This window comes from Sander lucioperca, chromosome 20 (genome assembly GCF_008315115.2).
Source record: "Sander lucioperca isolate FBNREF2018 chromosome 20, SLUC_FBN_1.2, whole genome shotgun sequence".
In the NCBI taxonomy this organism is placed as follows: domain Eukaryota; kingdom Metazoa; phylum Chordata; class Actinopteri; order Perciformes; family Percidae; genus Sander; species Sander lucioperca.
The window spans coordinates 2,380,303-2,524,481 of NC_050192.1; the positions used below are offsets into that span (position 1 = coordinate 2,380,303).

The 144,179-nt window shown below is 39.7% G+C and overlaps 8 protein-coding genes, 1 long non-coding RNA gene and 1 other non-coding gene across 13 annotated transcripts; 2 read left to right on the top strand and 8 right to left on the bottom strand.

Annotated features, from left to right (window-relative positions):
- Positions 1–18,379: 18,379 nt before the first annotated feature.
- LOC116054503 (insertion element IS630 uncharacterized 39 kDa protein-like) lies at positions 18,380–19,252 on the bottom strand. Its single transcript, XM_031306072.2, has 2 exons — positions 18,980–19,252; positions 18,380–18,844 (listed from the first exon to the last, which is right to left on the bottom strand). The coding sequence occupies exons 1-2, from the start codon at positions 19,187–19,189 to the stop codon at positions 18,380–18,382; spliced, it is 675 nt and encodes a 224-aa protein (XP_031161932.2). The 5' UTR covers positions 19,190–19,252.
- A 17,438-nt stretch (positions 19,253–36,690) lies between these two features.
- LOC116054671 (ankyrin repeat and SOCS box protein 13-like) lies at positions 36,691–46,274 on the bottom strand. Its single transcript, XM_031306338.2, has 6 exons — positions 45,895–46,274; positions 44,537–44,724; positions 43,390–43,546; positions 43,142–43,276; positions 40,918–41,109; positions 36,691–38,934 (listed from the first exon to the last, which is right to left on the bottom strand). Exons 1-6 carry the CDS (start codon positions 45,935–45,937, stop codon positions 38,807–38,809), a joined length of 843 nt encoding a protein of 280 aa, XP_031162198.1. The 5' UTR covers positions 45,938–46,274; the 3' UTR covers positions 36,691–38,806.
- Positions 46,275–46,309: 35 nt separating this feature from the next.
- On the bottom strand, positions 46,310–53,663 carry asb13a.1 (ankyrin repeat and SOCS box containing 13a, tandem duplicate 1). 3 transcript variants are annotated; one of them, XR_004106117.2, is made up of 7 exons: positions 53,556–53,663; positions 51,953–52,140; positions 49,902–50,058; positions 49,348–49,482; positions 47,730–47,921; positions 46,915–47,170; positions 46,310–46,593 (listed from the first exon to the last, which is right to left on the bottom strand). XR_004106117.2 is itself a non-coding variant. In XM_031306334.2 (6 exons), the coding sequence occupies exons 1-6, from the start codon at positions 53,596–53,598 to the stop codon at positions 47,013–47,015; spliced, it is 873 nt and encodes a 290-aa protein (XP_031162194.1). In that variant the 5' UTR covers positions 53,599–53,663; the 3' UTR covers positions 46,609–47,012. The 3 variants fall into 3 exon arrangements, 2 of the variants coding, with proteins under 2 accessions (XP_031162194.1, XP_031162196.1); XM_031306334.2 differs by lacking the exon at positions 46,310–46,593 and having other exon boundaries at positions 46,609–47,170; XM_031306336.2 differs by lacking the exon at positions 46,310–46,593 and having other exon boundaries at positions 46,609–47,170; positions 49,329–49,482.
- A 732-nt stretch (positions 53,664–54,395) lies between these two features.
- On the bottom strand, positions 54,396–70,145 carry gdi2 (GDP dissociation inhibitor 2). The gene is made up of 10 exons (XM_031306187.2): positions 69,960–70,145; positions 62,894–63,001; positions 61,059–61,158; positions 60,619–60,753; positions 60,116–60,314; positions 59,851–59,982; positions 58,096–58,195; positions 57,788–57,959; positions 56,533–56,732; positions 54,396–55,625 (listed from the first exon to the last, which is right to left on the bottom strand). The coding sequence occupies exons 1-10, from the start codon at positions 70,002–70,004 to the stop codon at positions 55,473–55,475; spliced, it is 1,344 nt and encodes a 447-aa protein (XP_031162047.1). The 5' UTR covers positions 70,005–70,145; the 3' UTR covers positions 54,396–55,472.
- A 275-nt stretch (positions 70,146–70,420) lies between these two features.
- LOC118493981 lies at positions 70,421–71,962 on the bottom strand. Its single transcript, XR_004896039.1, has 2 exons — positions 71,194–71,962; positions 70,421–70,494 (listed from the first exon to the last, which is right to left on the bottom strand). It is a non-coding gene; the product is annotated as an uncharacterized LOC118493981 (long non-coding RNA).
- A 388-nt stretch (positions 71,963–72,350) lies between these two features.
- ankrd16 (ankyrin repeat domain 16) lies at positions 72,351–81,877 on the bottom strand. The gene is made up of 7 exons (XM_031306190.2): positions 81,411–81,877; positions 79,700–79,920; positions 78,482–78,524; positions 77,093–77,201; positions 76,825–76,986; positions 75,808–75,886; positions 72,351–72,710 (listed from the first exon to the last, which is right to left on the bottom strand). The coding sequence occupies exons 1-7, from the start codon at positions 81,746–81,748 to the stop codon at positions 72,547–72,549; spliced, it is 1,116 nt and encodes a 371-aa protein (XP_031162050.1). The 5' UTR covers positions 81,749–81,877; the 3' UTR covers positions 72,351–72,546.
- Positions 81,221–81,308, bottom strand: trnay-gua. The gene is given in 2 exon segments: positions 81,221–81,256; positions 81,272–81,308. It is a non-coding gene; the product is annotated as a tRNA-Tyr (tRNA).
- A 1,121-nt stretch (positions 81,878–82,998) lies between the features above and the next one.
- glt8d2 (glycosyltransferase 8 domain containing 2) lies at positions 82,999–97,256 on the top strand. The gene is made up of 10 exons (XM_031306188.2): positions 82,999–83,110; positions 87,382–87,425; positions 88,683–88,775; positions 90,846–91,047; positions 91,850–91,967; positions 93,354–93,438; positions 94,769–94,881; positions 95,550–95,716; positions 96,619–96,731; positions 97,005–97,256. The coding sequence occupies exons 2-10, from the start codon at positions 87,407–87,409 to the stop codon at positions 97,181–97,183; spliced, it is 1,089 nt and encodes a 362-aa protein (XP_031162048.1). The 5' UTR covers positions 82,999–83,110; positions 87,382–87,406; the 3' UTR covers positions 97,184–97,256.
- Positions 97,257–99,687: 2,431 nt separating this feature from the next.
- LOC116054575 (E3 ubiquitin-protein ligase TRIM21-like) lies at positions 99,688–103,286 on the top strand. Of its 2 annotated transcripts, none has more exons than XM_031306186.2 (2): positions 99,688–99,847; positions 100,738–103,286. In XM_031306186.2, exon 2 carries the CDS (start codon positions 100,740–100,742, stop codon positions 102,375–102,377), a length of 1,638 nt encoding a protein of 545 aa, XP_031162046.1. In that variant the 5' UTR covers positions 99,688–99,847; positions 100,738–100,739; the 3' UTR covers positions 102,378–103,286. The 2 variants fall into 2 exon arrangements, with proteins under 2 accessions (XP_031162046.1, XP_031162045.1); XM_031306185.2 differs by having other exon boundaries at positions 99,688–99,843.
- Positions 103,287–121,285: 17,999 nt separating this feature from the next.
- adm2a (adrenomedullin 2a) lies at positions 121,286–134,309 on the bottom strand. Its single transcript, XM_031306339.2, has 3 exons — positions 134,179–134,309; positions 133,542–133,821; positions 121,286–122,975 (listed from the first exon to the last, which is right to left on the bottom strand). Exons 2-3 carry the CDS (start codon positions 133,634–133,636, stop codon positions 122,573–122,575), a joined length of 498 nt encoding a protein of 165 aa, XP_031162199.1. The 5' UTR covers positions 133,637–133,821; positions 134,179–134,309; the 3' UTR covers positions 121,286–122,572.
- Between the last annotated feature and the right edge of the window lie 9,870 nt (positions 134,310–144,179).

Sequence of the window (144,179 nt, forward strand, 5' to 3'; positions counted from 1 at the left end):
TCTCGAATAGCATATTGGACTTCAAAGCCTAATGAAACACATAAGATTCAAACAGTCAACCTTCTGTCTTCCAATCATTCTCTTAACATTCTAAGCTACGAGATCTGTCACAGAAATGTATGTTTTCGGCAAATTTGGACCCAAAACTTAATAAAACATTCAGGATTTAAACACACAACCTTCTGTATTCCAATCATAATCTTATACCCTAAGATATCTGATCTGACAAATGAGTTCACGATTTTGGCATATTCGTCTGTTTCATTTAGTATATTGGATCTCAAAATTTCCTGACACATGTAAGATTTGAACACTGAACCTTCTGTCTTCCAATCGTAATCTCATACCCTCAGCTATCTGATCTGAAAGAAAGTTTATGTTTTCGTAAATAGTCATAGTATAGTATGTCAAAAAACGTTATAATAAAGCCAAAGTATAGTATGTCGAAAAAGTTATAATGAAGCCATAGTATAGTATATCGAAAAAAGTGATAAAGAAGTCACAGTATAGTATGTCAAAAAAAGTTATTATAAAGCCAAAGTATAGTATGTCGAAAAACTTATAATGAAGCCATAGTATAGTATGTCGAAAAAAGTGATAGAAAAAGTCATAGTATAGCATGTTGAAAAAAGTGATAAAAAAGCCATAGTTTAGTATGTCGAAAAAAGTGATAAAGAAGTCACAATATAGTATGTCGAAAAAAGTGATAGAAAAAGTCATAGTATAGCATGTTGAAAAAAGTGATAAAAAAGCCATAGTTTAGTATGTCGAAAAAAGTGATAAAAAAGCCATAGTATAGTATGTCAAAAAAAGTTATAATAAAGCCAAAGTATAGTATTTTGAAAAAAGTTATAAAAAGGCCATAGTATAGTATTTCGAAAAGAAGTGATTAAAAAGCCATAGTATAGTATGTCAAAAAAAGTTATAATGAAGCCATAGTATAGTATGTCAGAAAAAGTGATATAAAAGTCATAGTATAGTATGTCGAAAAAAGTGATAATAAAGCCATAGTATAGTATGTCGAAAAAAAGTGATAAAAAAGTCATAGTATAGTACATCGAAAAATGTTATAAAAAGGCCATAGTATAGTATGTCGAAAAAGTGATTAAAAAAACCATAGTATAGTATGTCTAAAAAGTGATAATAAAGCTATAGTATAGTATGTCTAAAAAGTTATAATAAAGCATAGTATAGTATGTCTAAAAAAAGAGATAAAAAAGCCATAGTATAGTATGTCTAAAAAGCAATAATAAAGCCATAGTATAGTATGTCAAAAAAGTTATAAAAAAGCCATAGTATAGTATGTCTAAAAAAGTGATAAAAAAGTCATAGTATAGAATGTCTAAAAAGTGATATTAAAGCCATAGTATAGTATGTCTAAAAAAAGTGATAAAAAAGCCATAGTATAGTATGTCTAAAAAGTGATAATAAAGCCATAGTATAGTTTGTCTAAAAAAAGTTATAAAAAAGCCATAGTATAGTATGTCTAAAAAGTGACAATAAAGCCATAGTATAGTATGTCGAAAAAAGTTAGAATAAAGCCATAGTATAGTATGTCGAAAAAAAGTTATAAAAAAGCCATAGTATAGTATGTCTAAAAAGTTATAAAAAAGCCACAGCATAGTATGTCAAAAAAAAGTTATAAAAAAGCCATAGTATAGTATGTCTAAAAAGTTATAATAAAGCCATAGTATAGTATGTCGAAAAAAGTTATAATAAAGCCATAGTATAGTATGTCTAAAAAGTTATAAAAAAGCCACAGCATAGTATGTCAAAAAAAAGTTATAAAAAAGCCATAGTATAGTATGTCTAAAAAGTTATAATAAAGCCATAGTATAGTATGTCTAAAAAAAGTTATAAAAAAAAGCCATAGTATAGTATGTCTAAAAAGTTATAATAAAGCCATAGTATAGTATGTCTAAAAAAAGTGATAAAAAAGTCATAGTATAGTATGTCGATAAAAGTTATAATAAAGCCATAGTATAGTATGTCTAAAAAAAGTGATAAAAAAGCCATAGTATAGTATGTCTAAAAAGCAATAATAAAGCCATAGTATAGTATGTCAAAAAAGTTATAAAAAAGCCATAGTATAGTATGTCTAAAAAGTGATATTAAAGCCATAGTATAGTATGTCTAAAAAAAGTGATAAAAAAGCCATAGTATAGTATGTCTAAAAAGTGATAATAAAGCCATAGTATAGTATGTCTAAAAAAAGTTATAAAAAAGCCATAGTATAGTATGTCTAAAAAGTGATAATAAAGCCATAGTATAGTTTGTCTAAAAAAAGTTATAAAAAAGCCATAGTATAGTATGTCTAAAAAGTGATAATAAAGCCGTAGTATAGTATGTCGAAAAAAAGTGATAAAAAAGTCATGTTTTCGTAAATAGTCATAGCACACGTATGTCGAAAAAAGTTATAATAAAGCCATAGTATAGTATGTCGAAAAAAAGTGATAAAAAAGTCATAGTATAGTATGTCGATAAAAGTTATAATAAAGCCATAGTATAGTATGTCGAAAAAAAGTGATAAAAAAGTCATAGTATAGTACGTCGAAAATTGTTATAAAAAGTCATTGTATAGTATGTCGAAAAACTGATAAAAAAGCCATAGTATAGTATGTCGAAAAAAGTTATAAAAAAGCCACAGTATAGTATGTCAAAAAAAAGTTATAATGAAGCCATAGTATAGTATGTCTAAAAAAGTGATAAAAAAGCCATAGTATGTCTAAAAAGTTATAATAAAGCCATAGTATAGTATGTCTAAAAAAAGTTATAAAAAAGCGATAGTATAGTATGTCTAAAAAGTTATAATAAAGCCATAGTATAGTATGTCAAAAAAAGTGATAAAAAAGCCAGAGTATAATATGTCGAAAAAAGTTATAAAAAAGACATAGTATAGTATTTCAAAAAAAGTTATAATAAAGCCATAGTATAGTATGTCGAAAAAAATTATAAAAAAGACATAGTATAGTATTTCAAAAAAAGTTATAATAAAGCCATAGTATAGTATGTCGAAAAAAGTTATAAAAAAGACATAGTATAGTATTTCAAAAAAAGTTATAATAAAGCCATAGTATAGTATGTCGAAAAAAATTATAAAAAAGACATAGTATAGTATTTCAAAAAAAGTTATAATAAAGCCATAGTATAGTATGTCGAAAAAAGTTATAAAAAAGACATAGTATAGTATGTCTAAAAAGTTATAATAAAGCCATAGTATAGTATGTCGAAAAAAAGTGATAAAAAAGTCATAGTATAGTACATCGAAAAATGTTATAAAAAGGCCATAGTATAGTATGTCGAAAAAGTGATTAAAAAAACCATAGTATAGTATGTCTAAAAAGTGATAATAAAGCCATAGTATAGTATGTCTAAAAAGTTATAATAAAGCATAGTATAGTATGTCTAAAAAGTTATAATAAAGCATAGTATAGTATGTCTAAAAAAAGTGATAAAAAAGCCATAGTATAGTATGTCTAAAAAGCAATAATAAAGCCATAGTATAGTATGTCAAAAAAGTTATAAAAAAGCCATAGTATAGTATGTCTAAAAAAGTGATAAAAAAGTCATAGTATAGTATGTCTAAAAAGCAATAATAAAGCCATAGTATAGTATGTCAAAAAAGTTATAAAAAAGCCATAGTATAGTATGTCTAAAAAGTGATATTAAAGCCATAGTATAGTATGTCTAAAAAAAGTGATAAAAAAGCCATAGTATAGTATGTCTAAAAAGTGATAATAAAGCCATAGTATAGTATGTCTAAAAAAAGTTATAAAAAAGCCATAGTATAGTATGTCTAAAAAGTGATAATAAAGCCATAGTATAGTTTGTCTAAAAAAAGTTATAAAAAAGCCATAGTATAGTATGTCTAAAAAGTGATAATAAAGCCATAGTATAGTATGTCTAAAAAAAGTGATAAAAAAGCCATAGTATAGTATGTCTAAAAAGTGATAATAAAGCCGTAGTATAGTATGTCGAAAAAAAGTGATAAAAAAGTCATGTTTTCGTAAATAGTCATAGCACACGTATGTCGAAAAAAGTTATAATAAAGCCATAGTATAGTATGTCTAAAAAAAGTGATAAAAAAGTCATAGTATAGTATGTCGATAAAAGTTATAATAAAGCCATAGTATAGTATGTCGAAAAAAAAGTGATAAAAAAGTCATAGTATAGTACGTCGAAAATTGTTATAAAAAGTCATTGTATAGTATGTCGAAAAACTGATAAAAAAGCCATAGTATAGTATGTCGAAAAAAGTTATAAAAAAGCCACAGTATAGTATGTCAAAAAAAGTGATAATAAAGCCATAGTATAGTATGTCTAAAAAAAGTTATAAAAAGCGATAGTATAGTATGTCAAAAAAAGTGATAAAAAAGGTAGAGTATAATATGTTGAAAAAAGTTATAAAAAAGACATAGTATAGTATGTCAAAAAAAGTGATAAAAAAGCCAGAGTATAATATGTCGAAAAAAGTTATAAAAAAGACATAGTATAGTATTTCAAAAAAAGTTATAAAAAAGCCATAGTATAGTATGTCGAAAAAAGTTATAATAAAGCCAAAGTATAGTATGTCGAAAAAGTTATAATGAAGCCATAGTATAGTATGTCGAAAAAAGTGATTAAAAAAGCCATAGTATAGTATGTCGAAAAAAGTGATAAAAAAGCCATAGTATACTATGTCAAAAAAAATGATAAAAAAGTCATAATATAGTATGTCGAAAAAAGTGACAATAAAGCCATAGTATAGTATGTCGAAAAAAAGTTATTAAAAAGCCATAGTATAGTATGTCTAAAAAGTTATAAAAAAGCCACAGCATAGTATGTAAAAAAAAAGTTATAAAAAAGCCATAGTATAGTATGTCTAAAAAGTTATAATAAAGCCATAGTATAGTATGTCGAAAAAAGTTATAATAAAGCCATAGTATAGTATGTCGAAAAAAAGTTATAAAAAAGCCATAGTATAGTATGTCTAAAAAGTTATAAAAAAGCCACAGCATAGTATTTCAAAAAAAATTATAAAAAAGCCATAGTATAGTATGTCTAAAAAGTTATAATAAAGCCATAGTATAGTATGTCTAAAAAAAGTTATAAAAAAAAGCCATAGTATAGTATGTCTAAAAAGTTATAATAAAGCCATAGTATAGTATGTCAAAAAAAGTGATAAAAAAGCTAGAGTATAATATGTCGAAAAAAGTTATAAAAAGACATAGTATAGTATGTCAAAAAAAATTATAAAAAAGCCATAGTATAGTATGTCTAAAAAGTTATAATAAAGCCATAGTATAGTATGTCGAAAAAAAGTTATAAAAAAGCCATAGTATAGTATGTCTAAAAAGTTATAAAAAAGCCATAGTATAGTATGTCAAAAAAAATTATAAAAAAGCCATAGTATAGTATGTCTAAAAAGTTATAATAAAGCCATAGTATAGTATGTCTAAAAAAAGTTATAAAAAAAAGCCATAGTATAGTATGTCAAAAAAAGTGATAAAAAAGCTAGAGTATAATATGTCGAAAAAAGTTATAAAAAGACATAGTATAGTATGTCAAAAAAAAGTGATTAAAAAAGCCAGAGTATAATATGTCGAAAAAAGTTATAAAAAAGCCATAGTATAGTATATCAAAAAAAGTGATAAAAAAGTCATAGTATAGTATGTCAAAAACAGTTATAATAAAGCCAAAGTACATGTCGAAAAAGTTACAATGAAGCCATAGTATAGTATGTCAAAAAAAGTGATAAAAAAGCCATAGTATAGTATGCTGAAAAAAGTGATAAAAAGGCCATAGTATAGCATGTCGAAAAAAGCCATCAAAAAACCATAGTATAGTATGTCGAAAAAAGTGATAAAAAAGTCATAGTATAGTATGTCGAAAAATGCATTTATCTCTTGAAAACAACAGGTTGAGAAAGAGACTGACAGTAACAACATCTGTCCACATGTGTTTGTATTCTTCATTCCTGTAACATAGGTGTTAAAACTTATTGCTCTAGACAGGACTCTCGAACAGTCAGCCTTCAGTCATTCTCTTAACATTCTAAGCTACGAGATCTGTCACAGAAACGTATGTTTTTGGCAAATTTGGACCCAAAACTTAATAAAACATTCAGGATTTAAACACACAACCTTCTGTATTCCAATCATAATCTTATACCCTAAGATATCTGATCTGACAAATGAGTATATGATTTTGGCATATTTCGTCTGTTTCACTTAGTATATTGGATCTCAAAATTTCCTGACACATGTAAGATTTGAACACTGAACCTTCTGTCTTTTAATCATAATCTCATACCCTCAGCTATCTGATCTGATACAAAGTTTATGTTTTCGTAAATAGTCATAGTATAGTATGTCGAAAAAAGTTATAATAAAGCCAAAGTATAGTATGTCGAAAAAGTTATAATGAAGCCATAGTATAGTATGTCGAAAAAAGTGATTAAAAAAGCCATAGTATAGTATGTCAAAAAAAATGATAAAAAAGTCATAATATAGTATGTCGAAAAAGATATAAAAAAGTCATAGTATAGTATGTTGAAAAAAAGTGATAAAAAATCCATAGTATAGTATGTCGAAAAAAGATATAAAAAAGTCATAGTATAGTATGTCAAAAAAAGTGATTTAAAAAAGCCATAGTATAGTATGTCAAAAAAAGTTATAATGAAGCCATAGTATAGTACAGTGAGGAAAATAAGTATTTGAACACCCTGCTATTTTGCAAGTTCTCCCACTTAGAAATCATGGAGGGGTCTGAAATTGTCATCGTAGGTGCATGTCCACTGTGAGAGACATAATCTAAAAAAAAAAAAATACAGAAATCACAATGTATGATTTTTTAACTATTTATTTGTATGATACAGCTGCAAATAAGTATTTTAACACCTGAGAAAAATCAATGTTAATTTTTGGTACAGTAGCCTTTGTTTGCAATTACAGAGGTCAAACGTTTCCTGTAGTTTTTCACCAGGTTTGCACACACTGCAGGAGGGATTTTGGCCCACTCCTCCACACAGATCTTCTCTAGATCAGTCAGGTTTCTGGGCTGTCGCTGAGAAACACGGAGTTTGAGCTCCCTCCAAAGATTCTCTATTGGGTTTAGGTCTGGAGACTGGCTAGGCCACGCCAGAACCATGATATGCTTCTTACAGAGCCACTCCTTGGTTATCCTGGCTGTGTGCTTCGGGTCATTGTCATGTTGGAAGACCCAGCCTCAACCCATCTTCAATGCTCTAACTGAGGGAAGGAGGTTGTTCCCCAAAATCTCGCAATACATGGCCCCGGTCATCCTCTCCTTAATACAGTGCAGTCGCCCTGTCCCATGTGCAGAAAAACACCCCCAAAGCATGATGCTACCACCCCCATGCTTCACAGTAGGGATGGTGTTCTTGGGATGGTACTCATCATTCTTCTTCCTCCAAACACGGTTAGTGGAATTATGACCAAAAAGTTCTATTTTGGTCTCATCTGACCACATGACTTTCTCCCATGACTCCTCTAGATCATCCAAATGGTCATTGGCAAACTTAAGACGGGCCTTGACATGTGCTGGTTTAAGCAGGGGAACCTTCCGTGCCATTCATGATTTCAAACCATGACGTCTTAGTGTATTACCAACAGTAACCTTGGAAACGGTGGTCCCAGCTCTTTTCAGGTCATTGACCAGCTCCTCCCGTGTAGTTCTGGGCTGATTTCTCACCTTTCTTAGGATCATTGAGACCCCACGAGGTGAGATCTTGCATGGAGCCCCAGTCCGAGGGAGATTGACAGTCATGTTTAGCTTCTTCCATTTTCTAATGATTGCTCCAACAGTGGACCTTTTTTCACCAAGCTGCTTGGCAATTTCCCCATAGCCCTTTCCAGCCTTGTGGAGGTGTACAATTTTGTCTCTAGTGTCTTTGGACAGCTCTTTGGTCTTGGCCATGTTAGTAGTTGGATTCTTACTGATTGTATGGGGTGGACAGGTGTCTTTATGCAGCTAACGACCTCAAACAGGGGCATCTAATTTAGGATAATAAATGGAGTGGAGGTGGACATTTTAAAGGCAGACTAACAGGTCTTTGAGGGTCAGAATTCTAGCTGATAGACAGGTGTTCAAATACTTATTTGCAGCTGTATCATACAAATAAATAGTTAAAATCATATATTGTGATTTCTGTATTTTTTTTTTAGATTATGTCTCTCACAGTGGACATGCACCTACGATGACAATTTCAGACCCCTCCATGATTTCTAAGTGGGAGAACTTGCAAAATAGCATGGTGTTCAAATACTTATTTTCCTGTATGTCGAAAAAAGTGATAATAAAGCCATAGTATAGTATGTCAAAAAAAGTGATAAAAAAGCCATAGTATAGTATTTCAAAAAAAGTTATAATAAAGCAAAAGTATAGTATGTTGAAAAAGTTACAATGAAGCCATAGTATAGTATGTCAAAAAAAGTGATTAAAAAAGCCATAGTATAGTATGTCGAAAAAAGTGATAGAAAAAGTCATAGTATAGCATGTCGAAAAAAGTGATAAAAAAGCCATAGTATAGTATGTCAAAAAAAGTGATAAAAAAGCCAAAGTATAGTATGTCAAAACAGTTATAATGAAGCCATAGTATAGTATGTTGAAAAATGTGATAAAAAAGTCATAGTATAATGCGTCAAAAAAAAGTTATAATAAAGCCATAGTATAGTCTGTCTAAAAAAGTGATAAAAAAGCCATAGTATAGTATGTCAAAAAAAGTTATAATAAGGCCATAGTATAGTATGTCGAAAAAGTTATAATGAAGCCATAGTATAGTATGTCGAAAAAATTGATAAAAAAGTTATAGTATAGTATGTCGAAAAAAAATGATGAAAAGCCATAGTATAGTATGTCAACAAAAATGATAAAAAAAAGTCATAATATAGTATGTCGAAAAAAGTGACAATAAAGCCATAGTATAGTATGTCGAAAAAAATGATAAAAAAAGTCATAGTATAGTATGTCGAAAAAAGATATAAAAAAGCCATAGTATAGTATGTCGAAAAAAATGATAAAAAAGTCAAAGTATAGTATGTCGAAAAAAGTGATAAAAAGCCATAGTATGGTATGTCAAAAAAAGTTATAATAAAGCCAAAGTATAGTATGTCAAAAAAGTTATAATGAAGCCATAGTATAGTATGTCAAAAAAAGTGATTAAAAAAGCCATAGTATGGTATGTCAAAAAAAGTGATTTCAAAAAACCAAAGTATAGTATGTCGAAAAAAGTGATAATAAAGTCATAGTATAGTATATCAAAAAAAGTGATAGAAAAAGTCATAGTATAGCATGTCGAAAAAATTTATAGATAAAGCAACTGACAGTAACATCCACATGTGTTTGTATTCTTCATTCCTGTAACATAGGTGGTGAAACTAATTGCTCTGCAGCAGACTTGAACACTCAACCTTCTGTCTACCAGTCATTCTCTTAACACCCTAAGCTGTCTAATTTGACACACTTCTGTGTTTTGTTGATATTCTTCTCTCTCGAATAGCATATTGGACATATTGGACCTTCTGTCTTCCAATCATAATCTCATACCCTCAGCTATCTGATCTGAAAGAAAGTTTATGTTTTCATAAATAGTTATAGTATAGTATGTCAAAAAAAGTTATAATAAAGCCAAAGTATAGTATGTCGAAAAAGTTATAATGAAGCCATAGTATAGTATGTCGAAAAACGTGATAAAGAAGTCACAGTATAGTATGTCGAAAAAAGTGATAGAAAAAGTCATAGTATAGTATGTCAAAAAAATGATAAAAAAGTCATAATATAGTATGTCAAAAAAAGTTATAATAAAGCCAAAGTATAGTATTTTGAAAAAAGTTATAAAAAGGCCATAGTATAATATGTCGAAAAAAATAATTAAAAAGCCATAGTATAGTATGTCAAAAAAAGTTATAAAAAAGACATAGTATAGTATGTCAAAAAAAGTTATAAAAAAGCCATAGTATAGTATGCTGAAAAAGTGATAAAAAAGTCATAGTATAGTACGTCGAAAAAAGTTATAAAAAAGCCATAGTATAGCATGTCGAAAAAAGTGATAAAAAAGTCATAGTATAGTACGTCAAAAAGTGCATTTATCTCTTGAAAACAACAGGTTGAGAAAGAGACTGACAGTAACAAGATCAGTCCACATGTGTTTGTATTCTTCATTCCTGTAACATAGGTGTTAAAACTTATTGCTCTAGACAGGACTCTCGAACAGTCAGCCTTCAGTCATTCTCTTAACATTCTAAGCTACGAGATCTGTCACAGAAACGTATGTTTTTGGCAAATTTGGACCCAAAACTTAATAAAACATTCAGGATTTAAACACACAACCTTCTGTATTCCAATCATAATCTTATACCTAAGATATCTGATCTGACAAATGAGTTTATGATTTTGGCATATTTGTCTGTTTCACTTAGTATATTGGATCTCAAAATTTCCTGACACATGTAAGATTTGAACACTGAACCTTCTGTCTTCCAATCATAATCTCATACCCTCAGCTATCTGATTTGAAAGAAAGTTTGATATGTAAAAAATAGTAGTTAAAAAAAGTTTATGTTTTCGTAAATAGTCATAGCACACATATGTCGAAAAAAGTTATAATAAAGCCAAAGTATAGTATGTCGAAAAAGTTATAATGAAGCCATAGTATAGTATGTCGAAAAAAGTGATAAAGAAGTCACAGTATAGTATGTCAAAAAAAGTTATAATAAAGCCATAGTATAGTATGTCGAAAAAAACTGATGAAAAGCCATAGTATAGTATGTCAAAAAAAATGATAAAAAAGTCATAATATAGTATGTCGAAAAAAGTGACAATAAAGCCATAGTATAGTATGTCGAAAAAAATGATAAAAAAGCCATAGTATAGTATATCGAAAAGTGCATTAGTCTCTCGAAAATGACAGGTTGAGAAAGAGACTGACAGTAACATCCACATGTGTTTGTATTCTTTATTCCTGTAACATAGGTGTTGAAACTAATTCCTTTGCAGGAGACTTGAACACTCAACCTTCTGTCTACCAGTCATTCTCTTAACACCCTAAGCTATCTAATTTGACACACATGTCTGTGTTTTGTTGATATTTTTCTCTCTCGAATAGCATATTGGACTTCAAAGCCTAATGAAACACATACGATTCAAACACTCAACCTTCTGTCTTCCAATCATTCTCTTAACATTCTAAGCTACGAGATCTGTCACAGAAATGTATGTTTTTGGCAAATTTGTCTCTTTCACTCTTAGTATATTGGACCTCAAAACTTAATAAAACATTTAAACACTCAACCTTCTGTCTTCCAATCGTAATCTTATACCCTCAGCTGTCTGATCTGACAGAAAGTTTATGTTTCCGTAAAAAATCATAGTGTAGTATGTCCAAAAAGTAATAGTATAGTATGTCGAAAAAAGTCACAGTATAATATGACGAAAAAAGTGTTAATGAAGTCATAGTATTAGCATTTCGGAAAAAAAAGTGATAAAAAACTAATAATATAGTATGTCAAAAAAAGTGATTAAAAAGCCATAGTATAGTATGTCGAAAAAAGTTATAAAAAAGCCATAGTATAGTATGTCGAAAAAATGTGATAATATAGCATGTCAAAAAAGTGGGAAAAGAGTCATAGTATAGTATTTCGAAAAGTGCATATATCTCGAAAACAACAGGTTGAGAAAGAGACTGACAGTAACAACATCTGTCCACATGTATTTGTAGTCTTCATTCCTGTAACGTAGGTGTTGAAACTAATTGCTCTGCATGGGATTTGAACACACAACCTTCTGTCAGTGACTAGTCGCTCAAAACGTCATGGTGGAGTAAAGTCGATCAGTCTGTTCAACCCCTAAGGTGTATTATGTTTGAATAGATGTTTTTATTATTTAGATAGACGTTGAAGAATGTGAGTGTGTCTGTATTGCACCAGGGGGATGAGTTTCTGGGAATATCCTGGGACTTGGATCATCTCATGATTTTGTCACAGTTGGGCAAAACAAAGACTGTTAAGGATTAAGAAATACTTGTTGAAGAATATAATAAGCGACTATATAATAAATTTTGATCATTGCCTAATACTTGACTCCATGTTGAAATTTGTGGGACATAATTGATAGCACTAAAAATTGTTCCTTTATTTCTTTTTTTCTATTCAGGATTTATTGCTTATCCCTTTATCATCCTTAAGGCATTTCTTTGCTAATACACATTTCAAAAATAAAATACAAATATTAGATGCATTGTCAATCACAGCTAAAAAACACAAGTGTATGATTTCATCTGGTGTTGGACAAATTAAACTGCACAAGGACAAACACATTTTCAATATTTTATTTCAAATAGAGCAGGCACAATCTGTTATCAACATGTCTTAGTGGGGGATGAAGTAGAAAAGCTCAAATACCTTTGGTAGGTTTCCCTTTACAGCCCCAAATATATATTAAGAATCTAACACATTTCCACTCTAAAAACACAACAATATCGAAAGTTTGTCTTCCCCACATTCAGATGGTTACATTAAAAAAGTGAAGCTATATAGTATGAGTACAGTAAGAAATAGTGATGTACAGTATAAAGCAGGGATCTTCAACAGGGACCCTTAGGGGGTCCTCAGAGTCAATGCAGGGGGGCCTCCAAATTATTGTTTTTGAAAAAACATGGATCCAACATATTATTAGCAAATATAACCTCCCACTGCTTACTTGTCTATAGGTAAGGTAGTCACTAAGATAGCCATCCACAGATTAATTAATCCTAAGGATTTACTGTGCCACATGTATGTTTAACATTAAAACATGATTTATAAAATCATGCCAACAATTAGTAGGCTATTTTAAGAGCTTAGTATTGTATGTATAAAGGCTTTAGGCCACCCAGGCCTAGTTTAATATGCAACTTAACTTTTTTACAATATAAGAGGTAGGGGGTCCCTGCTCCGTCTTTCTCTCAGTTAAGGGGTCCTTGGCTTAAAAAACGTTGAAGAACCCTGGTATAAAGCAATCATTATGTCAATAGTAATCATAATTCTTATTTCATTTTATGCAATACAAAGTGCTTCCCAAGTCAGCGCTTACCATTTAATATCTAATCAGATCAATCATGATCACATCAATGCACATGATTAACATAAAAACCAAACACCCCTAAATATTTGAAAGCCCTAAACCACAATCTAAATATTCACTTTAACTCCACTCCATGTGGGTAGTGGTTTATAGCTTGCCCTGATTATAAGGAATACACACAGAATACACAAAGAAGCCTAAACAATTATCAAACAATTAAACAATTATCTAAAATATGCTTCAGTTTCAAACCAAGACATAAAGGAGTGTAAGACATTTACTGTAAAGTGTGTTTAATGATCAAACTAAAACAAAGATATGTGTATAATGTTGAACAGGGCTCTAAAGAAACTGAGTATATGACCCAAACATGCAGTAATGTATCCTGGTACTCTGAAATCATTTGTTTTTGGAGAGAAATGGTGTCTAGTACTACACTGTGCTCATACTCACCTTAAAGAATCAATCATTATAACCAATAAGTATCAGGGAGTATTTGCATTTTCTTTATTGCTTTTTTTAAGTATAGTTAAAGATGGAAAGAGAGCAATAGAGAGTAAAGGATAGAAGTCGAGAAATGAAGGGAGAACAGTGCCTGTTGGGGAACATTATACATTACATACAAGCAATATTTTACACTTACGTCTTTTTATTTTGCCAAGTACATTTGTCATTTATTCCAGCCTTTAGAAAATGAGTCTTCCATAGTTTTTAATCTATATGTGAGTTTCTCCATCATTTGAATGTCGCTGATAGCAGTCAGCCATTGTCTGTGTTCAGGTGCATCAGTCTGGAGGCAGTTTATGCACAGATCCTTCCAAATATCCTCTTTTTTTTTGTTTTAATCTCCATTTTCCGAAACGTCCGGTGGATTGTTCTGGATATTTCCCCCAGGGATGACTTCCGGTGTTGCAGTGTCTCCATGCTTGTAAATAAAGACAGAAAAGTGTTTAGAGTATTAACAAGAGAGGTTCAGAGTGAGAGATTTGTCATTACTGAGGCAGGCCACTAGACTGCAAAGGAGCTGAAGTGATTAGTCAATGGACAGAAAATAAACCTGCAACTGTTTTGATTACTATATTTATGATTATTATTCAAGTATTTTTTTTAATCCAAAATGTCTTGATCCAGCTTCTCACGTGAGGATTTGCTCTTTTGTTTTATGTGACAGCGATAAGGGATGAAACAGTTAGTAAATTCTTACAGGCATTTTCTCCTATTTTCTTAGATCTATAGACCAAACTATCTTAGTTATTGATAATAGAACCTCCAGCCTGAGGGCCCCACACAGTACTTGTCCTATATATAGCAACCTAGATCTAAATATTGCCTGAGGGTTTGGCAAGCCCTTCTTTATGCACCACTGGACCAAGTGCCTCCTGGCAGCCTCCACACTTGGCTCATCAGTCTTCTTAATGTAAACCCTGATCAGCTGCTCAGAAAAGCATGCTGGGAGAAGCTTGGACACCTGACAAGAATGACAGCAGCATAGAGTTGAGAATAATGACATAACAGAGGCTGTTATATATCATCAATCTGGTACATTCAGTGCATTCCATCTGTTTCCCTCAGCCTGATTAAATGGGTGCCATCCTATCTACAGTATGTTGACGTATCTGTAGATCTTGTGTACATTGCCAGTTATCTCAAGGAATTCAAAGACTTCTGAACAACGAAAAGGCAGCAGATGTCAGTTGCGCTAAGTTTGCAACTTTCTGACAAGCTGTCAAACCCTTTGACACAGGCCAGCTTTTTAAGAGTGTGGTCTTCAACCTTTGTTTGCATGGCCTGAGGCACCTGCCTGCTACCCCCCACACACACAGACACTGACTCCAAAATATCTCTGTCAACAGTTTCTTAGCGTGCCAATGAGTTACCCTGAAACTGATGTGCTTGAAGGACTCTGAAGAATTTTAACTGTCTTGTAAAATATTCATAAAGGATTTTCCCTTGGAAAGATGATACTCGCTAATAAACTTGCAGCAATGTTTAATGCTGCCAGCTGGCAAAGCTTCCACTGGGCTTCTCTTTCTATAGTCCCCACTCTTTCTGCTGCATCTTTGATACAGCAATACACACTACATTATGTGAGCATGAACATTTAAACAGTGACTTCAAGTGTTGGTACTGACATTTTCTCAAACAATGTATGCCGATTTGAGAATCTGGATCTGATTCTCTTCCAAGACAGTACTTTTGTAATGAAAATGGATGTTTTCTGAAAGCACCAAGTTTGCGAGTTGTGTCGTGTTTGCTGATGTTTTCAGAAATGTTCATTTTTCAGTGGATCCACTAACTCTCATATGCGAAGCAGGGTGTCTAGTGTCTACCATTTAAGCTAACTTCCCTCAACAGAAGCTAACTGTCCAGCGAAGCAGTCTGCTTTTTTGGCCATTAACGCGTCATAAGTCTCCATCTTTATAGCGCTGTTTTCCATGTCTGTAGCAGAAAGGACACACACATACGCAGCCCCAACAAACCATACACAGCCAGGTAGCCTATCCAAAACTGGTCCAATTTTGTAAGTTCTGTCTTGCTTTAATTCTGAAAGAAAAAAATTGAAAAAAGTCTCAAAAGCAGGCTAGTTTGCTCAGATGGTTAGAACATTCTCAGATGGAGAATGTGGGTCCATGGTGAGTTTGTATATTGTAATTGTAGTCATATAGAGTCTGAGGCAAATGGTTATATTCCAAATAGTCTCATGTTTTTCCTCTGGCATGCCTTTGCACTTTTTCGACATTACATTACCTACTCGCTAGCTTCCTAAATTGTTAGCCGCTGTGGCTTCTAGACGCAGGCAGTAACATTAATGTTGCCGTGCCGTGTTCTCACAACTTCACCACTTGAACGCCAAGCATATCATTTACAAGACGAGTTCCATTTAAGGGCAGCATAAAAGAGCGCCAGTTAAACCTCAAACTAATGAAAACAATGTTGAAAACATGATGGAAATATGAGATTGACGTCTAAGTCTCCCACCAGTAGAGTTCCACACACTCTGCTTTACTGAGTTAACAATAAGCCATGATCTTAAACACACACACACACACACACACACACACACACACATGCTGTGTGTGGGCCTGAACATGTTTTGTGCTTGTTCACATACTCACACACACTAATACATGTGCTGACACACACATTGGTCAGCTTGACTTTTCCTGCTTTCATACAACAACTGCGGAGTAGTTCACACCCTCTGTTCATTTGCCAATTCAGACACACACACACACACACACACACACACACACACACACACACACACACACACACTCCAGCTCTTATTACATGTCTGCCCTGAGAGTGCTTGGCCTCTCATTGCAGACATTCAGCACGTCGCCTCTGATGGAAAACTGCAGTCCATTCACATCGTTATTTCATATTTTGGCTGCAGCGATCCCAATATCTTTCACCGCCGTGACAATTGCCTTAGCAGACGGCCAGCACCGTGCTGCATGGCCACAACGCAAGGAATCCAGACATTACCCAATATCCTGAGAGGGCCCAGGGGGATACATGCTGCTCATTTACAGACATGCCAATACACCGTGTGACTGGCCGACAGGTCTGCGGTTTAAAGGCACAGAGGAGATTCATACAGGCTGGACATGAATGACACATTGAGAGACGTCAATATTTATTCTACTGGCAGTCATTTACACTACTGGATATCAATCTGTGACAGTCAGTGCATGTCTGGAACTTATTTTGTGATAGTTTTCAGTGCACCATAGTACACTTAGCTAACAACAAGAGAGTCAAACTGCATTGCATTCTGGTGTTTTTACTGTACAGACTGTGAAAACTAATTTCCCCGGTGGACAATAAAGACTAACTAAATATCTATAAAATATATCTGACTTCCGGTTATGGCGTCTACCTGAGAGGCGGCAGGTTTTTGATCTCCGATCATGTGTGTTCTATTTAGCACTTCCATTTTGACAAATCGACCCTCAACCAACTAGTTTAGTTTAATAATAGCTTCTTGTTCATGTTGTGAATAAAAATGCCGAGAAAGAAAACAGTCAACCAGATTAAAATGACAACGGATGGCGATGATGATGATGCTAGCATGGACCACACCTCGGTGGATGGCGAGGTAGACTCAGAGGATACTAAGGCAGGCCACCAAGCCATTGGGGCTAGCATTTTAGCCGCCATTCATTTAATGAGAGCTGACTTCTCTGTTCAGTTACGTGAAGTCGTCTCATCTAACCAAGAGATAAAAGAAGCAATTGGTGCTTTTTCAGAGAGGCTAATGTCAGCAGAGTCCCGCATTGGCAAGGCTGAAGATGACATTTCAGCGCTAACTGGCAAGGAAAAGTCCCTTCAAAAGAAAGTTCAAGAGCTAACACTAAAACTTGATGACCTCGAGAAAAGACACCGGAGATTGAACCTACGGCTGATTGGATTGCCCGAGAAAGCTGAAGGGGGTGACGCGATTGCATTCCTTCAAACCTGGCTGCCGGAAATCTTCGGATCGGACACGTTTCCGAGTCCTGTTATTATCGAACGTGCCCACCGGCTGCCCGGACGACAAGGCCGAGCGGCCCTTCGCGTACACTCATCATTAAGTTTCTTACAGTTTTTCTCAATTGTTTACACACATTTTCTGAAAGCATGCCTCATACTCTCAGAACTCTACACACAAATCAAAAAACACACACACACACACACAATGGGCAAAACCCCTCAATTCTCCTGCAAAATGAAACTTTACATTCTAAACAATGTTATTTCTTCTCAAAATGGTATTTTGTTTTCAAATGACACACACAAACCATCATATGAACAGACATTTATAAGAACCTGTTCAACACTGATGTGCTCAATGGAAAACACTGGAAACACTTCTCCATTCATCAGAATGACTTAGGCCTTTTTTTGGTTCAGTGTTAACACTTACTACAGACAGTACATAAGTGTGTTGTAAAATATTTGAGAATATTGTTCTTATACTCAGAAAACACAAATACTATATATTATATTTTTCCCACAAAAACAATGACCGTGTACATCCAAACCAACATACAGTGGTCTACATACAAAACAACAGAAGAATTTACTGTATACAGTTACATAAAATAATACCGTAATTAAAAAAAAAAAAATTAAAAAAACCTATGCTGCATCCTCTCTTCTGTTTGGGTCTGGCCACAGCACCTCATCCACATCACAAGCAATGTTTTCCCTGGCCAAGCAGCGGGGGAAATATGGCCTAGCATGGCGATTCCAGCCATGAAAAGCATCAGCTGTTATATCTCCACATGAGTCTTCCATAGCTTGGAGAGGAGGTAGACGCGTTTGTGGATTTCTGTCATACACTTTCCATCTCCAGGCAGAAAAAAAATTCCTCAATAGGATTGAGGGATGGCGAATATGGAGGGAGATAAACAACTAAAAAGCGTGGGTGGGCAGTGAACCAGTTATGAACCAGAGCAGCCCTGTGGAAACTTACGTTGTCCCAAATGACAACATACCTGAGCTGCTCTGGGCCATCTACCTGATCTGGTGGAATGAGGGTGTTGTGTAGGGTGTCCAGGAATGTGATCAGATGGGCAGTGTTGTAGGGGCCAAGGGTAGCATGGTGAAGGAGGACGCCTTGGTGGGTAATCGCTGCACACATTGTGACGTTCCCTCCGCGCTGGCCAGGGACTTCAACAATGGCACGCTGGCCGATGATATTCCTTCCCCTCTTTTGTCTTTTTGTGAGGTTGAATCCAACCTCATCAATGAAGATGAACTGGTGCTCCACTGCAGCCACCTCTAGCTCAAGGACTCTCTGAAACACACAAGTTCAGAAATAGACATGAGTGGTCACTATTGTGGAGCACAATCATTATGATTACAATACTGAAATATGTATAATTTATACAGTGTTGAGTATGCATCAATTGTGGGATTGTATAGGACTCACTTGCACATAGTTATGTCGCAATTCTTTGACTCTTTCTGAATTGCGTTCAAATGGCACCCTGTAGACCTGCTTCATCCTCAGATTATTTCTGCGCAAGACACGGTCCAGTGTTGATAAGCTTACCCTATCAATGTTTTGAAACATCTCATTGTTTTCTAGTATTTTTCTTTGTATTTGCCATAATGTTATGGCGTTATTTTCTAGGACCATGTTGATTATTTCAGTTTCCTGTTCAGGAGACAGAAGATGTTCCCGACCACCTTGTGTTGGTAATCTTTCAGTTCTGCCAAACAAATAGTAAAATACTGTAAATACGTATAAGTAGAAATACATTTCCCAAATACTTGAAACATACTTTATTTTTACAGTCCTACAGAACAGTCCACAGGCAATACTGTACTACTGTACTCACTGAGTACTGTATTGATATGTAGTACTGCAATTTTCTAGTGAGAGTATTTCTTACCTATTCTCATTTCGGAAAGTCCGGATGATGGATGCTACAGTGTACCTGCTCAAATTTGGCTGTACTCTTTGCCCAGCTTCCCTCATCGTTAGACCATGGTTGACCACATGATCAACCAAAGTGGCTCGGATCTCATCAGAGATTACGGTCCTTGGCCTTCCCCTTCCTCGTCCTCCCCGTCCTCCTCTTACTCTCACTCCTCTGGCTCTGCCTCTGTTTCCAATGTTGGCATCCATTGCTCCAAAACAGAAGAGCTCACCTGTTGCCCTTTTATGCTAAAGCTCTGATTGCTAATTGTAAAACTGTGTGACAGGTGTTTGCCCATGTGATGAGTCAGTGTTCATATTTGAATGTCAGTGTGTTTCTTGTGAAAACAAGAGATTTCTGCATGAAAATTGTGCCAAATGCAGAGAAATTGTGTGTAGTGTTTTGAAAAAAGTGTGTTTTAGAACTGCAATTTGAGTGTAAAGCAGGAATTGTGCTTGTAGTTTAGCAGAATTGGTTCAGGGGGTTGGTGTATGAGTTACATGTTGTGCTCATTGTGTCTCAAGTACCAGTAATTGTGTGTAAACAATTGAGAAAAACTGTAACTATCAAGACAAAGTTCGAGTAATGAGAGCAGCTCGACAAAAAGGAAAAGTGCTGTATCGGGAGCACCAAGTCATGTTCTTTCCAGACCTCTCTGTGGAGGTACAGAAACAACGGAGACAATATAACGGTGTGAAGCAGAAACTCTGGGAATTAGACCTGGATTTTGGACTTATATTTCCAGCAAAGATGAGGATCTTTCACGAGGGCAGCAGACACCTGTTCCACACGCCAGAGGAGGTGGAAGTCTTCATTCAGCGTGTTCGTCAGTAGAAAGACGGGTAAACAACGGCTGGCATTATGGACGCTATCACAATACTAAACACACATATATTTCTTAGAGGGACAATTAAGAGCATTGCCACAGTGTTTGAAGACTGTTTATCCTGAATATAAGTAAATCTGATTTAGATGTTTACACTTGCACATTTGACACAAGGGTGAGCTGGGTGACATTAATATTCACCAGGTCGGAGCGATTGACCTATATAGCTTAGTGAGAACGTTTTGTTGCTTTTTTTTCTGGCTCCTTTTAAAGGATCAGTGAACATAACCAAGTCGCTACAAGTGGGGAGGGGTATCTGTGTAAATTAGATCACAGGCGGCGGGGAGGGCTACGTGTTTTGTGCTGTTATGAGTGTTTTAATGTTCTTTTTGTTGAATTTTAAGGTGTATTTTTTCACAGGAAAGGCAAATTGTTATCGACAGGGCCATGCCATAGTCACAGTATTAATACATAGATAGAAATTTAGACCTTAAGATAATCTCCTGGAATGTTAGAGGCCTAAGGAAACTAGTTAAAGTGAAGCAAGTTATGAATAGGCTCAAGCAATATCATCCAAAAATAGTTTTCTTACAAGAAACACCCCTGCTTTCTAATGAAACAGGCTGTTTAAAGAAAAGATGGCCAGGTCAAGTAATCTCATGCTCTTTTTCATCACATGCCAGGGGAATTGCAGTACTAGTTCATAAGTCTGTTCCTCTTCGTAAACAAAAGACTGTTTTGGATCCAGTGGGCAGATTCATTATTATACAAGCCTCGTTATTAGACCAAGACTTGATCCTTGTGAATTTATATGTTCCTAATAATGACGACCCTAACTTTTATAATAATGTATTTTTACCAATTTCTTCTCTACAGGGTGCCATAATAATTGGGGGTGATTTTAACTGCACCCTTGACCCCAATCTTGACCGCTCTTCAGGCATAGATCTAGGGTAGAAAAATAATTCACCAGTTTATGCAGGAGCTTAACCTGATTGATATTTGGAGAGTAGAAAACCCAGCAAAGAAAGAGTTTTCCTGTCATTCAGCTACACATAATACTTATAGTCACATTGATTACTTTCTTATGTCCAAATCGCTTGCTCCTAATGTTAGTGGTTGTATTTACAAGCGTATTGCTTAATTACTCAGCTTCATCTGCTGTCCAAAGAAAAACCCTTTGGCGCCTTTGACTATTTTCAGTTGAACACAATAGAAACATCTGCCTCAATAAGATGGGAAGCTTTCAAAGCTTTTATTAGGGTCAAATGATGGGGTATACCAGAAATAAATCAAATAAACAATATTTAGAGTTTTTGAAGCTGGAAAGGGATATAAAGGAACTTGAATTAGAAATAACTGGTAGAAGTATAACACGTTATCTACCAATAAAGCCTTGGTAGGCTTAATAAGACTGAAGCAGACCTATTATGATCAGGGAGAGAAGGCAGGGAAATTATTTGCATGGCGCTTAAATACACAACAAAATGAACGAATTAACACAGAGATTGTGACTGCTAATGGAGACAAATCATCGGACCCTCAAATAATTAATACGCTTTTTAAATCATATTACACACAGCTATACTCATCAGAGTGTTTAGTTACTAATTAATCTCTTCAAGATTTTTTTGATCAGTTAATGCTCCCTTCACTTAGTGAAGAAGCTAAAGCTGATCTAGATTCCCCTATCACATCAGCTGAAATTTCTGAAGCAATTGACAAAATGAAAGGGGGAAAGGCCCCTGGCCCAGATGGGCTGCCTATTGACATCTATAAAATTTTTAAGAATAAGCTTTTATCACCACTGTTAGATATGTTTGTAGAAAGCCTTAATTCTGGCAAACTTCCACCATCCTTGCGTAATGCACTTATAATTCTGATATTGAAACCTGGAGAATCAGCAACAAAATGTGATTCCTATCGACCAATTTCATTGATTAATTCTGATGCTAAAATAATTGCTAAAATATTGGCACGAAGGCTTGAAAGATACCTGCCTTCTCTTTCTGATCCAGACCAAAATGGTTTTGTTAGGGGACGTCAAGCTTTCCACTGTGTCCGCAGGGTTCTCAATATTATTTATGCGAAGACAGAACATCCTGATACAGCAGTGCTCTCGTTGGACGCAGAGAAAGGGTTTGATCGAGTTGAGCATCAATATCTCCAGGAAGTACTTGCACGTTTTGGCTTTGGTAATTATTTTTCTAAGTGGATTAAAGTTTTGTATAATAACTCGGTCGCATCAGTATTAACTAACAATATTATATCCGAACCTTTCGAACTTTCGAGAGGTACACGTCAAGGTTGTCCCCTTTCACCTCTTCTGTTTGTGTTGGCAATTGAGGCCTTGGCTATTGCCATTAGGAGTAGTCAGAATATTACCGGCATTAAAATAAATGAGATTGACAACAAAATAGGCTTATTTGCGGATGATATTGTGATTTTTTTATCCCACTTAGAACAGTCACTACATCACTTGTTTAATACCATTACTTCTTTTAGTAAGCTTTCCAGTTACAAAATTAATGAAGGCAAATCTGCTATTCTTTTCCTTAAGCATTCTGAAAGAGTAAATCCCCCAGTTCAAACACCATTCAAAATAGTTAGAGATAGCTTCACTTATCTTGGTATTAGAATTACCCCTAAAATTGATGATTTAGTAGAGGCAAATTATACTCCAGTAATAGAGTCGGTTTCTGAATCTATTAATAGATGGTCCATGTTACCAATTTCCATGATAGGGCGTATCAATATACTTAAAATGAATGTTCTTCCGAAATTTCTCTACTTCTTTCATTCCATTCCTCTTGGTCCTCCTACTCATTTTTTTTCAAAGATGAAAAGCATGTTTTGTAATTTTATTTGGAACAACAGACGGGCTAGACTTCGCTTATCTTTGCTTTATGTCCCCTATGATAGAGGAGGCTTGAAACTCCCAAACCTCCAATGGTATTATTGGGCTGCCCAACTTACTACTGCCTCTTGTTGGTTCTCGCAAGAAACGCCATGTTCCTGGATGAGTTTGGAAAGAAGCATGACATCCCCTCTACCACTAAATTCATATTTATATTCAGCTAACTTAAAAGGATTAAAGACATTAACACATAATCCCTTTGTTAAAAACTCGATTATGGTATGGTATGAGGTTCATAAACATACTGGTGAGTTACCTGTGTTATCTCAATTTACACCAATCTGGGGTAACAGCGCTTTTACACCTGGCAAACATGATATGGGCTTCAAAATTTGGGTAAACAAAGGCCTAAGTAAAATTGCTGATTTATTTATCTATTATTTGAAGATTTGAGGCAAAAGTATGATATCCAACCACAACATTTTTTTTAAATTCCTGCAGATAAGAAGTTATCCAATCCAATCCAATCCAACTTTATTTATAAAGCACCTTAAACCAGATAAGAAGTTATATATTTAAGATACAGAAATCTTTATCTCTACCTACTCTTAGCTGTATAGAAAAAATAGCAACAAATCAACGCCCTAAGAGGGGATTGACGTCAAGTTTTTATGCAATAATCATGGATGGATCAAAGGTTTCCTCAGAGAGTAAGAGACTGGCATGGTGTGAGGATTTAAACTCTGTAATCTCAATTGAGGATTGGCAGAAGATTTGCTTAAAATCTCAAACACAAACAATAAATACCCATTTTAAATTACTTCAATATAAGTGGATAATGAGAACATATGTAACACCAACTCAACTAAATAAATTCAGCCCCAATAATCCAGACACATGCTACAAATGTGGTAGAAAGGGCACATTATATCACTGCCTATGGGACTGCCCACAAATCCAGGCTTTTTGGAGGGAAGTGATGGATATGATTTTACATGTCACAGGTATAAAGCTATTATCAGACGCCAAACTGTGTATCTTTGGCATTTTTCCCGTAAATCATAATCTCAGCAAGGCAAATAAATCTATGATTACTTTCTGCATCTTACAAGCTAAATATACCATAGCCAAATCTTGGAAATCCACTAACAAACCAAGTGTTAATGTCTGGCTTGCAGGACTGTCAGACTGTCTTGCACTGGAAAAACTCACTTTTACGTTAAAGGGTAAACGTCTCGTCTTTGACAATATGTGGAGATCCTTTATGGTGTTCTTAGAGGGGAGGAAAGCATTGGAGGCATGCTCTCCGTGTGTGTCAACCATCAACAAACGAGTATTGCAATGTATCTAGTATGCGTCTGTTTGTCTTTGTTTAATTTTATTTGATGTGCTTTTCTCTTCGGGACAACATCGGGATAAGTTAACATTTGGACCACCGGTGATTCTTAAGGATGACTTATGCTGACTTACTGTGTCAAATATCGCATGTTACAGCCCTGTCATGTTTATGTTTATTTTATTGAAGATGAGCCTTACTGTGACAGTTCTGATTTGCACCTGTATTATTTGTTGTAGTGTGATTATTTTCTGAAAATTAATAAACACACTTGTTGAAAAAAAGACTATCTATCTCTCTATCAAGTGCCACTGTAGTCTCACAATGCCACTATGCTCTACAGTGCTGTGGAGTAAGGGCTTGCTACACCACACATACATTCTGTGATAGGAGAAAAGAACGCTCTGGGTTGTTTAAACCAACCACAATCATCGCTAAGCGCTGGATGTAGGGACAGTGGCTCTGCAAAATGGGCCACAGAAAGGAACTTCTTTTGGTGGAACATTTGCGTCCCGCAAAAGAAAACGCCACATACAATATTAAATCTCCACCCCAAGCAAAAAAACAGCCCGCTATAGTCCACAGATGTAGGTTAACACTGAATGAGAATTCTTGTCTTTATTGTTATATGTGTATTGTTAGTCTTTTGTAGAAACAAACCTATGGAGGGTTGGTAGTATGTAACACATGTGGCCCCAGACTGGCCCCTCCATTTGAAATGGTCTAAAGGATGAGGATTTACGTGTTAGATGGTGTCCCCTTTATGCCTCTATGAAACATGTTGTGATTGAGAATGACAGTCAATTAGTTCTGGGGGTTGGGTTCTACAGTAGAGGACAGAAAAGTAATGTTTGAAAGCTTACTTGAATAAACTTGAGCTTTTTCCATTAAAATAGCCATGCATGAGTTTATTCATGAATGCCTCTGCAGGACTGAAGCAACTCAAAGTTCTCATGTTTGTGCCCATGAGACAAAGAGCTCTTGTGATGTCTGAGCCAGCTGGCTGACCCTCTCACTCCCTCCACCTCACACTGCTAACCTGCTGCCCTTTCACGTTTACCCCCCTCACACACAAACACACACACACACACACACACACACACACACACACACACACATATAGGTTAACGTCAGGCAGCGTGTGGACAGCTTCCAGGAATCACACTCATCCTCTTCCCTGCCCTCTTATCCATCACTGATTTTCCAGTTTTAACAGCGAGCCTGGAAAGTGCGAGTAAGCGTTTCCTGTGGAAAACAGTACTTTCAACATAGTAATTTAGCTTCTGCAGCCGTGCTACTGTTAACAGACAGATGAAACTGCAGGACGGTGGAGTTGTGGAGGGGAAAGAAAAAAAAAAAAGAAGCTGTGTCAACTGTGAGGTGACAGATCTGAAATTTAACTTTCCTCCTGGGTTTTAATAGAGAGCAGTAGAGGAGCAGGTCAGGGTCTCTGCAGCACAGGGTCAAAGGTCAACATTGTGAGGATGCCGTACAAGGTCTGCAATGTATAAGAGACATTTATGGAGCCATTAGACTAAGTGAGGGATTAGCTCACAGCTCAAAGATACAATTAGGACCCATGGGTATGCACAATCAGATATAGCGAGGACACAATAAAGTAGGAGCACATGATTTAACAGGGAGAGTTTATGTCGTTCCAAGCATTCAAAGTGCTCCAACTGTCAGTCAACTAACATTGTCTATGCAGAAAGTTAACAGGCCCTTTACTTCTAGCCTAAATACAATAACTCCTCAGACCATAGGCGTAGTTTTTGGGGGGGGGGGGATGCAGGGCATATGTCCCCTGCCAATATTTAGAAGAGGTAGATTTGTATCCCTCAAAAAATATGACTGGTTTTGGGAGATTAAGTCCTCGTTGTCACTTTATTTTTCGGTTATCGATTTTTACCACATTTTTTAAGTATTCTTTAATGTTTTCAGAAGTTTATGAACTGAGCAGCTTCATATGAGAGAATTTTATACAGGCCAAAAAACAGAAAATGTTCTGTATTTTAACTGTAGCTACACACAATTTCCATTTTTTTAAAAATTTACGATGCAAAGTCCGGGTAATGAGTTGCCAGTCCTTTTCTGTTATTTTATGGATTTATTTCTTCGGATATTCTGGGGGATGACCCCTAGAGCCTCCGGTTTGTCCGCCCCCCCACCCCCCCAATGTTAAAACCAGACCTACACCTTTGCCTCAGACTATGCAACTCTATAGAAGCTGGAAGAAAATGGCACAAGCATTGCTTTTGGTCTTTTGGAAATGAGAACACACCTTACACTTACAACTGTACTCAGTTTGTGTGACCTCCAGGAATGTCCATCACCCAGTTGTTTCATCTTATCACCACCACATAAACACTGCCAACCCAAAATAAAGAGGTTGAGGCACATGAGGGATGAAAGCAGGGCATGACTGCCATGGGTGTAAACTCTTCTCCTCAGCACCTCACAGGCGCCAGGCTATGTTCAGACTAATCTAATTTTCCTGTAAACTATTATTACAGTTTTAAGAGCAGCAGTGATTTAATGCAGCAGAAAAACGCTTTGTTCAATCAACTGTGAATCTTTGTTTTATTGCTGTCGCAGTATTGCAATGTTCTGAATGCGTGTTCATTCACATTCCTGACCTCGACTCGCCTTCTACTGCACTGGATACACTGGTTTTTGGAGCAGGTTACAAAACAGTACACACACACACACACACACACACACACACAAACAGAATAATGTGGTCAAAAACAAACAGACTCAGTTATCGAGTTAGTGATTCCCTTGAATATTGCAATGATTAAGTTGTGCTTGTGTTGTCATTAGGTGTTTTGATGAGGATATGTTATTTACAATATTTTTTGGGTTTTTAAGATTGCTTAATTTTAGGGCTGTACCGAATAGTTCAAAGCTTTAAAGCTTTTAAATTAACATTTCAATGCTACGGAGCTGCATTTTTTTTTTTTTTGGCATGTCCATTCTGTTTTAAACTCTGTATTTATGCACAGTTGCAGATCAAAATAAAGGGTACACTTATATTATTAGTATTATACTATTTGTAGAATTAGATTTCAGTGGTGGCTGTGTAGGATTGTTTCTTACTTGTGTTATTCAAACATTTCCAATAACTCCAAAGCATTCTTTCTGTCATAGCATAATGTAGCAATAACCCTAAGGGTGCAATTATTATTTAGTTATTTTTGTATGCCCCCATCGAATCAGCCTTGAAATTGGTTCAGTTTTAAGATAGACCACTGCAGTCGGCAGCAGCAAAACAAGTTTCAATGTTACGTTATTGGGAGATTGCGAGCCTTCAATTTACGTCGACTAAAAGTGCTGTTTTTAACACTGACATGCTCCAATTAATATTCTAAGTGTCTGATATTCTAAGAGTCTGAAGTTATGCAAAGGATCCCTACAGAGGTCAAACGTTTTGTTAAAGAGTTAGATCCTTTTTGTTTAACCACAAACAGCCAAACCAACCAGACTCAATCTGAATACATAACCATGGGGATGGCAGTAGCTCGGTCAGTAGGGAGTTGGGTTGGGTTGAGAACCGGAGGGTTGTTGGTTCAAGTCCCCATACGGACCAAAGTATGGTGGTGGACTGGTAGCTGGAGAGGTGCCAGTTCACCTCCTGGGCACTGCCAAGGTGCTCTTGAACTGCTCGGGGCGCCTTTCCATGGGCATCTCCCTCACTCTGACATCTCTCCATTAGTGCATGTATAGGTACTGAGCATGTGTGTGTAATTCAAGTATACATTATTTTTATCATTATAAACATACAGTAATTCTACTTTCTATATAGTTTACCATTCACTGCAGAAGGAAACATTTCAATGGAATGGCAACAGGAGATCTACATTTATCTTTTACTGCATATCTGTTATGTGTAGGTGACTTGTGATTGGAGCCAACAAGTTGGGTAACTTAGCCAGTGAAAATGCCCTGATTAACTCTCCGTTGTTATAAAAGAACGACGCATGATCATGTTCCCCGTTACATAAAGTTCAATAAATAATGATCATAGATTTAAAACATGAATTAAACCATTTACTGAAACTGTGTTTTAACTGTCTCAACATGCAACTTACCAATCAGAAACGAGGACACAAGCAATAAACAAGGCCTTGTGTAAGTTAATGAATATGTTGTGCCTCGGCCAAGGCATTTACAACCTGAACACTCTGCCTCCTTTCTGGCTTTCCCACTATACTAACATACTTCTCTCCTGGTATGGGGAGAAGTGTGACAACATCTCTGTTACAGTCCTAGCATGTCAGAGGTGATAAAAGGTCTAATTAATAAGAAGAGCAGTCTGCGGTGCATTCTGTACTTTACGGTTGTTTTTCTGACAGAGGGATGGCCTTCCATCATCCACCACAGACAGATAATACAACACTGCCTTCAAGTGCTGTTGGATGTTCGGAGTTACGTAAAAATATATGACTGTGTGCCAAATGGTAAATAGTGATTAAATTAATCTCAGTGTATTACTTCAATGCTGTGATTCCCAGTTATGTTTATAGAGTAACTCAACTACTTTGGAAAAATATATATAAATTGGGATTGGATTTGATTTATGTACACATATTGAGTCAGCTGCTAACACCTGGATGCTACATGTTATGATTAAGAGTGTATATGTGTGGGAACTGGTAAGCTAGCTAGCAGAGATGTCTGAACAGTCAGCTAAAAGTAATGGACAAACATTTCATATATTTAGCTAATGGATAAATGGTTTAAATAGGTAATGGATACATGCTTGAATAGTTAACTAAAAGTATGGGTACATGGTTGACATAGTTAGCTAAGAGTAATAGAAAGTGGCTGAAAAAGTTAGCTAAAATTTATGAACAAATGCTTTAAGTCAGCTAAAAGTAATGAACAAATGATTGAAACAGTCTAATGAATAAATAGTAAAACGTAATGGGTACATTGTGGGTTAGCTAAAAGTAATAGTTAAACAGTTGAAATAGCTAACTATAGCAAAAGGTTTAAGGATAAACTGAGAAATAGTTAACTTAGCTAAATGGATAAATGGTTGACATAGCAGTTGATAGATCTTGTTAGGAGAGACAGCTATTCAGCCCACTGCGGCGTAAAACTTGTTTTTGTCATGCCATTTTCTTATTACATCTTTTGTTAAATCTTCATTGGACCAAGCCTCTCCTTTCTAAAAATCTGAAAACGCAACATCTAACATTAGCAAAAAGTAAACTTAGCTAAATGAATGAACAGTTGAAATAGCTAAAAGTAAAAGACGGAGAAATTGGCTGAAAAAGATAACTTAGCTAAAAGTAATGTAAAAAATGGTTGAAACATACAGCTTCTGCCACTAAATGGTAGTAGCACAAATGTAAAGTGGCCTAAACATTGATAGCTGAATTGTATGAAAACATTAAAGTAACAATATGCACTATAATTGTTAGTGTTAAACATCATTCAACTGAATATCAGTTTAAATGAATGCATTTGGAATATGACGGGTGTTGATGAAGGGGTACTTAAATTGTATGTTGATTTGTGTTTGTGTTGTATTTAGGACCTCAAAATGGAGAATTACGAGCTAAAAAAGGTGCACCTAAAGGTAGCATGTGCCACAGTGCACGCTCAAATCTGAACTTCAGCTTTTTTTTTCTTGGCTGTCCATATCTATTCCTAGATAAACCCAAGATAAGACACCATACATGGAACAACAACAGTGGGGCATTCCAGTTATATTCTCAGTGTTCTAACAGTTTTTTTTTTTTTTTTTTTATTCCATTGGTTATATAACTGTTTCTCAGGTTCGTTATACAACCGACCTGCCTCGCCTTGAGCTGCCACATGAATATTTGGTTTTGATGGACTACAAAGGCAGATGTAATGCGGTCTGTTCAGATGTCTCTGAATTCTCAGGGTGTACTGAATGCTAAAAGGTTGTAAACCCCTTCAGGTATTTAGTCTTTACAGATCTGACGGAACAAACAGTGACAAGACTGTTGAGAAGACTATGTTCCCTGCTGCAGCTTCCTCAAGATTTGACACTACATTTGCTCAGAGGATTGCATGTCAGGTCATTGTCAGCTCTGGTTATCTTTTAAGTGACTGTGAGTTCACTGAGTTTGAAGACCTGTTTGATCATAAATTCTTCAATAAATGAATTTACATTAAGAATTGCTGCCCAGTACAACGAGCCCGCCAGAGGGTTGAAGTTAAAGCCCTGAATAACTGATGTTCTTCAAAAGTGTGTCGCGGTAGATATATTTTGGAAATTATGGCTCCATTAAGGACACATTAGTCTATATCGACAAGTACAAAGGCACCAAGCTCCATGTGCGAAACCGGAAGTGAAGTAACATCTGATTTGACCCAACCACAATGTTTTTCTAAACTTAATTAAGTAGTCGTAGCGCCTAAACCTAACCAAACTGCGACCTTAACATTCTCTGGTTTAGATATGAGGACGGAAAACGCTCCTGTGGGTCGTTTTAGAGAGGAGGAATAAACAACCTTTATTGTCGTATGGTTTGGAGGAATAGTTGACTATATGACATGCTCCATGACATGAACTCAAAGCACCCTTAGTGTCTCAATACTGTCCTCATCCTAGACCTGGAATTGCCTTTCTGTTGTCCCTTTTGAGCAACTGTTGGTAGATCAGTCTAAGGAAGACAGTGTTGTGATCTGAGCTGTCCAGGGATGAATAGGCCTTTGGTACAGAGCCCTAACATAAGTTATGTTCAGTTTGGTGGCTTCTACAGGATGATAACAACAATAACTTCTTTTTTTTTAACTCCAACTACTCCGAGAATTGGCACTCTGAAGTGCTTCGCTCAATGCCACAGCACTGGTTAAAGTAGAAAAGCTTTACTCATTCGCTTTCCCCATAAAATAGGAAGACGACAAAATAAGAAAAACTATTTCACAGAACAGCTGAAAGACAGCCAGTTTGTAAGGCAGTCCAGGCCGTCTTGAACTTCCCTAGAAAACAGAGCGAGCCGTCCAGCGGGCTACTGCTGAGCAGGCGTGCGTCACAGCAGCTGAAACACAAGGACAGAGAAGGAAAGCGTCTGGGAAGGAAATCTGCCGAGTGGATATATTTGAGATTGCAGCAACTCCAAGACGGGGGGGGACTCCCTTCCAGAAAATACAACCAGATGGCTCGGTCATACAACTGCTTTTGAAGTGTTCTGCGTATGCGTATGTGTGTGTGTGTGTGTGTGTGTGTGTGTGCGCGTGTGAGAGAGAGAGTGTGTGTAACCCCGGGCGTTGCCGTCCAGACACACGTGAATATTATTTTCTCAGACCAAAGCAGTGTGTTTTACTCTAAGTGTGGGAGCAGACCAGAGGGCGGGAGGCCAGAATCAAACTGGCTGGGAACAATTAACTGCAGCAAGAAGCCACTTAGAGAAGTCTTTCATTTACCAGTCCAATCAATACACGCTTTATAATCAAAGTGTTTATCATCCGAATCTTTGCTGTGTTTTCTTCAAGTTCTAATTTTAAAAGGTGTGTATTTCTGGGTTTGTGTCGTCTCTTCTTCTCAGCACTTGGTAATGCTGTGACGTCTCATTCTGTGGACACATGGTTAGTCACATCCCAGTGTCCGACCTCAGACTGCTGGTGTGTTCCTGATAAGGCTGCAAGACATCACACAGTGTCCTATAGTCTTTACAGACTTCTTAAGCTCTGTATAAATACTTGTATTGAGTCAATCCTGGACAGTGTACGTAGGAGAATAACCCTCAGCACATAGCATTATGATGCTAAAAATGGGCTTGACATGGGAACTTTGCAAGTATCCAAGAGGCAAAGCTGGCAGAAATCAAAGTGCCTATTAATATAGAATTAAAAAATCAAATGAGGATTATAATTGACTCATTTTGCTTTTGTATAGTCTTCATTCAAAGGCCCCAAGGCTGCAAATGATTTCTTCTCAAGTTCACTGAGCAAGTTATCTCTCCTTCTGACTTCTTTCCGCGTGGTTTCAGTTCTGCCAGGACGTTTTGACAGAACTACAACAGCTGCTGTGACAGATACTTCCGTTCATGGAGATTAGTCTTTCTTCAAAGTGTTCCTCCATTTACGCAGGGCTTTTCCGCAGCTGAGCAGTGGAATAATCTAATCCTACAGGTCACAGCAGGGGCCGCCAGCAGACAGGATGTGCAAAATCAAGTCAGAAACAAAAAGGAAAGAATCAAAATAGACTTGAATGCTGCATCTTTGAAATATAGAGATGAATTACAGTGTTTTTTAATGCAGTTACATGAGTTAGAGCATATCCATACTAAGCCAGTTCAGTTTGAAAGAGCGTTTTTTCTTAGGCCTTGCGTCCATTTTCAGCCATTTTAATGTCAGGCATGTTGGCGTGGATAGAGAAGTTTATCCAAACTAACCTGAAAATGCAGATGTATGGCGTCATTTGAATTTGTCCACAAACAGGTTTTGGTAGGCAACTGATATTAGTTATATTTTTTAGATTTAAACTGAGATTTTTGGGCGATGTTTCTTTAAAATTCAATTACAGTAACACACAGCCGCCCGAGAGTTTCACAGCGGACAGATCCTGATCAGACTCCACTGTTGATTTCTGAGCTCAGTTCTTAACGTCATACTTCATATAACATATAGTGTATTTATACAAAAATATAATGACCCCTATAGCTTTATTTTATTAGAGCAAAGTCTTCCTCCACTCAGGATCTCACACACCCAAACTCCTCCCAAACCATCATTACTTTTAATTAACTTTGAATGTTTTTTACAGCGACACATATAAGAGTGTTTCAATCTGCAGAAAATGAATTTAAAAGTTTTGTGCAATCTGAGTGTCTTGTGTCTTGGGCTACATGAGTCTTTGGGTTTGTGTACCTCTAAGTTAGGGATGTCAAACTCATTTTCACTAAGGGCCACAGTGGAGAAAGAGAATCACATCAAGGGCCAGACATGTAATGTTTATTGACATGCTTTTATTTCTTTGAAAAAGTCAAATATCTTTGACTGTATTACTGCATGTCGCTTTTTTCCTCATTTCTGTCGCCTTTTCTGACATTTTTAAGCTTTTTGTCGCATTTTTGTCGACATAAAGCCCAACAAAAGTCAGCTAAAAAGTTCCTTAGCCATCATAGAATTTAGCAAATAAAGCAAAACAATGATAGCATATTTTAACAACAACCTGTTTCACAGCCTTAATATGAAAACCCTTGACTTCTGTGGCAATTTCTGAGTCTCAAAGTCGGCAAATCTGCCATATTCTGCTTTGAATGTCAGGTAATTGCAGTTTAAAAAACACTTTCCCCTGTTTTTGGTTTGGCGCACAACTAGGCGGGCCATACTCTATTGTGAATCTAAATATATATACGGGCTGGATCTAAATCTGCAAGGGGCCGGGATTTGACCCGCGGGCCTTGAGTTTGACACGTGCTCTAAGCAAACCAGAATCTTATAGAATCCGTTTCACATCTGCAGTTCATTTCAGGGTGCTGGTTTTAGGCTGCAATGTCTGATGGGTGAGCGTAGCATTGGACCATCACAGCATCCAGCTCTCTGTTTATCTGACTCTCAAACAAAAGCCTCCCACTTCCTGTCTGCTTAGCGCCTCAAATCCACAATCTACTCACCCAATCTTTTTACCTCCTCTCGTCTTTTTACTGCCAAGACGTGATCCCCCCTTCTGTTTGCTGTGTAATGAGGAAGATCTATTTCTCATGTGACCGAGAGAGATGCGTTTCCTGACAGATGCGAGTAAATTCAACAGGGCCACATGAATTAGCCACAAGCCGGAGAGGGAGCTTGTTTTCTCTTTTCCCTCTGGGCCTGAACACATACTGACACATGTTGTTGTCAGCTCACTAATACTACAAGCATCTGGTTGACGAATGATTTCTTTATCCATGTCGCCCCCAAGTGGTAAATAAGTGCATCTGAGCGTATTGTTGGACCTACTGTACTTTCCTCAATCGATTTGAATTCAGGTAAGTTGGGACAATTTCAGCTGGAAACAATTTCCTATTGACATTTAAAGACCTTCTGATTTTAGAAAATGTACCAAGTTTTGATTTAGTTTTTATATTTAAGTTCTGAAAGGCAAGTGTAGGAGACACATGTTTCTCCTGTATGTTTATGCGTATGGTCTCATTGATATTATTCCCTGATTATTATTTCATGCCCTGATATTGTAGGTGGTGGGCGTGGTCACCGGGGTTTAGGCAGAAGTGATAACAGTATATCTGTTAGCTTCACCTGTTGACCTGGTTTTTGGGCTTTGACAGAGAGGGGGGAGCCCTCCCCTGCACAAGGTTTGGAAAAAACTATTAGATCTGGACATTACTAGGGGAACAGTGGTAGTAAAATGTACTATAGAATACCAAAAGGAGATATTCTACTGACCCATTTCCATTTATTTCAAGATAAATTGTTTGTTTTTTCTAAGTTGCCTCAATATTTAATCCCCCCCCCCCTCTCTTTACCCTTAATGTCTAGACAAGGCCAAAAAAAAGGCCTAAAAATGACACACACACACACACACATATATATATATATTTATTATTTATTTTTTTAAATTGCTACATCATTACAAACATGAATCTGTAATGATGGAGCTGCTGCAAGATCAATGGAATTAAGGCTTAAAGCTATAGTGTATAGTGTATATAGTGCATAGTTTCTGTCTCCCCCATGAGGAATTCTAAGTAATGACAACAAACCTGTTGGCGGGTCCACATGATACAAGCCTTCTGTGACCGCGCACCCCCCCGCCCCACTCCTCCACACAGTTACTCGTAGCCAAGGAGGACACGGAGGATTAAAAAAACATGATGGACTCTTCAGAAGAGGAAATTATTTTCACTCGAGTTTCTGCGCGGTAAAGTCACCGGACGCCACAATCTTCTGAACATAGTCATACTGAGAAATCCAGAGAGAGTTGTGTGGAGCTGATGGTCTTAATTAGCTTTGTAGCAACTCATTTGGCAATGGCTGGAATGTAACGGACGTTCATTAATATCAAAAAGGTTACGCGCTAAAGCTTTAAGGAAATGTTGTAATATTGTATCTTGCTTATGAAACACAGTGTTCCCCAGTGACTCTACTACAGAGACATATGCTGTGTTGTCAGGATGAATCATCTGCGTGCTGTCCTTAGACTGTTTACCAGAATAAGTTGGCAGACAGACAGTCCAGTCCAGTCCAGTCCAGTCCAGCACACATGTATGAGAGCCAGGTTCATGCAAAAACATGAGGACATCAAGCACGTCAACGGTACAATTTATTCAATAAATCAACATATTCGTCTTATTCAGAGCATCACTTCTGTACAGCTTAGTAAGATAAATATTTATGACACATTTTGTGGGTTGGTTCTTCAGTTGTTTTGTAGCACCTTAAACGAGACAAACAAACACAGGACTTTCATTCAGGAGATTCATCGATTCCCATTTGAAAATAAAAGAACACAGCGGAAGTCACGTTCAGAATCACGTGCGTAACCGGAAGTAAAGTAACGTGTGATTTTAACTCAAACCACGATCTTTTTCTAAACTTATCAAAGTAGTTATGGTGCCTAAACATAACCAAACAGCGACCGTTACGTTCTCTGGTTTAGACATTAGGTTGTATTTCCTGCCACCGCTAGGGGGCGCTAATTTATGAAATACTCTTGTGGATTGTATTAGAGCATGTGTGTCAAACTCAAGGCCCAGGGGCCGAACACGGCCACACGCAGAATTTGATTCGGACCGCGTACCAATTTAGGTTCACAATAGATTATGGCCCGCCTTGTTGTTCGCCAAACCAAAAAGACGGTAAACTGTTTTCAAACTGTTATTACGTGACACTCAGAGCAGAATTTGGCAGGTTTGCCGACTTTGAGACTCAGAAATTGCCACAGAAGCAGAGAGTTTTCATATTCATGGCTGTGAAACAAGTTGTAAAAAATGTAATCATCGTTTTGCTTGATTTGCTAAACTCTATGATGGCTAAAGAACTCTTCGCTGACTTTTGTAGGGCTTTATGTCGTGACCAAAGTGAGACAAAATAAAAAAAATTAAAAAGTGACAAAACCGTCTGAGAAAGCCACAAAAAAGTCGGAAAACAAGCAACAACACGCTGTATTAGAGGGTTACGGAACAAACGACCCATAGCGTCATATAGTTTTGAAGGACTTGTTGCTTAAACGGATAAATGATGGTGTTTGTTGAACATCGGAGCAGATTGAATCTGACTTTATTCCCTTTAATGTGACAATTCTTACACAAAAAGAACAGCCAGTGCCGTTTAATCTAACGTACCAGGAGGGAAGGTTTCAAAACAAGCCAACCACTCTGTTCCTCAACCTGAAGTTCAACATTCCTATTTTGGAGCAAAGGATAATTTCTCATCTTAGATAACTGTACATTCCCTGCATACCTGTCCTATTCTCCTCTCTGTTTTTTTTTCCAGTCCCTTCTGCTGTTGAGGAGCCAGAAGTAGAAAGCTATCAGCTACTGTATGTATCAGGGTCAGGTATTTTAAGTCTTTAAAGGGAACGCTCCATGGGAAGGAGGAGAGAGGGAAGGAGGGGGGAAGGGGATGTGTTCATGTTGTAAATGTGAAAAATTGTTAATCATAATGGAAAAAACTTCCAAAACAGGTCAACTGAGAAGACAGCCAATACAGCAATCTGAAGCCCTTTATGGAATTCATAAATAACTTCCTGTACTTCCTTCTAAAAATACTAAGACCTCTGGGTCCAATCTCTGTAGGCAGATTTAGCGAAACTATAAATAGGCAGCCAGGATCGCGGTCTCCTTGAAACGTTGGTGTCTGTATTAAACAAAAGGCTTTCTCTAGGCGCGGGGGGTGAATCACAGGAATCTGAGATGAAGCCAAGCAGCATCTGGAGAGCTTCACTGAGTGCCGCTGTGACAGCAGCACTGCTTGGTATTCCTCTGGATGTTACATTTTTAAAAGGGAACAGCCATTTGTTCTCCAGGGAATGTTGACTGAGCACGCGATGTCTCAATTATTTCACATTTTAACTGCTACTCAGAATTTACGGTACGCCGGCGAGTTTGGTGACGTGCATTCACTTCCTCGGCAAGTCCAGGATTCAATCCAGAAACCTTTAGTTGAGTAAAAAACTGACTACTGATGTTGCCTCCGTTGCCAAAAAACTAGAGATGTTCTGATCCTGATACAAACATCTGAAAAGCCTCCGATACCGCCTAAAATGTTGGTATCGGTATCTGAAAGTACTGCAGTTTATGCACCGGTACCACGTAATTTAACCCAGAAGAAAATCTACTTTAAAGTACTTTATTTGTGTTCTTTTTCCGTTATGACTGACTGTCAAAATGGATAATCAAAGAAAGTTCTACGGCGTTCATTGTTCGAGTTTGTTCATGTTTCATCAAAAGTTCAACCCGAGCCAGGCCGTACAACAAAAATAGAAATCATATCACATCCATACAGGGATAGTAGTGTACAGCTGTTAAAACATAATAAAATATATGACACACTGGTATAGATCATTACTCAGTATCAGCCGATAAGCAAGTTCAGGTATCGGAATCGGTATCGGACCATCTCTACTAAAAACCATGCCATTTGTCTTCTTCCTCTCCCTGAGCTTTGACACTTGTTCTCTAGTTCAAATGGAAAAAAAACATCTAAAATGATCTCTCATATTAGAAGTACAGTCTTTTCTTGTAGTGCAAGTTACGCTTCTATTTATTCAAACATGAAATGCTGTTTAAGACTTTTATCTGCTGCACTTTGCTGCAAAGAAATTTAAAATCATCTTATCACGGCGTACTCATGTTTATCAACCCAAGCTAGTGACCGTGATAGTTTACAGTGAAGGAAACCAAAAGGGAGCTGTGGTGAGAGCAGCTTTTTTCCACAAGAAGTGGCTGTTAAGGAGACAATTTGGGTTTCTATTTTAGGATTATCATTTCCTGTGTCAGCATGTATCAGTATGTTTGCATCACAGACGGGGGCTTCTCAAAGTCCGGATCCACGATCCACATCTGGAACCGAACGACAAGTCAATAGAGTGTGAACACAATGAATGAATTTCATTTTGGGCAAATCCAGAACTTCAACAGTTCCAACAGAGGAGCTGGGATACTCCTCTCTGTCTCGGCCCCACTGGTACTTTTAACTTGCCAAGTCTTGAGGTCAAAGTGCAGCTTTGAAGAGAAGCATTGTGCTTATGACTAAACAGTGTGTCTACTATAATCATGTCTAACGCAGTGGCACCTTTGCTGTTTTTTTCTCCCATCTGTGCAGCAGCTCTTTGAACATTCCCGGGCTCTTCTGAACATTGCTCCAACTGGTCGTCCTCTGGGTGCCACTCACTGATAGCAGAGGTAGCTGATGATGAGTTTTGGTGCGTTGAGTTGACCGATGACCTCCAGAGCTCTGGTGCCCAGCGTCTTCCTCATTGCCATCCTGCTGAGCTGCTGCAGGTTCATGGGGGTGGCTATGGACAGAACAACAAAAAAAGGAGTTAGACAGAAGTGTTCCACAAAATATTGTGGAACAACGAGTAATTGGTGAAAGAAAAAAGTGGCAGGAGTGCTTCTGGTATCCTTTTACCACCGGTGCTCATGGAAGGGAATAAAGTACACGGAAAGGAAGAAGAATTATGACTAAAAAAAGTCATGAAAAAAAAACATGCCCAGGCACTCAAGGTTAAAAAGTAAGAAAATCCCTTTAATTAACAGGGCAAGACATTAAAAATATAATGTCTTGCCCTGTTAAATAAAACCTTTTATCACTTTTTGTAACCAACCTTGAGTGCCTGGACATGGTTCTTTTTATGACTTTTTTAGTCATAATTCTTTCCTAAATGTCATACCCAAATTAAAAGTGGTACAGCTCCCATATACTTTGACATTCTGGGGTGTGCCTGGTATCATTGGAAAGGTGATTGATGTGGGTGTGTTTACGTATTTGAGAAGTGTTGTATTTTGTAGTTTTTTGGCTTTTTTCTTTGCACTTTTCAAATGGAAATAAAAAAAAACACACAGACATATCTGTAGAAAAACATTCATATAAAATCAATTTTTGAGTCTTTTGGCTTCTGGATTTTTTCTGTAGTAAGCTGAGACATGTGGCTAATGTCCTGTGTTGTCTGTATCTCACCAGATGTGTTTACAGCAGTGTATTCTAATCATTTTACAGATGTATGACTTGGATGGAAATAAAAAAACCTCCATTCTAGCCTCTGTAACTGGTAAGGCCTAGAATCACCCTGACACTTGTAACAAAAACTTGAGTGTTACCTTTCCAATGATATCAGTCACACCCGAGTGTCAGAGTATATGGGAGCTGTACCACTTTTCATTTGGGTACGACGTTTAGACCAAAAAGCATGGATTTCAAGCGTTTCTTCAGCCACTTCTGTCTACAACATTGGAGAACCCTTTTGCAATTGGCGATTGGCAATACCCATCTCAAAATATATTTTCCTACCCTCGTCTGCTTGTCTTTAAAGGCTGCCTTGTCTCACACTGTGCTCCACTTTCTATATAAAGCACAGTTAGTGGAATCAAGAGGTGTAAATCAGCACCTTCTCATGCATCCAGTTACTCCAGTGGCTAACCTTTATACATGACCATTGGTATATATATGAGCATCATGGTAAACAACAGGTGTCATCTGTCTGAGACATTTCCTGGAAGTGAAATGCGATCCTTGCTTGCCATCTGCTGGTGCTACGTTGACACTACACAGTTGTACAGGATTACAGGCAACTGCACAGACTGGGAGATCTACATGGTACACGTCAACATATTACAAAATATATAACCTACAAAGCTAGATATTTCTAAATTCTTAAATATTGACAACGAATGCCATTTTTGCAATGACGAACCAGAATCTATAACACAATTAGTTTTACCATTGTATGCATTCAACTACTTTTTGGACTCAAATGATGCATTATATATTGTGTAAAACCAATCATACTATCAGTATTGAATGTAAGAGCTATTTTTTTTTTTTTATTATTATTTTGAACATGAGAATTTGAACATTGAATTAATTGCCAACTCATTGGTTTTATCTGGCAAATGTGACTTGCATAAATGCAAAACAACAAATGTTACGCCCAATTCCACTGCTTTTTTATGTGAATTCAAGGAATATATTAAGTCTCTCAAACTTATAGACACAAAAAAAAAAGTCATATTGTACGGTGAACATTTTTAATTATAATGTATATTCATTTTGTCTCATTGTAATTTTATATTGTTCAATCATCCCCTCTAAAAAACAATGTTAACACTATTTTCATTTATTTTAAAACCTATTATTGCATTATTTTGAGTATGTCTGAAATGTTCTATATTTGGATGTTTTTTTTGCAGTAAAGTTGTGGGTGGGGAGGGGATAATAAAGAGATGGACACGGTACTGTTTGTTTTCCGTGCAGCCCTGCCTTTTTGTGAATGACCTACTCTCGTAAAAGTGTAGGCAGGTTGCAGAGGGAGAGCCGGGCGTGGTGTAATCCACAGGTTTCCTGTTGTGCTGATCTCGGGCGTAGATGTTTGCCCCGAACTCCACCAGTATCTTTACCATCTCAACCCGCGTGTTTTTAGCAGCGTGGTGCAGCGGAGTCTCATGTAGCCTGGCTGCATTCACTTTAGCACCTAAAAGGAAAAGGGCATTAATGGCAGCTCTTGAAGGATACGTCTGGTGATGTTTTTATTGTAATAAAATCCCATGAAAAGACCAAAAACCACCAATGTGTTTGTCCGTCTCCCAATACTTTCTGACTTCCCTAACCTGTCCGTCTGGCCATTGGTTCCTTCTGAAGACGTTAATCTTTTAAAAAAAAATAGTCACATGTATTTGGCGGGGGGGTTTAGGCGTCCTCCCTCAAGAAAATGTTATATTTTTCAATAAAAGAAAATGCAATTTCCCTATACATTTTGTGTTCTGTTGTGGGGTTTTTCCCGTTTCTTTGTAGTCGTGTTGTGTCTTTTTTTGGTCATTGTTGTTTTGGGTCTCTGTGTTCATTTGGAGTCTCTTTGTAGTCGGTTTGTGTCCCTTTGTGCTAGCTTTGTGACTCGTTTTCACATCATTTTGGACCGTTATTATTTCTATATCTGTGTCTGAAACGTTGGATAAGCTAGAGCAGTGACTACAATCACTAGATCTGAGAAAAGTCCTTTAGTTACATTCATTAAGCTTAGGTGGTGCCCAAAATGCTACACCTAAACCTTACAATGGCAGGGAAAACCCTGACATACATATATATACATACATACATACACACACACATATATATATATATATATATATATATATATATAATAAAGCTCATATTTCTAAAACATGTCATAGTATACTAATACTACATATATATATATATATATATATATATATATATATATAAGCCTCAGTAATTTCCTAAAACAGTTGGTCATTGTAGTTTTTAACATACATACATACATACACACACACATATATATATATATATATATATATATATATATATATATATATACATACATACATACATACATATACACACACACACATATATATATATATATACATACACACACATATATACATATACATACATATATATATATATATATAAATAAAGCCTCAGTAATTTCCTAAAACAGTTGGTCATTGTAGTTTTTATCAAACGTGACTCAAACTCAAAGGAGAAAATAGTGTATTTCTTGGGGACTATTTTCAGCGGTGGATTAATTCACATTTGGTGCTCTAGTGAGTGTTTGTGGCAGCAGGACGGTGTGTGTGGGATTGGGTCAGAATAAACTACAGTGTGTGTGTTCATGGCGATGAAGGAACATGTCAGCCAGTGCAACAGTGTGGCTCACTGACGGTTTTAACAGTTTATGGACAACGATGGAAGATTTGGAAACACACACAATACTTGTTAGTAGATAGACATTCACTGTTGGTTTTGGTCTTTTCATGGGATTCGTTGACAAGATGAACCTTACAGTTGTTTTTTCCCAGATGTCTATATGTATGTATATATTGTTATTATTTAGATTAAGAAAAAAGATGTTTTATAAGATTTTTTTTTTTAACTTTAAAAACCAATTCCCTCTTTGTGTGCTCTGACATCAATAAACATATAAAAGTTGGCTCACCATTCATCTTACTAGATTTAAAATAGGGATCGGCCGATACTGGTTTTTCAAGGCCGATACTGATTATTAGTAGTTAATGGAACTGATATTTGGAACCGATATGCGTTTACAGTAAAAATGAAGATTAAGATTTTGGAATGTTACAAACTCCAACACAAAACTTTGTTTAAATGCTTTGAGCAATTATTTAATAAACGAGAAACTTTGAACGTAATACCCAGTAGAAGATAGTCAGATAGTGTTGTGGGCGGGACATTAAGTTAGACTCAGTGGGGAGAGAAACCGGAGCAGAGGGACAGACACAGAGCTGGAGCCGAGCTAAAGTAGACCACTTTTTAAATCATTAACTTTATCGGTTTATCAGGCAAATAGAACGCTGATTCAGATAATCTGCAAACTGCCAAAAAACGGCCCCGATAATCGTCCAGGGCCGATAATCGGTCGATCCCTAATTTAAAACCACAAAAATCTGAGAGTAAACACACAAACAAGAAGCAAATTTAAAGCCATGCAACATTCCCCCATGCCGCTCTGCACTGACGCTCACCTGCATTGAGCAGCTCTTTAACACAGTCTGTGTGTTCGTTAGCACAAGCCACATGTAGCGGGGTCCCGTAGTAAAGGTCGTACGCCTCCAGGCAAGCACCCATGGCAATCAGGAGCTTCACACAGTCAGAGTTTCCTGGAAAATGGCAAGAGAATATTGCGCCATTTAAAAAAAAAAAAAAAGAAAAGAAAAGAAAAGAATGTTAAGCTTCACAAAAACTCCCATGTGGAGTGAGCAGAGGCACTCACCTCCCATGCAGGCCTCGTGGAGGGGCGAGGCCGTGCGGGAGGTGAGGGCGGGGTTGGTCTTGGCGCCATGATCCAGCAGGAGCCTAACACACTCCAAACTACCAGCCGAACAGGCGTCACACAGCGGGGTGCTCCCGTCTACGTTCCTCGCATCCACCTGAGATGCATTACGGGACATTGGGTTATATACAAGTACCTCAACCTGTTCCTACAGAGCCATATTGCCTCTCCCCATTCACTTAATCGGTCTAAAAAGTTGGCGAAACTCCTTTGCATGTCTTTCCTATGTTTGTTTTTTTTGCCTACATTTATTTATTGTTCTGCATAATCCTGTGTTCACTAGGGCTGTGCAATTTTTTACGCAATTTCTGCTCCCAACGATCGAGATAAACAATTATTTTTTTCACATTAAGTTTTGCAAGTAAACTTCACTGTGTTTTAAGTTCAGTAAATGCAACATCTTTCCAAAAGTCAATAAGGAATTGTGTTCAAAATTCATGATTTCAATATTGACCAAAATAATTGTGATTACATTTTTTTCCCATAATCGAGCAGCCTTAGTGTTCACTGCAATATAATCCCAACACCATGGTTCCTGACTGAATATTTTTAATGAATGAAATGTAAGAATTGCGTGGGATATAGTCTACGGATTGTTTATCCGTGCATATATTGAATAGAGCTGTAACAATTCAAAATGTCACTGTACAATTAATTGACTCAGAAAATATAATTGTCTCTTCCAGTCAAATTTTAAAATATTTATTGATATATTTATTTTTCAAACAAATTTCAAATTCAAAAAAGTTTGGCATGAATCCCAGGATACGTCTTTTGGTTATATCACTGTCATGTGACCCAGATAATGGAATACGAAAAGTAGACAGCCTCTGAAGTAAACTACCACTCTTTATTATCATAAAAAATTGTATTTTTTTTCTTAAATGAACATAAAAATGACAATTACCATCAAGAGTCACACGCCTTAAGACCTTAGCTAATGCTGGCAATTAATTTGCAGTTAAACAAAGAAACGGCGATTACTTAAAAAATATTGCGATCGGACAATTATGTAATAATTGTTACAAGCCTAATAAAAAGTCCCCCATGATATGGCAGATAGGCATGTGCTGTGTCCCTGGCTCACCTGGGCTCCAGCATCCAGCAGCAGCCGGACACACTGGGCCTGTCCGCGGACGCAGGCCTCGTGCAGCGGCGTGATGGAGTCCACTGCCACCACATTGACTGAAGCTCCGCTTTGGATGAGACGCTGCAGCTGGGAGGTCTGGCCGAGGGACGCCGCCTTGTGCACCTCTGTTCTCTCTGACCAGCAGCCTGCAGGGTTTAAGTCAGTATTGTCACCTGTGTTTTAGAAAGGAATAGTATTCTACTCTACCCCTCCCTGGATGATCTTTCCAGTTCCCGCTGCCTCTAAAAAGCCCAGAACATACTAAAAAATTCATCTCATCCCGGACACTCTCTCTCAGACTCAGAAACAGTTTTTTATCCAAAAGCCATAATTCATTTTCTCCATATTGCCCAGCTCTAAATCTGTGGTATGTCTGTGTCTTTACTTTTTATATATTTTTCCAGTGATTTTTAGAGGCTCTTCTATATTTATTTATTCACCTGTTCACCAAGAACTGCATCCAAATCTATTGTACATGTCCAATGACAATAACAACTATTCTATTTAACATTTTCACCCATTGTCGTTCTTGTAGTATGGTGAATAAATATACATCTTAATTGTGTAGTCTGTTCGCTTTTTTGTTGTAGCTGTGCTATAACTGTCTTGTTTAATTGTAAACATCATTTAGCAGAATGTATTCATGTTGCTCTATAAATTATGTATACAGCAGTAGTACAGTATATTATTATCATTAGTCTCTACTATCACATCTTAGAAAAACTATTTCTAGTAAATGTCTCCTGAAATACTGTAGATTGAGAACTATGATTTACCTACATATATATTGCAATTATTAACATATGCGTTGACAATCTAGATATTCACCTCAAATTTTAAGTGGGCACAAACATCCAATATTTTTTTTAAAGTTCATTTTTGGGGGCTTTTTTAATTAAATAGTGTAGACAGTTACGAAAGGGGAGAGAAAAGACGATACGCAGCAAAGAGCCACCGGTCGGATTCTAACCCGGGCTATCGACTCACACTCACCCCAAAACATATAATGTGTTGATTACTTATACAGTATAAGTTATACACCTCATAATTTGTATTTCACGAGCTATTTATAAGCACCGTCTGCAGTGACACAAATGTAAAAAAGGAGGAAGACATGCTAATAGCTAATACAGTTTACAATACAGTACAGCAGTTGGTGACAGCTAGCCACAGTATAACATGCTGTGGTTGCTAGCATGTTAGCATTCCAGCTGACAGACCTCTACACACAGCTAGCTACATGCCGACGTCAAACTGGGTCAGGGCCCGAAAAAGCGATAGTTTCACCGGCCATATTGTCTTTATTTCATACTCACCGATGTCTCCAAAGAAATATGGACGAGCCTTTTCAATTTCCATCCTGTCTTTTTTTACTCCGTCTCCGGGATAAAGTAACAACGTTAAAGCAGACGCAAAGACACGAGATGTTTGTAACCAGCCGCGTCGTTTAATGTTTACATGCCGCGGGAGTCACGTGACATAACTGGAACTCAAAGCGCATGCTGGGATTTGTAGTTTTTACACTAAAACAATGCACTAATACATTATTCTCACTTCAGTTTGTTTCCCCATCACCCTTAAAGAGAAAACACATGTTGGAAAAAATACACCAGTAACTTTGTAGTTAAGTTACTGCTTTTTCCAATTCCACCTAAGGCTAAAGAAGTTGATTTTGTAAGACTTCTTACATCAAAGATTTAACTTTCTGAAACTCAGACATTGAACCCATAGAACATCTTTTTTTTTTCTCTTGTAGATAAACTAGGCCCTTTTAGGATGCTTTTCAATACTGGATAAATTATAATGATCAAAATATTCCAATTCTCACATGTGAAAATATTAGGTATGGTCTACAACTGGGAACAAGAAAAAAAAAGGTTTGGGAATAATCATAATCACACAACAACAAATGTTTTTTAAAAACTATTCCTATATTTGCTGCATATTTAAAAGAGATCATTTGAACGGCCCTATATCTGTTTGAATATCTATGAACCTTAATTCCTGATTGACCACTTGGGTTTGTAATCACTTATGCACACGCTGGGGAAGGGCGCTGCCCAAAACGTCGTCGTGTGACAATATAAATATTAAATTGGAGTGCTGTCCTAGTAACGTCATCTATGAATATTCACTTTTAGGATCCAGCACATAGCCTTCAAAGCTTTAAGTGTCTATGTGAGTTGAGCGCGTACAGTCCTGTCTTTTAAGGATAAATAATGCAACACAATAAACAATATTATATTACTATTCAACAACCTAATTTAAGCAGCAATGATGACATCCTATCCTATCCCATCCTGCGTCCCATGGCATTAAAGAAATATGGTGGATAACCTGATATATTTGCAATTAGCAGATGTTGTCCACAGTGCTTATTTTTTATTATACCTGAAATCAAACACCAGTCTCTCATTGAGGCTTATGAATCTGTTCATGTGTCCCTCTGTAGTGATGCAGGATGATCACAGTGCTGGAGGAAGCTGTGGATGCGGTGGGATATGTCCAGCTGACCTATGGCCTCCGAGGCTTTGGTACCGAGCCTCAGCCTCACAGTGATTCGACAAAGCTGCTGCAGGCTCAGAGGATTTCCTGTCGACAAGACAATAAGAGGTTTTCATGAGCCAGGTTATCCCGATTCTAGTCTCGCATTGCCAGACCTTCCTCAGCAGCGCTGTGGAGGAAGGTCTGGCTAGTCCACACAGCACTCCAGCTTGGGAGAAAAATGTGCTCTGGTTTATTGGCATTTCTTTAAACCAACCACAATCGTCTTGGGCGGTGCTCAGCTCTGGACGCAGGTACGGTGCCTCTGCAAAATAGCCTCGGGAAGGAACTTGTTTTGGTGGAACGTGTACGTTCAAAAGTTGTTTTACAACAGAAAAGTCAGATTGGACAGATAGTCTAGCTAGCTGTCTGGATTTACCCTGCAGAGATCTGAGGAGCAGATGACCATAGTCCTCAGAAATCTACCAAAGGTTAGAACGCCAACACAGAGACAGAGGAAGGTGACGGACATCTGGCCGAAAATGGGGGATATCTGGCGGAAACTCCGGCGGCCCGGAGCAATCCTCTAAATGAATCGTGGTCCATATACACTATCACGACTAAAAAAAAACTGAGAAAAGATTGCCGATAGCTCGCATGAACTTACTTTCATAAAACCTGAGGCAGGTGTGAGCGGGAGACGCAGGTGTTGTGTAGTCTACAGGCTTTCTGTCCAGGTTGTCGCTGGCGTACACGTTGGCTCCGAACTCCATCAACAGCTCGATCATGTCCACCATTTCCACTCGTGCTGCATGGTGCAGAGCCATCTCGTGGAACTTCACTGAGTTCACATTGGCACCTGCAGGAAGTTAAGATAAGCTGAGGCCTGTTTGTTTGGATGTATGGATTCATCAGCTGAAATTAAGTAAATGTTTGTGCAGACCTTGAAACTTTGACTGCCCTCATACAGTGCTAATAGTTGACAATAAATCCTGCATTCTCATTCTGTTTGCTTGCTGATGTATTTTCTTTGTCTTAAAGATACCAAAAGTGAACTTTATTGTAATTTTGTCGTCAGTTCCTTTAGAGCAATGGACTCATTTTAAAGCTGTCAATCTGCACTGACATGCAACGATCATAAAGTAAGAAATGCATCATAAAAGAGGCACAGAGACTCATTTCTAGACCCTAATATAGTGGTTCCAAAAGTGGGGTCCAGGGACCCCCAGAGGTCCTTGAGGAGGTTCCAGTAAAAAGAGAAATCATTTATTAAAGATTATTTTTTGGGCTTTTATTTTTCTATTTTGTCGATAGGACAGCTAGGTGAGAAAGGGGAGAGAGAGGGGGAAGACATGAAGGAAATCATCACAGGTCGGACTCAAACCCTGGACCTCTGCGTCGAGGCATAAGCCTCGAAGTATATGTGCGCCTGCTCTACCCACTGAGCCAACCCGGCCATGAAATAACTTCTTTTCACTGTAATTCCAATGTATAAGTAAGTAACACAACGGCAGAATGTATGACTACTTTGGTCATCGGTTTCACACACTTCTAATAAAAAGTAATAAAACATTGAAAAGCAAAAATCAGATGGGGGACCCTGGGACAAAATCTTGGCGGTCTACTTTGTGCCAGTTTAGGGGTCCTTGATGTGAAAAGGTTTGGGAACCACTGCCCTAATAGACCAGAATCAATCCGTTGCTTACTTGTGTGGATTTTTTTAAAAGTCATACCATTAGGATATAAAATTAGGAAAACATTTTTTTCTATCTTACAATATAAACTTTTTTTAAAACAGTCCCTGCTTCCACTCTGCACCATTCAACAATGGCAGGACTACGACAAAAATAGTACAGAACCCAGTATGAATACTGTGACGGATTACCAATCTAACACAAGATTCTAGTCTCTGCAAGTTACATTTTCTAATGTACTAACCTAAGTGAATACCAGAGGCTGTTTGGAAGGTTTTTTAAACTCCTGTTAAATATCTCATCCAACGACAGCTTGTGCTATGAAAAAACAAATCACCATGAAGTGTTGCCGAGGACCCAGACTACTTTTGAACTATCTGGTGCAACAGCCTGCGGGCCTCTTTTCTGGGTAGAGCCAAAGGACAATGTGAGAAATGTAGGAAATGAGTGAGAAAAGCAGAAATAACTGTTAGGTTAAGAGAAAGAACGTCAGTTTGAAAATGACAGCTGTTCAACAGTTTATCACATAATAACACAGACATCTGGAATTATTCTTTACCACACTTTCTGACCTGCAGCCTTCCTGCTGACCTGCATGAAGCAGCTCCTTGACACAGTCCACGTGTCCTTTAGCACAGGCGATGTGGAGTGGGGGACCAAAGTGGACGTCATACGCCTCCAGCTGGGCACCGCTGGCTATCATCAGCCTCACTACTTCAACATTACCTGAGAGGAAAGTGAAGTTTTACACACAGTGAAGAGGTCTGATAGGAGTATAGTCTCGCATTGCCAGACCTTCCTCCACAGCGCTGTGGAGGAAGGTCTGGCTAGTCCACACAGCGCCACGGTGCCTCTGCAAAATAGCCTCGGGAAGGAACTTGTTTTGGTGGAACGTGCACATTCAAAAGTTGTTTTGGTCGTGCAACAGAAAACTCAGATTGGACAGATAGTCTAGCTAGCTGTCTGGATTTACCCTGCAGAGATCTGAGGAGCAGTTAACTATAGTCCTCAGAAATCCACCGGAGTTTAGAATTACAAAACAAAGAAAGAGGAAGGTGAAAAATGAAAAACATCCAGCGGAGTTTTCAGCGGCACCTGAACAATCCCGGAAATTAAACTTCGTCTAATTGCTGCTGAATATTGACCTTGTATGCAGGCCTCGTGGAGCGGCGAGGCGGTGAGAGCTGTGAGGGAAGGGTTAACTTTGGCTCCGTACTCCAGAAGCAGCTTGACACACTCCAGGCTGCCAGAAGCACAGGCATTACACAGAGGAGTGCTCCCATGGATGGTCCGTACATCCACCTGGAACAACCAGAGAAACAATTCCCATTTTATTTTTTCCATATGTCATGGAAAAACTCAGGAGCAGCTTGACTTCTGGATACGTTAAGAAGGTTCGGGAGACTTTTTATGACCTACACTGCAGGGTTTCCCCCAGAAGAGTTGTTAGGCCCAGTGGCAAGTGTCTTTTTATTTGACAAGGGCACACCTGGGATCAGACCCAGACTGATGGCAGCATTCATGTACAGCCCAATAGTTTCTGTGATAACAGAATCATGGACGGAATCACGAAATTGAGAATTTAAAAAAGCTATAAGACAGATTCCATAGGGCTCTACATAAGCTAAAAGCTGTAAGTTTCCAACCGAGTCGCCCCACTATAACTAGTTTAAAAAAAACTTCTTGCAAAGATATTGATGGCGCCATAACAAAGATGCTCACCTAAAACTTGTTGAGTCTATCTCTCTCTCTGGGAAGTATGCTAAAGTGTGTGAGGCCCCTTTACAAACCACCAGAAGGAGACAGTCCAGGAACACAACATTCTCTTATCATGGAGCTGCCTAGCCTCCCTCAATCTCTACAGACACACACACATATTCATACATGAACACGTTTGGTTATTAGAGTATGGCCGATTAGATATTCTCGTCCCCTGACCTGATGTTATTTATGTTAAGTTTTCCCCTTTGTCTCATCTTCCCACAAAATGGTGTATCTGGCAATTCCACCACACCACACACCTTTAGATTATGGTTGTAAATTTACTGGCACATGTTACACTTACTGGGAACTATCACAATGTTACAAGTAAGTAGACATAATACCATAAACAGCTGTATGATCTAAATCATTTTTCTTTGTGTCAGAGAGGTGTTGACCCAAATCCATGGTAACTTTTGAGACGTACGTTGCTTCACAAACCTCACAAAGGTACTATTTATTCTGTATTACATTGCATCACTTTATACCACTGTTTGTGATAAGGTGTCCCAATTTATTTGAGCATTTTTATTTCTTCATAACTACACAAGTCAGGTTTGGTCCTCCATAGATGGTGGTAGACCAGAGCTTATTCCCCCGGAGCCCTTATGCTTTCTCCCCTCGCAGATTTGGCGGTTCAGGTGGAACTTGGATCGGTTTTGGCAGCTGCTGCTGTGGTCCTGCTCGACACCCTGCACTGCTACAGCTATTATTTCTAATCATAGTTCTGTTAACTTTATTGTTACTATAAGTGTAGTCTCGCTTTGCCAGACCTTCCTCCATAGCGCTGCCGAGGAGGGTCTGGAGAATCCACACAGAATTCCGGGATGGGAAAAAAATTTGCATTTATTGGCATTTCTTTAAACCAATCACAATCGCCGTGGGCGGTGCTAAGTGCTGCACGGAGCCACGGTGGCGCTGCAAAATAGCCTCTGGAAGGAACTTGTTTTGGTGGAACATGTGTACGTTCAAAAGTTGTTTTGGTCGTGCAACAGAAAGCTCAGATTGGACAGATAGTCTAGCTAGCTGTCTGGATTTACCCTGCAGAGATCTGAGGAGCAGTTAACCATAGTCCTCACAAATCCACCGGAGGTTAGAATTACAACACAAAGAAAGAGGAAGGTAACAGACATCCGGCCTAAATAAGGGACATTCTGAGGAATTTCCAGCGGCACCGTGGCTCTGTCCGCCCAAGACAATTGTGATTGGTTTAAAGAAATGCCAATAAACCAGAACATGTTTTTCTCCCATCCCGGAATGCTGTGTGGACTAGCCAGACCCTCCTCCGCAGCGCTGTGGAAGAAGGGTCTGGCAATGCAAGACTAAGACCTACTCAATCTGTAAAGTGTCCTGAGATAACTCCTGTTGTGATCTGACACTATAAATAAAATTGAATTACATTGGTAGAACCATAGGGGGGTTATGATTATCCCACCTGGGCTCCAGCCTCCAGCAGCAGCCGGGCACAGTTTGGATGAGCCTGTATGCAGGCTTCATGGAGCGGAGTGATGTTGTCCACCGTCACCATGTTGACCGATGCTCCACTTTCTATCAGCTGTTTCAGCTGCAGGGCCCTGCCGTGGGACGCAGCTTCATGCAGGGCAGTCCGGTCTGCCCAGAAACCTAAGTAACACACAAACAGTACATTGGCAAATATATAGCGACAATGAAAGCTTTGTTCAGTTTTTTATAATCTCTTGCACAAGTCTTGCAAGTTTTAAAAGTTTTTTTATAAAGCTTGCTATTTAAATAGGCCTACTCCATAAAACTCAAGCCTCTTAACGCCCACAAATCGCCCACAAATGGCCGTCACAAATCGTTTCTACCAATAAGAATGATAAAGCTGTCATTTGTCACTGCTACTACATTGCACATACCTGTACATGTTGTTCATACATTGTTCATATTACACAGCCATATGTATTCTGCTCTTATAACACTGCAATATATTTCTTGTCCTGCCTATGCACCACCTATCTATACTTTGTATATCACATTGAACTTTTCTGGTTTTTTGCATTTCTGGTTGGACGCAAACTGCATTTCGTTGTCTTTGTACTTGTACTCTGCACAATGACAATAAAGTTATATCTAATCTAATTTGTCCTGCCCTAAAATGTAAAGAAAAATAAATTGATCAAACAGCTTCGGTTTTTGACAACGTTTTGTTACTCTGCAGTAAGAGTAAGATGTTTTTTAATAGTTGTTTAAAGATAAAATATATCACAGCGCTCTCATCAATTCAATACTGCCACAGTACCAGGGGCGTCGGACTGGGGGGGAAAATGGGACTGAGTACCCAGGGCCCTCATGTGAAGAGAGCCCAAAAAGATGCTAGAATGAATAGCTGTGGATGCGGGGAGGGGCCCATAGAGAATGCCTTTCTACAGGGCCCAGAATTTTAAGCTACGCCCCTGCGCAGTACACATTTGGTCCTTCTTAAGCAAGTACAGTGAGGATCATAGATGTTAATCAATCAGTCTATACACACCCACACAGGTGTGAGAAGAGGTCTAAATCAGCCAAATTAACTTAAAACACATTGTGTCTGTGCGTTAAGGGCCTTCATCTTACTTGTTTCCGACATGATGTTAAAGTTAAACATTATAAACGTTAGCTGTTTTTTTACACTGTTTAAAAACCTGCATGTTCATAAAAAATTCAATAAAAAACTATTGCATTAATATAGCTAGCTGTATTAGCTAATTAACTACTCAGCAGTAACGTCAAAAACTACTTTATATTCCTTAGGTGTTTAGCTTGGCCGAGTTTCTTCATTTCAACACACTATTTTTGTAATAATTCGTGTCATGAAGCCTACTTCAACGCGCTTATTAGCTTGTATGTTACGGTCAAGGTTGCCATTATTCAGCATGAATGTAGCTGTAGATTTTATAGATATGAGAACAAAAGTAACAGTCACGACCAGAGCACGGGCTAATATGATTACTCGACGTCAACTAAATAGACTTGGCATTCTTAAGGGAGCTAACATTTGCTGTGTGTAAGCTCTTGAGAACATTATAAACAGAGCTCACCGATATCGCACAGAAACGAACGGCGAGCGGCCGTCACGTCCATGTTTTACCGGTAAACACTTTGTGCTGGGTTGCAGCCAGCTGAGGACTCCAAAATATTAGCTGACGCTGATGTGTCGAAGAGAGGGAATTGTGGGAGTCGTAGTTTACAAGTGTGACGTTTCCTGTGCTGCTGCTACTCCAAATGAAATATTCTTTAGATGTGACAGGACAACTCAGTCAGTGGGGGTGGTAATACACTGGATATCATGTTGTCATGCATACATCTATTATATTCAGCGGTGAAAAGTAACTAAGTACATTAACTTAAGTACTTAAATTTGAGGAACTTGTACTTTACTTGACTATTTCTATTTTCTGCTACTCTATACTTCTACTTCATTATCGTTACATCTCAGATATCTCAGAGGGAAATACTGCATATTTTACTCCACTACATTTATCTGATAACTTTACTATATTGCAGACTCAGATTAACAGTACAAAAATGTAATCAATAAATACATATCAATAAGGATTGTTGGTCCCAAGGGGGTAATTTACGAGCTGTAAAAGTAATATATAAAATAGCTGTAAATACATTTAAATTAGCGCTACCTTTACCAGCTGCAACATTAAAGTATTTACTTTTGATACTACGTATATTTTAATGCCAATACTTCTGTACTTAAGTCACATTTTCAATGCACAATAACCAATTATTTGACTTAGGTCAGTGTAAAGTTCAGTATAAAGCTGCTGTGAGCAGCAGAAATCTAGAGAGGTATTTCACTCGTGTTGTACGCGTTCACTGTTCACTCCACTGCCTGAAATGTAAGAAAAAGAAATTGATCAAACGGCTTTCGGTTTTTGACAAAGTTTTTTACTTTGCAGTACAGAAATCATTAGAGCCCAAGATGTTTATTTTAAAGTTGTTCCAAGACAAAATATATCACAGGGCTCTCATCAATTCAATACTGCTGCAGTACACATTTGGTCCTTCTTAAGCAATTACAGTCAACCAACCCTTCCCATTAATCTGCTGTTAATGCTTGGGTCTTCCATCACTTTGCATGATACAGGAACTAAAATGTCTCTGCTGCGTTATAGTAACTCAAGCCGTTGAAAACAGGTTTGCGTAGTTTATGCTGGACTACAGTCGCCCTTGTGGCTTGGCTTATAGCATGCATCTGTGCTGGAGAATAGACAGGAAGAGGGGTTAAAAGGACACAACACAGAATGAGCCCACACACCCCTTACCCACTTTAATGACTGACGATATAAACTGATGGCTGGGGGGTGCCCCCTTGCACGGCTGTCTGCTGTGGATGGGCCTGAATGTGGCCGCCCTACCCTGAGAGGAACACCCCATCACTCACATGATTGAAATTCAGACGCACAAAGCCAAGCCACTTCTCACTCTCTCTCACCCTGACATGAAAAAAAAATACTTTGCAGAGACCAATAACTGATGTATAGATATTATTTATCTTCAAACGCCTTTTATACAATGACAGAAAAATTGCACCCCACCCCACCCCCCCCTATCACATGTACCCACTCTGTAAGATAATGATTATGAATCTTCATTTGATTTGGCATCTTTGGACTATGCATCATTTTAACATGATGAAGCAGAAGAATGTAGGGTATTACTGTATATTAGGCATAACCAGTGTTTAGTGCAACATCCATCTGAATGTGATTTAAAAAAGCATAACCCCCCCCCCTCCCCCTGAACCCTGTCCAACAATACTCTATCATATCTCCCTATATATATATATCATGGACTTCCTAAAAAGGGGCAAACCATAGACTTGGATGATCAGCCAGCCCATAGGTGTGTACATTTTTTGTGTAGGTTTTCTATTTTTTGTAAGATTTCAGTTGCCGGCAGCGTTGTCTTTGATATCAGGAGTGTTGCGGATGCTTTCGCCTCTAGTCTGCGGCGTCACCGAAGGTGTCCTGCTTCTTGCGCTCCATCTCGGCAAAGTCAAATTCCGAGCCCGTCATCCTCCGGTAGATGTCTTTGATGTCGTCACAGGTGGTCTCGAAGTGAGTGGTGGCATCATATGTACGGGAGATGAAAATCTAGGGTGAATTAGTTCAGGACACAGATAGAACAGTCTAGGTCAGATATAGTCTTGATTCTTAAATGATGCCAACAAAAGATAAACTAAAATACAAAAAGTTTACATACACAGTAATTGTTCTTAAATAAATAACCGTTTTCTTTTTGTTTTGTTTGTTTTTTACAGACTGAAGGAAGGAAACAGACCACAGAAGTGTTTCCTGTGCGGGACATTTTGCTGACTTAACTTTCTCTGCTCACACACAACGGCAGCAGAAAACCAAAGTGGTGCAAAGACAGCATGTTCTTACATAACAGCAACGTGCGAGGCAAATTCCTCTGTTACAATGAGTAACCAACTTTTGCTAAGGGTATAGATATTCATTTAGAGTGCATGTTTAGTGGTCGGGTTGGCTCAGTGGGTAGAGCAGGCGCACATATACTGAGAGGTTTATGCCTCGACGCAGAGGTCCAGGGTTTGAATCTGACCTGTGACGATTTCCTGCATGTCTTCCCCCCCTTTCTCACCTAGCTGTCCTGTCAAAAATAAAGGCGGAAAAGCCCAAAAATAATCTTAAAAGAAAGATTTAAAAAAAATAAAAACTGCAGGGATATCACTAAGTTGCCTGTGCATGGTCTGATTTACAGTATGTCATCACTGAGATTGGATGTAAAATGTCTTTTTTTGTTTTTATAAATGGGACTGTAGATCTTTCAGATCAATTTGAGGAGTGCCTAGGGTTAGCATTTTCCCCATTTTATTGTGTAATGCGGTGTGGGACTCGCACTGGTCCGGTCTGGGTCTCGGTTTAACACTGCTGTGAACTGCATTGCGTTATTTGTCTCAAGAAGTTTGCAACATTTCTATTAACTCAAGTGAGCGGAAACAAATGGTTGCTCCAACGGTAGGGGAAAAACAGTTCCTACCTGGCTGTCAGTGCCCATGTCAGTGGGTGCATACTGGTCACTAATGCTGACAAACTTCTGCTCAATGGGCGTCAGTAGGTCCAGGGCTGGCTTGATCTCTTTCTCGGGGTCGTTTGTCTCCACCGTGGTGCTGACGATGGCAACATATTTACCTTGTGCCGCCACGTTGTGAGCAAAGGAGATCATACAAACATAGATGTCTGGAAGCCGAAAGAAATAAATAAGGTTATTGTCTGGTGGTTTGCATGTGGATGAGTTAAAATATCATTATGTAATGATCGGCTGTTGTTACACCTTAAGATATCATATATCTTGGTAGAACCTGCCAATATGAATCTGATAAAACCAGGTGTCACAGCGGAATAACACCATAAGTGGATCATACACTTTAGCAGCTTCCACGTATACATGTTTACGACTCTTCACTTAACGTTAAGCTTCCCTTTCCCTCTGCAATACAACATTTGGTTTTCATCAGACATCTGAGTAATCAGCTATGATAAGGACATATATCCGTTTTTTCTTTTTAAATAATAAAGAAACTAAATAGTATGAAATCTAGGGTTGAAAGTCGAATCAGTTAAACTCAGCCATTGCTTTTTTTCTCAATCAGTCAGTGTGAATTACAATTCTACTTTTATATTCCAGCAGGGCGAGCGCGCTGAACAGTGTTTCCCACTGGTGGTCTATAGATATGAATGTTGATGACATGGCAAAAAAGTCACACCCACAACGCATGGTAAACAGAACAGGGTCCGTGTGCTAATGGATTTTCTGGTTGCCAGATAGTTTATCTCAGGTGTTCAGCAGCATTAGCACGGGTAGCTCAACCAATGTCACACTAGCAATAAGTATGCAAGAGATTTTTTGGAAGTCTTCCCATCCACATGTCAAATGGCCTCTTTCACAGCCATTGGCAGGAGCACAGCCTGTTTTTTATGTTACACTACCCTACGTGTGGTAGATCACTTGGTAGAGCAGGCGCCCACATATAGAGGTTTATTCCTTGACGCAGCGGCCGCAGGTTCGACTCCGCCCTGCGGCCCTTTGCTGCATGTCATTCCTTAATGCTTAATAACTGATTAACAAGAACATTTTAAAATGGCACTTATTTAAAAAAAAGGTTGACGAACCCCTGGTCTATATGAAAAAAGAGGAACAAATAAATAAAATCTTCGTATTGAACAGCCAAATCCAATTTGTAAAAAAAAAAAATAAATAAAGAGACATCTGCTCATTTCCTGTATGCGCTCACCATGTTTCCTGTTGACCTGATTCTGGGGGATGATGATCTGGCACGAGTTGACGTCGCCAGTGTTGCCTATCGGGTGACTCAAGATGCAGATGACTCGGATCACCTGACCAACTTTGGTGACGCGGTCCATAGCGTAGCTGGGGTCGCAGATCAGCTGCTTGCACCTGGCGATCTGTTGTTGAGCAAACCAAAAAAAAACAACCAAAAGGTCAGGGGTCAAGGGATAGGTTTAATTCCTGGAGAAGACGCCTTTGTTTAACACAGGAATCCAACACATTTGAGCTCAAAAAAAAAAAAAACCCGCTCACCTCTCCCTCAGACTTGACTCCCACCACCTTCCCATTCTCTATCACGATCTCGTCTATGGGCTTGTTCAACATATACGTCCCCCCGTAGATAGCACTCAGCCTGGAATGGAAACACAATGTGACATGTTACTTCCCGTTACCCAGAGATATGAGCTGAATGAATGGTGGTGAGCTACAAGAAGTTATACAATATTAATATTAATATTATATTATATTAATGACTTGACATAAGACTATGTTTAACATTGGCTCCGATAGCTGATAGGGACCTTTATCCCCTCTAGTTGCAACTTCCGGCAAAACCTGGGAAACAGTGTGGTCAGAGTGATTGCAAATCATACAATGTCAAAGAATTATACTCAGTAACAGTAACGCATAATTGTTTCTGCCAAACAACTTATTTGTTTTTATAATTACATTCCACTTTGCAACACAGTAATCCAGTAGAGACCCAATTTATTAATATATTTCAAATCGATCCAGCTTACGACAATGTGCTACGGTGACAAGTGGCTCATGCTAATGCTTGGTGTGTAACCGTACCGTAACTTTATATTGCTACAACAACGTTCAACACGGTCATACAGTTATTTCTACGGTGATTGTTTTGACCACGGTTAACAGCGCTTGGCTAACCCACGATTGAATTCACCACGTAACGCTAGCTACAGTAACGTTAGCTGTGGGGAATCCAATGCTCCGGTCCGAACACAAATGTATCGGCAAGAATCTGGTGATACGATACATATCATGATACAAGGGTTACGATTCAATATATTGCAATACTTTAAGCAACGTGAGATCTGTCAGTCAGTGACAGACACTAATATTTTTAAGTATGGCCCCACGGGTACATTTATTGTAAAAACCATACAGAAAAGGCAATGTAACACAGCCTTCCTTAACTGTGACACTTCAATGAATGAAATTACATAAACAGATTGAAAAAATATAATTATTAATTTAAAGTGAAAACTCAAAATCAAAACGTGCCATGTGTTTATGGCCAGGCAAAGCAGCCTTTTGAATATATACATTTTACATAAAAGTGGAGGCGAATTGCTCCGTCTCCATTCTCTGCTGTCACATCTTTAGCCCTCTCACCAAAGTGAGGGAGCAGTACAGCGACTGTGTAGCCTTTATGTCGAAGCTAACCCTTGCTAAAGTTGACGTAAATATGCCAATAAATCAGACAATAGGGCTAAGGGCTAGGCTAAAGCTAACTGCTTATCGGCTAGCACTACCGAGCATTTTAAGGAATTTAAAATACACTATAGGAACACTATTTACTAAATTATTAACTACACTGTATGCTGTAGCACGCGGTTATACACAGTGATTGATCGTTTTCAAATCGAAATCGCGATTTGAAAGAATGCGATTAGCTAATCGTGAAGACCGCGATTAATCGAATGTGAATTATTTAGTCAAATGTCACATTTGATTTGACATTTTTTATTCCTCTTTTCATTATTTTATTTACGTTTTTTTTTTTCATAGGATACATGCTGGGATAATGTTACATATCACAGATTGTCAACAGAAATGTCCTATTCTCAGTGGATCTTTCATTTATTTTGTATTACTTTATTTAACAGGATTGTAGGAAGGTGCAATACCTAGCTGGAAAAAAAAATTGCAAATCGAATTGCAATATCTGGCAGGAAAAACACAATTAGATGTTTTCTCCAAATCCTTCAGCCCTAACAGCGATACATTCAAGTATCATGTGCGTGTCAAACAGAGGATTCCTACCTGGCAAACCCTTGCGGCAGTTCTCCCAGGCCGTACAGTGGGTAGAGGTATGGGCTCTTGCCGTATCTGGCCAGAGACTCACTGTAAAGCTTGATCCTGTTTATAGTTTCGATGCAAGGTTGATCCAGGTATCTGAGTGGAGAGACGAGATGGAGACCATTAGAACTCTACCAAATGTACAACGTTATCCCAATCACGTGCAATAAAAGGTATTGGGGGGGGGGAAAAACAAAACATTTATCAAACAAGTAGAAAGACGACTGACTCGTCTGTGCGGTAGAGGGCGAGGGAGTGGCCGGTGAAGTCGATGACGTCCTGGCCCAGGTTAAACTTTTTGAAAATGTCCCTCATAGTCGACTGCTGGGGGTCGATGCCTTCCATCGTTTTGGGGTTGCTCTCGTCAAAATTGGAAATGTACTGAAGGAAGTTTTTGAAGCGCCGTTTCTCAAACAACCCCATGAGACCTTTAGGAGAGCGAGAGTTTAGACTTCAAGTGGACCCATGTCCAGAGCACCAGAGTGAGTACAAAGCAAGCTTCATAACATCAATGCTACATGTAACCAGCAGCTGACTGTTAAGGGTTAGACCCAAACAACATTACATAAAAACAAGGACTAAAAGAGAAAGGCTAAGGATTTTTTTTCCCCAAGGGACCTTTAGAAAGGAACAAATGCAGCATATTAATCAAAAACATTTCCTCGATAGTTTCAAGCTATCCACACATTCTTTTTGTTCAGTCATTTGTCACTGCATCCGCGGATAACGTACCAGATGACAGAGCCTCAGCCTCAGTAGAGGGGACTTTATGGATTTTGCTCCCCTTGTACACAAAGCTGCCCTCTACCACTTTGAAATCCAGGTACTGAGTCACCTTTGTGATCAGCAGCATGCGCACCAGCTGACCTAGGGGAAGAAGATGCAAAAAACAAAGTGAGACTATTGCTTAATTCATGAAGATATTTGTTAAATATCAACATTTGTGTCATTTTAGACCCTTTGATATTTTTATATTTTTTAGCATTTAAGCTTACTTGTGGTTCTGGCTGCTACTTAAAGATGTTTTAAGTATTAAACTTTGTTTGAACCATGACAAGGGCTGGGTAAAGAGACGTATTGAAGATACTTGGCAGACCCTTTGCAGGCACTAACGGTCAGAGGTCACAAGATAAAGCTGTATGTGATACACAGGTCAGTGATCTAAGTAATACCGTTGGCCATGAGGAATTTAGGGATGAGGTCCACGTTCCAATCCCGGCCTTTTCCCATCGACTCAAGAGGTTTGCCCGGAATGCTGAAGCGCTTGTAGAGCTGTAGGGAGACACAGAAGCAGACTTGACTCACAAGCTACAGCCAATAACTTACAATTACACCAGAGGAGCATTTCAGAAAGCAAGGTAACCATTAAAAAGGGGAACTCGAGGGATTTTACACATGAAAGTCTGTTTACAGGGCTTGGGGAGCAGTACTGCAGAAGTATCTCTGGTTCTGCAGCCATGCATCGACGCGACGTGTAGTTAAATTTTTCTAGGAGTGCCCGTCAGGCTCCGGCGTAGGGTCCATGTCTCCACTTACCTATGTACGTAGCCACGGTGGTGATTTAACGCAGAAGCATAAATCGGCCTTTGAGCCGCCTACACATGATCCGCAGACAAAACCACTCTGCGCTGGCCGCTCCATTGTTTTCCAATAGGGAGAGCGGTTCTGCCCAACTAGGTAGAGTGCAACCCTTGGCGTTGCGCATCGCTCAGGATTGCTGCAGAGTGCTGCGCTCAAAGTTAAAATGATTTCAACTTTGACCTCGTTGCCGCTGACCTTTCAAGGCTCAACCAATTCCAGAACGTATACCTGCGCTGAGCTTTGGCTCTCTGCTCTAGGCCCTACCTCGCGGTTTTACACGACAGGGACAAACAGTCATGAATGCAGAGAAAATCATTGGTGCCACCTTGCCCTCGATCCAGGGCTTCTATACTCCTCCAGAGTCAGGAAACGAGGCAGGAAACATCACTACCGTTCCATCACACCCTGGACACAACCTGTTTCAGCCTCTCCCCTCTGGTAGGCGCTACAGAACACTGTTTGCCAAAACAAGCAGACACTTACTTGGCCGTTAAAGCTGATTTTGATTCTGTTCGGTTTGTGACGTTGCACATATTGTTTTAGAGTGGATACCTTCCTAGGTTGGGACGAGAACCTGGTCATCATAATGGGAGGGGTAACAATAAAGAAGTAGTAGTACAAGAAATCTATAAAGAGTAGGGGTCGGGGAAAAGTCGAGTGCAGATGGATTGCGATTCTCTCAAATTGTGGCTCGATGCAGAAAAATCAATAATTGGAACTTTGTTGCCATGTTTGCTGTTGTAAGCATTTGGAGAGAAAAAAATGCAGCGGCCTGCAGCTAGAAGTTGAGACAGATTGAACTTTTAGAGAAAAGCAACCCGACGTCACGCTGCAGTGGCCAATCATGTAATCAGCGATCAGACTTGTCAGTCAGTTTTGAGGCGTAGTGAGAATCCCGTACAGTAAACATCTTTTTAAACACTATGAGGGTAAAAAACACAGGCACTGAACTGCCCAGGAGTTTGTGTAACGGCTGAATGTTTCCTGCAACGACAAAACACAAATCAGTTGCTAGTCTCTTTTCTTTCCCTCTTTCTCCGTGATATGACGCTGCCTTCAAGGGCAGTCGGAAATGTCAGGATCATAAAAACGGAAAACAATAATTGTAAAATAGGAAGTCTACTTGTGCTACGTTGGGGGGTTAAAGAAACAACAGGACGTCACACAAATGGGCCATTTAAGTTCCATTGCCACACAACCCTGCGGCGAATCACCAGAGCATGTGAATGCTGCGTTAGAAAAGGAACCCCCTCCGTCTGAACAACTACCTTTTTACCTGTTTCAGTCCCTCTGCTTCTCTAGCTGTAAACTTCCTCAGTTACCTGTTCCCATATATCAGCTTGTTTATATATCACAATTGCAGAGTCTGCAGTTCTTGCTTCCTTATACCTTACATTTCAAACCAATGGCTCAGAGATTAACTTACATCTTCAAGAGGCGTGATGGAGGCACTCTCGGCTCCGTAGTAGGAGTTGCGGTCCATGTGCAGAACCTTCTTCCCCTTCACCGACATGATGCCTGATAAAATGCATTCCTGTTGGGAGAAAACAAAACGCAAGAGAAATTAAACCAAAATCCACAGACATGGCACATCCTAATGATACTGGTTATAATGATAGAAGGTTGATGCTGTTTGTTTAGTTGTTGGAAATATTCCTATAGTTAGGGGCGTCCCTGTAGCCTATTATTTAAGGCATACCACAACATTTTGGACAATGCACATTAATCAACATCTCTGTAAATATGCCAGTGTTAGCCAGATGGCTCATTTTCAACTGTAGCCCTAGTTAGGGCACGCAAACACGGGGAGAACATGCAAACTCCACACAGAAAGGCCCTGCCTGGACCGGGGATCCAACTCTGCATTACCAACTTGCTGTGAGGTGGTAGGAAGTGCTACCTACTGAGCCACCAACATCCCCGGTTCGATTCCAGTCTCTCCATCCTTTCCTGTCTCTCTACATGGTCTAAACATCAAATAAGGCAAAAATGGATTTATAATTGAAGGGATTAACTACAGCTCTACTGTAGATAGCTACACCGCAGGTTCTAATTGATTGTTCGACACTGCAACACTAGACTGATTGTCCGTGATTGAGCTGTTTAGGCTCCATTTATATTTCCTGCATTAACTGTATTTACATTTACTACTACTTACTACTACTATTACTATTTACTACTTTTAATCACGCATGACAAATGGGCTGTTGTACAACTATAAATCCTGCTCTAGTGCATTTTAGGTTGCTTTAACATCAGTTCAATGAAGTTCCACTCGGGGTCACAATCAATATAAATTGATGGATGACTAGTTTTTCCTTGAGTAAATGTTAAAAATGGCTTACACATAGGGCTGAACGATTTTTGAAAATAATCTAATTGCGATTTTTTCCCCAAATATTGCGATTCAATTATTTTTTTAAGCTCTTTGTCTTCTGTATTATTCAAGAAAGACAAACAATAAATAATTTTATAGTATGAACAACACACAATTACACACTAGACAGTTAAATAACTAAAAAATATATATATATACACACGTATTTTTTTTTTACAGTGCACAGAGAGGATCTGCCTCCAGCCCCTCCCCCTCGTGAAGCTGCGTGCTGTCGTGTGCACTTGCTCAGAGAGGCTATCGTTACGTTAGCTAGTTGCTGGTGTTCTTGCCGTGGGATTAACTGTATTAATAAAACTGTTGAAACTCCGCGGCCACGCTGCTGTGAAAGCTCCCCGAACGTCATTTATTAGAGTCTGTTACCCCTCTCAGTGGCAGCTCCTCCACTCATATCTTTATAACGGAGCTAGCTAACTGCTAACCGGAGCTAACCGCTAATCAGAGCTAATCGTTGCCAACCGAGCCTTGAGTTCTGTGTGTCTGTATCCATTAACTGCACGTATGGACTCGAGCCCGAATAAAACCCTTCATTTTATTAAAATGGCTGTAAAAGTTTTAAACTACAACTCAGAGTTGTTTGAATGACAGAAATCTGCTCAAGGTACAGTGTAGCGTTAGCGTGCTAAGTTGATGCTTTCTCTGCGGAGTGCAGACTGATTTGCTCTCGCGAGTCATGTGACCAAATCGCAGCCTTTGCGATTAGGAAATCGCATTTTAACATATCGCGATATTATCGCAAATGCAATTAATCGTTCAGCCCTACTTACACAATTTGCAAATTTAACAGAACCAAGATTATGACCATACATTTGTGTATCCAAGAATTCGGTTTCCGACACACCCAATATCGACATAATGTCTGACATGCTTCTGTGGCGCTGGGATGATGATTATAGCTTTCACATGGCTTTAAGTCTCAGAGCCTTGGTTATGACTAGGGGAAATGTGCATGTTCGCCAGAGCCTGGAATTCATACAGACCAAAGGCCATAATGAGATTACTGTGTGCATCATGTGAGTGTATGGACTTTACTTTAAAACAAGTTTTACTACCAAGAACCATGGATCATAACTTTCACTGGGTGATGTCAGCTCACACAACCTGTATGCTGTTCCATGAAAGACAATACAGTCCTGACATGTGACTGCAGTCAACATACAGTACAACTTTCATTTGAAACCAAACTTGGGATCATCAAATCAATCAACCAAAGCTGTAATTTCCACATTCTACATAATATCACGTCACACCCCCCTCAGTCTCACGTGGAAGTGGCTGCTGAGTTAAGTGCGACACCTAGTCGGAAAATTCGTTATAAGGGTCTGGTCCGATTCTTGGCTTAATATCAACCCGGTTCGAACATTTTTACACTGGCCCAAGCCTAGTGTAATGCCAGATTGAGCAAGACATTTCTGGCAAGAAAGAAAAAAAAAAAAAAAAAAAAAAAAATATGAACATTAAGGGTCATTTACACAAAGACGAAAATGTCTAACTGGGGAGACGCCAAAATCTGGAACTTCAGTCGGTAAGAGCCGACGCCAAAATTGTCAGACAAAATCTAGGAACGGCAGGAGACTCAGTTGTTTGTGAACAAATTACGAACATGACTGAGATGTAATCTGCGTCATGCCCTGTCTGCTGCAGAGAGGGAAAGTGGTCTACGGTCTTAAAATTGTTGTATTGGTTTGCCCTCATACAGACGTAATGCGCAAAAATAGATATTCCAGTAGTTTAAACCTGCGTTTATTTAAGAGCGTTTTCACACCAACAGCCTTTAGTTTGGTTGAATCGAACTAGAGTTTGGTGCGGTTCATTTCGGCAGGTGAGAATGCGGCAATCAAACTCTGATGCACACCAAAAGCGGACCAAACAAGAGTACAGAGACCTGCTTGAAGAGGTGGTCTCGGTACGCTTTCAATCCAACTCTGGAGCGGTTTGTTTGTGGTGAGAACGTGATCCGTACTCGAACCGCACCGACTATATGTACTCCGCAAGTCGGAGCTAATGTCTCCTGTAGTCAGGTGTGTTTAGCAATCTGCGATGCAGCAGAGCATCAAACTGTTTCTATCACAGAAATAGACTGCAGTCAAGCTTGCTGACTGTCACTCATATCTCCGTGGTCAAACCAGTTGCCGCTAAAATTGGAGACAGACGCCGGCAGAGCGAAGTCTCGGTGACCAGAGCAGACGTAGTCACGTGTCTTGCGAAACAATGTCTGATAATATTAATGAAATGAGCTGGTTTGACCACTAGACCAGAACACAGGACCTTCTTCCTGTATTTACTTTCTTGCTCCCGCCCCCCAGACATATCCGACCAAGAAGAGGGCTGGATGTTCTCGCCTGATTTGTAATGACGCATTTTGGTACGCTTGGATTTTTCCCAGGTGTGAAACCAAACCAAACCGACCGAGGGCAAATCGCTCCGAGTTTACTAACTCACCAACTGATTCGGACCAAAGCAAACGAACTACAGGTGTGAAAACGCCCTAAAAGGAATATTCAAACAGCCTATTTGGCCAATTTTGACAGTCCTACATGACATGTGGTCAACCTTAAATTTAACTAAACATCTGAATGCCCCCTTCATAACCACAGTGTCATACCTACTACTCTACATACATCCTGCACATCCAATGTAGCTTCTGCATAGGTACTCTCCCAAAATAGCACATGCCCCAGTGAAATCAGATCACGTCTGTAAATGTCTGGGTGTCATCTAGTAGTCTGTGATCTTGCAATGCCATTGACTTGAAGGCCATACATCCAGGTTACGTTGTGATTTGTCACTCTCACTCCTTTTAGGGTAACATGTGACTGAAGTCAACCTACTGCTGCTTACATAGATACAGGCTTTGACACAGAGCAGGAGGCAGCCTAGTCATCACTCCCTCAGCCAGATGGTAGTGGCCGTGCTGACAGAGAGGAAAACACACTGATCCAGTGTACAGTCAGAAGCCAGTTTAAAAACATTGGGTCCAAAGGCCAACTATCAGTTCAATTTTTAACACATCAGACCCATCGAAAGTCTGAGAGGGTGAGAGGCAGCAAAGTCCAACGCACAAGACAAGAGCTGGATGTGTCTCTGCAGTTCAAAAATACAACCACATGACAGGACATTACAATCACAGCAGGACAATACTAGCTTTGATTTTACAACACTGACAATTTCCAACACACTTTCACAGTCACAAGAATCTGCCGGGTCTCTTGGTTGCACAGCAGATTAAAAAGGTTCTACATGCAAAACATGTGATGAGCTTATACAATTAGATGGGAAGGAGTTGGCTTCAGAGGAGGTTTGATTTTTAAGACGATTTCTAGCAGTTTGGTCAGTACAAAACTACCGCCGTAATCCCAATCTTGACTTTACTGTGTGAGTCTTTAGTGATTGTTTAATCATCATTTGATTGCCCCATGGCTGAAACTTCTGAACAAGCTGACCTCCCTTATTCATTATATTGCGAGTGAGTGCGAGCATTGTGTCCACTTCCTTTAATACCATTTCCTTCTTTTGATGGGCGCAAAGATAGCAGCGACTGTATACTTCTTACTGGAAAATGCAAAAGTATTCTCGTACTGTGAAAGGAATTAGCTATTTTGATTGATACACTTTGGTATATTTAACTTTAGGGCGGCAACTAACAAATGTTTTCATGCTGGAGTGGTCTACCAATTATTATCTTGATAAATTGTCGTTTACTATTTCAGATGATTTTTATTATTGATTTTCGATGAATTGGTTTGGTCTATAAAATCAAATCACAAAAAACAATCGCATTTTCCTAAAGCCCAATGTGATGTCTTCAAGTTCAATGTCTTCAAAGATATTCAGTTTACTTTCACATGTGATAAAGAAGTGCAACAAATCCTCATGTGAAAGACGCTGGAAGCCCAGAATGTTTTTGCAAGAGAACTGACTTCACGATTAATTGATTATTAAAATTTTTTTTTTTTTTTTTGTACAGTTTTGAATGGAGATCTTTATTCCACTGCACTGTTGTTAGTTTTTTCTTTGGCAGCTAAGTAATGCTGTTATCACTGCAGTCTCTGTATATTCCTCAACTTATAAACTCCGAAACCACTGAAACCCTGCCCCGTTCACTTCTCTCTTTCTTCAGGCAACAAGCTGCTTACTTGGGATCACCAAGAGCATCATAATGTGAACCAGACTGCATTTAGGTACAGTTTAATATCTTGTGCCAAGCCACTCCCCTCTTGTGTCATTAGTAGTGGACAGATGGGAAACCCCATCCCCCAGTCGCTTAACCCATGAAAAAAAGGTGCCATTGGTGGCAGAAAATATTCCATTTAAGAATACAAAACAAGTGCATAACTATTTTATTAGAATATTGTGTAACCTAAGGGTTCCCCCCAGTGTATTGCAAGCCAGGTGGCCCACCGAGCCTAAGTTGCCCCCCACCAGGCCTAAGCCATCTCCAGTTAGCTTTTAGCGCTGACTTAATATAGGGCCCTATGGAATCTGTTTTTTTTTTAATTTCTCAATTTTGCGATTCCATCCATGATTCTGTTATCCAGAAACTTTGGGCTCTACATTGATGCTGCCATCAGTCTGGGACTGGCCCAGCCAGTATTAAGGACAATCCATCAGGTATACAGAAGTGAAGTCACTCATTTGCATAAGGGAACTAAAACCATGTGAAACTACAAGGTGGAGCGGTCTGCAAGGCTTTTTAAGGCTGGCAATCAGTCTAGCACTCTATTTTACTGAGCTTACAGAGTACTACCAGTGTACTTTCGGTTCCCCAGTCTTGGTGGAACCACACCCAATTGTGAGCTAAATCAACAGCCGGCCCACCAAAACGTAACCAACCCCCTTTCTGCAACCTCTGCCTGCTCTGAGCCTGAAGCAAAACACTCAGTTATTTCTTGCCGTCATTAAGAAATACTAACCTACATAATATGTACAAGGCTGTGTTGAGCCGCAGACAATATCAGAATTAAAACTGTGTACTATGGTTCTCTTAATTAAAAATAGTCACGGTATTTCCATGTCATGCTTTAGCTGTGTACAATTGACAGCAAGTCAGGAGGCCTGTCAGGAAGTATAATTATGTCTATGAGGCTGTTAATGCTGACAAAGTTCATATCATTGTAAACAACCACTACACATATGGGAATCGCTCATAAACTGCCACCTCACATCATCCTGTATCAGCTTTTTAGTATGAAAGTGAAAACGACGCAAGGAGTACATGTTAACAATACATTGCTGAAGTTGGCAAGTTAACTTAAAGACGGACACTTAACGTAACATCGACCGCAGTAATAGAGCACCTTTGGATAAGCAGTCAGTTCGTTCTTACCCCAAATGTCTTCTTGTTTAACTCATTAAAAGTGCTGAGGCTTCGTTAACATTGCGACCACTATTGAACATGTATACTACGCTACAACTTAATTTTTCTCCCCAGCCTGTTGAATCCCCCGCACGGACAGGAGCAGGACGGAAACGTAAGATAGCTTGAGTTGGTAAGTGAGCCAACGTTGGTTAGTGGCTAGCTTTGATATCATTATACTAGCTAGCTAGCTAAGTCTGGAATAAAGTCAACAATCGAATTGACGGGCACCCTGCACGACAGATAAATTGGTGAAGCTGACACGTCGTTATTCTGTCAACAGCAGGCTAATTAGTTAGCTTACTTTAGATCGGCTAACGTTAGCAGGATAATCATCCGCATATAATCTTATCTTGACTGAGAGACTGGCGCCCAACCTCCAAAAAAACGGTTAACTGGACAGAGTTGAAATAATACTTAATAACCACAGCAACATAGTGAGAGTTTAACGTATCTTGTGTACGTTAACATTTAGGTATCGTTAATCTTTCTAGACACTGGTAGCATTTGCCGATATCATAGTGCTAACAGTTAGCGTAAGCTACTTTGCTCACAGTTTCCATTAACAAACAGGTAGTCGCTCACTCTCGGTTAGCGACTAAGCTAGCTACTTAGCGCTAGCTCTGCTGATTAGGCCTAGCTAGCTAGTTAGCTCAAAGCCAAACTGTCAAGCGTAAATGCGTTGGTAACAGGTTGCAAATCATTTCCACGCTGCAACCGCATCGTTTGATTCTTTCTCACCGTAAGACCGGTGCCCAGAACGATAACGTCGTATTCTTCATTCATTTTTTCAAGTCTTTTCTCCTCTACTTCTGAATATCTGGAAAGAAGAAAATGGAGATCTGCGGGGCTGGAAATGAGAAGGGGCAGCGGTTCAGCGTCAGGCGCCTGAGGGGGCGGGGCTTCTCAGCTGTCAATCACTTGGAAGAAGAGGCGCAAAAGCCAGAGACGGTTAAAGAACTAGAATATCTTTGCAAAAGCTGTTTGAAAACGTATTAACTAAGTGAAAATACAATGTCTTACTGTTTCAAGAAGCATAATTACAACTTTTTAAAGTTCTAAGGTATCTTACTGTATTGTATGTTTAATGTGCTGTACATTTAGTAGAGCATATTTAACACTGCCTTGAATTAATCAGTCAGCTGGAAAAAATAGGTGTTCACAAGTTTTATTTACTTTCTAAACATGACATATAACCACAATTACTATTATGTTATTTATTGTTGAATACCACTGCCCTTACATTTTGTATGTTCCCTACAGAGTTCCTAACACCCTGCATGTTCAGTCTTGTATAAAGTACTCAAAAGCAATACTTGAGTAAAAGTACAAGTATCTTCCCAGAAAATGACTTTGGTAGAAGTTAAAGTCTCCTTTTAGAATATTAGGCTACTTGAGTAAAAGTCTTAAAGTATCTGATATTTACAGTACTTAAGTATTCATAGCAATTTTCTGATATTAAATGTACTTAAGTAGAAGTAAAAGTAAAAACAAAAAAAAAAAACTTTGATTATGAACTTGGCCAAAGGTGTGTAATGTTATCTTCATCACCACTGTCGTCGGGGTGATCATCGTCTGTTACCATGGCGGCAGAGCCTGCAGCAGGTGCTTCCATGACACTATCAGTCATTATGCTTCCTACTATGCCTCCTCTTCTTCTTTAGTTTTGGCCTATGGTTTTTTTTTTTTGCCACTTGGCCACAAACCGGCATCACGTCACCAACTGGAATGGAGCGTACATTATCTTGGCAATTTAGGAGCAATGATTCGCCAAACTTTTTTCTTTTTTTCAGTGTAATAAATTTCTTCTGATTATATTTTGTAGTAACGAGTAACTAAGATGCTTAGGGGAGGAAATGTAGTGGAGTAAAAGTAAAAGTTTCTGGAAATATAAATGACGAAGTAAAGTACAGATACGTGAAAATTCTACTTAAGTACAGTAGTGAAGTATTTGTACTTTGTTACATTACAACACTGTGCATGTTAAATAAGAGGTCACTCTTATACTATAAAGTTTGACCTATTTTTAAATGCCTATTTTGGCAATAACTCATCATCTCATATGAGTAATTCCAACAACAAACCAAATGTTATGATGTGTAATGCAATAATAGTGTCATTTCACTATTTGTGTTGCCAAAGTAGACTTCTGGTCGACACACCTGTTGAGTAAACCCAGTGACGTTAATGAAGTTAGCCTCTGTATTACTCACCCAACTCAGTCTTTATAGCATTCAACAAAGCATTTTAAAAAGGTAAACATCTAACCTCATTCAGGAGCTTACAACTACACCTAATACATGTATTTCATACATTGTTTTTATAAACAGTACTTTTATACAAAGTAATACACACCAGTCAGCCAAAACGACTATGGGTTTCTCAGAGGAGTTTGCTGTTGTTTAAAGCTTGGGTTTTGTTTTGTGTCTGACATCCCAGCAACTGTGCTGGCAAGCTAGAGATGTGAGATGATATGACAAAATCACACAAAGGCATGTGAGCTTTAGCATGTCCAATCATGTCTAAACCTCACTGCGTAGCGTTGTCTCAACAAGATACTTGCTCCCATGCAGCAGGGTGGCTGGCCTTTTGGTACAAACACCATTATGGCCTTTTTGAATTATTTTGGAGACACTTTTCAAGTTATTGCAGTCTAAGTCAAGTCACTAACATCAAATACAGGTCTGACGTAGTCTCGCATTGCCAGACCTTCCTCCACGGCGCTGCGGAGGAGGGTCTGGCTAGTCCACTCTGGTTTTTTGGCATTTCTTTAAACCAATCAAAATCTTCTTGGGCGGTGCTAAGCGCCGGACGGAGCCACAGTGCCGCTGCAAAATAACCTCGGGAAGGAACTTGTTTTGGTGGAACATGTGTACGTTCAAGTTGTTTTAGTCGTGCAACAGAAAACTCAGATTGGACAGATAGTCTAGCTAGCTGTCTGGATTTACCCTGCAGAGATCTGAGGAGCAGTTAACCATAGTCCTCACAAATCCACCGGAGTTTAGATCGGCAACACAAAGAAAGTGGAAGGTGCTGGACGTCCGGCCGAAATGAGGGACATCCATCGGAATTTACGGCGGCACCTGAACAATCCCGGAAGCGAAACGTCATCGATATAGACTAGGTCTGATGTAAACATAACAGACTAAAGACAGACTTTATTTGAAGTCATGTGTCTACTACACAACACAGTGCAAGTAAAGATGTATGCTAATCTTCACAACCTAAACGCATTGACTTGAATCACATTAAATGTTTCAGGTTCTTTTCTTTACTTATATGAATGTTACAGAACCTAAATCTGCGTTCTGTATAACTATGGTATCGTTTATGATGGGTCCTGTAAGTCACATTCAAACACTCGCACTACGTCTGGTTTCCTGGCATGCTGCCGTGCTGTTGTGCCTGACGCGTCCTCCGAGTCTTTGAGTCCGAGCTGCAGGAGTGTCCCGGCGGCGTCTGCGTGCTGCCCGATGCAGGCCATATGGAGAGCTGGGAAGAGAAGAGAACATAAGAGGGTGGTAAGTAGGGCTGGGCGATATGGAGAAAATCCAAAAGGCAAAAACTAGAACTGCTAGAATAGTCTGGTAAGTTCAGAAAATGACATCACTTTACTGTAATGCAGCCTTTAAAACTGCACTCAACCCATTCAGCCGTCTTTTTTCTTATGCAACATAAGATTTTGTATTTTGTATGTATATATTTGTTTTTCTGCATTTATTGTTTATTTCATATTAATGTTAAATATGTTTGTTTGTTTTTTTATGTATGCATCTTTCACCAAAGCAAGTTCCACATAAGTGTAACTTATTGTGGCAATAAAACATTTTCTGATTCGGATTCTGAAAAATAGGAAAAGACAACACTTTTGTTATATTATGATATAACGATATCAAAAATTTAAGACGATATCCAGCCTCATATATCAATATAGCATTGATATATTGCCCAGCACTAGTGGTAAGGGACCATACTGGTATATTTGCATGTTTTAGACAAAGCATACCTTGTTTTCAACCTCCCAGACAGCCTTTGGTTTCATTTTCTAACAGTATTTTATTTAATGTGGATCCCCATTTGCTGTCACTATCTTTTCCTGGTCCACACAGTGCATCATTTGGCCTTTATTTATTTGGTCAGAGTTTATTTTCATGTGGTAATGCAGCTGAAAGTGCAAACTAACTTCAAAGCTTTTTCTCGCTGGTGCATTCTAGTGCTGCTGGAAAGTTTCTACATCCAAAACTTGAGAAATCTTTTTCATAGCCTCCACATCTATTCATACTTTCTTCTGGATTAGATTTTGAGGCAGCACAGCTTTTTCACTAACACATTACTATATGAGCTTCAGAATGATACCATAACTATAACCACTGACAAAATGGTGACTATATGTTCACAGAGATGGATTATTGATCTATCTATTATTTTCAAAGTGCTCTAAAATTAACTGTGAGAGTAATTTAGAAAATGACACGTTATCTTCAAATCTTTAACTCAAGTTATCATAACCTTATGCTAAAAAAAAGGCATGCTTTGCTGTATTAAAAGGCCGTGCAAATCTATTTTCTCAATCAGCTTCTTTCTATGAGCGATATGGTCCTAAACAAACATATCATTTTCTACTTAAATTACTTAAAGTTACACTTTGGTTTATTTAAAAGGAGACTTTTCTGTCTGACCTGTTTTGTCAGGGCTTTTCTGAGTGGTTTTGAGTGAGTAGGGCTCAGCTGGAGAAATATGATGTCAGCAACATCTGAGTGAAAACAGGCTCGTTGGAGATGAGCCAGGCCTGAGCAGAATCGATCACGGGCGATCGGCGCCCAATGCATGCCGGATAGGATTTGTGTCCGACTTGATCCTGCCTTGCTCTGACATCATGCACTCGTGGGCAACGATAACCTCACGAGATCAAGGCAGCCGCAGTCCACCGACTGAAAGACCCAGGGCATGATGGGAAAAGCCTGGCTTTCAGCTGATCTAGCAGCTGATTGGTGATGATGAACATGATGATGTTTTATATAAACCTTTTATTGTTTTTGAATATGCCCTGCAGTGCCCTGCTATGCCCTGCAGTGTCCTGCTACGCCCTGCAGTACCCTGCTACGTCCTGCTACGTCCTGCAGTGCCCTGCTACATCCTGCTACACCCTGCAGTGCCCTGCTACGTCATGAACTACTACAACTACTATTTCTAGTCATAGTTCCATTATCTTTATTGTGACTATAACTGCCACTGTTCATCACACCCCCAACCGGCACCTTCAGACACCACCCACCAAGAGCCTGGGTCTGTCTGAGGTTTCTCCTTAAAAGGAAGTTTTCCTCACCACTCGAGGTTTCTTCCTAAAAGGGAGTTTTTCCTCGCCACTGTCGCACTAAATGCTTGCTCTTGGGGGAATTGCTTGGTCTTATAGAGTATAGCATATTATAGTGTGTGGTCTAGACCTACTCTATCTGTAAAGTGTCTAGAGATAACTCTTGTTATGATTTGATACTATAAATAAAATTGAATTGGAGGGATTTTAATCACTATTTGTCTGATTTAAAGGCTCATTCTGTACAGAACACATGTTGTGTGGCTGATAGTGACGTTTAGAAGTCTGAGAGACTAAATCTGTTCAGATTACTGATCATCATACTGATTGTTTAGTAACATCAGCAACAGATCGCATGTAGAGCATTTAGACAGCTACTCTGTCATAATAAAAACAACTGGAGACTGTGTATGAGCTGATATATGAGTCTGATAACATTTTAATAAATCAGAATCTGACCTAACAGGATGTGAGTGTTGCTGTGGTTTCCTGTTCAGACTGAAGGCTGCTGGAAACGGCTGGAAACTGTCCGACTTTACCGCAGCTTTTTGTCACCGCCCCCCCGGCTGCTGCCGCCTGCTCTCGTCCACTTTACAGGCGAGGCGCAGCTCATCTGGAACGAGCCTACAGTGATTGTTTGCTTATGTTGTGAGCACCGTCAATCACATCTAACTCACCACACCCAAACAGTCCTGATCCAGACAAACTGAGGTAAATCATACTTAAAGCTTTAGTGCGTAACCTTTTTGATATTAATGAACGTCCGTTACATTCCAGCCATTGCCAAATGAGTTGCTACAAAGATAATTAAGACTATCAGCTCCACACAACTCTCTCTGGATTTCTCAGTATGACTATGTTCAATCAATCGATCAACATTTATTTATATATAGCGCTATACAGCAACCAACAGGTATCCAAAGTGCTTTACAACAAGGACCAAGAATAAAACAAGATAACTTATGATAAAAAGAAAAAAACATAGAATACAGTCAAATCAGAAAAGGTTACATAAAAACAGGAGGAAGAAAGGGAAAGTGTCACAGTGCTACTATGTATTAAAAGCCATTCTAAATAAATAAGTTTTGAGTTTGGATTTAAAAAAGAGCTACATCTGTAATAGTATATTACTAATATTAATGTTATAGAGAGATACAGTGCTTAAGATTTGAAACCACATTTTCAGGGGCTTTTAGTGTGTTAAAAACAACAATATTTCACAAGCTCACCACTGCAGCTGAAGTGAAAACATGGATGGTGTGATAAACGGCTTACCAGTTCTTCCCTTTTTGTCCCGAACATGAAGATCTGCCCCCAACTCCAGCAGTGTTTTTATAGTGGACGTGTGGCCCTCCTAAGAAAAAAAACACAGATTGAAATGAGGAAGGAGAGTTTGTTTGCACACTGTAAATGGCAAGGTGCGTCAGTAGCTTTGTAAATATATTTCCATACCGTCATCTTACTACTGCCCCTTCTGTGTCTTCCCTGTACAAACGACACCTATGACATGTCTTAAAGAGATGAAGTTAAAGAGATATTTTGCCAATTTGAAATCCAGCTCTGTGTCATCTTAGTGTGGGTAATGTGTGCAGATGAACGGTGTGTGGCTTCCCATCCGTGGCACTGCTCCCTGCGGAGTTGAGTTCTGCCTATATCCACCGGATGACACGCTAAGATGACAAAGAGCTGGTTTATAATCGGCAAAGTATATAACTATATATTTTATCTATTTCAACTTCACTACTCGCCTGCTAACTAGTTTCCATGCATTCTCAACATTTGGTTTTCAGGTGTTACAGCTGACTCAATGTGTGGAAGTATTTTTGATTTAAATTGTATTTCCACTTTTTTTTAAAGTTAAGTGAGCTACTCCACAATCTTTCTACATACCCCCAAGCAACTGTAGAATGACCCCCCCCCTAAGGCAGAGGTGCCCAAATTCTTTCAGGTGAAGGGCCAAAATGTATCTGGATGGAAATGTTGATGTTGAAGAATACCATAATTCTTGTAATTCTTCGTAGATAAAACTTGCGTATTTAATTTAATAGGGAAGTTTACCAGCACTGCATCAAATTGCCGTTAAGCTCAGATTAAGTACTTTTTAGTACCATGAAGTCATTATGGTTAGGATTTTACAGCACTTTCTAGTTAAGAGGAGATAAACATGAGCATGTCCTATGACATGGCGGGCTAAAACAAAAGGGAGCAGGGGCCAAACTTGGCCTGCGGGCCCCAAATTGGGCTCCCTTGCCCTAATGTAAAGTACCGCTGGGTAGGAGTCCATGAGCTAACCTTTGCAGCGTAATGCAGGGCAGTGAGCTGGATGCCAGTTGCTCTGTGATTGACATCTACATTCAGGTCCCGCACCAGATACCGCAGCGCCTCCTCCTGGCCGGTGACAGCCACCTGGTGCACCGCCTGAGCCCCAAGTATGTCCGCTGCTGTCGGAGACGCCTAAATCACACACAAGTCACAGTGTGTCAGTACACATAAATATCTCAATTTCTTACAGACGCTGGAGAATTACTGAACTGAGACTGACTGAACTGCCTTGTTGTACCTGATGCTTCTCTAAAAGCAGCCTGGCCACAGAAATGTGTCCGTTCCTGACAGCGTCCATGAAAGCAGTGACTCCACAGCTGTCAGCGCTGTCGGGGGTGTAGCCACATCTGGGAGAAGAGCGGTGAAGGTGAGAGTCAACGGACGAGTTTATCTGTTAGCAGCAAATCGTCACCATCAACCTCAAAAGTATGGAGCTATATTTATCCCAAAACATATAAAATTAAGGCTACATTTACATCGCTACGTTTTGGTTTTTAAGCAGAGTTTTGAGCCAAAAGCAAACTCTGTGCAAACAAGTGTTTTTAGCTGTGAAACATTGGCGTCCCTGTTGGTGTTGCCAAAGGTCTCCGTTTGCAGCCGTTGAGACTGCAACACAACCCTGCAGATTCCAAACCAAAACGGGTCAGAAGGGTTTCTCTGGTTTGGGGGCTCTGAAACGCCAGAGCAGGGGGAATGCGAGGTGTAATCGTAGCAAAAGATATCCGTTTTTTAAACCAAAACATACAGTAGCAATGTAAATGTAGCCAAAGAGTGTGAAAATTGTCAATGGCAAAAAAACTGAAGTTGTCTTAAAAGTCTACAAACAGAAGTGTAACCATCAGAATCATTCATTGTATGTGATGCCGATTAATCACTTTAACGGGTGATTATTGTTCTTGAAAAAAAGTACTTTGACAAAAAAATATAGTAAAGCAAGGTATACTTACTGTGAATTTTCATTTTTAAAAAGTTTCACATCTACATTTTACATTTTCAAATGTGGCTAAAAGCTCCAAAATGTAAAGTAAGAGGACCGTGTACTTGTAATTGTTATTTGCATACTTTCCCCCTCTTAAAGTGGCTAAAATCAACATTTTTATATTAACAATGGATCACATGAAAAAGCTGTGATAAACCCACTGTCAGCTACCTGCCCAGCACCAGGCAGCAGGTGGGCAAAGTTAGAGACTAGCATTTAGCAACTGAAGAGCCGGTTAGAGGAGTGAATATTAGACTTGCAAAACAACAACTCCAAATTAATGCTAATGTCGCTCCTTATCTGTTGGTTGTGTAAATGGGGAACCGTTTGCTAACAAATTGATCATAGCAACCTTAAAGGCTAAAAACGGCCTATCACTTTTCCCCACCCAGATTTATTTTGCCAAACCAGGGATTGAACCGTGAACCTCTGGGTCACGATAATGTTCATACTTGTGAGTCTTATCCAGGTGTATTTATTATTTTAAGAGCATTTTTATTTCAGGGCATTTTGAGCCAGAAATCCTAAGGAAAAGGTCTGGGGATGCACACAGCAGATGTCACTAATGGCATTGTGTCTTTTCAGAGCTGACTGAAACATGTCATTTGTTTTAAAGGGACGTTTTCCCCGTACAAAATTCCAACCTACCTCTCCAGCAAGATCCGAACGACCTCCTCACAGCCGTGCATCGCTGGATGATAGCAACAGAGAGAGGATTAGTTATTATCTGACAAGAAACGCAAAAGGTCCTTCAAATAATAGGAAAAAACAGATACTGCTTATGTCATCGCCACACACACACACACACACACACACACACACACACACACACACACACACACACACACACACACACACACACACACACACACACACACACACACACACACACACACACACACGGACATTTGGCCACAGGAGAATACCAAACACTTAGAGAGAAGATAAACCAGCCTGAAGTCAGGACTTTTTTTTCCGTGTATGCCAGGTGTAGCTGTGGTGGAATTTCCAGAAACACCATGTTGTGGTGTGATGAGACAAAGGGAAAGCTTAGACAACATCCGGTCATTCATAGGCCACAGGTCAGGGGACGAGAATATTCGGCCAGTCTCTGATAACCAAACCTGTTTGTGTATAATTATGTTGGTCTCTCTACGGATTTAAGGAGTCTACATAGACAGCTGTATGATAAGGGAATGTTTTGTCTCAGGACTGTCTCCTTTTGGAGGTCGGTAAGCCAGCCACACTTTAGCATACTTCCCAGAGAGAGAGATAGGCTGAACTAGGCTTTAGCATCTGTGTTTTAGGCGCCTGCAATATCTTTGTTTACCTTAAAGGTTCAGCTAAAAATGCTGCCTCCAGCATGGTTAAACTGTACTGCCTGCTTAATTGTCTCCTCAATTGAGTGTTCATTAAAGGGGAACTACCATTTTTTTTCAACCTGGACCCTATGTTCCTATGTTTTTGTGTCTAAGTGACTGATGGGAACAACAATCTTTGACATCGGTCCAGTATTAAGAGAGATCGCTGCAGTCGGCAGCAGAGAAACAAGCTACAATGTAAGTTAATAGAACAATTGTCCAGCTTGTATTTACCTTCACAGAAGTGCTCGTTTTGCCGCTGACAAGCTCAGATTAGTATTCTAAGTGTCTGACAACATTATGGAAAGGATCCCTACAGAGATAGACCTTTAAAACCTCTTTGAGACCTTTCTGTTTAACCAGAAACAGCTCTGAGGTCGCTAGCACTAAACTCACCAGACTCCATTTAAAAAAGGTCAAGGTCTCCCAAACCATTTTCACGTAAGTGAAATGAGTTGTGCTGCTCCTGAGTTCTTCCCTAATGGGAAATCTGAGGACGCTTTACCTGCAGTGTGTAGTGGTGTCCTGCGCGTCTTGCTCTCCGTCTTCCAGACATCCGGCGCGACAAGAAGCATGTGCTGTATGACCAGAGGATCGCCCTCCCTGCAGGCAATGTGGAAGGAGTTCCAGCCGTCTTTGTTTCTCAGTGCAGGGTCGGCGCCGTGGCACAGCAGCTCCTGGATCACGGCCAGGTTTCTCCGGGTGCAGGCCATCATCAGGGGAGTCCTGACAGAGAACAGGCAACACAGTGACACCTACTCTGACCAAGTCAAATCAAGAGGTTGGCAGTCACATTACAGGCTTACATGCTAATAAACAGCATGTATGCTAATTTTTTAAAGACAGTTTTCTGGGAGATATAGTAAATAGGGCTGCACAATTAATCGCAATTTTATCGAAATCGCAATATGGACTAGTGCAATCATGTGGACGCACCGACAGTGTTGTTGTCATTACTCAGAATTCCTCATGGGAGAGACAGAAACTACACACCATAGCTTTAAGTATTATGGTGCTGCAGAGACGTCCCGGCCTACAAATCCTATCCTACAGACTAAAGAAAAAAATCTTTTTTGTTTGGTACAGATCCTCGCAATAATCACACTATAATCATTTAAAAAAAAAATGTTTTAATAATTTTCAATGAAAATTAGAATGATACAAAAATGATCATTCCCTCCAAAACCGTGACTCATATCGCAATATCAGTCTAAATAATCGCAATTAGATATTTCCCTCATATCGTCGGCCCTATAATATATATATATATATATATATATATATATATATAAAATGAAGAAAGAAAAATTAAACAAAACATTCTATCAGGGGAACAATATGTGCAAATAGAAGAAATTATCATTAAATGTGTAAATAGTTCAGTGATTTATCAAAAAAATAATATTTAATTCAACTTAAACTATTAGAACCATCAAATAAACTGTAAATGATCACTTTTGTTGTGACTTTCACGAGGTGTATATATAGCATTTTAAAATCTTTACCTTCAGTTTTTTAATTCTGATATAATTAAATGAACTCTAATAATAAGTGATTAGACCCAGTTTGTGTCCATTATGTATGAAGATTAAACTCTTCTTTCTCATTTTTTAGAACACAAGAAATATATTATAACATATCCAAATACAAAAAAAATTGAAAAAACATTAATAAAGATATATGTACCTGATATTAAAACTTTTAGTTTAATTTTCCATATTTATAAAGTGTGTTTTGTTGAGTCATTGTACAGCGATCACCTTGTTTGGACAGAGAAATAGTCGTGTGTGAAACGGGTTTATAACTATTGTGCAGTGCAAGGGATAGTGATTGATGTAAATGGAGAGGAACGTGTTTGAATCGAATGTAACCATGAGAGGCAAAAAGTGGGATAATGGGTAATATCTATTAACCGGCTGCTGCTTTTCTTTGTCTCTTTATAATTATTTATGTTTGACAAGAGTTTCGCAAAACAACTGTTTTCTAACCGCTCTACTCACTAAATAAATAAAATCAAAAACAGTGCTCCTTCGAGCCGGATTCGAACCAGCGACCTAAGGATTTCAGCATTATGCCTCTACAGTCCTCCGCTCTACCAACTGAGCTATCGAAGGGAGCTGTTAAGCGACCGTCGACGTTTCCTTTTTAAAGCCAAAAGAGGGCGCCGCAATATTTATGTATTAATTGCGACAAGGATAATACGGGGGTTTTCTTACCAGTCGGCTTTCTTCAGACCGTCCACCTTCGCTCCTTCCCGGAGCAGGTAGCTAACACAAGCCTGGTGGCTCATAGACGCAGCTTCGTGCAGCGGCCTCTTGTAGTCGTTGTTGTACACCTCCACATCCATGCCTACCTGCTTTATTAGATATTCCACAATGTCCAGGTGTCCCTTTCTGGCAGCGTAGTGCAGCAGGGTGTCCCCTGACCGACCGAAGTGTTTGCTGCAGACGGTCTGAACCGCCGCCGAGCCACCTAATGTTATCTGTTTATCCAGAGAGCTTAACTGTCCCTCCTGAGTGAGTTTCACCAGGAGTTTTAAAGTGTTTTCGTCCATCCTGAGTTGAGGTTAAACACAAAGTCACTTGACAGAAAATAGTTAAGCTGGGCTTCTTCAATACATGCTGGAGAAAAGTGTTTCACAGGTTGTTACTGCAGAGTAGTGAAAAATGAAGTGGCCAACCATAACCTTACACTAGGTTACTATCTTGCCATACATTAAGCAATACAAAATACGTACGAAGTTCGAGCCCACCCCTGCCCATGCTACCGCCGGCCCCGGTACGAACTAACAATAATTATTTATTTATTAGTAATCGCTATTGTTATTGTATAATAAAAAACCCTATTATTGTAATGCTCACATATACGATTTTACATATGGAAACATGACTGTAAGATATATGTTCAAATATTTCCATATTGAAGTAAAACGCTTAATACGTGTTAGTAGATTATAGTTTGTTGCATTTTTTAAATTGTAAGGACGGCACATATGTATCTATGAAATAATTTAAGACATATAGGCTTCAATTTAGGCTATTTTATATCAAGGAAAGAAAAACGATGTAAATGAGGAGCAAGGTAAATAATAATTCAAATAGTATTACTGACCAAATAATGCATAGATCAAAATAATTATTTTCAACCGGCCTTAACAAAGTGACGGCCCAAATTGTTGAAGAAGGGATAGACTTTAGTCGTCCTTTCCAGCAAAGCAACACCCTCGCCATTATGGGAAATGTAGTTTTTCTGACGACGTTTTTCCAAACACAGGTTTAAATGGTTTAAATCAGTTATCACGTATAGGCTAAGTATTAAAACACTTTTTTTGTGACAACGTAACGTTACGTTTTGACTCGCAAAAAAAAAAAAAACGGGTTCAAATCAGTTATCGCTTCAGGATATGAATTAATAGGCTAGTGTATTATTATGACAACGTACGTTTTGGCTCGCTAAAAGACCCCCAAACGGGTTTAAATCAGTTATAGGCTAGCTAAGTATTAGCATAATAAAACACTTTGAGTAAGTGGCACAGCCCACCGTTAAAAATAGAGCGTTTGTCAGTGTCATTTAATTATGACTTTTCTAGTTTACAAGCCGAACATTTACTAACTAAAAAAGTTACTGTTTTCACAGCAAAAACCTTTCAGTATCACCGCTAATTCCGTGAATTGAGGAGAGCAAAGCCACTAAGCCAGTCTCTGGCTACATGACAGCGGGGAGACAGGGCACTGGTGAACAAGATGAGTCACATCTGGACTTGGGTGGGGGGGGGGTGGGGAGGAGAGAAAGAAAAAGGTGGGAAAGGGGGAAAGTGGGCTTGTTGGTTAGTGTGAGCCTCAGTCCAGAGAGGTTTTAACAACATGGTCCACGAACACCAGGAATGAGACTGGCCGTAATTACCACCCTTTTTCTGGTAAGTAGCCGCCATTTCTGACATTTGAAATGTGCCCTTAATTGTGCTACATGACTGATAATGCACATATCATACCGACAGGGACACGCCTCCTTCATTCAAAGTTCATATAATTTTACCAAATGCAGTTCTTATGTCACGTATATGTCATTATTATGTCTATTGTATAGTTGAAATATGTTCTATGCATATATATTCGTGCATTTTTGTGACATGTATGCAACCCGGTTGTATCTGTTAGACAAGGGAACTTTTTGTCCTTCAACACTGAAAAAAATATCTCTTTAACGTATAACTTTCAACTTTAATAACGAATGGAAAATGCATGATGCATGACAGTTTTACCGTTGTGTCAGTGCAATTTAATCCTTTTCTGGGATTAAAATTCAAGTTTGTTTGTGGGGTTCTTTTTTGTTTTTGATACTGTATGCCTTGGGGAGGTAATGTGCCTCCTTTAAGCTTGTTTCAAACATTTCTTTCCTAGAAAATTCCCTCAAAACAATCTAACTCCATTGTAAGCCAATGAAATGTTACAGAACCTTTTCTCTTGTGAGTGGATTTTAACGATGAAAAGTGTACTGCTTTATCCAAGTTAGGAATTTTTTGCAGTGTGATGACTTAAGCGGTTTGGTTTGGACCACCATCCACACCACACAGTTACATGTAAACTTTTAGGAACGTCTGTAACTGGTTGCTGCTACATAATAATGTAATAATGTATAGAAGAAGTCTTTTAAGAAAATGACTGTATAGCAAGAACCTTTTTTTCTGATATTTAGTATCATGTATAAGACAAAATCTCACAAATAAAGAATACAAGAGGCATTAAATCATGTGGGAGTTCATATCTGGCAGTACAATTCTGCACAAACATAGACAACGTGACTATGAATGCATCGAGATCGGAGCACATATCACATGTAAGATCAATGCATTGTAATGTGGAGAGTCTTGAGTGGATTGTCAATTGTTTCGAACGCAGGCCAGAGACAGTGTGTTTGGCTGTGCAGTATCTGAAGCTAATCAGGTCCAGATGTTATGGGCTGCTCTCAAACGGTGACAAACAGAAACAAATTCATGACACAAACCGCATGTCCTGGCCTAGTTAAGTTTAGAGTCCGCAGGTTTCTTAGGGAGGGCTGAAACACGAAAAGCAGGCCGACTACTGTGGGTGTGAAACTAATGAGGGACCTACAAAAAAGTGTGACGTTTCCTGCCAAGGTTTCACCACTTTACACTGAACGCACCTAGAGGTGCAACGATGAATCGATTAATTGATTAGTTGTCAACTATTAAATTAATTGCCAACTATTTTGATAATCGATTAATCGTTTGAGTCATTTTTTTATTAAAAAAAAAAAGATTTCTCTGATTCCAACTTGTTAAATGTGAATATCTTCTAGTTTCTTCTCTCCTCTGTGACAGTAAACTGAATATCTTTGAGTTTTGGACAAAACAAGACATTTGAGGACGTCCTCTCAGGCTTTGGGAAACACCATGTTTTGACATTTTTATAGATCAAACAACTAATCGATTAATCGAGAAAATAATCGACAGATTAATCGACTATGAAAATAATCGTTAGTTGCAGCCCTAAACGCACCACTGACGAATCAGTCAAACCCAGTTATTGATTAAAAGAGGAGGCGATAGAGATCGGAGGAAATCAGAGGGTGATTTTGAACCTGTGAGACAGTTGGCATTCGTTGTGAAAGCATTTCTGTTCTGTTGTTATATAAAAGTTTACATGGCTGGAAGGCAAACAGATTCCTCGATGAAGCCCTGGCACCAGGAAGGAAGGAAATGGCAGAAGAAAGGCTTTGAAGAAAATACAGTCACATGTGTTGTCCAGTGCCTTGGCTTTGGGCCAGGTCACACTGTTCAGTTTGTCACAGTCACACACACATACGTATATGCAAGTCAAGTATATTTTATTTATATAACCCAATATCACACATTTGCGTCAGGGGGCTTTACAATCTGTTTACATATGTCTCTATCTATCCATAACAGGGAGAGAATGGAAGAAAGCTCAGGAAGAACAACAGAGTAGGGATCCCTCACCCTGGATGGACAGACATGGAATAGATGTTGTGTGTACAGAATATCCAACATAATGAAATATACAGTTTACACAATCTAAATGACAGAAATGATACATAGAATGTGAACTAGAGATGGTCCGATACCATGTTTTGCTTCCCGATACCGATTCTGATACCTGAACTTGTGTATCGGCCGATACCGAGTACCGATCCGATACCAGTGTGTCATATATCAGTCCTTCCAGAAAAATGCGGATTTTTTTGTGATTGTTGCGGGCAAAAATCCTTGATTATGCGGCACGTTTTCTTAAAAAATGCGATGGAATATGCGGGATATTTATGCAATTTTATGCGATTGCGGAATTGCGGGAACTTGCAAAAACTGCGGTTTCATCATGGCTTCATCGCGGGGTTTGCAGCTTTTCAATGATGTTCACGTCGCGTAATTACGTCACTTCATAACGTTCCCATGGCAACAGGGGAAAATAGCTGCTCTTGTGTGAAGTAAACGCAACATTTTTCAACTTTCTGCTACGATATAGCCTATGTGACTTTTTTGCAACGAAAAATATTTTGTGCGGAAATCTGCAATTTATGCAGCGAAAGTGCAGCGTATTTGAAAAAATGCGGCCCCCGCATAAATATGCAGACTTTGGCTGATTATGCATTGAATTATGCGATCGCATAATCGCGTTTTTCTGGAGGGACTGATATATTTTATTATGTTTTAACAACTGTATTCTACTATCCCTGTATGGATGTGATATGATTTCCAGTGTTTGGAATAACACCGTTTAAAAGAACGGCGTTAGGTAACGACGTTATTTTTTCAGTAACGGGGTAATCTAACTAATTACTTTTCCCGTCGTTACAACGCCGTTAACGTTACTGGACGTTAAATACGGTGCGTTACTATGCATTGATTGAATAAACTGTGTAATCCGAACACACCCCTGGCTCACAGCTAGTGAGGAGGTGGGTTAATAACGATGTAAGCGATTATGATTGGCTAAGGCAGAGTCATGTTTCATGGTAGCCAATCAGAGCCAGTGTTTTTACACACGCGCCACGCACACACACACACAACAGCTAAACAGAGATTCGAGGAAGCAGCAGAGATGGCAAGTCAGGAGCAATCCGATGAAAAGTTGGCATTTTCAAGGTGGAGATATAAGCACTACTTCAAATTCATTGTGGTCAAAGGCAAGAACGTGCATGTAATGTGTACATTATGTCCAGGAGAGAAGACTTTGTCGACATCCGTTGTAAACAACTCTAATTTAATGAAGCATCTCACAATGACACACGCATCTACAAAGCTAGTGGCCAAAAACAGCGATACCTCCACCACAGATGATAGCTCGCCATCCACTAGCAAAGAAGGACTCGGAGTAAAGTCCTCCAAGCAGCAAAAGATAGATCTTTCTGCCTCACGACAAAAAAAACTGCTCAAAAAAATCCAAATTCTTTGACATATAGCAACTTTTTTTTTTTAACAGTAACGCAAATAGTTACTTTCCCTGGTAACAAGTTACTTTTATTATAGAGTAATTCAGTTACTAACTCAGTTACTTTTTGAAACAAGTAGTGAGTAACTATAACTAATTACTTATTTAAAGTAACGTTCCCAACACTGATGATTTCTATCTTTGTTGTCGGTCTGGCTCAGGTTAAACTCTTTGTGAAACACGAACAATGAATGCCACAGAACTTTCTTTCATTCTGCAGTTTGACAGTCAGTTATAACAGAAAAAGAACATAAATAAACTAGATTTTCTTTAGGGCTTTATTACGTGGTATCGGATCAGTGCATAAACTCCAGTACTTCCTGATACCGATACCAGCGTTTTAGGCAGTATCGGAACATCTCCAATGTGAACATATGAAATACTGTAGATATATCCAGGAGGATGTCAAGCAGCTTTCAGATGTCGCCAAACTACAGCTGCAAAGATGAATCGATCAATTAGTTGTCAACTATATTAAATTAATCGTCACCTATTTTGATAATCGAGTAATTGGTTTGAGTCATTTTTTATGAACAAAAAGTAAAAAAAAAAAAAAAGTTTCAGTGTTAAAACCATACTAAAGGAACAGCCAAATCCTTCAAGACATCATTATTAAGGCCAAGAAATATTTCATCTTTCAACATTTTTGAGTGACTTAATAGCTTTCTCTTTCTGTGTGTGTGTGTGTGTGTGTGTGTGTGTGTGTGTGTGTTTGCAGATGTCGTTGGACGCAAACATGAAAAATGGCTCTCCTGAGAAAAAGTAAGTGAAGATAAAGATAGATACGGCTGATTTATGGTCTCGGGTTATAGAAATGTGCATGAAAGAAAGACAAAGACGATTCGTCTTCTCTTACTGTTGACGGACAGTAACGCTAAACAGACTCTTATCATAGTATCAGCTTTTTTCTGGGCCAGTAAAGAAGCCCCCACATTTCTCCCCAGGAAAGGGAGAAATGCTTTCAGCTTCCATGCATATGCACCAAATGGAGTGGATGGTTTGGCTTATTGTGTTTACTGTTTGAGGAATGACGTTATTTAAGTGCTTCGTCATAGTCAACAGGTTTGAACATCCATCGACTGCAGCAATCTAGGGTTAAGGTCACAGGTACTTAGCTCTGTGTGTGTGCGTGCGTGCGTGCGTTGGGGGAGGGTGTGATGAGGTAACCAGATGGCAGCCGCAAGCAGTTTACTTTAACGATTCCATCCAGTGTGTGAACAGCAGTTTGGACTGAACACAAAATACTATGACGTATGCTTTAAAAGGTACAGACAGTATATGTAACATTTCTACATTCTTCCATTGTTCTATATTGCATGGGAAAATACGGTGCATGTTGAAAAAATATAGAAATTCCCCTTTAAGTTTTGGAAGGTATGTTCTTTGGAAACTTGGAAACATAATTGTCTAATTGTAAATTTTTTTTACATATTTGAGGTGTCTTTGTTTAACCACAATTAATTGCTAACATTAGCTTAAGGCGTGTGATGGTAAGTGTTGATTTTGTTAAGATATGCCAAATTGTAATTATATAAGTGCTTATTGGTCAGACTATTTGTTTTTAATATTATTTCAGTTGTTAGTTGTTGGCACTTGGCCCTATACATGTTCATGATAACAAAAATCATAAGGGGGGGAAACAGTTAGAAAATATGTTTTATGAAAATAAGGAGGCATTGTTTACATTATAGGCTGTGTACTTGTGTTATTACATCATCTGGGTCACATGACAGTGATATAACCCGAAAGATGTATCCTGGGATTCATTCAAAACTTTATTTGTTTGCAAAAAATAATACATTAACAAATATTTTTAAATTTGACTGAAAGAGACAATTATATTGTTAATCACAATTATTTGAGACAATTGATTGTACGGCAACATTTGGACTTGTTACAGCTCTACACACTATAGTACATACTGAGAGAACTCTTACAGTCTGATTGGATATAAGCTACTTTACTTTATGTGCATGTAAACCACTGACGGACTAATTCCTGCCTCGCCCTGTGTTCCAGTTAACCGCTTCCTCCTGGTGCTGCTGGTGCTGATGGTGTGTCTCCTGCTGCACAGTATACTGCTCAGAGCCTCCACTCGGCCCAGACTCTCAGGTACACCCACACCGGTTTTATTCAAATCCTAATCTGGACCCAGGGAAGTATATTTCCAGGATAATTACCCGACACCCGGCGCATGGTCTTCACCTTCCGCGCTCTGCGTGTTGCCGCTTTCAAAATACCTTCGCTTCGGTAAAACAACAACCTTCAAGCTAGGAAGCTACACGCTGAAAAATGGCAAGTTTTGAAGATTTGCAGTGTGCAACAAGGCCGGTGTGCTTGGTTCTTTCGGGAATGATTGTAAAGATTTACAAAGAATATGTTTATGGGATTTACTCTCTAACTGGGACGTTTTGGGGACCGATTGGTGGTGCTAATTTAAATAGCTCACGTTGCTGTATAATGTGAACCGTTATCTTCATCTTCATTTAATATCGTATGTGGCGTTTTCTTTTGCGGGGGTGCAAATGTTCTACCAAAACAAGTTCCTTCCCGAGACTTATTTTGCAGACCTACCGTCGCTGCGTCCGGAAATGTGCGTTACAGTTTTTTACAATCACTTTGGCACTAATTTCAGAATCTCAACGTCATTTTTCAAAACTCTAGACACAAAAACTCACAACCAATGATCAAAATGCACATTTTCAAAATGTTTCAATTGCTTGGATACAATACACATAAACCAAAGATTTGTTCATTTAACAAAGATCACCCGTTCAGTATGACACAACTTAACATCAAAGTACTACTATTTCAAAAGGCAATTCACACATTACATTTCAGATGATTGTCTACTCATTCCATTACATTGATCTAACTATCAATCGATACAACTACTCAAAATGATAAGTAACTCTTAATTGCATAGTTGTATGGAAACAGAAAAACAATATTCCATGTTTAGATCATGAAAGTTTCAAGATAACGAGATTCATTGTCACCAATTAGTGTGGAGCATGAACCAATTAGACTACATGATCTGTGGATGTAATATTTCATCATCATTCTTTACTGTAATGTCCTACTGTTTACTGTATCAGACACTGTTTCTATGCTACCTTTAAGACTATTTACTGTATTGACAGTACTGCACTGTATGCATGCAGGTCCTTGGAATTGCTTGTCCAATTCTGCCAACTCGTTACTGATGATTGAGATATATAATTTATATATATACTGCTCAGTGGCGAGCAGATCAGACTCTTCATGGTAATTTGACTGGCAGGGTTATGGAACGTAGTGTTAGGCTAAGGCCCCCTGTGACACGAACTAAGCGGTATGCTCTCTCTTTTATACCTCAGACTATCAGACAGCACAACAAGCACTTTAAACCTACATTTTTATAAATTCTGCACGGTATTTATGTATTGTATTGTATATTGTATTTATTGTATTTATGGTCTATTGTTTTTATGGGCATTCAGGCAGGTATGAGCACTGTAATTTCCATTTTTATGGATGAAATAAACTTGACTTTGACTTTGACTGGGGTTGTACTGGGCAGCTTCCAGGTATGAATGTGGAACTGTGTGAATGTGACAGGTCGTCGTTGCAAATGAGAATTTGTTCTCCATCGACTTACCTGGATACTGTAAATAAAGGTTAAATACAGTAAATAAATAAATAAATATATATATATATATCTACTGCAGTACTTTTACAGGGATATATTTATATGTAGTGCCATGATGAAACATGTATCACCTATTTTGTGCTACAATATTTAATGATTGTACGAACAATAACAGTGAAACTATCGGTAGCTTGTGTGTGGGTGATCTAAAGTAACGCTTCAATGGTATTTCACAATAAATTTGTTTTTTGAACCAATGATTGTGCAAGTGCAATATTTCTTTAAAGATATGAATTCACAGTGCAATGTTTTGAACATTGGATAGCCTGTGTTACAAGTGATGACTGTTTTGAGTTTTGTGTCTAGAGTTTTGAAAAATGACATCAAGGTTCTGAAATTAGTAGCAAAGTGATTGTAAAAAACTGTAATACGCAGCTGAAAGTAGTCCCCAACATATGCAGTGTTTACTCTTCTTTGAGTAACGTTTGTTAAAACTTCAATGACCAGCGGTTTCAGGTATTTATTGAGCACGTTTTGTAAATGTCTCTCAGATCACTGGAAGCGCCTCGGATCTGCAGCGCGAGTTCCCACAGTGAGAGTGTCAGAGGCGGATAATGTCATCCCTGTCATCATATGTGCATCGGAGGAGCGTACTGGCGCAACCATGGCAACCATCAACAGCGTCTATAGCAACACAGACGCCAACGTGTTCTTCTATATTGTCACTCTTCGTGATGCCGTGAAACTGACGAGGTCTGTAACGTGTCTCCCAAACAATACTCTCTAAAGGTGTAATAAATGATGATTTCCAGCCTGATTTGTGCTCTTACGGGCCGGCTACATTGCACGCGTAACGTATGCGGAGCGTATGTTCCAACACTACGCTTCCACCATAATCAATGAAATTGGCTACACCGGACACGAGAGCAGCGTGAAAGTGGTGTGCATGCTCTGCCGAGATCTGCTCTACAAGCGTAAAAATAGGGCCGTCTTCTATTTATATTTTTAGGCGAGGTGTGTGCGGCCGTTTTACACAGAAATGGATCATAAAGTGTCTATATTTCTTTTAAATTAAACTACCGATATACAGGAAACGACTTAATGACTGTGAATGAGCGTATTGGCAGTTTCTTGTTGAGAGTTTCTATTTTTATTTCTTGTTTCCCTCACCTGCATCCTCTGATAACAGCTGACAGTAGATGGATGTTTCACAGAGCCGTGATGGCGCCAAAAACTGAAGAAACAACAATCCCAAAGCAAAAGCTCGCCGTTTCGCCTGTGACTCACACAATCCTACGCCGTGTGTGCGCAGCAGGTGTAGCCAGCTAAAAGATACATTCCGCAGCACATCCGCTCCGCGAACAGTCCGCATACGTTACGCATTCAATATAGCCAAAACCCTATACTGTAAATGTAATGAATCTGGAATTGTTACAAATTTGGAGGGGAGATGTGGGTGGGTTTTTTCTGGGCCACCTGACATCCCAGTAGTGTTGCCTATCCTGATGACTTTCATATTTATTCACCCAATCTTACTTTCTTTGCATCTTCCCAGGCAATACATCATGAGGACTAAACTGAAAGGCATCAAATATAAGATATTGGAATTCAACCCCATGGTTCTAAAAGGAAAGGTGAAGCCAGATTCCTCTCGACCCGATCTGTTACATCCAGTGAGTTCTGGGTTTGCTTACGTTCATGTATCCATACACACTTTATACAGTATATGGTCCGAATTAGAGATGTTCCGATACCGATACCACTATCGGTATCGCCTCCGATACTGCCTAAAACGCTGGTATCAGTATCCGGAAGTACTGGAGTTTATGCACCGATCCGATACCACGTAATAAAGCCCTAAAGAAAATCTACGTTGAAGTAGTTTATTCATGTTCTTTTTCCGTTATAACTGACTGATAAGAAAGTTCTGTGGCATTCATTGTTTGTGTTTGTTCATGTTTTACAAAGAGTTTAACCTGAGCCAGACCGACAACAAAGATAGAGATAATATCACATCCATACAGGGATAGTAGCATACAGTTGTTAAAACATAAAATATATGACACACTGGTATTGGATCAGTACTCGGTATCGGCCGATCGCAAGTTCAGAATCGGTATCGGGAAGCAAAAAATGGTATCGGGCCATCTCTAGTCCGAATATAAGATGGGTTATTTTTCCTGGAAATACGTGTGAAAAAGTGGGTTTGTCTTATACTTGGGGTCTAGACTTTTAAATGTCAATATACATTCACTACAACAGATGGCGACAAATAGCTAAATGGCATTGAGGATGACGTTCTATGGGAGGAACCAGAGCATGGGAGGGACGATAGTGAGCGTGAACTAGAGTGCAAGTGTTTGAACATAGCCAGCGTCAGAGAGAGTAGTAACATTGTTACATTGTGGCGTTATATTTTTGAATCGTTATGTCTGAATCCGCCCCAGGGCCTGACTCACCCCTTTGAGGACAAAAGATGCACCAGCGAGACTGCTACTCAAAAAGCGATATTATAAAATTTCATTTTAGACATTTATTTACTATTTTATTCATATATTACTCTACTTTTGTAAACCCAATACTTTTCTAAACTCATGTCAAACACCCAAACAATTGAGTGTAGGCATGTTTTCACAAGAGATTTGAAAAATATTTTTGCTTTAGGGCCAAATTATCTCTTTACACATTGCTCTGGAACAATTTTGGGCGTCACCATGCAGAAACCTTTGTTCTGAACATTTTGATATGAAAAACATGGGGATCAGGTTATATGCAAATAACCTTAAAAGGAGAATTCAAGAAGATATGTTAAAATGTGCCCTTAGTCCTTATAGGGGTTAATGTAACTGAAGCCCTGCATACACCTATTTCTGTCCATGTGTCTGAACTTGAACATCGTTGTTTTTGTACTATGAAATGGATAGCCTAATTGGTATCAGAAATAGGCCATTCACGGTAAACACAAATTTGTTTACATTTACAAATGTGATTACAATTTGTTTGAAATGTGAAAAAGATTCAAAGGAGGTGTAATAATAACTTTTGTTTTTGTTTTGCAGCTCAACTTTGTGCGTTTTTACCTACCTCTGCTTGACATCAATCATAGGAGGGTGATATACTTAGACGATGATGTCATTGTGCAGGGTATGTATGTGATCATGGTTGGAAGGAATCCATGTGTAAAATCCTTCATACTATGTATCCTTAAGATAAAAAAGTTTTTAAGGTTGACCTATTGTTAAAAACAGTGCCTTTTTCAGTGATTATCCCCTAACACTCACTGTCACACTCACTGACTTATGTAGTTGGATTTGTTAGATTTCATTACAAATAACAGCTCACCATACAGATATTATGTGATATTATACCTGTAATTATAATATCCTCTGCCAAGTATGTTTACTTTTTACTTTTGAGGTTTACAGCTAAACATTATAACATAAGCATCAGACTTTTAACCCACATGTTACAGCAGAAAAAGAAAATGGCTGAGAGGTAAGAAAACATAAAGAAATAAAAGTAAGAGATTAAAGAAATTTTGAGAGGTGACATTCAAAAAGTTGTATACAATATATACATTACAATACCTTACACTTTAAATATTTGTAAAAAAGTATTTCTAAACCCATTATACACGTTAGAAGTTACTTGTTGAAAACATGTGAGAGGACTGTAAACTGTGTAGTACGGAATTGTTGAGTTAGACTGTGTCCAAGATTTTTTTTTGGGGCGGCCTGAAATTATGTTTCGATAACAAACTGGAGACATCCTCAACATATTCTCGCATTGCCAGACCTTCCTCCACAGCGCTGCGGAGGAGGGTCTGGCTAGTCCACACAACATTCCTGGGTTGGGAGAAAAACCTGCTCTGGTTTATTGGCATTTCTTTAAACCAATCACAGTCGTCTTGGGCGGTGCTAAGCACCAGACGAAGCCACGGTGCCGCTGCAAAATAGCCACGGGAAGGAACTTGTTTTGGTGGAACGTGTACGTTCAAAAGTTGTTTTAGTCGTGCAACAGAAAACTCAGATTAGACAGATAGTCTAGCTAGCTGTCTGGATTTACCCTGCAGAGATCTGAGGAGCAGTTAACCATAGTCCTCAGAAATCCACCAGACTTTAGAACGCTAACACAAAGAACGAGGAAAGTGGAAATGAGGGACATCCTGCGGAACTTCCAGCGGTACCGAGGCAATCCTATCAATGAAACATTGTGTGTGTGTGTGTGTGTGTGTCTATATATATATATATATAGACTATCCTTAACATAACCCCTCCCCTACTGATCTTTATTAAAACTACGATACTACTAACATTAGAGCGCATAGCATCAGTGTTGTATCGTTCATATTTATTGTTACTTTAGCCAGACTTTTAACAATAGAGATATATTTCATGCAGAGTTCAATAGTGCTGTAACAGGTGTAGGGTGTGTGTACAGTATATATTGTTGATATGTTTTTGATGCGTTTCAGGCGACATCAAGGATCTGTTTAATATCAAACTGAAGCCAGGTCATGCTGCTGCCTTCTCCACTGACTGCGACCTGCCCTCCACACATGAGATGGTGCGCAGCATCGGCATGCAGGTGGATTTTTATGTATTTTATCATACCACTTTGTGTATTAACCTGTCAGTGTGACGAGCAATAAAACACCCTTATTTTCCACCGGGCGTGTCTGTGCTGCGTTCGGGAGGCGCTGCGACCCATTCAAGTCGATGCTTGATATTCCACCAGCCACGCCGCAGAGTGTCCCAGAAGAATCTGAATCAGAAAAGGTTTTATTGCCACAATAAGGACACTTATGTGGAAATTTTCCTTGGTGAAAGTTGCATACATAAACAAACAAACAAACATATTAAACATGAATATGAAATAAACAAATACAGAAAAACAAATATATACATACAAAATAACTGTTGCATAAGAAAAAAAAGGCTGAATGGGTTAAGTGCAGAATTTGCAAAGAATATATAGTTTGCGAAGCGTGCGTGAAGCGGCTCTCCACTCCACTTAAGATACGTGCCAGATCTATTTTCACGCGAGCCCCTGGGCATTTCTTTTTTTTAATTGCATCATTCAACTTGGATGTGAATTTATGTGAATTCATGCTATTTGTTGTAAACTCACAACCAAAGGGTATTCACTTTAGACCATTAGAATAATTGATTCCAAATGTTATGAATGTTTTATATCTTTGAAAGATACTTTGGTTATTGAAGTATGGCATGCTTTACTCTGAGCTCGTCCCCTAGACAACCTACATGGGCTTCCTGGACTATAGGAAAGAGACAATTAGAGACCTGGGCATCAACCCAACAGATTGCTCATTCAACCCTGGAGTGTTTGTGGCAGATGTCAGCGAATGGAAGAAACAGAAGATCACTAAACAGCTGGAGAAATGGATGGAGGAGAATTTCAGGTATGCACGGTGACCAGCTGATTCTGGAAACCCTCACGTTGCATTTTACCACATGTCCAGGTCAAAGATCAAGCTCTAAGGACTTTATCTAGTACAGAAACAATACAGTAATTTGATTGGCAAAGTAGAACCATATGAAAACAAATATTTCTTTAAATACAAACTACATGCCATTTTCATATCTTTTTGTGATAGAGCTATCCCGTCCCTCTGGTTTTGTAAATACATGCTTCCCGGTGATCGTATCATCTGACAACATCATGTTAATCTCAACAGCTATGCAGATGATACATTTTTGTTTATCCAAAATTCTCATGTGGTTTATGCTCCCTGACTGTCTGTGTGCTAATAAATAATACATCTTTTTATTAACTAACTAAACAAAGAAAAGTAAAGCATGGAAACATGTTCTAGTGGAAAACCAAAGTACAGTATGAACCTGAACATGAGCAGAATATGGGACCTTTAAGACCAGAACCAACAGTCACATTTTAAGCCATTTAAGAGCATGCCACTCCATGTTTAGCTTCATTGGACTTACTCTCTGTAGCATTTTGTTTCTAATTACATTTTAAAGTACAGTATAACCTGTGTAAAGCTTGTAATCATGAGTATTAGTGGCCTGTACTGCAGATTTTGTGGATATACACTTTGCTTCAGGTTGTGTGCCGGTTTGTGACATTATCCCAACCACACCCCAAAAAAAAGAAATTTAAGAAAAGTATGCTGAAAAATTCCAACCTTGCCATCAGTTAGCACTTTCTTAGATTTTTTAGTCATTGTTATATTGTTATATTATTTATACTTTTCCGTCTCTCTTCGTATTGTGTATGTTGGCTGAACTGCATTTCACACATGCAGGCTATAACCCCAGAAACCCTCTTCTTTCTCCTCCCCACCAGGCAGAACATATACAGCAGTGCCATGGCTGGAGGCGTGGCGGCCCCGCCCATGCTAATAGTATTTCATGACAAATACACAACACTGGACCCAATGTGGCACGTCAGACACCTGGGTAAGATCAACATCTCCGTTACCATACAGAAGAATTTCAGTAGTAGTTCCTAAATGCATAATTGCTGTGGTAATTGGAAGCTAATCTTAGCATACAAAGTATAGAAAACACACTTTTACCAATAAAAATTAAGTATTTTAACGGAGCTTATCACAAGTTAACTTATTGAGCATGGGGACAGTATCCAGAGGGCGGCACTAATTAACATTAACTTTGCTACAAACAGACATAAAGAAACCTGAAATATTTCAAAAAGTGTTCCTGTGTGTCCAGGCTGGAGTCCAGATGCCCGCTATTCAGAGAGCTTCCTACAGGAGGCGCACCTGCTGCACTGGAATGGTCCATTTAAACCATGGAATTACCCTGCTGTTCACTTGGATCTGTGGGAGAAGTGGTTCATCCCAGACCCCTCCGGAAGGTTCTCCTTGGTGCGGCCTGAGAGCAAAGGCTGAGGTCTGTGGAACGTATGTCTGAGCCACAGACGGACATGGAGCATGTGCAGGTCAGGGCTGCGGTGGAATAGTAAAAAAAAAAAATAAAAACGTCTTTTTCAAAACCTTTTTACTTGACCTCGATGTAACACACCATGAGGTCGAGGAAAGATGTGAAGGAGAATTCATAAGCACTTAGAAAAAGACAACCGAGGTGCTCGGACAATCTGACTGTACATACACTGGGCTACGTAGCTGGACTACTAAAAGTATTTCTTAGGTACTTCGCCCTGTGTGTTTGACCATGTTGTTTCATACTAGCTTTATAAACGTTGACAATTTATATATTACCAAGGTTCAAATTTGAATAAAAAAGGAACCAGGCTACCAGTCACAAAACTATAACAAAATAGTCACATTGAGATTTGGTTGCTCACGCTCACCCTCCTGTCCACTCATATTTATCCATTGGTGGAAGAAGTATTCAGATCATTTACTTAGGTAAAAGTACTAGTACCACACTGTAAAAAATACTCTGTTACAAGTAAAAGTCCTGCATTGAAAATGTTACTTAAGTAAATATATCTAAGTATCATCAGGAAAATGTACCTAAATTATTAAAAGTAAAGTATCCTCACATTTTAGAAACTGGAAATGATCCAATCAGTTCTGTCAATCAACTAAGTGATTAATGGTCCAATCATTTCAACTGGACTTGTAGGCCGTAATATTGTTGGGTAGTTTAAAGTAAAAAGTACAGTATTTCTCTCTGAGATGTAGCGGAGTAGAAGTAGAAAGTGGCATGAAAAGAAAAGACTACAAGTAGCTCAAATTTGTACTTAAGTACCGTACTTAAGTTCTTAGTGTACTAGTATTTAGTTACATTCCACCACTGCATGTATCCACATGAATCCTAATTAGTAGTACATAATACATAATGATCGGCGTCCCTTGTCGGTCATGTTGATCATTTGTATTCATGAACAGCCGTATTGTGCGTCGCTTTAAATTTTGCCGCAAGGAATTTAGAGACGGCATTATCTCCTAGTCCAGGACTTACTTGAACAATGGCGGAAGCTTTAATAGGAAATAGAATTTAATACTGAGGAATGTTCTAGAAAATGAAAGATTTTTGGTCAAACATGTCTTAGAAACCATGTTGGCCGAGATGATGCTCTCTACACTATGTATGTAAGCTAAAACACAAAATGTGACTAATCTGTGACAGATACCTGTAAAAAATATTAGAATATTATTTGTAGGAATGTGTTCAAAGTGAAAGTGAAAAGATTATAATGTGTATAAAGTGAAAAGATTTTGTTGTCTTTTTAAATTGTGGTAAGCAAGAGAAATGTGTTTTTATGCTTATCTAAAATAAAATGTCAGAACTCTGATTTTTACATTTCTTTACTGGTATTTTTATGCTTCAAATATAGCATTGAAATCTTGAAACAGAATAAATGTGTCCTGTTACTACAAAGGATATATTATTAGTTATTATAAGGACCAACTGTAAAAGGTAATAAATAGGCCTAAATAAAGTAATATTCCCAGTTCCTGGACATTGTTGGACCAAGAAATAAACTCGAGATTACTGGTGTATTATCAAACTAATTACATTCCCATCAGCCCCAGCTGTTGTTTACGTTTAACACGAATTGAGCAATGTAAGCATGCTAACACACTAAACTAAGACATAAAACATGTTAAACATTATACCTGCCAGCATGTTAGCATTAGCATTGTTGCTGTGAGCATGTTGACATTCACATTTAGCTTTTTGCCCTGCTGTAGTATAGCCTCACAGGATGCTACCATGGCTGTAGACAGTGAATCAAATGACTATGGTTATTTATAGTCTATTTATTAAAGTTGTCTGCAACAATGTCAAAATATAACAACATGATGAGATAATCACCAAAAGCATCTATTTAAAAAGACTTTAAAGACTAAATATTGTACATAATGTACAGGAAAGAAATATTGGGATTTTGAGCCAGTTTGTGAAGAAAGAATTATTTAACCTATTCCCTTATTTTAATAATTTGTAAAAACGAATCCAATCAGGAAATCTTGGTGTGAAATGTTTGCATGCTATAATTATTGATCAGCTGAACCTTTCCAACATGGCCGCCAGAGGGCATGGCAGCCCTAGAAGTCCTCTCTAAAGGATCTGATGAGCTGATTGGAAAGGAAATGGCCTGGGTTAATAGTAGTTGCTTGTAAAGAGCAGCTCCTCTGTTCTCAATATGTTAAATCTGAAGCAATGTCACTACACAATTTGGACTCATCTGTCAGTTTGCAGGTTAAACAGGCTCTCATAAATGGGTTTTTGTTCCCAGTTGTTTCAATACTAATTTGCATTTTTCCTAAAGAAATTGTGCTTTTCAGACATTCCCGTCATAACACCTTGAAGCCAGATTGTCCCCTTAAATTTGATTCAAATTTGGCTACCTTCAAAGTTATACAATAGTTTGTATGGAGAGCATGGGAAAGGGGGAGGGGAGTGTTTTCACAGTCACATGCTTTACAGTAAAAAGAAACTGGAACTCAGAAAACTGAAAAAGTAACAGAAAGCACTGCTGCAGTCCGGACAAGTCTCTCTCTCTCTCTCTCTCTCTCTCTCTCTCTCAACAAACAACTTCAGGTGGACAGTACAACAGAGCCTCTGAGTACAACAAGTGAGTACAGCTGATCATTGTATTTGTGAAAAAGTATTTTTGATTAATCATTCTTACCTTACTACATTTATATTTTCCTCCTTTTGAGACTGCCTGATATAACCCCTGGCATATTCTATGTACTGGTCATGTGTTGGACTTTGGTTTCATGATGATTGTATACGATAGGCTAGCCTTTGGCTAGGTAAGGTTAGACTCGTGTGTAGATCTCTCATCCCCCTCAATGAACAAGAAGCCACTGCACTGCTGAAATGGCAAATCCTGCAGCAGAAACAATCCTAAATGTTAAAAGATCTTAATAGAAACTGGAGGTCTTCTTAAGTAACTACACTTAACGAGCCCCTATTATACTCCTTTTCAGCATCATATGTGCACTCTTAGGGTCTACTAGAATATGTTTACTTGCTTCAATGTTCAAAAAAATCATATGTTTCTCATACTGCCCACTGCTGCAGCTACTCTGCCAGAAACGCTCTGTCTGAGCTCTTTGCCCGCCTTCCTGAAAACCCCAGTCTGCTCTGATTGGTCAGCTGGCCCACTCTGTTGTGATTGGTCAACCAAATTGAAACAAGTCATTGGGCGGGATGTGCTTGCTCAGGCAGCACCAATGGGCAGCACGTATGAAAAACTGGGCTGGCTTCACTGACATCACTGATTCAAACAGGAATGTGGGCAAAGTGTGTTTAGGCACCATCGTTTCAACTTTATACATCTATTACATACACTAAAAACTTAAAAACACACTAACAGATGGGGTAAATCCAAAAATAGCATGATTGGGTTTTTTAGGAAATACACCTTAAAATCATTGCAAAAGGCTTGCTTGATCTACATATTAAAATGAAGTTAACTTTACTTCCAAGTTATTTCCTACTTTCAATTTTTTTTTCTTAGACATGGCAACAGCCAGCAGTCTCCTCTCTGAAGATCGGTTTCTGTGCTTCATCTGTCTGGATGTGTTCACTGATCCAGTCACCATACCATGTGGACACAACTTCTGCAAGAATTGCATCACAGAACACTTGAACGTTAATGTCCAGAGACAGTGTCCCATGTGTAAAGAACTTTTTGACAGAAGACCTGAACTTCGGATCAACACTTTTATATCTGAGATGGCTGCTCAGTTCAGGCAGTCAGTTCAAAAGAAGACCTGCAGCAGTTCAGAGGAGCAACATGCCAACACAGGAGAAGTTCTCTGTGACGTCTGCACTGGAACCAAAGTGAAGGCCTTGAAATCCTGTCTGGTGTGCCTGGTCTCCTACTGTGAGGCTCATCTGGAGCTTCACCAGAAAGTCACAGTTATGACGAGACATAAGCTGACTGATCCTGTGGAGAACCTGGAAAGCAGAATGTGTAAGAGGCATGATAGACCTCTGGAGCTGTTCTGTAAGACTGACCAGATGTGTGTGTGTCAGTTCTGCACCGAGTCAAGTCACAAGCTTCATCTTATTGTTCCTCTGTTAGAAGAATATAAAGGAAAGAAAGCTGAGCTGGGAAAGACAGAGGCCGAAGTTCAGCAGATGATCCAGGAGAGACAACTGAAGATTCAGGAGCTCAAACGGTCAGTGAAGCTCAGCAAGGAAGATGCCGACAAAGAGACAGCAGCCAGTTTACAGGTCTTCACTTCTCTGATAAAGTCTGTTGAGAGAAGTCTGGCTGAGCTCATTGACGTAATTACAGAGAAGCACCAAACAACAGAGAAACAGACTGAAGGCTTCATCAAAGAGCTGGAAGAGGAAATCTCTGAGTTGAAGAAGAGAAGCTCAGAGCTGGAGCAGCTCTCACGTACTAAAGACCACCTACAACTCCTCCAAAGCTTCCCGTCCTTGAACCCTGCTCCGCCCACCAAAGACTGGACAGAGGTCAGAGTTCACTCATCATATGAGGGGACTATGAGGAGAGCTTTGGCTCAGCTGGAGGAGACACTCGGTAAAGAGATGAAGAAGCTGTGTGGTGTTGTTGAGCTGAAGAGGGTTCAGCAGTTTGCAGTGGATGTGACTTTTGATCCTGAAACAGCCAATCTATATCTTATCCTGTCTGATGATGGGAAGCAAGTCAGGCTTGGTGATAAAAAACAGAATCTTCTAGACAACCCAAAGAGACTATCTTGTAATTCTGTCTTAGGAAAGCAATTTTTTTCTTTAGGAAGATTTTACTATGAAGTTCAAGTCAAAGGGAAGACTGCCTGGGCTTTAGGAGTGGCCAGAGAGACAATCAACAGGAAGAGCATCTTATCATTGTGCCCTATGAATGGCTTCTGGACTGTGTGCTTGAGTATTGGAGATCAGTACAACGCTCTCACTGTCCCTTCAACCCCTCTCACTCTGAAGTCTCGGCCTCAGAAGGTGGGGGTGTTTGTGGATTATGAGGAGGGTCTGGTCTCCTTTTATGACGTAGATGCTGCAGCTCTCATCTACTCCTTCAGTGGCTGTAACTTCACTGAGAAACTCTACCCATATTTTAATTCCTGTCATAATGATGCTGGTAAAAACTCAACTCCCCTAATCATTTGTTCTGTCAATCACAGTGATTAGACTAACCATAGCAGGAATAATTGGCATGTAAATGATGAAATTATTTAATGATGTAAATGATTTTTGTGTTTTTTTTATTTGGTTTCTCATTACTGCAGAAATTTAACAATTTGCCCATTTTTGTAAGTGTTGTTTCAATGGGTTTTCCAACCTGTAAAAAAAGAAGTCTCAAGTAAATATTGCATTCCTTTAAACTGTACATTTATAAACCGGAAAACTCTTCAAGTGCATTACAGAATCCCTAAAGAGTTTGTTGTCTTCCGAGGGTTAATGCACTGTTGGTTCTGCTCCACTTGGAGGCGCCACAGAAATGGTCAAGATTCTGAGTGGAGCCTGTGGGGTCTCAATGGTACAGTCTCAGAGAGTGTCTGAGTGGAGCCTGTGGGGTCTCAATGGTACAGTCTCAGAGAGTGTCTGAGTGGAGCCTGTGGGGTCTCAATGGTACAGTCTCAGAGAGTGTCTGAGTGGAGCCTGTGGGGTCTCAATGGTACAGTCTCAGAGAGTTTGGGAGTCCATCACTTCACCTTCCAAAGAGTTTTAAATTATGTTTTTACTAAATTTAGAACAATAAATTGTAGACAACATTTTTCCCTATTCCAAATTGGAAACTCTACATTACATTTTAGGTAACTTAGTCTGTTTGGGGGCACAACTAAATCTACAGTATGGAATTACCCATGGGCCAAAATTCCAATATATTATATAACACTATATACTATAATAATATATCAATACTGAGTTTGGTTTTGTTAATTAATTCCATTATTTTACCATTGTGTTTGATTTGTATTATATTTTCTATAATGTGGGGTATTTTTGTCATGTTTCCTTTCCATAATGATAATCTAATTTTAGCCCACATTGGATTGTATAATATCTAACCGATTTCTAATATTGGGGGGTTCGTGTTCATATGTGATTTGTGTTTTTTTTTTTTTATATATAGTTCCACAATTTGCTGGTTGATTTATGTATGTTATATAATTTGGGAGTTATGAGCATTTCATTCTAAAAATAAAAATGTTTAACTTAATTTTCATGTCACTGAATGACATTTACTTTTAAGAGCAAAAGTGTTTTTAACTGCTATATAAATAAAGACCATCATTACTGTTATTTGTCCTGTTTTGGGTGATGTAACATTTTTCAGTAACTATTGTAGTTTTTGTAATGAAATCAGTATATTTATGTCAATTATCAACTACACTGTGAGTCTATAAAATCAGAGTCCCATTCATCACCAGTGGAGATATTTGAGGAATATTCTCTTGCTGACTTGTTCCTAATTGTGTGAGAGAGCAGTTGTTCCTGGCATATAGATCTTTTGTAGTTGAGTACACCTTGTTTGAAATTCAATTAAGGGGAAATACCTTTAGCCTGTACAGTCAGCCTTCTACTCTCTGTCAGTTTAACAAAATGATTGGTCATTGACGTGACGTATTTGAGTTCTGAGAACAAATTCAGAGTTCTGAGATTTTTTTTTAAATCAGAATTTTGAAATTCTGACTTTATTCTCAGAATTCTGACTTTAAACTCAAATTAATGTTTCACACGTGGCCCTTATCGTCTTCCGTAGTTTATGGCCTTATATCTCAGCCTATGGATTTAGTTTAATGTTTCGCTTTCTTGCCTGAGAAGACAACAATTAATTTACTGAAATGTAATGTCTTATCAAAGATGCTAAATGCTCTGTATGCAACGATATGACTGACATGTGCACAGAGCTACAAATACTAATACGTACATAATATGTACATTTATGGAAAATACTGTGGTACTCCTCATCATTTGACCTAAGATAGTATTGCTTATTAGTTGTGGGAGTGGATGGTTTGTCTTATTATGTTTACTGTTTGAGGAATGATGTTGTTTAAGTGCTGCGTCATAGTCAAACAGGTTTGAACATCCATCAACTGCAGCAATCTAGGGTTAAGGTCACCGGTACTTAGTGCTCTGTGTGTGTGTGTGTGTGTGTGTGTGTGTGTGTATATAACAAAGTATCACTACTCTTGATCCCTCTTGGAATCTGATGAAGGTTTTCGTCGGGAGCTGGCATCGCATGCATCATAGGTGGCGACACGTACCATTTTACATCATCGGGATGTCAGAGTTCAAGTTCAGGTTGTTGTGGAGTTGTTGGATGCTTACACACCACTTTTGGCAGAATGCCAGAGCCTGAAAGTTATGTAACTTATGTAGTATCCAAACGGAAATGAATTGGGCACCAAGTCAAACCTCTGCACTGGACTGTCAAAAGATTCCAGATTACTAAAAAGGGCATTTAGTGACATTTTGACTCTGTCACAGCACAAAATCTGCTGATAGGACGGATCAATACCACTGACTCCATGTTTACTTCAGCAGCTCCTGACATTTCAATCTTTGAGGCAAAAACCTGCCTCCACACCTGTGCTTCGGTCGAGGCAAACTTTAGTGCAAGTCAAATGAGGCTCAGTTGGTCCTAATGCGTGCCAAGACAATATTTACACACCAACAGCTGGTGGAACCGTTATGCTGATTATATGAATGGAAAGTTCCCATCAAGGCAGCTTTATATGGGGAATGGAACCACCATAAGTGGAATCACAAATCCCGCTATACTCAAAGTTCCTTTAGTCTTATCTTTTTACATTGTGATTCAAATGCTCGATTGTGTTTTAAGCCCCCAACGTCTCCTTCCAGGCAGCGCTGCGACTGTTGACTTCAAGACACCTAACCCTAACTCTAACCATAATCATAACCATTGCCTAATCCTAGTGCCCCAGCAGCGCCGCCTGGAAGGAGACGTTGGTTCAAACAGTCATTTATTTAATCATCTCGGTGAGCAGCCTTTTTCCTAATTTAGCATTTTCCATGTAAGAAATGTGGGATATGCCGGTATTATTCGGGTATAAGAAGCATTCTTTGGACGTGTACACAGCGCATTCGGAATCTGTGTCTCAATCTGGGTTTCTACTGCAGTTTGTGACAGTTTACAGCCTCTTGGGTCTTTACGAATTACAGTCAGCTCTGTGTTTTGCCATGATTGTCGTCCACAAATCACTCAGCCAACATTTTGCAAGGCTGCGGTGGAGATGCATGAACCAAAAGTAAAGAAGGAGACACACAGCTACTTTTAAACATGATGAAAGACTTGGATATCAACAGGTTTTTGGATTTGCCTAAACATCACAATGCCAAACTTTTCAAGAATGAATAAATAAAAGAGAGAGAATGTGTTTGCACGGCCGAACAAGTCCCCCCACCAGTGGAAAAACTTTGAAAAATCCTATTTTGCACGGCTGCATGTAAACAGGAATATTACAAACAGCTTAGTCGGAATAATTGTCTTTTTCGGAATAAGGGCCAAAACCAGACTAAAATGTACCTAGTCAGTGAGATTGAGATCATTGCATATATTTATTGCTTGGGTATGAGCCTACATTTGAGTAATACTTCAGATTCTGGTTAGGATTTTCGGTTTTTATGATTTTACTTCCTATATAACTCTTTGAGTGTTCTTACTGTATGTTGTTTGTTTTGGGATTCTTATGTGTATGTGATATGGCTGCTGTAACTCTGCAATTTCCCTTTGGGATAAAGAAAGGCATCTGTCTGTGTAATTAGTTATTACAGTGGACGTTGCTCTGAGATGATCAGCACAAATGGCCTGTGTTCTATATATTGCAGCCACGTGATTTCTTGTTTGGAATGAGCTGGCTATATGAGCAGGTTGACTTCATTATTTGGCATTCATTCATTCATTATTTACCCGTCATCGACGATGGGTGTGGTCAGAAGTGTGCCGTGCTGCACCTTTAACCACACCTAACGGTGATATCATGTTGTATTGAATCCGCACAGTAGACTGTGGTGATTAATGCTGCACCTTTTTGCTTTGAGTGCTGCAGGTCTGCGGTTAAAAGAAAAATGGACAGAAAAATGAAATGGAAAGAGAGAAAAACGGGGGGAAGTTTGTATTATGAGGCAACTTAATAATAAGGGAACCAAATGTCTTATAATATTTCACAAGTTACCATAGAGACATAGCAAAGAATCCAGTCATCCAGGCAAATGATGTGTTGAACTAGTTTGGGAAAAAAGGATGTGGCCAGTGAGGAGACGATGTGTGAGACTGCACGTATGCTGCTCACAGCTGGCAGACAGGGCAGGTGTGTGTGTGTGTGTGTGTGTGTGTGTGTGTGTGTGTGTGTGTGTGTTCTTATTTAACTATATTCGTGGGGTCCAAAAACCGGGAGTCCAGTATACTTGTGGGGTCCCGACAGCTTTGTGGGGCCAAAATGCTGGACCCCACAAGTTTAAAGGGCTGTTTGAGGGTTAAGACTTGGTTTTAGGATTAGGGTTAGATTTAGGTTATGGTTAGGGTGAGGGTAAGGGTTAAGGTTAGGGTAAGGGGCTAGGGAATGCATTATGTCAATGACGGGTCCCCACAAAGATAGTGAGACGCACTGTGTGTGTGTGTGTGTGTGTGTGTGTGTGTGTGTGTGTGTGTGTGTGTGTGTGTGTGGAGCATGGCGTAGAGTTCGTTAATTGTTGTGTTATGGAGAGTGCAGAATGTGGGATGTCTCTGCCTACCTGACCAAAATGTATTCTTCCTCTGTGCCATAGAGCAGCATTGTTGTCCAAAATTCATCAGTGAGTCACACTGTTGCACTGACATGTTCCTTGATCACCGTGAACACACACACACCGTCCTGCTGATACAAATACTCACCAATTCAATTCAATTCAATTCAATTTTATTTATAGTATCAAATCATAACAAGAGTTATCTCGAGACACTTTACAGATAGAGTAGGTCTAGACCAAACTCTGTACTTTACGAAGCCCCAACTATTACAGTGGTTGCCTCAAGAGCAAGCATTAGCAGTAGCTATTGCGACAGTGGCAAGGAAAAACTCCCTTTTTTTTTGTTAGGAAGAAACCTCGGACAGACCCAGACTCTTGGTAGGCGGTGTCTGACGGCACCAGTTGGGGGAGTGGTGAATGGTGGCAATAATAGTCATAATAAAGATAGTGAAGCAGTGATCACAATGGTAGTCATAGTAGTTCATGTCATAGTAGGGCACAGCAGGGCGTTACGGGGTGTAGTGTGGCACAGCAGCCTGGGTGGACGCGGTTGGACGCGGCAGGACGCAGTCGGACACTGCGGGGAAACGCAGAGCGTAGCAGGGTGTAGTAAGTCCATAGCGTCAGCTGCACCCAGGACCCCGGTGTAGGTGCCACCCAATTCCAAGGCGATGTTCTGGGTGAAGAAGAAGCAAAGGGACTCCGGGGAGAAAACTCCCCAGAGATAGGTTAGTAACAGGCATTTCTGGGACTAAGATGCACACAAAAGGAGACAAGTGAAAAGAGAGAAGAGGGAGCGGCTCATTGTGTCCTTGGAAGGAGCTTCCCACAGCAGTCTAGAGTTATAATAGTATAACTAAGAGAGGCAGGCTAAAGAGAGGGGCCCTGGACCGGGCTCGTACTCTCCCCTGCCGGAACGGGCTTGTACTTCCTGCCTCCCTCTACTCTACTCTACTATGCTGCAACTCCTCACTCCCTAACTATAAGTTTTATCAAAGATGATGGTTTTCAGTTTATTCTTAAATGTGGCGACGGTGTCAGCCCCCCGAACCCAAGTTGGGAGCTGGTTCCACAGGAGAGGAGCCTGGTAGCTGAAGGCTCTGGCTCCCATTCTACTTTTAGAGACTCTAGGAACCACAAGTAGCTCTGAGTTCTGGGAGCGTAGTGCTCTAGTGGGACAATAAGGTACTAAAAGCTCTTCTATGTATGATGGTGCTTGACCATTTAGTGCTTTGTAGGTCAGGAGAAGGATTTTAAATTCAATCCTGGATTTTACAGGAAGCCAATGCAGAGAAGCTAATACAGGAGAAATGTGATCTCTTTTGTTAGTTCTTGTCAGAACACGTGCTGCAGCATTCTGGATCAGCTGGAGGGTCTTGAGGGACTTATTTGAGCAGCCTGATAGTAAAGAATTACAGTAGTCCAGCCGGGAAGTTACGAATGCATGGACTAGTTTTTCAGCATCGTCGTCTGCGTAACAGTGAAAGTTAATTGAGTGTTTCCTAATAATATTGCCTAGAGGAAGCATATATAAAGAGAATAGAATTGGTCCAAGCACTGAGCCTTGAGGAACGCCATGGCTAACTTTAGCGTATTTGGATGGTTTATCGTTAATATTAACAAATTGGGATCGCTCAGAAAAATAGGACTTAAACCAGCTTAGTGCGATTCCTTTAATGCCAACTAAATGTTCCAGTCTCTGTAAGAGGATGGTATGGTCAATAGTGTCGAATGCAGCACTAAGATCTAATAAGACAAGTACGGAGACAAGTCCTTTGTCAGCAGCAGTTAGAAGGTCGTTAGTGATTTTCACCAGTGCCGTCTCTGTGCTATGATGCATTCTAAATCCTGACTGAAAGTCTTCAAATAGACTATTTCTATGCAGAAAGTCACACAATTGATTAGCGACTACCTTCTCAAGGATTTTGGAGAGAAACGGGAGGTTAGATATAGGTCTATAGTTGGCTAAGACCTCAGGGTCGAGGGTGGGTTTTTTCAGAATAGGTTTTATCACAGCTACTTTAAAAGACTGCGGTACGTGACCCGTTAATAAGGACATATTGATCGTATCTAGTAATGTGGTGTTGACCACAGGTAGTGCTTCTTTAAGTAGCTTCGTTGGAATGGGGTCTAAGAGACAGGTAGTTGGCTCCACAGCTGAAAATAATCCTCAGCAATCATCTTAATGGGTTCAAAAGAGAAGTTCCCTCCTTCTGGACTGCTCTACTTAACGCTAGGTGCCCCCCCCTTTCTGTTTCATCTCCTCTTTTCCTGTATCTCTTTTAATTTGTCTAACTTTTTCACTTTTATCTTTTGATGTTGTGTGCCCTTACTGGTGTGTGTTTGTCAGTGTGCATGGATCTGTGTTGTGTGTCCCCGTTTGTTTCGGACCTGAAGTAGGGTGGTTTGTGAGTGGGTGGGGGAATTGAAGGGAAGTGACACACTGTTTTCTGTGAAAATTTAAAATTTAAATAAAAACAGTTCCAAGGCACTCTTCCTTATTTAGATTGCTATTTTTTTTTTAAATTGTTAGTACGTCTATAATAGAGCTGTGTAACAACCCACACACCCATAAAGGCTTTTTAAAACAAGAGTGTCTTGCACCTTCCTTATTAGTTTGAATTTATGAGCACTCTAGATCTTTTTTCTTCTTATCATCTTCATTGGATATGTTGTCAAAAACTAACATATACAGTAAGATCTGGTCGTACCAGAAAGTGTTACACTGAAACATTTGATTCTAGAAGCTTGGTAACATTTTGCCAATACTAGCAGGGTGAGTTTGTGAAAAGGCTGGTGAGCTAACTGCTAATTGCTAGCCAGCTGATCTTCGTTCAGTGAAAGAATAAGTGGAAGATGCCACACAGCTAATAAGCTACGATAGCTTCCTCCCCCATCCCCCCTGTAAATGACGCCTATGGGCGAAACTGACAGCAGCCAAACTCATCTTCCTCCTGTGTATATTGTGATAACCATGGACTGTTCAAAGTCACTGAGAAATGACAACAGGAATCCTTGTGTGTTGCTGTGTGTGTGTACTTCTTGCTTGCATTGTCAACATGCAGCGTTTTCCAATCTGGCGTTTTCTGTAGGTGTGTTTGAGGCTTTGCGTGGATACGTTCTGTGTGATTGCCCTGTGGTTTCTCAAGGATATCTTTTCAAATTCCTGGCCTGGTTTCCCTGTTAAGGGTACGGACCGGTAATACATTCCAGTGACTCACTGCTACTGTATATTCCTGCCTCAGCAAAAAAAACACCCTGTATCTACAGAACGTGATTCCTAAAAGCGGAGTCAGAAAAAGCAAAAATGCTCCTGATAGTTGATCAAATAAAATCACATTGGGGAGTACTCATTTGCCTACCCTGTTCACATTTTGTTTAGCCTGGATGCCAGCCAAACTAAAGGTAGTTACACACCAACCAGCCGGCCGACTGTCGAACTGATCAGTCGGGTCCCCGAGGTCCAAAAAATGCCTCAGAACACACTGAAGAGACGCCGACTTGAGCATACGCTCTGCGCGTGCGCGAAACGTAATACGTCTCCATAGCAGCAGGCGGCGTTGCTCTGTATTGTTTCCATTAACAGTCTGATTGTTTCCCAGAAAATGAAAACCGGCAGCTGATTGGACGAACGCGTCACGTGGTTCTTTTTTCTCCAGAAATTCACAGCCAGACTGTCATGGCGGCTTGTTCAGAATACGATCTCATATTGTACTAAAATAGTTCACCAAACGTGTTTCTGAAAACATTTTAAGAGAGAAATAGGCCGTGCACTTGCTGATTGTTGTCTTCATTTCAGATCAACAAAGGTCAGTTTAAAAGATTTTCGTCAGATTTTGAGAGGTTCATCCGCTCGCCATTTCCGGGTGAGTCCCGACTGCCCTGTCCCCGACTGAACATGTCGGGTCAGCCAAAATAAAGGCTGACCCAAGCTCAGATTGTGCCAGTGTGAAAGCTTTCTTAGTCGCAGGCTAGCAGCTGCAAGTGCAGTGTGAAAATCCTGAATTTCTCACCTTCTGTAGTCTTGAAAGGTGGCTCTGAATAGATTGCAGCTTGCCTCCTTTTGCAGATTACAACAGCTGTGGCCAGCATGGATTTATACTGTAGCAGTTATACTGGATTCCAAAGCAACTAAAAGTCAAGACAAAGAAGTGTCAGTGTGCATGGAAATATTTCTGTTGATCTGTATGTTCAGATTGTTCCAAACCAATAATCACTTACAGTAAATAGCTATTAGCTACTAGGTGGTGATAGTCCAACCCAGGGGGTGATGTATTTAGCTATGTCATGTGTAGAAACTAAGTGTTTGGAACATACTGAACGGATCAACAGCGGTTGAAGAATGTTAAGTGGATTGTTCCTTCAATTTCAGATAAAGATCAGATCTGTGATCACTGATTTGTGAGAGTCATGTGAAAATATCAATTCCATTTTTAGACTAGAGATCGATTGGGTATGTATGTGTCACTCAGTTGTGTGAGGTCCTGTTTTACCAGCAAAAAAAGTGTTCCACAGGATGATTCTGCAATCATTTATTTAAAATTAAACAGGTTATTTCTGTACAGCATTAAAAGTACTAAAAGCAAAACTCTCCTCCAGCTGGTCACACCTGTGATTCTTTGTCTTTTGTCCTCCTTCTTCCTGTGCACCTGTTTCACATCCATCTTTAACAAGCACATCATACTATCCTGTGGCCCATCCTGAGCTGTGGAGGGGGGGGGGTGGTCCAGCCAATCACAGCTGCTTCTCATCACCTTGATTCCCAGTCCAACAAACAATTAAAAATCCACAAAACCATGCAAATGATGCAAGACCCAGGCGGACCCAGGGCATGCTGGGAAACGCCTGCCTTTCGGCTGATCTAACAGCTGATTGGTTCAGAATCGACTCAACATGATGACGTTTTATATCAACTTTTTATTGTGTTTTAATTGGAGGGTTTTTAACTGCTAATTGTCTGATTTAAAGGCTCATTCTGTACGAACACATGTTGTGTGGCTGATCGTGACATTTAGAAGTCAGAGAGACTAAATCTGTTCAGATTAATGATCATCTACAGTCTGTTGTTTATTAACATCAGCAAGAGATCGCATGTAGAGCATTTAGACAGCTACTCTGTCATAATAAAAACAACTGGAGACTGTGTACGAGCTGATATATGGGTCTGATAACATTTTAATAAATCGGAATCTGACCTAACAGGGTGTGAGTGTTTCTGTGGTTTCCTGTTCAGACTGAAGGCTGCTGGAAACAGCTGGAAACTGGAGTTGACCAGCTTTTTGTCATCGCCCCCCGGCTGCTGCCGCCTGCTCTCGTCCACTTTACAGGCGAGGCGCAGCTCATCTGAAACGAGCCTAATAACTGTTAAAACATGCCACACATCTATCAATAAAACCAAATGCAAAGTACACACACTGCTTAAACTCAAACTGGGCAATTAACCAAAAAATGCAAAGATGGGATACAAATGAAAAGCTGCCTAGAGTCACATTCGGACATATGTTTTTAGCTTAGACTGAAGGGAAGGGAAACTACTTCCTTGGCTTTTTCCACACTTTGTCCTCTTCCACACTTCCTCAGTAGTCAAAGTATGTGCCTGGACGTAGTGAGTCAGTTAGTTACATAAAGGTTGGCCCTGAGTCGTGTCGTGTGCTGGAATGTAAATGTTATGACAGTGGAAGGGGGTCATGGTGGCTCCAGAGGCCTCTGCGGACAGGTGTGTGAGGTGAGGACGATGTCTGTCTTCTGTCTGTTTACCAGACTCACATGAATGGACAGTGTCTAGTGTCTATACCAGTAATCTGGTATAGACTAGGGCAGGGGTCTTCAACGTTTTTTTAAGCCAAGGACCCTTTTAAGCTGTAGTGCGTAACTTTTTGATATTAATGAACATCCGTTACATTCCAGCCATTGCCAAATGAGTTGCTACAAAGCTAATTAAGACTATCAGCTCCACACAACTCTCTCTGGATTTCTCAGTATGACTATGTTCAGAAGATTGTGGCCTCCGGCGACTTTCGAGCTTCTGAAGAGTCCGTGTTTTTTTAATCCTCTGTGTCCTCCTTGGCTACTAGCAACTGCGTAGAGGAGGAGGGGGGTGGTGCGTGATCACGGAAGGCTTGTATCATGTGGACGCGCCGACAGTTTTGTTATTACTTAGAATTCCTCATGGGGGAGACAGAAACTACGCACTATAGCTTTAACTGAAAGAGAGACAGAGCAGGGACCCCATACTACTTATATTGTATAAAATGAAGTTGCATATTAAACTGGGCCTACAATAACGTGTAGGGCACCTAAAGCGTTTATACATACCTTTTTAGTCCATAGAATACTAAGCTATTAAAATAATAATTGTTGGCATGATTTTATAAATCATGTTTTAATGTTAAACATACATGTGGCACAGGGAATCCTTAGGATGAACTGTGTCTGTGGATGGCGTTAGTGACTACCTTACCTATAGGCCAGTTAGCTTATCAATAATGTTTTTTTTTACTGATAGGCAGATTTATATTTGCTAATAATATGATGGATTCATGTCAAGACGTTTTCAGAGGTTTTTAACCTGCTGCTAGATGTTCAACATCTACATGCTTCCTCTAGCTCGTATTATATTAAACAATAAAATAAGTCACCATAGCTATGCCGACGATACACAACTTTATATAACTTTAACACCAGGAGACTATAGCCCAATACCGAAATTAATGAGGTGCATTGAACAAATCAACAACTGGATGTGCCAAAATTTTTTTAAATTAAATGAAGGAAAAACTGAGGTGTTAGTTTTTGGAGCAAAGGACGAACGATTAAAGGTTAGCATTCAGCTTCAAGCGGCAATGTTGAAAACAACAGACTATCTAGGTGTAGTCATGGATCCAGACCTGAATTTCAACAGCCACATTAAGACAATAACAAAATCAACCTATTACCATCTTAAGAATATATCAAGGATTAGAGGACTTATGTCTCAACAAGACTTAGAAAAACTTGTCCATGCTTTAATTTTTAGTAGACTTGACTATTGTAATAGTGTCCTTACAGGTCTCCCTAAAAAATCACTCAGACAGCTGCAGCTGATTCAGAACGCTGCTGCTCGAGTTCTCACTAAGACCAAGAAAGTGGATCACATCACTCCAGTTCTCAAGTCTTTACACTGGCTTCCTGTGCCTCAAAGAATAGACTTCAAAATACTTCTGCTGGTTTATAAATCACTAAATGGCTTAGGGCCAAAATATATTTCTGATCTGTTATTGCACTATGAACCACAGAGACCTCTCAGGTTGTCTGGGACAGGTCTGCTTGTTGTCCCCAGAGTCAGAACTAAACAAGGGGACAATTTTATACTGAACTGTGAATTTTATTCTTGTATTTCATCTTGTATTATATTTGTATTCGTCAATATTTCACTTTATTTTTTATTTCCTATCTTGCTCTTTGCTTTTTAATGTTTAATGTTTTATGTAAAGCACTTTGAGTTGCCTTGTGCTGAAATGTTCTATATAAATAAAGATGCCTTGCCTTGCCTTGCCTAAAGACCCAAACATTGTTCTGTTCTACTAGGAAGAACGCTCGGTTACATTGTAACTTTGGCTTTCTTAGTGAAGAGACTATCTCCACCGTTACATATTCCATATGTACGGGGATGATCCCCCTGAGGTCAGTTACGTGGATACTTCTTTATTTCCTATAAAGCACCTGTGCTGGCGTGGAATCACTGATACTTTGATCGGAACTGTCGGAACCGTCTCGATACGATAGAGAACAAACCAGTAACCTGAAGAGCCAGATGGACCATGTGAGAAGTCATTGGAAAAGGGTAGGCACTTTCCAAAAAAATACCCAACAGGTGATTGGATGAACCATCTGTCTATCACGTCCGCCATTGTCGTGACCGTCCCAAACACCTGAACCCCCGTCTGTAGCTGCCAATAGCTTCTCGCAGGACGCTGATGCGGAGGTCCACTACTACCACTGTGTATGTTCACAGATACTTGCTACCGTGTCTGTCTGCTGTCTGGAGCTGAGCAGCAGGCAGTGGGTTTATCAGAGCCTTGACACTGAAAACAGCTTCCTGCTGCAGCTGGGACCAACACTTTGATAAGAGCTGGGAGGGGAACCAAATCAGTAACGTTTTGGCCTGTAAAACCAAAACAATATTCATCAATATGCATTTTTTTTTTAGCAAACATGCCAAACATTTCATGGTTCTAGGTTCTCAAAAATGATAACTCACTGCTCTTCTTGGTCTTCTGTGGAGAGCGAGTGAGAGAGTGACGGGCTTTAGCTCTAGAGCAAGTACTGACTCCAGTGGTGGTCTCTGCGTACCTACATGTATGTACTTCCATACATACCTACGGCGCAGATTCAATGCAGAACCATAAGAACGTGTTCCGGTCCCCCGTGAAGCCAAACTCGACTCGACTAGTCCTGGTCTTGGACTTGTCTTGGATTCAACAAAGGTGGTCCTTGACTACAGCCCTGGCTTAGACTATCTGTATAGCTCTTCTCCCACTTCCCTCCCTTCTGTGGGTGTCAGATCTCTGAGTTACAATGTCTGCAGGATTGCATTCCCCTGAATGCTGTGGAACATTTTGCTGCTCCCAACTTTGTGCAGATCAATCATGTGTAAAATGTTGCATATTTCTGTTTTGTTTTTTTTCCATTAGACAACATGAACCAGATCTGTGAGTTTCCACTAGGCTAGAAAACACTGCAATAAGTCACCTATCTCCGACCACAAGGCTTGACCCACACTTCAGTTAGTGCTTAGTGTAGACACAATGAGTCTCTCATTATATGTGACTCCAAGACTAACTAAAAGCCTAAATTGTAGATGGAAGGAGAGATTGTTCACCAGTATGTGACACAGTTCCTGCTGGCTGACATACATCAGCTGCAGGCGGGACGATATGACATAACTCATGCTGGTGGACTTTTTGGTATTTGTTATTTACATAGTGATAAAACGTAAGTTATAACAGAAAGACACAGGGACGGAGGAATGTGTATTTATAGTTTTAAAAGCCATTTAAAACCATCTTGATGTTGCCTTTCAGATAACACTCCCCTGTCCCCTCAGTTTGGGCTACTCCAGTCATAAAGAATTGCACTTCCATGAAATTGAGAAGTGTTTTTGGTCCCTACCATCTAACATATACGTGCCTCAACAATAATTTAATTTAGAGTCTAAATGTGGACATCTTGTCAGCTAACTAACTAACAGTATATTTCGTAACGAGTAGTGTTTGGAATGACACTAATTCCAGTATTGCTCCGTTACTTAGACATTTTAGGGTTCAGCTTGTTTAGAGATCAGCTGTATTAACTTCCTACTCTTAAAGCTTGTTCTTTACAAGGCTTTACCTCATGGTATAAAGTTAAATCCAGGAGAGTATGTTTTTCAAATTCCAGGCAAGATCCCCAAGTTTCCAACAGACTGTATGTCAGGCTGAATTTTAGAGAAAATGACAGATTATTTAGAATTTTGCATTTGTTGCAATAGATTTTCCCAAAACAAATCCTAGATGAAAGTACAGTGTTTCATTCAGTGTATGTATGATACACAGATGGGTGGCATATGAAAAGAAAAAAACTGAATAAATATTAAATAATAAATTGTCTCCATGTGAGGAAGCACCTGTTCCCTTACTAACTGTTTTGCTATTTAGTTCCCTCACTAACTATTTAGTTCCCTCGCTAACTATTTAGTTCCCTCGCTAACTATTTAGTTCCCTCACTAACTATTTAGTTCCCTCACTAACTATTTTGTTCCCTCACTAACTATTTAGTTCCCTCACTAACTACTTAGTTCCCTCGCTAACTATTTTGTTCCCTCACTAACTATTTTGTTCCCTCACTAACTATTTTGTTCCCTCGCTAACTATTTTGTTAAACATTTATTCTCATTAGGTTTTCTTCATTTTCTTTATTTTAAGTTCCTACATCAATTAACAAAGATGAAGTATTGAATTTGTTTATTGCTGACCTGAGTTGTGACCTGATTGGCCAATTTGAACTAGAGAGGCGGGCTCTAATCCTATATGTGTGAGTAGAATGTGAGAGTTTTGCATGGGACTGTTTTGATATGATTTGTTTGAGCATCATAACCGTTTTAGCAGAGTAAAGGCTCTGACACAGCCGACCTTCGGCAGAAAAGGCAGTCGGACTGATCAGGCTCCCCGAGTTGGTCAAAAAAGTGCCTCAGAACACATCAAAGCGACGCCGACTTGAGCGTACGTTCTGCGCGTGCGCAAGACGTAATACGTCTCCATAACAGCAGGCGGTGCTAATCTGTATTGTCGCCCAAAAAATGAAAAACGGCAGCTGATTGGCCATAATGGTGGCTCGTTCGGAATACGATCTCATATTTTATGAAAATAGTTCACCGAAACGTGTTTCTGAAAACATTTTAAGCGAGAAATAGACCATGCAGTTGCTGAATCTGTCTTCATTTCAGATCGACAAAGTCAGTTTAAAAGATTTTCGTCAGATTATGAGAGGCGTTAGTCGCGCTCATCCCACTCGTCATTTCCGGGTTAGCACACCACCAATCAGATTGGCCATTGAGTCCGACTGCCCGCCTTCCGATTCAACATGTCAAATCGGCCCAAATGAAGGCCGACGGCTCCTCCGACTGACGACGGCATGGAACACACCGAACAGACTCGAGTCACCGACCTCGCCTGACTGTCCGACGGACGATTATCAGGTTGGTGTGCCAGCGCCTTAAAGAGGAGTTCCCTCTGTGTTTAAACACTGGAACACCTCGAATGAAGACTGAAAATAAAAGTCTACCAGTTTTTCCCAGCAAACCTTCTTGCGAGCGTGATGTTTTCTCTGCTTCATGGTTCCTCTGAGCTACAACACACCTCACCTTGCAACACCCCGAAAAACTGTCATTCATTTAGGTTGTAAAAAAAAAAAAAAAAACACATGCATTCTTGAATACTTCCTGTTCCCTCGCCCTTCCCTCTCTCCTGATAGGAACCAATAGCGTTTCTGCTGTCGGCCAAACCTCCTGTCACTCATTAACTCTGTCAAGTCATGCAACCTTTAGCGCTAACATGACTGCTGATGCCCTGATCATATGTTTCTCAGTGTTTCATTAACATTGCCCCCCCACCTCCACCCCCACCCCCCAACCACCTGACCTGTACTGATTGACTTCTCTTGGGATTTTTTGGTCAGGGGCAAAGTTACATGGAAGAGGGTGGAATTGATTCGAAAGAAAGTTTTTAAAAAATATATACAGAATCACATGTTTTGCACTTCATTTGTGAATGTTCAGAACCTTTTTGGTGCATTCAGGATATTTCAAACCCTCATGTGATTCTATCATGTATGCCTTTATGTCTTTAAGGAATGCACCCTTCTTCAAATCAAACTCCATACTCCATCACATTACAGTTTAGTTCTTTATTTTACAGAGTGAAGGACATTGACAAACAGTAACATTTTAACTACAGTTAAGACTTTTGTTTCCTACCATAAGGTCATGTTCAAGGAGTAATGGAAAAGGTGAGATAAATAGTCTTTGGTGACGTACAGATATTAACATACAAAGATAACTTAAATACATTACTTTCTTTAAATAGTTTGGCTGATTCACAGGTGCACACAACGTTCACAGTCATCCTGACGCCACATGGAGTGCGCTGACGTCTTCAAGCACATTTGCAGACAATCTCAAAATGCAACATTTACAAAAGGGCACCTCGTCCAACTTTCACAGGTCCATGAACAATGTGTGAGATTCAAGTTGTGAGAAACTATGGACACACGTGTTTGCAATAAAGTGCTTTCCTGTGACCCTAAAGTAGAAAAACAGCAACCTGGATCTACACTATCTTACAAAACTAACAAGAGACATTTTTTTTTTTTTAAACACTCATTCCTCTTTGCAACATGGAGCCATGAAAGCTGTGTTTTTTCTACGGGGGAGGTATTAGCGGCAGTGCACAGCTTGCTCACACAACTCGACATGATGCAACTCCTGACGTCACAAAAACATACCAGGCTAATAAAATAAAAAATAAAGACTGGGTGCACAATAGTCCAGAGCACTGATCAAACACAGGAGATAAGTGTCCTGATAGGCCTGACACATGCGTCTGAAACAGAACATTTTGAAAAAGTAGAGAGATCCACCAGGATTTTTCAGTGTTTGAAAAGCCTTTTAATGATCTGTCACGAGACATTGATTAGCTCCATTACAGCAGAGAGAGAGAGGCATGTGTCCCCCTCAGCAAGCCTTTGAACAGATTAGATTTAAGACTAAGGAACCACTGATTATATTACCCTGTGACCTCCGTGGTTACAGACAGAAGAGAAACAGAGAGCCAGGATGGGGCTGAGAGACTAAAGACACAAAGTCAAATCAGGAGACACAGATTAAGATATAAAAGAATACAATATTATAAGATGTAGATCACATGTAAAGTCGGTCCATTTGTCAAGTATTGCCAGGTATTTGGTGAGTTTAAACTAATGCTCTTAGGAATACCAAATGTTCATGTTTGTGAAATCATACGCAAAATAACAAAAAAAACGTACTAGATGTGATACTCTAACTGACACAACAAATCAGAAAGTGGGCCAACAGTTTGGTCTGTAATCCTACTGTGAAACACTGAAGCACTTTCTACAGGTTTTGATCAAGCTTCCATATAGTAAAGTCTTGGTATTTAAATAATATATGTAATATAATTATGTTTCTCGCCAAACGTGGGGATATATACATATGGTTGCATTTTTTTGGTTTTAAAGTGCTCATATTATGCTCATTTTCAGGTTCATAATTGTATTTAGAGGTTATATCAGAATAGGTTTACATGGTTTAATTTTCAGAAAACACCATATTTTAGTTGTACTGCACATTGCTGCAGCTCCTCTTTTCACCCTGTGTGTTGAGCTCTCTGTTTTAGCTACAGAGTGAGACATCTCACTCTTCTGTTCTATCTTTGTTGGGAGTCGCACATGCTCAGTACCTGGGTAAGGACTACTAGCCAGTCAGAAGCAGAGTATGAGAGCGTGCCCTGACAGTACCTAGGTAAGGACTACTAGCCAGTCAGAAGCAGAGTATGAGGGCGTGTCCTGACAGTAGCTAGGTAAGGACTACTAGCCAGTCAGAAGCAGAGTATGAGGGCGTGCCCTGACAGTACCTAGGTAAGGACTACTAGCCAGTCAGAAGCAGAGTATGAGGGAGTGCCCTGACAGTACCTAGGTAAGGACTACTAGCCAGTCAGAAGCAGAGTATGAGGGAGTGCCCTGACAGTACCTAGGTAAGGACTACTAGCCAGTCAGAAGCAGAGTATGAGGGCGTGCCATGCTAGCAGCTAGGTGAGCATTATAACGTGTGTTCCAAAGTGACCACGTTTGTCTCTGAAGTAAAGGCTGGACTACAATAGAGCTGTTTGGAGCAGTTTGTGAACAGTGTTTTCTGTTGGAGATGGTAAGTCCCTTTGGGGGGGACTTTGGGCTTTTTCACTTTGTAAACCTATAACATGCACAAAAAGATATATAACACAATAAAGGTAAGGCAACAAGCCAAAAAGCATAATATGAGCACTAAGGCCTGTCAAATGTCATCATGCCTGATGATGAGTAGAGCTTGACTTCAGTTATTCTTAGTCAATCACACGCCCACTGTTTAAGATACGGACATATAGAGAGAAGGAAATGTCAGGGCATGTATTTTTGATGATGCTTTGCTATTTTGTGTACATATTTGACATTGGGCACACCTAACATTTTGGTCGCTGTGGTCTCTCTCATAAGAAACCAGAAATGTAACAGTAGAGCTTTTAGCCGTCGTCTCAGGACTAGTTTAAACCCCTTTAACATACTACATGTGAACAACGGTGCCAACCGAACTGTGTGTTTACTTTAGTGTGTTGACTATAGGAAATGGAAGGAACAGTCAACCTTTTTTTTTCTCCATTCATCTGCAACATTACTGTTGGACTTACTATTGGTGTATTTGCCAACTTTTAGAGATTTCTCCCTCCACCCCAGGACAAAGGAGGCATGGTGCAGAATTAACTTTTTTTTGTCCCCCAGCCAAATGGCTAATGAATGTTTTACCAGCTCCTCAATAGATTACCATTGGTTTTTTGGCTGGGCGGTGAAACAAATCTACCAGCCACTTGTATAATTTACCAGCATTTGGCTGGTGGATGGTGCTAATTTTGTACCCTGAAAGGAGGTGAATGGAATTTTGTCTGTGGTGCTCACAGCACTAGAACATGGCATTAAAATAATTTCAAGAACAAGAATCCATGTTACTCTGGAAAATCCCAAAAATATTCTGCAAAGTATGGGGAATTTTTTTTTGGTAAGTAAACCCTTTAATATCTGCAAACTTCAAGGCTGCGTGTGTGCATATTTGTGGTAGCCACATGCCTTGCTCTTTATATTTATGTTTTAGCACTGAGTGTGCGGACCATGGGAGGATGAGCCCCCCCCCCCCCCCCTCCTGCTGTGGCGGTGCATATTTCTGACATGATAAGGTCAGTTTTAATAAACTGCTGTCAACCCAAAGTCCTGACTTGCAAGGGGAACGTATGAATCACGTGAAAAGGCTAATATTTCAGACTTGGCCTCCAGCAGGGAAAATGCCAGCAGTGGTGCGACGGAGCACTGACCCATGGCTCCAAGGCTCACTTTAGCACCTACTGTGTTGGGCAACGGGCTACTCCAATGCAATACTGAAACTGATCCTTTGGGAAGTGAGTTTCTGTGTAGATTCCTTCCAAGGCACTGGATGCCGACCCTCTTCTTTTTCCATTTTCAGCGTGGAGTTTATGTGGTTAAGTCCTGACTCAGAATGCTCTTAAACTCGGGCTGGGGGGGTGTAACCCAAGTGCTGTGGCTGGTTTCAATGTAAACTGTGGTCCTGAAACACAAAGTCCTGCTGACTGCCAAATTCCCAGCTCAACACAAAGCTTGCGGAATATTTTGTGGATGTCAGAATTAATATTGTAATTGTATATGCAGTTGTGAAATGACTTGGGAACCCCAAAGTTAACACAAAGGGGGACACACACAAAAAAAAGAGTTGAAAGGGTTCATTGGGTCATTTACGCGCTCTTTGGGAATCCATTGGTTTTGACAGGTCTCCGGCTCTGAGTGTAGGTTGAAAGTGTTTGATCAATGAGCTGCGGAATATCCACCGCTGGGGGGGTTCAGTTGGCAGACAGGACCAGGCCACTGGATGGTGTTGAGGACAAGCCTTCATTCTAATATTAACAGGATTAAGATGTCAAACTGAGGCCTCTTGGCTTCTTTTTTGGGCATTCAGGAGGGGGAACCAAAAAGACTTTGACGAGACTTGAACGCCCTACAAAAAGACAAACGTTCTCAGGACGGTGGTTGAACTCAAATTGCGGGTTTGCAAAAAATGATTCAGTCAGTCACGGTGTTGAATTTAAATCTTCAAATCCATCAATCAGCACAAAAAGTAGAGAGGCACAACAGTCATTTATGGGAGTATAATTGTCATTTTGAGATACATAAGCAAGGGTTAAGGACTACATCAAACTAATGCAAAGACTACCAGTAATACATTAAAAGATAAATAAATGGAGATATAGATAGACTTGCTGTGGGTGTTTGGGGTCAACTCATCCATAACTATGGGGGCTACTGGGGTTGATGGGGGATGAGTCCTGTCTGCCGCTCTGACCAATGAGCTGATAGAGCCGGTGGCTGAGGTTCTGCACTTGGCAGGTTCCCAGGACGCAACCCACTCTCATCAGCTGGGCATGTTGGTGACCACCTCGCGAGTGGGTGTAGCGACGAGTTCTCAGCGCCCTCCGCTGGATGGGTGAAGCCCTATTTGGTCGTGCCCACGCCAGGCTTGGCGAGGCGGCTCGCACTCCCGAAGCCGGTTGGTGTCTCAGGAAATCGGGCAGCCATTTTGGGGATGGGCTCATGGCTGAAGAGGGCTCGGCGATGTGAGTCTGGCTTCCTGTCGCTGAGGCTTCATCCTCTCTCTGGTCCATGAGCCTGTCGATGAGGGCCAACCTGAGGAGAAGACAGAAGTCGGGTGAAAATTTGTCCCGGAGGTGTGCGAGTATCATTCATATTTAATAAGTTCTGGAAAAAAATTTTAAAAAATATGTACAAAGAGGTAGGGCTGCTTGATTTTGGACAAAAAAATCATAATCACAATTATTTTGGTCAATATTGAAATCACGATTTTTTAACACGATTACTCATTGACTTTTGGAAAGATGTTGCGTTTATTGAACTCACAAAACTGTGAAACTTTTTTTAAATTCCCCTTAAAAAATAAATAATATAAAAAATATATTCAAATGGTGGAGTTTAGTCTTCGGGAGGGGCGAAAGTACGCCTCATTTAGAACACAAGACAAATTAGTTGGGAGCCAAAATCGAAATTGCGATTCAAATTCTAAATTTGTTTGATTGCACAGCCCTACAAAGAGGGAAGGTTTAGGGTCCGTTTAATTTGTTTGTGCAAGGTATAGAGCTAGCAGATGAAGAGGAGGATTGAGTACTGACTCATGTAAACACCCCAATGTGGCTGATGTGAGTTCAAACTAAAACGGTTAAATTACCTTAAATTGAATCGGTTAGGCAGTAATTTGTTATTAACTTTTTGGAATCAACGTTTGAAACATCTTGGTCTGAGAAGGTTTTTTTTTATCCTTTTCTTTCTTTTGACTTATGTTTGCATTTCCTGTTTGTCTGTTTGATATGGAGGAGAATGCTGGTGCCTGGACAAATGAGAAGGCTCAATTCTTCCTGTCTACAGCCATGCTAGCCGCTGTGTACTTAGGCACAGCAATGCTTTGAGCCAAAATGTCGACCACCGTTGCCATTCCTTGCTAGCGTGGTCAATAAAATATATAAATGAACCTCTATGTCTGAATTATTGCTGCACCTATGAATAAAACAAGGGACAGCATGAGAATGAACAAGGTTTTTAATTTAAAGTGCTCATGTTATGCTCATTTTCAGGTTCATAATTGTATTTAGAGGTTATACCAGAATAGGTTTACATGGTTTAATTTTCAGAAAACACCATATTTTAGTTGTACTGCACATTGCTGCAGCTCCTCTTATCACCCTGTGTGTTGGGCTCTCTGTTTTAGCTGCAGAGTGAGACATCTCACTGCTGTTCTATCTTTGTTGGGAGTCGCACATGCTCAGTAGCTAGGTAAGGACTACTAGCCAGTCAGAAGCAGAGTATGAGGGCGTGCCCTGACAGTACCTAGGTAAGGACTACTAGCCAGTCAGAAGCAGAGTATGAGGGTGTGCCCTGACAGTAGCTAGGTAAGGACTACTAGCCAGTCAGAAGCAGAGTATGAGGGCGTGCCCTGACAGTACCTAGGTAAGGACTACTAGCCAGTCAGAAGCAGAGTATGAGGGCGTGCCATGCTAGCAGCTAGGTGAGCATTATAACGTGTGTTCCAAAGTGACCACGTTTGTCTCTGAAGTAAAGGCTGGACTACAATAGAGCTGTTTGGAGCAGTTTGTGAACAGTGTTTTCTGTTGGAGATGGTAAGTCCCTTTGGGGGGGACTTTGGGCTTTTTCACTTTGTAAACCTATAACGTGAACAAAAAAGATACATAACACAATAAAGGGAAGGGAACAAGCCAAAAAGCATAATATGAGCACTTTAAAAAAACAAAGACATTTACTCATGCACCTGCCAGCTTTGTTACTATAACAACTAATGTTGTAGGGCACAGGTTACGCTGCAGAAATCCGATTAGCGTACAAAGCAGCTTTGATAAACAAATCATTTTGGCCTTCTGTGTGAACACAGCTTGGCTCTCTGCACAGTCACCCCTTCACGTGGACACCATGCTCATCTCATAATGTACAACATCAAAGTTAATGGCTTTTCTTTTTTTTTTACATGTTGCCTGACACAACAAGTGCACTGAGTCAGTTGCTCATTACATTATGCAATCAAAACCTGCACCTCGCTGCATTTTAATGCCCAGCTGGGATTCAGCAAACGGTAACTATGGGAGATTTAGCCTGGCAAGCCAATGTCTCAGTGGTCCTGATGGGCTCCAGAGGAGAACATTCAAATCTCAGTTGAGAGATGGAGTTAGATCCTTTCACATGTTATGGAAATCAATTTGTTTCAGGGTTTTATGAACCGCGCTCTCCGCCTTGTTTCAATACACAATGCATTGAATTTAATCTGGAGACATCTCTTGCCCAATAGACACTTTGGGAATTCACCCAAACTACAAAATGACATATATTCTCACTAACTTCTTATAGTATCAAGCCATGCAGATAGCGTTTGAAACTTCTATCACCAGTCTAATACAATGGAGCCTACTGGAATTTGAATTGTGTTGCCCAAAGCATTGAAAAATGACATTTGAAGAACAAAAACAGTTTTAATAGGGAGTATCTATGTCAGAGGAAACTAGTTCTGCTAAAAAAACAATGACCGTAACGTCTTCAGATTGTCCGGTCAATTATTTTTTTTACGATTAATGGATTAGTTGTTTGGAGTATTAAATGTCAGAAAATGGTAAACAATGTCGACCAGTGTTTCCCAAAAGCCCAAGATGACGTCCTTAAATGTCTTGTTTTGTCCACAACTCAAAGATATTCAGTTTACTGTCACAGAGGAGAGAAGAAACTAGAACATATTCACATTTAACAAGCTGGAATGTTTTTTAAATCGATTATCAAATTAGTTGGCAATTAATTTAATAGTTGACAACCAATCAATTAATCTTTGCAGTTTTACTCCTCTGTATTGGCATAAAGACTTCTCAAAGACTTGTCAAATAATCTTAAAATCTGGCCAAAATAAAAACCAAACCTTATCACTTTTAATGATTTTTTTAAATGTTTTTTGTACTTTGTGTGCCTTTTGCAAAAACAGGTTGTGCAGTGCGGTGGACCGGCGGGTATGGGCCGTTCAGCAAACAGAACACCAGCCAACTCGCCATCTGCTCATTGTTTGACAAAGACAGTCGTTTCTCACAACTTGACCCTCCTCACTAAACTGTCACCGCTGTGTTTGTACAGCACAGTGTGACTCAAGTCCCTGAGTGTTAACCCATCACCACCGCTGAAGGTCGGGGAGAAGTAAAACAGGAAAGTGCTGTTGTACCTGGCAGCCAGCGGATGAATAGAATGGACATGTTAAATGGTAGCAATAGAGCCTTCTTTTGTAATGAGCTTTAAATACAGCATCAGGGCAAATATATCTGATGTTTGCTTTTCTGAGTCAAAGGAAAAAAATCTTCCACTGCGACCTTTTTTGGCACTATTTTCCCATGTTCGGAGAGGCAGAAGCCACAGTTGATCTAATTATAAAAAGTTTGCTCCACTTGTGAAATGCTGACTTGAGCTATTCTGCTCATGGTGGGAGGTTTTGATGTGAGACATCACACAGCAGATGGCTTCTCTTACAGACAGTGCTGTGGTGCATTTGGGATTCCTCTGTGAAATGTGAAGCTTTTTGGTTTATTCAGCCAGTTCAGCTCCTGGCTCACTGCTGGCAGGTATGGGAGCCTGGAGGTGACCTGCTGTGAAACAGTGGCAAGGGCTGAATAAATAACTGCGTAACGCCAGGCCACAGACGGAGGCCAGCACTATTTCCAGGACAGGCTTGGTGTGTCGTGGTGCCACATCACCAAGTTACACCCACCTGGTCTGCTGAGGGAAGGTTGCTGCACAGGAAAGCTTTTCACCATGCAGCAGTGTTTGCCCTGCACCAAATTCCTATTCTGACTTTATTCTTCTGTACAAGACAGAACTGTAATCGTCTTTTGTTTGGATCACGGAGGTCAAAAGTTAGAGTAAGAGAAAAAGAAACTCAAGTAAGTCTTAAGTCAAAAAAACACTTTATACCCAGGGCTGGATTAACCCACTATGAGGCCCCGGTTATAAAAGTTACCTGTGGGGCCCAAGCCCCCAGGAAGTCACCGGGCTTTGAAGCGAATTGAACATATCGGCCAAACAGTGGAATTGCAATTCCGGGCCCATCACGTGATGCCCTCTCGCCCCAAAATATGTTTTCCCGTAGACTTACATGGCGAAAGAGACATCTGTAAATCAGTGGATACATTTTTTGAGCGTCACTATCTCCTTGAAATGACTCGTTTCACTATCATTTTCATCCATTTGGTCCGATAACATTTGGAAAGTCAGTAGACGGCTCAGTCAGCAGAGGTCTCTTGGCTGCACAGTGCGGAAGCAGCGCAGATCATCCAGGTAATTTTTGGCTCTACGATGGCTTCATCACCCACGGTGGGCCTGTCCCCCCAATAGGTATAAATGTAGATGTCTCCTTAAAGGTAGTGGCCCCTATCATTTAGGTTAAACTAAGCCGGCCTGCTGTGATTGGTCATCTGCTCCAGCTAGGCAGGACTGGAGTGGGTTTTTTTTACTACGCTACTGCAGTGTTAACATTGCCCCATGTAATTACATGCTAACAGCGCCACATCACCTTTTCTTCAACAATCTAACACAAACCCTTTAAGCCTTACACAAGACTTTGCAGGTCTGCAACTTAACCAATTCCAATTCACTTAAAAACAGTTGGCTATAAGGACATTTGAAGTAGCTGGCAGATGGCCAAAAGGACCCTGTGACTGTGCTACAACAACAATTATAGAGGAGACTACATCCTGGAAGAGTAAGTATAAAGGAGCCACATCATTTTTGAACTTTATATAAGGTTAAAAGTATTTGGTGTTGTTTGGTTTTCAAGATTTCTAATGCAACAGTTGTCCTGCTTATCTCACTTGAAGCATTTGCTTATTATTTTTCAGTCTAAAGATTTATAATTAGTTATCTAATAGCATACAGGCAAATTTAAATATCATAATTTATGTTAATGGCTGTGTGTGGTATGTGTAATATATGGCAAAGCCAAGGCCAAGCTCCTCTCCAAAAACACTTCCGACTGCCATGCTTTTTCTTCTAGAAGTTAAAAGAATCTTGAGGTAAAAAAACGCTTCCACTCTGTCACATTTGATCACACAAGACAGGCTAATTTGGCCATTAGGAGCTTAATCCCACAACTCCACAGTAATGGAGATCTCCGTGATTGGCAGACGATCAAAGATATCCAAGCTACTTTGCCTGTAATTATTCACCTTGCATGGTCTTAGCTGAAGGGAATTATACTAATATTCCTTTTGACTGAATATGATTTGTAAGGATTTTACAGATGCCAATCCCTGCGTGCTGCCTTGTTTAGTTTTTCTTCTGTATTAACCTCACAGCATTGCTGCCTTTAAGATGAGGGATCAAAGCTGAAGTCTCCCCATGTTGATGGCACGCTTCAGTTACCAAGCCCTTCCTACCTCTGACCCCAACCCTTACCCCAAGGGTAAGCCTTCTCTAACCCTAAGGGCTGGGTCATGCTTGGGAAAAAATTCTTCTCACGACATTTTGCCTGACCACATCTTTAGTGTCGAAAGTCTTAATAACTCACTCACGCTACACTCAAAGGCGAGTGGCCTACCACTGTGTGAAATGGCCGTAAATGTCGGATTGTTGGTTTTGGGAAGTTACAGAACTTGTCGGACACAGCCCCCCAAATTCCAACATTGGAAAGGTGTGGAGGGAGGGGTTTACAAAGCCATTGGACCAATCCAACAAGTACTTTTGATAAAGTATAGCATACTGGTGCCTTAACCATAACTACAACCCTAACAAAAGCCCTCCCTAACCCTAACCCTAGTACTATGCTGCGGAGAGGCTGAAGCTTACCAAGGGCAGCCTTAATCAGCTGTAAATATGGCACATTCATTGGTAATCTCCCAATAGGTAACAGTGGGGAGATTGTTGTTAGCAAAAAGCAGGACAAAAATAAAGGAAAGGTGATTTATTTCACACATAACACATCCTACTTGTTAGGAAGCAGTTCTGCTTTCATAACCTCCTTAGTGGGATGTGGAGTACTTTATGTAAGAAAAACTGGACATTGAGCATGCTTAGTACAGCCAGTAAATTACAAAGATACACCGGATACGTTAAGATAAGTTAAAAACTATACGTCTGCTCTGAAACCACATAACTGCGATGCAAGTAGATAAAACATTCACAATCACAGCTCTCAGAAGCCGCCATTGTTTTTTAAGCCTTTTGATCCACACTCCCACTGTAAGCTACTCCTCTTAAATGCATATAGTATACATGCACATTCATGCCTCCACAACGGTGTGGCTCTCTGTGTAAAGTGCGGAAAACCTGCTCTTTAAGGATGTGGTGGGTGGAATTTAAGGTCTAAGCCATTAATCCACAGTGGAAATTCTTTTTGCCTGCTTGGTCGCAGTTTCACCTTCAACGTCAGCCTAGGTTTGGTCAGATTGACCCCCATGGAGCCATACAAATATTTATACACTGTACATGTTAGCAGTCCAAGCCAAAAAAAATCCTGTTTATAAGACATACAACAAGAGGCCTCTCTTGAGAGATTTACAACACAGACAATCCTGGTTTCAATCATTCTGCAAGCATAAAAATGGTTTTCTGATCATTTATACACAATAAAGAGAGTTGTGTTTGTGTTGTTGCTTGATGAAGTACAAACATGTCAGAATATAGATAGCAAATCAAGAGGATGGACCCAAAGCCAACTGCATGTACAGAGTGGCTCAACAAACATCGACAAGGCAGGAAGCTACCCTGTGTGACATGAATTCAGTCTGTTTCTTAGGTAATATTATGTTAAGAGTATCTACGCTGAAGCCCACGCTGCTCAAATGCACACTAACAAGAATGGGTTAAGGATTTAGCAGATCGATTGGGGAAAAACATGACTTTATTTGGCCTTGACAAAGTTCGAACAAACCTGTGGCCACAGCATGTACACACAGACTGATTTGCCATCTCATCGTACCCTGGTCCAGACGGAGCAGAGGCATTCTGGGTGTACGTAACAAAAGCTTGACCACAAATCAGCCTTGCATGTCTTCCGTCTAGAAAGCAATGAGCTGCTTCCCACTTCTGGGATCTGTATTGTAAAGCCGCTTTGCTGCTAAAGCCATATTTAACTTCTTTGGCTGCGGACCCCGGCTATTTTCTAAAATAAAACGACAATTAAGGGTATGCGTTGCTTGGAATCCTGGGAACATGCAATTTCTCCTTGTTTGGAAAGCACCCGTCAGGCTTTGTTACAGCGTCTTGGTGGGATTTTGGCGTGTCCTTATCAGGACACACAGGGACAACATGAACGCAAACACAGAACAGGGAAGGAATGACAGAGATATGAGCTCAGACACAGTGTCAGTGTCCAACGAGGGAAAGAAATGTAGAGAGTCATGTCTGTTATAATCATGCTGTCATCGTGTGATAGTAAAAAAAGAACAGGACGCGCTCTACGGAGTCAAGAGAAGAGGGAGAATTTACTGTCCTCATAAAAGCCACACAGGACATTTATGAGAGATGGGCAAAGTGAGAAATGTGGAGGTTTGTGAAGCAGAAGAAAGTGACACTACTACAGTGCGGAAAAACTGCAGGCCCGATTTTCATGAAACTTGGTGGAAGGGTGTAGCATGGGTCAAGGAAAAAAACATTACATTTTGAGACCGGATCTGAATCAAGGGGCGGATACACAAATGATTTTTTACTCTTAATAACATTGCGAGATTGTGCAGCATTTATGTGTTGAAAAATGAGTTCCCGACTGGGAAGATTCCCGTGAACGCCCCCTCAACTTGTAACAATGAAATTGCCAGATAGGGCATGCCTTGGCAGAGGTCTGCACTCTCTGAGTGCCCTTCTAGTTCCTTATAAATCCCCTTCTAACTGCTGCAGCCCTTTCTCTCAGACTGAGAGATATACAATTTACTTAACCCTAACCCTAACCCTAACCCTTTGCTGGCAGTTGACAGTTTCAAACGGAGGTGGGAATGATGGGGGATTACAGTGCTAGCAACACAAACTGAGCGAGGATACAGGAGCCTCGCTTACCTTAATTGTGGTTAGATTTCAGCAGCAGGTGTTCACCATTTGAACACGCGCGCGCGCGCGCGCGCACACACACACACACACACACACACACACACACACACGCAAGCTAGTGCACTGCAGCCACGTCCCAGCGTCACTCTGTCCCCAGCTCTGGCACACAAACCCTCATCTGAAGCCCAGCTTCTCCTACATACACAATCAATCACACACACACACACACACACATGCACGAGATGGCCACCTGGAGGAAAATTCCACTCCCAGATCTTCTTACACTGTTATATATTAGATGTTAAGTGCTTTCTCCTTTTCTTCACTCCTGCCTTACTGATGGATATCAGATCACTCAAACAAAGATCGATTTTAACTGGAGACTCAATTATTATAACCCAGCCCTAGTATTCGTTACAGGTGGGGGGAAATAATCAAAATCGTATGTATTGTGATATTTTTTGCGACAGTTTTTAAAATCGATTCTTTCGATCGATATTTTTTTTACCAATGATTGACCTAAATAGTTTCTGTTTATACGGTACCGCTGACGGCAACTTCATCATATCCGTTTTCTGACCGAAAGCAGAAAAATCCATGTTATGACTGACATGTGATGTGCATTCTTTTTAGAAAACAATTCGTTTTTAGAAATGTCTCATGATATATTGTCTCTAGTCGTGTGTTATTCAACTTTTGTTTTTGTTAAAGAAGGAAAAGAAAATCTCAACACTCAGTACTATCGAATCACAATCCTTCCAGAATCGCAATAAATGAAAATCGCAGTACAAATGGAATTGGGCACCCATGTATGGTGAAAGAATCAAATCAGGACAAAAGCATATCATCCCAGCCCTAATATTGATGATTTCTCAGTCAGGTATGATCAGCTGCAATGTTCATGTCAGCCAACATTTGCTTTGCTCAGTTACAAATTGGCATGCATGCAACATGTGATGCATAGAAAAAGGGTCAGGGTATAGGCCTTCAGGGGCCCCATGCTTGCCTTCGTCCAGGGCCCCCACATCACATCACATCACTGGCTCTCCCTCCCTCCCTCCCTCCCATTGAGCCAGCAGCTGTGGATCCAAAATCCACCAGAAGGGGGCATTCATACACAAACTCATCCACATTCCTCACTGCTCCTCATAATTGCAGCTCCACAGGCGTATTGCATTGCTGGCAGGCCTACCTCACACACAATAAATAGGTAGTGTACTGTATGTTGGGCAGCCACTTAAGGCGTGGAAAAGTAGAGGTGCCACTCAGTGGCTAACAAAATCCTTTACAATAGTCTATGCTGGTATTTCTGGCCCGGGCTGTGAGACAAACTGGTTTTCCCACCTCGAAAATATCGGTTTTCTATACAGAATCACAGGGAGATTACAGCAAACCAAACCTTTGTAAACTGTTACTCATGTGACGTCTGATGGGATCGAGAAGGGGAGGAGGATGAAGAAGAAAAGACAGAATCATCTTCGAAATGTATAGAAATAAAAAAAATTAATTGTTCATACATGAACAATAGCCTATTTTTTTTCCGGATTAACCACAACAGTGATACCAATAATTAGTTGTTGTTTTTTTTTAACATACTTTATAACTTATTTGCCGGCACAGTCTAATATATGGGTCACATTTACTGTAGATCTGCTGTAAAATGTAGATTATAAGACCAATTTGATCTAACACCATAACCTGAATGACTTTATTATCAGTTACTTTAAACTTTAGCCTAATGTGTACCTTGCTAATAGGAAGGGTGATACCATAGAGACAATCAGGTCACTGTGAACTAGCTACTGTTACAAATAGCCTACTATATTATATTGTCAAAAAGTATTAGGAATAAAATGGATTTCCGTTTAGTTGGGTCTTTTTAATAGGTTTTAAAAAAGTTATAATGGTTTATTTGAATCTGAAATACAGTAGCATTGCCTAACACTGTCACTTCTTGCACAGCTGATGTGCTCTCCAGCAACAGGGCTTATCTCAAGAGAGAGAGAACGTGTTTTATTGTATCATGGGAGAGCCTTTGGCCTTGCGGTCTACGTTATCCTCTATCTGACCGACACAACAACGCAGCACTTTTTTTTTACACACGGTGTGATGGGATTTCTCACACAGGCTACAGGCTAAATCCAGCCTTTCAGCTTTGACTGACAATAAAACCTAAACAATACGTTATAGTTAAAATAGCCTAAGTTTAAAAAGTGAGAATTTTAGAAATGCCACATTTTTTGTTTAGTAATAAAGTCTGACTAATTTAAACAATGCAAAGGTCCACTGAAAAACTACGAAAATGGACTTGATGAAAAAGGATATGTTAGCTTAAATTAGCAAAAGGCGTTGCAGCTAACTGACGTGTTTACAAATTAAAGTCTACTGTCATTTACAAAAAAACATGTTTAACGTCATTTAATACTTAATACCGCCGTTATAGCTTATTTACATTTAATAATATATATAACACTACGATTTAACCCCCAACCAAGCAGGTCAAAGTGGCCAGTAAGTGTTTATTAATACCGGGTACGTACTAGCTTAGCTAGCTATATCATGTAACGTTATCTTACTATGTTAAAGAGTATTTAGCCAATCAGAAGCGCGGAGCGGCTCTTTACAGGATGTTTAAAAAAGTAGTAACTCAATAAAAGGGTGTCCTACCTGTTGCTGTCGGGACGCTCAGCCGGCATTGCCAGCAGCTGCTGGAGGGAAACCAGGCTGATGCAATACACAGCAAGCGGGAGAAAGGACTGCATCTCTCCGGGGCGACTTTAACTTTACACCCTCTCTGGGAAGGAGGGGGCGACCACACGGACTGGGCGAAGATTTAATCCCCAAGAGTGGGAGAAAATAAATAGTAAGACACAAAAAAATGAAAAAAAATGTTCCCAAAAGGTTGATGTCCAAGTCTGGCAACGGATATTGCAGTTGTTTGTGAAACCTTTGGGGAAAGCAGAAGAAATAAAATGGTCAATGAACCTGTTGCTCATACAGAAAAGAGAGCCGGTGAAAGTGCGCTTCTGAATGTAGCCTACCCTTCACTGAATTAGACCTTTCACTTAGTGAGACGCTTTAAAAACACACTATCTGCACTATAACTATCCCCAGTGGATTCTTCATCACAACTCCTGCTTTTTTCTTTCCATAACCAGCCATTAAACCTATGCACCAGATGAACACTTTACATTGTTTAGAAAATGTTCCAAAAAATGCAACCTCAATCCATTATGCAAATACTTTTGTAAACTCTTACATTTGATGAATAAACCTACTCAACACAAGTAAAGATTAGTCTTACCTTCTTGGTAGTTATAGCTCAGAATGTGGGCTTAATTGTAAGGTTGTTTTTTTTCTCTCCCATGAATCCAAACGAGTTGGTCAAGATCAAGTTCTCCAGTGTGAATCTGAGCGCCTGGTGACATTGTGGGTTTAAATACTGAGTGGGCGGAGTCACTGACTCAAGTGCATGGGCAAAAGGTGCTCAAACATCATTATCTGCCATATCCTTGGGAATATCCTTCTATATACAGTCTATTGGAATATCCCGCATTGATGTGGTTGGCACGGATAAACCCTGGAATCAATTTATGGCAATTAAGACTCTACATAAACTTAAAGAAAAAAAAACTATGGTATTTCTTTTGCTACATGTCGGAGAGATTCTATTCACAAGGGTTATCACAGAAAAACTACAAGTTCCATGATGTCGTTAAAGCTGCTCATACAGACACTAATGTATGTCAGGTTTACTATAAACACAGTGTTGAACAGCACGGACTCACTTTAAAGTCCCAGGACTGTTGCAGTGCCATCATAGGGGCAAATATAGATCACTGTAAACTGACTAAGTAGCATTTAACATTATAGGTCCTTTTAGCAATGGTATAATACATCATAGTAATATTAATAATAATTCTATATATTTTTTTTATTTTAATAGCAAATTTTAAGCATTAAGCACAAAGTGCTTTTCCAGATTAAAAGATACACAAATTAAAACACAAGAGCACATTTAATCCTGTTTTTAAAATCTTCCATGCTAATGAAATAATCCAGTTTGAGGTGACTCTGTAGCTCACACCAAGATGATGGAGCAATTGAAATTCATAACATTTTAAAATGTGTTCTAAACTTCCGACCTGTGATGATTTCCTGCATGTCTTCCCCCTCTCTCTCCCTTACTCACCTAGCTGTCCTGTCAAAAATAAAGGTGGAAAAGCCCCCAAAACAAAAACAAAAATGTAAGTGATATGATAGTGATGCAATATGAGTTTTAAAATACCATAAAATTCCCTGAAAGGTCACCGCAGAAACACTCTACAGGAACATGGCTGATAGGTCAGGATGCTAAAGTCACTACAATTATAAGCGTAGTCCTATTCAGCACAAAGTGCTTCACACTATCATGATCAGCCATGTACATTCTCATGTAAATAGCCCAATTTTTCATGAATTTCTTCAGCAGTTTGTCTTCCTGACCAAACCCTCCTCCTATCTGTTATCATTGCTCTCAGCCAAGTGTGTAAGATAGATAGAAGGAATTACAGGAATCTTTTCATCAAGCCCCGCCCACAGTCGCATCATGAAATTTCCTGAAGCTGAACGTTTCCTTCACACAGTTTATTGCTGGCAGATTTACAAGCTCCTGCTAGTAAGCAGTTTTTTATAAAGACATGATTCATCAGGGAGCTGTAAATCATGCAGAATTTGTAGTAAGAGTAGTTTGTATTTTTTGTTGGCGTCTTCCTGGTACGGAACCCCTGAAGGGACAAGGGGAATTATTATTTTTCTCTTGTGCTTCTCGTAAGCACAAGAAACTTTCTGCTGCACACAAGAAACTTTCACGTAAGCACGAGATACAGTTCTCGTAAGCGCGCAAAAGTATCTCATGCTCACGAGAAAGCGATCTAACGCTAGCAAAATGATGCTTGACACATGTGCTTTAGGGGCTCAGTATCGTGGACATTCATTGAATTTTAACAAACAAGTCAGTTGTGTTGTGAAGAGCAACTGTCATCAAATTAGAATCCTATAGCCAAACAAAGCTGTTTTCATCCCACCAGGACCTGGAAACAGTTACCTCTCGGCTTGATTATTGTAATTCGCTGTATTTTGGCTGGGCTTTGGTTCAAAATGCAGCCACTGGACTTCTAACCAGAACAACAAGAAGACAACTCATCCCTCCCATTCTGGCTCACCTGCATTAGTTACCAGTGAAATACAGAATACATTTCAAAATTTATTTTTAAAGCCTTACATGTACTAGCTCCACAATACATTACTGACCGGCTAACTCCATGTTCTTCCCCTACAGGTCCCTCATCATCCTCACAACTACTCCTCTCAGTCCCTGATATGCCTCAAAACAAAAGGTGACAGAGCTTTATCTGTTTCCTGTTGCTGCTCCCAGGATCAGGGACGATTCCAGGATTTTTTTAAAGTGGGGTGGCACAGGGGAGGCGGGGGGGACTAATGCTGCGTTCCAGACACAATTTTTAGCCCGTTCCAGGCAAAGTCACGACAAACCCTTCTAGCTAGCGTTAGCTAGCGGCTACCTAACGTTGACGTTAGCTAGCTGATACTAGCGATTTCTAGTCGGCGAAATATTTTGGGCTTCATTTAATAAACATAACGTGTAGTAGTACACAATCGTATGTGTATTGTTTTGATTACACTGTGCGGAATTACTTTACGTTGCCTATTTATGTCTATTTATTTCAATTTCTCACTGTTAATCACCGCAGCTGTACAGCATCAACAGAGGTCGCCATTGTTGTTTATGTGTGTATAACAACACAATGTAATTCTGCTAAATAAAACATCACATTCATTATTAGTTGTTTTTTTTCATTTTAAACAAATTGTATATCCGAATACAATGCACATTACCATACCACCCTGTGCCCCCTTTCTAGCCCCGCCCCTGCCCAGGATCTAGAACAACTCCTGTTCCACATTAAGGGGCCGTCCACACGGAAACGCTTTTTGGTGCAAACGCACGTGTTTTGCAACAGGTTTTTTTCCGATCGTCCAAACGAATCCTGTAAACGCACTGCCTGAAGACTTTTTTGAAACCTGGTCCCAGGGTGAAAAAATTTGAAAACGGTGCCCTTGCGTCTTCGTTTGGACGGCGAAGCCGCATACTTGCGTATCGATGATGTCATCGCCACACACCTCGACCTCTAGCCTTCCAACAGATCCCATCTCGTAAAATACCGACACTTGGTCAGGTGCCTTTTGGCGTTGTTATTGGCTAAAAGTCTCCTTTAGCGTCATATAACGCGCTTTAACTAAACATGCTTGGTCGGGACTATTGGTGTCCCTTTTGACGCAGTTATGTTAAGGAAAAGGTCGAGGGTGGGCTTACAGTTCTGTGACACGCGGGAAGAACGGGACGGTTAAAGAAGAAAGCGACTTTAGGAAACGTGACAAGTGGGCCACAAACCCCGGTCTCCGGGGTGAAAGTCCTGTGTTTGACCCATCCACCACCCCAACCAACCTTCCTACGCGGAATTTCGGCCTTACATACTTCTCGCTAAACCCCGTCTAGCTGCTGCTCTCCCCGCTACGTTCTACAAACACGCTGAAAGACGCCTTTTTCGTCGCTTCTGACGCTTACAGCCACTGTCCAAACGTCTGTATTTTATGAGTTCGGAGTGAGAACAGTTGAGCCTTTCCTATCCCGCGATGACGTCTCATAACAACAACAACACCTAGATAAACGTGCATCCGTCTTAATGCCCACAACCACACGGCACTGCCATATAGCTAGCTATCTTGTGTTTGGTTCCTTCTTCCACTGTCTGTTTGTATACAGCGCGCAAGCTTTATGCGCATGCTCCGCCTTTTCATCTCCGTTTTTGGTGAATTTCTGTAGCAGAAACAGCGGCACCTATAGGCCTGGGATATGAAGTAGCGTGTTGAGTCATTTACAAATGGATCTGTCTGGACACAACTATTCTTGAAACGATTCCAGGGAAGACGGGGCAGATCCTTTTGGTACGTGTGGACGTGACCTAAGTCATGTTCCACAATGCCTTTCATCCAGGACCTGGCGCACAAACACTGTCTGACCCGGGCCCAAAGCATCACCCATCCCCATCATACACTGTTTTCTTTGGGTCAACCTCTGTTGTTTTACTGTAAATGTGCTTTACAAATGACTTGACTTCCCAAACCAAGACTCAGTTCAGTTGTGTCTTTAAACACGTTACAACAGATGGCCTGTTACAGGTCTGAACGGGTAACTTACAACTCAGTTTAATGACTCAGATGAATCCTGTGCAGCTTATTTAATCTTATTAGAGAGGATTGTTGTGCTGCGTCCTCCCTCCCTCCCTCCCTCCCTCCTTCCTTTCTAACTCAATAACGTTGCTGTAGCAACAGAGATACATACACCTGATCCTGCCTCAAATGCGGTTATGCAATGTTCATTTCTAAGAAAGCATGTCCAGCCAGCAGTTGGTCCAGCAGGTTGTCAACAGTTGAGTGGACGCCCGTCCTGGTCCTGGAAAGAAGCTGCACATCCACGTGCTAAGAGAAACAATAACAGAGACTCCATGAGGAATGGAAGGATGTTACTGTGTATTTGTTATTTGTCTTCTTGAAGTTGAAGTTGAAATGTCTTTAATGTCCCCAAGGGGCAATTTGGTTCACAACAGGTAGCCAACACATAATACACATTCGCACAAAAACACATAAAAACATGAAATACTAGATAGATAAGAGCATAAATACACATGTACACTATACGCAAATAAATGCAAAAAATATGTCCTGTGACATGGTCAGAGATGGCAGATGACCTATAGTTTGTTGAGAAACCCAACAGCTGATGGTACAAATGATCTCAGGTATCTGTTAGACCTGGCACGATGCATTGCTAATGCAAAAATCCTCCCAGGCTCATCTAAATAATCAGTAGGCCTGCCACAGAAAACTGCACATGCAGAAGATGTAAAGGCTTGTTTTTTCAATATGGAATAGACAGATGTAGCCATTACATAACTTCATGATGAAAAATATAGTTGTTTTTTTAAACCTATTTCACATTTCTTGGGAATTACCTACTGTTTGTCCTTGCTTACAATTTGAACACACTCTTTTGTATGAAAATATAAAATATAGGTCAGCTAAATTTACAAATGCCCTGATAATAAAATGTTTAATTTTGGTTTACACTACAAACTCAGTAAGGAGATACTTATTTCTGGTGACCATGTGTGTGTGTGTGTGTGTGTGTGTGTGTGTGTGTGTGTGTGTGTGTGTGTGTGTGTGTGTGTGTGTGAGTGTGTGTGTGTGTGTGTGATTGTGTATGTAGGAGAAGCTGGGCTTCAGATGAGGGTTTGTGTGCCAGAGCTGGGGACAGAGTGTCGCTGGGACGTGGCTGCAGTGCACTAGTGTGTGTGTGTGTGTGTGTGTGTGTGTGTGTGTGTGTGTGTGTGTGTGTGTGTGTGTGCGTGCGTGTGTGCGTGCTGTAGCAGGAACCACCACAGGAGATTGCAGTATATTTGTACTTTGCCAGGTGTTTATATTTCTGTCTGTTGGCAGACCGATTTTGTCACCGTGATAGCACCACAACCATGCAAGATATACAGTGCCGAAACTTCACAGGTGTGTAGCTGACATACAAATGAAGGCCGAGTTGGAAGATTGGTGTGGTGCAAGCAAGGGTGCCGGAAGTATAGGGGGGGTAGTTGGTGTCATGGCTGGTGTGATCCCATCGCAAGATGGTCTTGAATATTTTACATTTTTATTCAAATTAATTGGATAAAGTTTTTGTTTTACAAAAAAAAGAGCAAGGACATATGCCTGGATACAGCTAAAACTTGGGAAATGGGTAAAAAAATGAATTGTGCAACAGATTGTTAGAATATTTTCTGAGCGTCTTTGAGGATTCTGGAAATATCAGCGGTACAATCTGACTAGAATGTAATAATAATATACATTGTGGGTACAAACTGAGAATTGACGGAGCAAAAGAAGTCATTTAGGGACCGTTCAGTATTTATGGAATGGACCACCGGAGGAAAATAGGGGAGGGTCATGTCTTTTTATTCTTTGTTGAGGGGAGGGTCATCCAATTTTTTTAGTCTAGGGGGGAGGGTCACCCAACTTTTGTATTCATGAGAACAGCAAAATTTCAAAGTGGCTTGTTTGGTGCATGTAGTTCCATGTAGCTCTCTCAGTCTCGGCCCCTATTGCTAGCAGATGGGTCCCTCCCTGTTTAGTCAGCCAGACAATTTGAGCTGTAGCTTTACTCCGGATTTCCACTGAATGCAGAATGTCTGCGGACCGGCTCCACTGCGGAACGGCTCCGTGCTCCGCCATCCGTCAATACCCACCAGGTCCGGATTTGTTTGCGGCACGGCTGTGGCCATGACGTGACAGCTGAAGTCATGAGGACCCACAAGATCTCGCAAATTCACGTAGAATAGAACCACAAAACCAACAACAGTTAGTTTCCATCCAGAGGAGTAGAGGGGAAACAACTCTGTGCTGTGTTTTCAAGGTGTAGTGCAGGGAAATATGATCCGCCGTGAGCACGGTGTATTTTATTTTGAAAATTAACCGGATGTTTATTTTGTTTCTGTGCTCGACTTCCTGTCCCGCACTATCTGCCCTGTGCTGAATTGCTGCGGAGCTCTCAAAAATAGAAGCTCTGCGTATCTGCTCCGGAGGGCTGCGGACCGCCGGAGCTGGGACGCAGTCGGAACGCAGCCGTTCTGCAGTCAGTGGAAATACACACATTGACTTTAATGGAAACCTAATGACTCCGCCGTCTGCCATGCAGAGGTTTAGTCACGTAAGTCATGGCTGTAAAAAAAAAACAATGGGCATCTGTACATCTTTGCCAAGCGAAAACCAGTACAGAAGTCATCAAAAAAATTGTTGAGGAGGGTCATCCTTTTTTTCCATATTATTTTGGAGAGTTATCCAAAATGTATTGCTGGTGAAGGGAGGGCCAGGTCCTTTTTTGATTAAAGATCCCAAAACTCCTCCGGTGGCCCCTGAAATAAATAACGAACAGTCCCTTAACTCCTCGAAAGCTTTAAATATCACAAATCTGCGACTTGTATCAGGGAGAAAATGACATGAATTCCTCACAACTCTGTGTTTTTTTTGTATAATTGAGCCAACCCAGGATTTAATCCCTAAAGTGCTACGTGAGATCTGCCTTGTGTGTAATGTGAAGCGCTGCTTGAGTCATACTGGCTCTGACAGATTCGTCAGTATTAGTTGCCAACTTCTCACCCCGCTGCTATCGTCCCACAGCTCGTCTGTGCTTGGGCCTTTCTTTGATCGTCTTGTGTAGTTTCTCAGTTATAATTCCATCAGAGTTAGTGACCCACCGGTGACACACTAATCCAGGTTTGGATGTATTTATAGAATCCTTCTAGTCTTCGTTTTCATTTTCACAAGCCAATTTGTGTCACGGTTAGACTGGGTAAACCCAGCCCGATCTGCCGGCGATTTGATTGCGCCCTGCAGCTCAGGCTGGAAACCTGTACATTTATCTATCCTGCTTCTGTTACAAATCTGCGGGGACCAATCACAAACTGGCTTATCCACTTTGCGCACTATTGGCGGGTTCATTCCAATTCCTCTTAACCTCTCGACGATGCTCAATGGCTTCTTTAGTTTAGCAAACAAATCGCTCGAGTGGGTGTAAATACCACTCACTTTCATGTTTTTTTTGCACAACCTGCAAAAATCGCTCGATGCCATTGCTGCTTCTGCAAACCGCTGATCAATGCTACAAACCAACACGTTTGTTGACACATTTCCTGCCTGGAGTTTTCGTGTCGCTCTGCAAAGTACGTCACCCGGACTGTTGGTCTGATTGGTTGAAGGACTATCCAATTGCGTACAGTCATTTGAACTATACCCGTTGATCATGCCTCTTGTGCAGTAGAAAATACAGAGCAGACTCCCCAGACTAATGTTCAATCTTAAAAGATTGAGCTTGGTCTAGTGATAGACTATGTCACGGTACCAATCAGGGGCAATTTTAGCCCTTTTTTAGGGCTACCGAAGCACCCCTAAACTTGATGCCGGCACCCCAAAAAAAAAGAAAAACTGTGTAAATCTATTGTGAGCTGAGGAGTTCCGCTCTGGGAATATCACAGCATTGTGAAACTAAACCCAGAATCTAGATGCTGAGATCATTCAGAAAAAGTCAGCCATATTCAGAAAATAGTGCTAGTCAGCATTTAGTCAAAATTGCATAAATCTTTAATTTTGAAAAGTTGTTGATACTGCTTACTGGGAATGTCTGCTTTTCCATGAATACATGTCTGATTTAATTTGTAATACCACCTCACCTTTGTAGTAATGGCCCTGTGGCTCAGCATTGCAGTCATTTTTCTCAGAAATGTTGTTGTCTTTCTAGTTACATAATTCAGTGTTTCCCTACCACTATGGTCCAAAATGATGTCAAAAAGCACAGTGGAATAACTGTTTTTTTTTTTTTTTTAAATTACGTTAAAAGGGTGCCAGGCACCCCTAAAGCATTGATCCTAGAATCGTGTCAGAAACTCAGGTTCTGAACCCAAACGCAGATCAGGACAAGGTAGGTGGTGAAGAAGGTATTTATTGATGACAAAAATATAACTGGAAAGGTAATGCCAGACCTGTAGACGGATGAGTCTGGGTGATGGAATGCTGATGGTGGTGACGAACATGTTGGGAGGTGTGTACTGGTGGACAGTCTTGATGGAATGACGTAGTAGATGGTTCTGGTTGCCAGGCAGGGGTGAAGGGAATTCCAGGGTGAAGGTACTGCAGACAGAGAAACAGGAATCAGTTAAGCAAACAAACAACAAAGCAACAGAGACTGACTAGCAAAGAATTTAGGATAGAAGTGTCCCTCACGTCTCATTTGGAAGGTCTGTTAATTGAGTTAACGTTTTGATTTTGTTAGCCTTAATTTTCACTAGAGTTTATGTTTTGTTGACTTTTTTTAAGGGTCCTATGACTCTTTACCTTATTTGCTTAGTGAATCTGCAATTCTGAACTTGTTGGCTAGATTTAAAGATGTATTCATATTAAATATTGCATATTGACCTTCACCCACAGGCTACAGCGGCCTCCACTGATTTAGCTATAATGATGCAATGGCTTATGATCTATTTCCCAACCCAGGAGAGCTGATAGTAACTCATTAATCACTCCGACTTGGCTGTGGAAACAGGTCACTTCTTCACTGATTCTGACCCGTTTATGTAAGAGTCCTCTGGCCTGTGACAGCAGCCAGTGAATCAGTGAACACAGGCTTCCCGCCGGGTTTGATCTCTCAATCGTGCACTGGTTTCACTTTTGTTTTAGGCGGCAATTAGCGAACATGAGTACGTACTCCGGTTGAGACAGCCAACGCGGCACAGGACGGCTTTAAAAAGAGCTTCAATCTGTGGCTTTGAAACTGGTCCGAAAAGGAAAAGTTGTGGGATATAGTCAAGTGATCAAAGAGCAGAGGGAACCTTTGCTTGATTGTGCAGCATTCTCTGTCACTGTCTTTGTTGTTGTGAATCTTTGAATGGCTGAGACTGGGACACAGCCTGCTTTAAAGGTTGCTTAAACAGTGCAAATAAACAGTTGTCTCATTAGGCGTGATAAAGGCAAACACCGACCGTAGTGAAGTGAACCCGTGGTGAATCCGAACTAACCCTTCAAAACACCAAAGTCACACAACAACAAAAACAATCTGCCTAACTGATCTAGGCAGCAGTTAGTCTCGCATTGCCAGACCTTCCTCCCCAGCGCTGCGGAGGAAGGTCTGGCTAGTCCACACAGCATTCTGGGATGGGAGAAAAACGTGCTCTGGTTTATTGGCATTTCTTGAAACCAATCACAATCGTCTTAAGCTAATCTCCGCACCGTGCCGCTGTAAAAATTTAAAGGACAATTCCGGTCGATTTCAACTCGTAGCTCTGTTGTTTGTAAATTTGGAGTGCTGTCAGTAGCGAGAAAAATGACAACAATCAATGCTGCCTACACCGAGTTATCCTCCTGCTACAGTTTGCACTCAGGAGGCTTAAACAGGGCAAGTTTTAAACGTGCTTTTAGCCTCTTAACATGTTTGAAATTCATCAAGTCATTACAAGTGCCTACCCATGTGCAGTGACTCCTTCCGAGTGAACACAGTGAATCTGACTGCTGTAGATGTGAAAGAAATGCATAAAATGTGTGCTAATTCAGCTCTGTTTAGTTCCGGTGTTGAGACGGCAAAGAAGAATGCTTCGGGACCGTCTACGAACTACAACACCGAAAAGAGATACAACAAAAATATTTTCAAAAATA

Excerpts from the sequence above, each read along its gene's own strand:
- glt8d2 (XM_031306188.2), top strand. Across the intron at positions 94,882-95,549 it reads TGCGCAGCATCGGCATGCAG|ACAACCTACATGGGCTTCCT; the intron begins GTGGATTTTTAT and ends CTCGTCCCCTAG. Across the intron at positions 96,732-97,004 it reads GTGGCACGTCAGACACCTGG|GCTGGAGTCCAGATGCCCGC; the intron begins GTAAGATCAACA and ends CTGTGTGTCCAG.
- adm2a (XM_031306339.2), bottom strand. The coding sequence starts at position 133,636 with ATGCAGTCCTTTCTCCCGCTTGCTGTGTATTGCATCAGCCTGGTTTCC. Across the intron at positions 122,976-133,541 it reads GAGCGTCCCGACAGCAACAG|GTTGGCCCTCATCGACAGGC; the intron begins GTAGGACACCCT and ends TCTTCTCCTCAG.
- LOC116054575 (XM_031306186.2), top strand. The coding sequence starts at position 100,740 with ATGGCAACAGCCAGCAGTCTCCTCTCTGAAGATCGGTTTCTGTGCTTC.
- ankrd16 (XM_031306190.2), bottom strand. The coding sequence starts at position 81,748 with ATGGACGAAAACACTTTAAAACTCCTGGTGAAACTCACTCAGGAGGGA. Across the intron at positions 78,525-79,699 it reads GACACCACTACACACTGCAG|CGATGCACGGCTGTGAGGAG; the intron begins GTAAAGCGTCCT and ends GCTATCATCCAG. Across the intron at positions 76,987-77,092 it reads TGCTTTTAGAGAAGCATCAG|GCGTCTCCGACAGCAGCGGA; the intron begins GTACAACAAGGC and ends TGTGTGATTTAG.
- gdi2 (XM_031306187.2), bottom strand. The coding sequence starts at position 70,004 with ATGAATGAAGAATACGACGTTATCGTTCTGGGCACCGGTCTTACG. Across the intron at positions 60,315-60,618 it reads GGCTGAGGCTCTGTCATCTG|GTCTCATGGGGTTGTTTGAG; the intron begins GTACGTTATCCG and ends GCTCTCCTAAAG. Across the intron at positions 57,960-58,095 it reads GAGTCAAGTCTGAGGGAGAG|ATCGCCAGGTGCAAGCAGCT; the intron begins GTGAGCGGGTTT and ends GCTCAACAACAG.
- LOC116054671 (XM_031306338.2), bottom strand. The coding sequence starts at position 45,937 with ATGGAAATTGAAAAGGCTCGTCCATATTTCTTTGGAGACATCG. Across the intron at positions 43,547-44,536 it reads TGCTGGATGCTGGAGCCCAG|GTGGATGCGAGGAACGTAGA; the intron begins GTGAGCCAGGGA and ends AATGCATCTCAG. Across the intron at positions 41,110-43,141 it reads TAAAGAGCTGCTCAATGCAG|GTGCTAAAGTGAATGCAGCC; the intron begins GTGAGCGTCAGT and ends TTTTCCTTTTAG.
- LOC116054503 (XM_031306072.2), bottom strand. The coding sequence starts at position 19,189 with ATGGTCCTAGAAAATAACGCCATAACATTATGGCAAATACAAAGAAAA. Across the intron at positions 18,845-18,979 it reads TGCGACATAACTATGTGCAA|AGAGTCCTTGAGCTAGAGGT; the intron begins GTGAGTCCTATA and ends TGTGTGTTTCAG.
- asb13a.1 (XM_031306334.2), bottom strand. The coding sequence starts at position 53,598 with ATGGACGTGACGGCCGCTCGCCGTTCGTTTCTGTGCGATATCG. Across the intron at positions 49,483-49,901 it reads CCACGAGGCCTGCATACAAG|GTAATGTTGAAGTAGTGAGG; the intron begins GTCAATATTCAG and ends CTTTCCTCTCAG. Across the intron at positions 47,922-49,347 it reads CAAGGAGCTGCTTCATGCAG|GTGCCAATGTGAACTCAGTG; the intron begins GTCAGCAGGAAG and ends AACTTCCTGCAG.